General features: G+C 52.7%; 4 protein-coding genes, 1 non-coding gene and 2 pseudogenes across 17 annotated transcripts in view; 6 read left to right on the top strand and 1 right to left on the bottom strand.

Moving 5' to 3' along the window:
* Positions 1 to 12290, top strand: part of SLC27A4 (solute carrier family 27 member 4) — a 15652-nt gene extending 3362 nt beyond the window's left edge. For both annotated transcript variants that reach the window (XM_075560709.1, XM_075560707.1), the window contains exons 3-13: positions 1 to 234; positions 2894 to 3052; positions 6369 to 6438; positions 6535 to 6626; positions 7099 to 7208; positions 7457 to 7666; positions 7745 to 7871; positions 8460 to 8597; positions 8796 to 8960; positions 9039 to 9185; positions 11514 to 12290. The exon at positions 1 to 234 is cut by the window's left edge and continues 161 nt beyond it. In XM_075560709.1, the coding sequence (XP_075416824.1) occupies positions 1 to 234; positions 2894 to 3052; positions 6369 to 6438; positions 6535 to 6626; positions 7099 to 7208; positions 7457 to 7666; positions 7745 to 7871; positions 8460 to 8597; positions 8796 to 8960; positions 9039 to 9185; positions 11514 to 11671 (1610 nt within the window). In that variant the 3' untranslated portion in view covers positions 11672 to 12290. The remainder of the gene's footprint in view (positions 235 to 2893; positions 3053 to 6368; positions 6439 to 6534; positions 6627 to 7098; positions 7209 to 7456; positions 7667 to 7744; positions 7872 to 8459; positions 8598 to 8795; positions 8961 to 9038; positions 9186 to 11513) is intronic.
* A 6229-nt stretch (positions 12291 to 18519) lies between these two features.
* On the top strand, positions 18520 to 34891 carry URM1 (ubiquitin related modifier 1). Of its 2 annotated transcripts, none has more exons than XM_075560706.1 (5): positions 18520 to 19060; positions 23113 to 23183; positions 31706 to 31787; positions 33050 to 33098; positions 33425 to 34891. In XM_075560706.1, the coding sequence occupies exons 1-5, from the start codon at positions 19026 to 19028 to the stop codon at positions 33491 to 33493; spliced, it is 306 nt and encodes a 101-aa protein (XP_075416821.1). In that variant the 5' UTR covers positions 18520 to 19025; the 3' UTR covers positions 33494 to 34891. The 2 variants fall into 2 exon arrangements, with proteins under 2 accessions (XP_075416821.1, XP_075416820.1); XM_075560705.1 differs by lacking the exon at positions 18520 to 19060 and adding an exon at positions 22767 to 22933.
* A 19813-nt stretch (positions 34892 to 54704) lies between these two features.
* CERCAM (cerebral endothelial cell adhesion molecule) lies at positions 54705 to 66446 on the top strand. Of its 5 annotated transcripts, none has more exons than XM_075560701.1 (13): positions 54708 to 55306; positions 56682 to 56792; positions 56950 to 57067; positions 58367 to 58501; positions 58680 to 58884; positions 60770 to 60889; positions 61286 to 61362; positions 61427 to 61560; positions 62453 to 62585; positions 64286 to 64413; positions 64548 to 64751; positions 65043 to 65295; positions 65434 to 65804. In XM_075560701.1, exons 1-12 carry the CDS (start codon positions 55098 to 55100, stop codon positions 65293 to 65295), a joined length of 1827 nt encoding a protein of 608 aa, XP_075416816.1. In that variant the 5' UTR covers positions 54708 to 55097; the 3' UTR covers positions 65434 to 65804. The 5 variants fall into 5 exon arrangements, with proteins under 5 accessions (XP_075416818.1, XP_075416819.1, XP_075416816.1 ...); XM_075560700.1 differs by lacking the exon at positions 65434 to 65804 and adding an exon at positions 66030 to 66446 and having other exon boundaries at positions 54710 to 55306; XM_075560702.1 differs by lacking the exon at positions 65434 to 65804 and adding an exon at positions 66030 to 66446 and having other exon boundaries at positions 54713 to 55306; positions 61454 to 61560.
* Positions 66447 to 87974: 21528 nt separating this feature from the next.
* LOC142460418 (U6 spliceosomal RNA) lies at positions 87975 to 88080 on the bottom strand. Its single transcript, XR_012786629.1, has one exon. It is a non-coding gene; the product is annotated as a U6 spliceosomal RNA (small nuclear RNA).
* Positions 88081 to 90445: 2365 nt separating this feature from the next.
* On the top strand, positions 90446 to 91001 carry LOC142458036 (jupiter microtubule associated homolog 2 pseudogene; annotated as a pseudogene).
* A 1313-nt stretch (positions 91002 to 92314) lies between these two features.
* On the top strand, positions 92315 to 93013 carry LOC142458034 (heterogeneous nuclear ribonucleoprotein A/B pseudogene; annotated as a pseudogene).
* Positions 93014 to 99914: 6901 nt separating this feature from the next.
* Positions 99915 to 138325, top strand: ODF2 (outer dense fiber of sperm tails 2). Of its 7 annotated transcripts, none has more exons than XM_075560693.1 (21): positions 99966 to 100096; positions 102651 to 102741; positions 103627 to 103743; positions 104012 to 104137; positions 108820 to 108990; positions 110223 to 110383; positions 111084 to 111213; positions 111781 to 111912; positions 115454 to 115525; positions 116720 to 116791; positions 116887 to 117003; positions 117680 to 117865; positions 118321 to 118430; positions 119919 to 120054; positions 126178 to 126288; positions 126466 to 126570; positions 127573 to 127731; positions 128958 to 129058; positions 130648 to 130810; positions 131409 to 131534; positions 136071 to 138325. In XM_075560693.1, the coding sequence occupies exons 3-21, from the start codon at positions 103636 to 103638 to the stop codon at positions 136257 to 136259; spliced, it is 2475 nt and encodes an 824-aa protein (XP_075416808.1). In that variant the 5' UTR covers positions 99966 to 100096; positions 102651 to 102741; positions 103627 to 103635; the 3' UTR covers positions 136260 to 138325. The 7 variants fall into 7 exon arrangements, with proteins under 7 accessions (XP_075416814.1, XP_075416813.1, XP_075416808.1 ...); XM_075560696.1 differs by having other exon boundaries at positions 103589 to 103743; XM_075560692.1 differs by having other exon boundaries at positions 100031 to 100078.
* Positions 138326 to 138532: the final 207 nt, after the last annotated feature.

Below are 138532 nucleotides of genomic sequence, written 5' to 3'. Positions count from 1 at the left end.
ACGACTACTCAAACCGTGTGGCCAACTTCCTGCAGGCCCAGGGGCTGGCCTCGGGCGATGTGGCCGCCCTGTTCATGGAGAACTGCAACACGTATGTGGGCCTGTGGCTGGGCATGGCCAAGCTGGGCGTGGAGGCAGCACTCATCAACACTAACCTCCGGAGGGATGCCCTGGGCCACTGCCTGACCACTTCCCGGGCCCGGGCCCTCATCTTTGGCAGCGAGATGGCCCCAGGTGAGCTCCAGGGACAGGAGCCGGTACACGGTGTGTGAGGGGTGGCCAGGCAGGAGTCCACGGCCCCTGTAGGGGCAGGCTTACAGCTCAGTATGTAAGCACACCAGCCTAGCTCCTGCCCCTTGTAAGCCAGTGGTCCTGAACTCTCCAGGCCTCTGTGTCCTCAGCCATTGCCCCTGCCCCACGCCATTTTCGAGAACCCACTCTCCCTGCAGCTGTAGCGCAGAGAGGATGGGAGGCCTTTTTGTGACTAGCCAGGCCTCGCTTGCCTCATCCATAAAATGCGGCTGTGAACCCCTCCCTGTACCCCCATCGAGCCCGAGCTTTTCTGAGCACCATCTTCATCTTCAGAGTCCTGGAGAGGCAGAGTGGGGCCGCTTGGTTTTACTGGATGTGGGAGAGGGGACAGGTTCAGGGAGGTCTGAGGTCAGTCTCTCAAGAAAGGGGTCAGATTAGCACTGGTTTATGCTCCAGCACGAGCCCATTCTCTGAGTCGCACTGGGGGAAAGTAGCATTCCTGGTCCCATCTATTTATGTGATTATGAGTGGGTTTACTGATTGAATACAGCCATAACACGTTCCCATCACTTTGGAGAATCATAAAGGTAGCTGGTTTACATAACATGTGGTAGTCATATCAAGGGGCAGTGACAGTTACCGTCACATCAATCCTAGAGCACCCCCCCCCACCCCGTCACACACTGGATAAATCGTCTTTAATGTGAGTTATACAATCACACTCCGTCCTAGTGCTCCCTCCCCCACCACCTTCATTGCTTACTGCCCAATCCCCTCTGCCTCCCTCTCGCTCACCCCTCCCCTCTGCCTCCCCGCAGCCCCTTGAGTCAGGTGTTCTCACTGCATCACTCCTGTGCTTCAAGCTGGGAAACCTACAGAAAACAATCAAAACCAAAATCGTCCTAAGGTGATAAGGCTACAATCATAATCGTAAAAAGGCAGGAAAAGACCCCCATCAACACTCAGGGAGGAGATTTCTGTCATAGAACAAGTAAGAGCTACTTTCCCGCAGTACAGATTCGGTTTGTGTCTGTAGGGAGATAAATCTATAGATATATACAGTTTGATTGGCATTTAATCCACATATCACACAATTCAATCGTTCAGTCATATCAAGAATTGTACAAGCGTTACCACAGTCAATTTCAGAACATCCCCCCCTTTATGCTTTCAGTGAAAGTTTACACAGCAGATTCGATTCCCAGTTTCCCTACTTGCTCATTGGCGACATTCAAGCGTTGCAGGAATCACCTCCCCCTCCCCTTCTCAGTTGCGGTTTAAAGCAATTTGCTTACTTTTTTGTTTCATGTAGACGTGCCCTTCCAGGTACTGTCTCTAATTGTGAGCGGACCTGTTATCTAGCACCTAGGGTGTGGGGTGGGAGCAGGGGCGGCAGAAACCAGCCTCTGACAATTGTGTGTGTGTGGGGGGGGGGTGTCCGTAGGCACAAATGTATGGCAATAATACACAAAGATGATAGTAAAGTCATGGAGAATGGGATAGGAGAGAAGATAAAATGAAGGAGTCAGGCACATTTCATGGTAGCATGCTCACCTCAGCCCCTCTTGGTGGTTCACGTGGAGGTAGGAGAAGGGTGAAGATTATATTTTTTACCAAGGCTTGTATACACCAGGGGCGGTGTACGAGCCCCCTGATTACAGGTAGCCACGTGTCACAGGAAGGGGCAGTACAGCAATGGGAGCAGGGTGTACACAATAGGAAGAGGAGGGATTAGGGACACACCTGAGAATTTGGGCGGATCCTAGATTCCAGATGGCAGCCTTCATCCTAGAGTGGGCTTGACCTTTACTCTGGGCTCTCCAGGTGAGGGCGTGCCTCAAAGTGGGACAGACAATTGTCTGATTGCCCTGGATGGCTGGTGCCTCCAGGAGAAAACTTGTAAGGAGCTGAGCACCTGATGGGCTAGCAACCTGGGTGAATCTTTGTGTGTCCCACAGAGGGAGACGGTTTGGGTTCCGGTTTAAAGCACATTGGAGCAGTAGTGGCGGAGGAGGTCTCTAATCTCAATCAGTCCGGTGCCTCTGGATTCTGTACAAGGTGCGGGTCCACGTTTCTGGACTCGGGCTTGTGCGTGGCCCACGGTTGTGGGGTGCTGGGTAGGAACAGTGATTAAAATGCCCAAAGGGGAGAATGAGAAGATGTTCATGTTGAGAAGCTCGTGAGGAGGAATCAAGTGGCCTCTGCCCTGCACAGGTGGGTTTCTGTGCAGTGCCCAGGGGGTCTGTAGGGAGGTAGCCTTCCCCTCCGTCCAGACCCGATTGTGTAGATTGGCACAGGGGAAAAACTCGCATCTTGGTGTGAGGCAGAGCCAGCCAGAACCCAGGCCCAGCCCATCTCAGCTGTGAGCAAGCCCCTTGCATTCTCTGAGCCACCGTCTCACCTGTCACATGCACTGTGCCTGCCACCCCCACCCCCCTCATTCTATCAGTAGGAGAACGCGTCAGGAGTCAGGGGCCCGGGTGCAGTTAGCCAGCCACGAATGAGAGAGGCTGCTCCAGTCAGCAGGCCCCGGGGCTTCCCCCACCCCAGTCGTTCTCCCCAATAGCACGGCCATGCTGCAGACACAGACATGCCACGGCCTTCCTAGCCTGCCTGCTGACTGCTTGCTCTCCCCCCACAGCCATCCGTGAGATCCACGCCAACCTGGACTCCTCGATGAGCCTCTTCTGCTCTGGCTCCTGGGAGCCCAGTGAAGTCCCCACCAACGCCAAGCACCTGGACCCCCTGCTAGAGGCCGCCCCCACGTACCTGCCCAGTGCCCCTGACAAGGGCTTCACAGGTGGGCCCCCACCCTCACCGAGGGGTTCGAAGACAGGTCAAAGGCAGAGTGCTTAACTTAAGGGGGGTGCGGGGCCTGGTCTGCAAACGCTGAGGTATGGCCGGCAATGAGGACACTCGTCGAAAGGAGCCCGCTGGGGGTTCCATGGGTTTGGCAGGGGTTGACCGCTCCCGCCCACCAGCTGCCCCCGGGAGAAAGGAGGCTGTCAGGCCTTCACAGCAGCCCTGTGGAGATCGAGTTTCCCAGTCCAGACTGGCTCGGTGGCAGTGGGTGAGATTTGGAATCTAGAGTGACCACGAGGGTGAGATAGGCTGAGGTAGTGTGAATGGTCCCAACCTGGTACTGAGCTCACAAATTCCAATCTGGGGGTCGTTGAAAAAGCCCCCGTGGGTGCTTAAGGTGCATGGAATCTGCTTGAGTGTGAATTTGGCCAGAGGTTGGGGCGAAGGGCAGTCCATCAAGCTCCTGTTCGTCACCAGGCACACTTGCGTCTCCAGCTGTGCTCGCCTGTCTGCACGGATGGCCCTTTGCCCCACTTCCTCGGGAAACCTCTCCGCAGCCCCCACATTGCAGCTGGGCTGGCCCTCCAACCAGAGCCGGTTCCCATCTCTGCCTCTGCTGAGTCCTTTGTGTCTCCCAGGCACCGGGCTTGCCCCTCCAGTGCCTCGCTCCCCACAGCCACCAACCTGGGAGAGTAAGAAAGCCTTTTTAACAGTGTGGCTTTCAGGCCCTAACTAGCTCCCATGTGTGAAGCCATGAAGCTAGGGTGTAGCCGCAGAAAGTGGGCTGTAATTGGCCATTGTCAGGATTCAAGAAAACCCCTCAAGCCCCCTGCTCTTGAGTCAATTCTTACTCCTCCTGCACCCACTAGGACAGAGGGGGACTGCCGCTGTGGACTTCCCGGGCTGAATCTCTGTGGGCGGAGAAGGCCTGCCTCTCTCTCCAAGGGCAGCTGGTTTCAGACAGCCGACCTGTGGTTAGCAGCCCCACGTGTCACCAGGACACACTCCCAGGACTCCAGGGTGGCCATTGTAGTGACTGTCTCTTATTTACTCTCTTCAGGGTAGTTGGCAGGTCCTTCCGAAGCTTCTCCTATCTCCGTGGTGGTGGTGGTGGTGGGAGGGGGGCAGGGGGGGTTGAAAATATGTAACAGAACCTGAGCCAGCTCAGCAGTCTCCACCATAGATCTCGCAACCTTGCTTATGCTTTTCAAGCTGTGCCACCTCACTCCTGAACCTGCCACCTGTAACCTAAGCTCAGCACACCTTAAGGTGCCCCCCGGCCTTGGCTCATGGAGACTCCGTGTAACAGAGCCCAGGGATGAGCTCTGGGCGCAGCAAAAGCACTTGCTACTAAGGCAAAGGTGGGCGGTTTGAGCCCACCTGCCGCTTCACGGAGAACGCCATGGCGGCGGTCTGCTTCTGCACGATTACAGCCTGGGGAAGCCCGTGGGCTGGCTCGATACTCCGGTCAGGTCATTGTAACTCCGAGCTGACTTGACAGCAAGGGAGCAGGGGGTCCGAACTGCCCGGCTGTGGGTTAGCAGCCAAGTGGTCAGCCCTCATGCCATCAGGGCTCCGCTCCGTACGCTCCTCCAGCTGCCGCCCAGTCCCTCCTCACTCGGCAAACCTGCAGGACGAGGCAGAACTGCCCCTGTGGGGTTCCCAGACTGCTCTTCACAGGAGTCGCCTAGAAAGCCTCACCTCTCTCCGTTAGAGCAGCCAGAGGTTTCGAACTGCTGACCCGGCAGTTAGCAGCCCAGTGCACAGCCACTCTGCCACCAGGCTCCTTCTCCTTGCTCATGGAGGGACTCCAATCATTTCCGGTTTCTGTATGTTTAGAAGGTGGCCTGGCAGCACCATGGTGAGGCGGCTCACCGGAAAGCTGAGCCCACCAGCTGTTCTGCGGGAGGAAGACTCGCAGCTCTGCCCTACCCTACAGGGTCACCCTGAGTCGAGCGGGCTTGGTGGCCAGGGCTTTCTAGGCTTGTTCTTTCACAGAAGGGGCATTCGAGGCAGCGCCTGTCCTTGGGGGACGGATGTCACACGGGTGATGCTTGGTGACACCTGGTGGCACGCACCAGGACCAGGCTCTGCTTTCCTTTGTGGCCAAATGATCTGTGGTGGTTCTGGAAGCCACCTGAGGGGGCAGGCACCCACGCAGCCCAGCCTGCAGCTGCCATTCACAGGCACTCGGAGAGACCGACGTGGGTGATATGGAGCTCCGGTCACCTCGGTCGTGCCGAGCCCTGGGCACAAACTCTTAGACAGACTCCTAGGGCTGCTGAGCAAAGCACAACAGCTGGCGGCTCCAAACAATGGCCCATGTGCGTAGGGTTGGCATGGCCATGTTCCCACCGACGTCTTCCAAACAACCAGCGCCTGGCAGGGCTGGCAGTCCTTGGCATTCCTCGGCTGTGCCAGCTCCACTCTGACTTCTGCCCCATCCTCATAGGGCTCCGCTCCATCCCCTCCACGTGTAGCCGTGTGCCCAGGGTTCCCCTCTTCCCAGGGCACCAGGAGCCCCGGTGGCAGCAGTTAGGTGCCTGGCTGCTCACCAACAGGCCAGCTGCTCAAACCAGTGGTAGAAAGAAGTGGCAGGTTTCTTCCATAAAGACAAGAGCTCAGGAGACCACACCAGGCAGCCAACACTGTCCTGCGAGGCCCCTGGTGGATGGCATTAGAGAAAGGACACTAACCATCGGATCAGTGCCCCCCCCCGCCCCCCCAACAATGTGACTCCATCGCAAGTTTCCTTCCAACTGCAAAGAAAAGGCCAATTTCCAAATGAGGTCACCTCCCAGGTCGCCCCCCGGTGGGCCAGTTTGGAGTGACCCTAGGACAAACCCCCAGGGGCACCCTGTGAGGGCGGAAGGTTGGAGATGATGCCTGGTCCCAGGTGCACAAGCTGCCCAGACTCCCTGTCTCGGGAACACTCCACTGGCAATGGGCACCCATCTGAGCCCTCAGCTTGTCGGGAAACTCGCCTTCTTGCCCTGCCCTCCCTCCAATCAGGTTGCCTGCCGTCACTGTTCTCGGCAGGGACTCCTGACCAGTCCTGTGTGTCACGACTGCCAGCATGTCCCTCTGCATGTCCCACTCCGCTGTGACCTTGAGGACAGGGACTGCCCATCTGAGTCACCAATGCCTCCCCAGGGCCCGGCACAGAGCCCAGGGCCCAGAACACAGGGGCTGCAGGAGGCGGGACAGAGTGTGGGGTCCTGGGCCATCTGAGGGCTTCCTGGAAGAGGTGTGCTGGCGCAGGTGTGGCGGGAGGCCCCCAGCCGGCCTCACTGCTGCCTGTCTCTCCCTGTCAGATAAGCTCTTCTACATCTACACGTCGGGCACCACTGGGCTACCCAAAGCCGCCATCGTGGTGCACAGCAGGTAAGGGCCCAGTGTCTGGGGAGGGCCGGCAGACCTGTGAGCCTCTCCCCTGCTCGTCCCGGGCACCGCTGAGCCTGTGCACCGCTTCCCGCCCAGGTACTACCGCATGGCTTCCCTGGTCTACTATGGATTCCGCATGCGACCAGATGACATTCTCTACGACTGCCTCCCCCTCTACCACTCAGCAGGTAATCCTGGCCCCACCCACTCAGCACGCTGCAGTGGAGACACACGAGCACAGAGTTCTGGGTTCAAATCCAGCTATGGACACTGCCTCCACCCGTCCTGCCCACTACATGAGGGCATGCAGGGAGCTTCCCCCAGAGAGTCCGGGCAGGTTGTCAGCTCCCAGGCTCCTCTTAGGAGGGGCGGCCTTCAAGGTGCTTGAGGGGACCTGCCTGACTCAGTGTGGAGGCGGCCAGGGGGCAAGGCCGAGCGGAGCGATGGGCCAGGAAAGCCCCTTGGAGGCCTCCTGCAACCAGAAACTAGGGCAACCCTCCTGGTGGGATGGCAGTGGTCCAGGCCTGGGAGCAGGGGCTTGTGGCGCTCTGCAGATCCTGCGGGACAACCTCCTTGGCTCGGGAGGCCATGGGAAGGACGCGGCCCTGGAGGGAAGGGGCTCCCACCTCCCTGACCCCATGCCCCTCCCCCCACCTCCAGGCAACATCGTGGGAGTGGGGCAGTGCCTGCTGCATGGCCTGACGGTGGTGATCCGGAAGAAGTTCTCTGCCTCCCGGTTCTGGGACGACTGTCTCAAGTACAACTGTACCGTAAGTGGGGAGTGGGGGGTGGAGGGGAAGAGCCTGGCCTCCCACTGAGTCCACTGTGGGGAGGCCTGGCTCACAGCCAAGGACATTCAGCCCCCTGGGGCTTTTCAGGGCTGGCCTTCCCTGGTTCCCAAGAGGCCGAGGGTCCTGGGGTGGGAGGAGGGACCTGCGGCAGGTGCTTGCAGGTTGGGAGGGGGTGAGTGAGAGCCACCTCGGGGTGGGGTGTCGACTCAGGCGGAGACCTCCCCCAGATCGTGCAGTATATCGGCGAGCTGTGCCGCTACCTCCTCAACCAGCCCCCGAGGGAGGCAGAGAGCCGGCACCGGGTGCGCATGGCGGTGGGCAACGGGCTCCGGCAGTCCATCTGGACCAGCTTCTCCGACCGCTTCCACATTCCTCAGGTGGCCGAGTTCTACGGGGCCACCGAGTGCAACTGCAGCCTGGGCAACTTCGACAGCCAGGTGCGGGGCAGGGGCGGGCGGGTGGGCTCCCCCCACCCCCCACCCCCTCGGGCAAGGCCCAAGTCTTGGCTTTCACAGGTGGGGGCCTGTGGCTTCAACAGCCGCATCCTGTCCTTCGTGTACCCCATCCGGCTGGTGCGTGTCAACGAGGACACCATGGAGCTGATCCGCGGGCCGGATGGCGTCTGCATTCCCTGCCAGCCAGGTCTGCGCGCGGGGTGGGGGTGGGGGGAGGGCGCTGGCCTACGCGCCAGGGCAGATAGGGAATCAATCCTGCCCCGACCAGTGGTCATCGCCTTCTCTCAGCATCACCCATGGTCATCCAGCAGTCCACTCATGTCATCGAGTTGGCTTAAGACCATAGGAGTCCTAGTGGCACAGTGCTTACACGCCTTGGGCTGCAAACTGTAAGGTCAGCAGTTTGAAACCAGCAACCGCTCCAAGGGAGAAAGGAGGCTTCCTGCTCCGGTGAAGAATTAAACCGTTTTGATACCTGTGGGGGCAGTTCTATGCTGTCCTCTATAAGGTCACTGTGAGTCAGCATTGAGCTTGGTTTCTAAGAGAACACGAACCTGGCTCGAACACTTCTCCAACGTGGGCAAAGTTCCACCTCTGTACCTGGGTCTCCTCCTTTGCAGAGGGGGGCCCACTCAGTGAGCAGACACTCCTGCACAACTCTGTGCAGCAGGCCTGCCTGCAGACAGCTCCTGGGCTCAGGGAGAAGCAGCGTGCACAGAAGCCAGATCAGGACCCAGGGCGCATCAGATCTAAGTCCACCCTCTCGGCCCCCCAGGTGAACCAGGCCAGCTAGTGGGCCGCATCATCCAGAAGGACCCCCTGCGCCGCTTTGACGGCTACCTGAACCAGGGTGCCAACAACAAGAAGATCGCCCGGGATGTCTTCAAGAAGGGGGACCAGGCCTACCTCACTGGTGGGTGGACCTCTCCCCAGCTCTCCAAAGCCCCTTCTTGGAGGGGGCAGGAGAGGTCTTCCCCACCTTCTGAGAGCACCTCTTCCCCAAGATTGCCCCAGGTCTAGCCGTCTGGTCAAACATCACTGAGGCCCAGTGGGCACCACCTGGCTGGGCCTGTGCCAGCCCCGAACCCTGCCTCACACCACCCCTCCCTAGGCGACGTGCTGGTGATGGATGAGCTGGGCTACCTGTACTTCCGAGACCGCACAGGGGACACATTCCGATGGAAAGGGGAGAACGTGTCCACCACTGAGGTGGAAGGCACGCTCAGCCGCCTGCTGGACATGGCCGACGTGGCCGTGTACGGTGTGGAGGTGCCAGGTGTGTGTGGGGAGCTGGGGCTGCAGGGTGAGAGGGCCCACCACACAGGCCCCTCACCGTCCACCTTCCTGCCCCCAGGAACTGAGGGCCGAGCTGGAATGGCTGCTGTGGCCAGCCCCACCGGCCCACAAGACCTGGAGCACTTTGCGGAGGCTCTGGAAAAGGAGCTGCCCTTGTACGCCCGCCCTATCTTCCTGCGTTTCCTGCACGAGCTGCACAAGACAGGTCAGTCCCCAGCCCTGCCGGGCTCTCAGATACCAGACCGAGGCTCCTCGTTTCCTGCTGGAGAGGCCGAGGTGGCCGGCAGAGAGTTGGTAACGGACTTCCCAGGGTGCAGATGAACAGTTGGAGCCTGTTTGTCAGCAGAGGGCCTGCTGTGGTGGCATCGTGGGTTAAGTGTTCAGCTTGTGAACTGCGAGGTTGATGGTTCAAACCTGCCTCCTGGGAGGAAAATGAGGCTGCCTGCTGCCTTAAAGATTCAGTCTTACGAGATCTCCGTGAGTCAGAGTAAGGATCCCTGGTGGCCCAGTGGTCAGGAGTCGGGCTGCTCCCCAAGGGTCAGCATGTGTAAAGCCCTGCGGGGGAAAGATGGGGCTTTTAGCGCCCATCAAGCATTCATGTCCTGGAGTGCCCACAGGGCGGTCCCTGTGGGTCAGAATGCACTCCGTGCGACAAGTGTATGAGTCACAGTGGACTCTGGCTGTCTGTCTGGGATGCGCCGACCACACCAGGCCTTGAGGACACCGGTAATGATTTGTGCCTAGGGCAGCGGGAGGAGTAGGGAGGTAGCCTTGGGCAGGGAGACCCAGAACTGCTTCATGGGACCCAGAGGAGCGGCTGTGAGAAACCCGAGTGGGACCACCGCGAGATTCCTAGGAGGCCTTGGCGTGTGAGCGGTCAAACAGAGGCTTGAATAAAAAGGAGGGATTGGGGCATTCCCAGTATGGGGAGCAGCCAGTGTGAAGTCCCCGAGGCAGAAGGCAGTTGGGAGCTGGAGGAATGAGAGGAGGGGTAAGGAGGGGCAGAGCGGCCAGCAGGCTAGAAATCTGGTCCTTCTGGGCTGAAGTGGGCATGCAGACGACTCCTGGGGTGGCCAGGGGAGAGGACCGGGGAGTAGTTCCATCATGCTCTCTGTTGGTCCACTCAGGAGGGCTTTGGTGGGCAGGAAGCACTGACCTTCCCTACACCCCTCAGTTCTGGCCCCACCACCCCCACCCCATGCTCAGCCTCCCTGGCTGCTCCTCCCCAGACCTTCCCCTGTGGTCTGTTGGTCCTTCTGCCAGCTTGCACTCAGGGAAGCCCAGAAGGAGGTGGGGGGCGACCCCGCGGAGACACTGGAAACTCAGTACCAGCACGCACGCATGCTCCTATTGCTTTTTTTAGGCGGTCTTATTGACATGTAATTCACATACACATCAAAAATGCAGCTCCACCACGGCAGGCTCCTTCAAGGTTGGATGGCAATTCTGACTCCTGACTCAAGGATTCCCGCAGGCCGAGGGGTTGAGACTGGCCTTGCTGTGTGTAGGCGGGCCACCCCAAGACAGACTTGGAGCTCAGAGCAACTCCTTGCTCGGAGTCTGGGTGCCACCGAATGGCCTCACATGGGCCCAGGCACAGTCACAGGCACGGCCACAGAGCAGTGAAAGCTGGGGCTGAGCACTCAAGGCGGCGGGCTTCCTTGTCTGGCCCCCGGCTCACCAGTGGGCACTTCCCACGGTGAAGGGAGGTGCTTTTGCACGGTGTTAGGGCTACCACATGGTGCCAGTGCCGGCACCTGGGCTGGGCTGGCCCAGTGGGTCCCAGCTGGAAGGAAGGGCTCATCGCTGCTGCATGTGACCTCTCCTCTTCATTCACAAGGCTGGCTCTTGGGGGGAGAGCGGGCGGAAGCTTCAAAGCCTTTTGGAGGCCTCCACTCAGGAGAACTCCCACCACATTCTCTGTGCCACATCCTGGTTTCGATCCAGAACAGCTGAGCACCGCCTTGTGGCCAGGGTGGGGTGGGGTGGACTAGGCCACAATCAGATGAGATCACGGCGTCTGAAGACCCAAGTCTGCTCTCCGCTCAGTGGGCAAGTGGCGTTCCTTCTCCAGGACTCGGTTTTCCCACCTGCAAAGTGGGCTGCTCTCCCTTCCTCCGCCTGGCTGCTCTGAGGAGCAGTGCACAACACAGTGCGTGGAATGTCCCTTTGATGCCACCACCTGGGGAAGAAAAGCTCAGTTCAGGCGAGCTGGCGTGTGAATTCACTCAGACCTGCTCTCCCCACCGACTGAGCTGCTCCGAGTACACCCTTCTTGAAAAGGGCGTGGTGCTCCAGGCAGCCGGCTGCTACTTACTAAGCTACACTCCTGTACTTTAAAAGGGGGCATAGTTTTGGTTTTAACCATTAAAGCCGGGGGTGGTTTTGGAGAAATGAGCAAACAACGAGTATTGGAAGAAAATGATCTGAAATTAATGGTGGTAATGATTGCCCAGTTTTAGTTTGAACAATTCAATGAGGTTGGGTCCCAGCCCTGCCTGCTCTGAGTTTCTCCCTCATCTCAACCCCCCAGGGACCTACAAGTTCCAGAAGGCAGATCTGCGGAAGGAAGGCTTTGATCCTGCCGTGGTGAAAGACCCTCTGTTCTATCTGGACAGCAGGAAGGGTCGCTACGTCCCTCTGGACCAAGAAGCCTACACCCGCATCCAAGCAGGCCAGGAGAAGCTGTGATGTGCCCGGCATCCCTCTGAGGGCTGGCGGATGTCCTGGGTGACGCCAGACCAAAGCACCCTGAGGTGCTGACCCCTCCCCCCAAAACTGCCAAGTGACTGACTCACTGCCGCCTCCCCCATGCCCACCAGAGGTTTTCCGTGAAAGCCTCAAGTCCACGTTCTGCCGTCTCCGAGGCTAGGAGGGCCTCCGGGCCCCAGATGACGTCTTGGGCTGGTACAGGGAGAGGACCAGGGGTCACCATGCTCTCCCCTGAGAGCAGCCATTTGTAAGTGGGACCAGGGCAGAAGCCCCAACTCAGGGAGCCAGCAGAGTGGGCAAGGGCAGCAGTGGTCCAGCCGATCAGGTGGCCAGAGAGGTCCAGCGGCCATTCCACCCTGGTCACTCCTCTAGGAGGAGGAGCTGTGTGGCCCCAGCTGTGGCAGACACCCAGAGGGAGCACCTCCCCACTCCTCCTCTCAGCCTCTTCCTCCTGGGCCACGGCCTGGCTGTCTCTGGGTCTGTGGCGTCACCCTCTCCCTCGCCGACCCAGCCTGGCTCAGAGGAGGAGGAGGAATGGGTTGGGAGGCTCAGGGCCAATAAACTCCACCTTGACTCCCCCTAGCCTGTGTGCACACCACCTGCGCTCCCTGCAGCCCCCAGGCCCTTCTGCCCGTTCACCTATGTTCTGCTCAGGCTCTGCCTGCTGACTCATCCACTCATTAAGGGTCTCAGAGCCCTCCCACAGGGCAGCTCCCACCAGCCTGGCAGGGGATCCACACCGTGGGCTTCAGAGACACCTCTGCTGCTTACAAGCGTGTGGCCTTGAGCAACTGCCCCACGTCTCCTCACCTGTGAAGCAGAATCCGGTCAGGGCCTTAGGATGAAAGCACTGCCCCCAGTCTGAGAGGAAAACCCCAACTTGGGCAGGTCTCCATCTCCAGCCCCTGGCTAGCTGCTCCCATTTGTGTGCGGTCCATGTCGCCCGTTACTTAGAGTCTGGCCCAGGCAGCCCCCCAGCCTGCCAGGAGTCCGGAATCCTCACTGAGCCACAGGGCATCACATCAGCAGGACTGCTGGGGAGAGCCTGATGTGTAATATGTGACCTCACGGAGCCGCCCAGCTGGGAAGCTTGCGGCTCAGGGGAAGTGTGCAGGGTGGTGGAGGGGGGGGATCACTTCCCTAGGACTCGGCCACAGGTCCGCCCAGTGGTGGCTTTTATGGATGAGCTTCCCAAAGAAAGAACCAGCACTCCAGAGCCCAGCTCACACAGCAAGGGTTGGGGATCCGCCTGGCTCTGGCCCAGACCCTCCTGAGTGCACCACCCCACCTCCTGGGGGCAGAGGCTACAGGAACGGCTGGACCTCCACCAAATAGATTGTGTGCTGGCCACACCGAGACCAGCAAGCATTGTGGGGAAGGTGGCTGGACAGAAAAGCTGGACAGAAAAATCTAGAATGCCTCTTGAGGGGGGTGACCTTTGAAGCTGGAGTCTGGTAGGTGGGGCGCAGAGTGAAGTGGGACTTGTGGAGGCTCAAGGGAGCTTGGTAGAAGGGTGGCATGAACACATGTCGTTCCCTGATGTTGCCAGCAGAGGGTGCACAGAGCTTGGAGAGTCCAGGCGCAGCCCTCGGAGCTGAGCCAAGGCCGCACCGTAACCTCAGGCAGGTAGGTACCAACCCCAGAGGGCTCTTGAGCTTCTGAAGGGTGTTGGTCAGGCCTCCAAGGGACCCCTTGGTTGACAGGGTGGACTACAGGATCTCTAGGGCTCAGATGGAGTTCTCTACAGTGGGAAGAAGCACGGGGCAAGTGGGCTGTTTCTCCCAGTTGAACAGCCATCTTTTGGTGGCAATATGGGATGGGGGTGAAGGGCTTCCGCTCGAGTCAGGCAGGTCTCCACGTGCGTGCTAGGGCAAGCCTCCGTTCCCTTCTGGAAATGAGGATCACGGCCTCCCTGCCGCTGGAGAGGTTGTGGAAAGGCAGTGATGTATTGAAGCAAACCAAACTCCCTGCCAGCAGTCCACAGCCACCCTTTAGGGCAGAGTAGAACTGCCCCTGTGGGTTTCCAAGATTTAACTCTTTCTGGAGTGGAAAGCCTGGCCCACTTTCTCCCACATAGCCACTAGCCCAGAGCCTAGTGCTGACCTCTGCCTAATACGTGGCTGATCATTGAAGAAGAGGGGCTCAGGCTCTCAGATATCAGAACAGGCATGAACTCTCATCTGCTGGGGGACCCCCACTCATAGAGGGGGTCCTGAATGGCCCCGCTCTTGCGGCTCTCGGGATCTAGTCTGGTGCTCCTGGCTGGTGAGTTATCTCCATCTAAGGAGTGGGTGCACTTTGAAGAGATGCTTGGGAAGTTAATTAACAGCAGTAATGACTAGCATGCACTACACTTTATATAATGCTTCGTGGGAGGAAGCTGAGGCTCTCCACTCAGTATGGGGGAGCCACAGGCAGCGTCTTGGCCGGTCCTGTGGGGCTGCAGTGCACTGGAAGTGACCCCGGCGGTGTGTGCATGCGTTTGCATGGTAAGGCCGCAGGGCAGGCTGAGCCTGAGGGCAGCGCACAGACCCAGATTCCTCCTGCGCTCGGGGAGCCCACGGTCAGGGGGTGGGCCAAAGGCTTTGAGAGAAAGATCAAGCCTATGGGCTGCTCTAGGGACCCCTGTAACACCGTGGTTGGCCAGTGGTTTCCGGGGAGAAAGATGTGACCACCCCCACTCTAGAGAAAAGAGAGACCGGGTGGGGGCAGTTTGACTTTGCTGTGTCTGCCCGTCCCTCTGAGGCTGGGAGCACCTCAGGGAAGAATTGTCTAATAATAGTAGGGAAAGCCTTCCAGGCAGAAGGCTGGGGTGAGGCCAATGGGGAAGGGAAGGACCAGAGTGGTCGCCCTGAAAAGGTCTGGGAGCTCCATTCCAGGGAATCTGTATATCCCGTCAAGCCCACTCCTTGAACTTGCTGGTGGTCAGCGACCCTGGGCCCTTACTATGAGCTTTGTGGGCACTGCTTCCATGGGGACCCAGAGTACAGACCATTTGTACCCCCATTCCACAGATGGGAACTAAGTTTAGAGAGCTAGTCTTCCCAAAGAGTATAAAGCCTGTGACTGGCAGAGCTGGTACAAACACCCTGTCCGTGCTCCCCTCCCCCTTCCTGAACCTCGAGTGTTCACGTCTGCAGTTTGCCTGCTCTCCCGGGGGAGGGGGCCTGGGGGATTGCTGCAAGCAGCCCTGGAGGTCCATCCCGCCTGCAGGACAGGCAAGTGGCCAAGTGGCTGCACAGGCCAGTGCTTGGTGTATCACTTTCAACGCCTGGGAAGAAGGTTAAATACCTCTGAGGGGCCCATTGAGGCGGCCACAGCAAGGGTGGGGGCAGCCAAGTGACTCAAAGGGGCCTGAATGCCTGGCCGGACCCCTCCCCTGAAGGAGGGGGCCCTGCTTCCTACCAGCCTAATGATATGCTGGGCTCAGCCCGGGTCTTTGGCGGCAGTTTAACCCGAGCCGGGGCGGATTTCTTTCTCACTGATCTCAGCTTGACACCCAATTAGCACAAGAATGGGAGGAGGAAGCCTGGGAGGCGCCTCCCAGCCTCCCAGGGCAGGAGAGGGGGGCCTGCAGGCAGACAAAGGGCTGTGGACGGGGCACCCGCGACTTCGCCTTCCCTGCAGACCCCACCATTGTCTCCCTCGGAGCTTCAGAGGATGGCAGGGCCTGCTGAAGGGGACACGGGTGGGGACCCTCCTAGATCAGAGGGAAACGCTCATGGGTGAGCCTAGCCCAACTGGGTGTAGTGAAGGCCGATGGGGAGGGGCAAGGATCCCGGAGGCCTAAAAGCCTAGGCTTGAGGTCTGACACGTAAGGGTCCTGGCCTTAAGTCATTTCTCACTGGCCTCACTTCTCATCTGAAAGATGGGACTGATTATACTCTCCACGGCTACTCTGTGAGGACTCAATGTGGTGATGCATGGGAAGACCTTCGTGCAAGTGAACATTCAATACTCATTGAACGTGTTAACTTATTGGATAGAGTAGGCTTGGGGTCAGGAGAAACCAAAGCTAAGCTCACTGATGCTGAGCTCTTGATTCACAGGACAGGGTAGAACTGCCCCTAGGAGCTTCCGAGACTAACTTCTTATGGGAGCCAGTCCGGGAGCCTCCTTGCTCATCGAGCTGACTGGTGCTTTTAAACTGCTGACCCTGTGTGACCCAATGTGTCACTGTTAGATCTGGGCTCTGTGCAAGGAATTCACGCTGAAGCCTGGTTTGTGATCCAAGTGAGTTTTATCAGAGAAGTTGTTTCAGGTTTACACAGGCACCCACAGGGCCCCTCACCCTCGTGCAGCCTCCCTAGAAGCTGGTTGGAAAGTCACGCAGCCGGCTACGGGTGGATGACCCTGGCCGACCACATTGAGTGAATTGAATTTACCTGGCCTAGGTGGGCCAATCCAGGTGAAGCTCCCACCCAGGTGTACCTCCCTTTCCTGGCTGAAACCGGAACCTCTGAGCATGCCTAATGGACGCCCCAGACCCTAAGCTAAACTACCTAACACAACCACTTTGCCATTAGGGCACCTGGGGTCTTTTTTTTATAAAAAGAGCTGGTCATACCCAGAAGAGCTGGCGTATCTGGGGCGCTGCTAGTGTCTGGACCATGCAAAGAGAACTTAGGGACCACTCCCTCATTGAGGTGTGCTCTCTCCTTCCTCCTTCCCACTGTCCCCCCTGTGGCCTTTGACCTACATGCTACTTCCTTTGGGGAGCTACCCCTGATCTCAGGCCTAAAAAGGGGGCTCAGACCCCGTGTCCCCCTCATATCACAGCACTCTGTGGTCTGTTTCCCCATGGCTTCTAGAACCATCAGCGCAGGACAGGGACTCATCGAGCAAGTCCACCATCATGTTTGCAGCATAGGCACTGGGCTGGCACAGACCAGGAGCTCAATGGATGTCAAATCTTTTCTAGGCCTCTTCTGTTGGGGTGGCTGGCTGTTTGCAGTGGCTCCCGGGAGCAGGGGGCCTATAAGTAAGCAAGTCCTCTTACTTCTGAGTGAGGTCACCTTGTACAGGCCACGGAGTGCCTTCTGGGTAAATTGGTCCTTATCTGCGAGCAAAGGGAGGCCATAGTCCCTATGAGCAGCAGAACAATACTTGTTCAGCCCACTTGTTCAGTTCACCAGCGAGCGAACATTTTTATCAAACCGCTATGATGGGGAAAGCGCTTTACTGTGCATGATCAAAAATGAGTCCAATCAGGCAAGGTTTCTACCTGGGTGGCGCTAAGAAGCCAATGGAAAAATCTTAGAATATTTTTTGCCGAGTGGGCCCTAAGAAATCATTTGGCTGATCCCAAACAATTTTTACAGACCCAGGCCAGGGAAGCTTGAGCTACTCACACAACATGGAGAACGTGGCCCTGGTGGACAGGAGGGTTCCTCTGCGCTTTCAGAGGACCAAAAATGCGTCTACATTGTCTTTGTGTTGCCAGTGCCCTGGACCAGCGCCCGGCATGTGCAAGAGGCTTGGAGCTGTCCATGGACTTGATCTGTGCATTGAAGCGAAGGCTGGAGGGAGGGCAGCAGGCTGGGCAGAGAGGAAGCAAGGTGCAGGGACAAGTGAGGGGCTGTCAATAGAAGAACGAACGGGGTTGCAAAATGAGGCTAGAAAAGAGGCGACTCCAAATTTGATGACAACAGGTGGACAGGGAGAGAGACCTGAGTCCCAGTGTCTTGCTGGTTCTGTCACTGAGCGGCGAAGGGGCAGCACTGTGCCAAGCACTCACTTAGTCCTCATTCCGACCCTAGGAAGTAGGGGCTGCTCCCTCTTACAGATGAGGAAACTAACTGAGGTACAGAGACCTTGGGGGAACTGCCTGAAGATACTCGGGAAGCGGCTGAACATAGATGTAAAGCTGGCAGTTGAGCTCCCCAGAGTCCTTGCCATCGCATTGGTCTGCCCTTAACCACTAGGCTACACTACCCTCCCCTAGTAAGACCGAACTCAGATTTTGGATTGTGCAGTTTACATATCCATGGAGCATCCACTTACTTGTTTTTTGATGGACCGTTTCACACATTTGCATATCATCCTTGCCCGGGTCCTCCTGGATCCAATTTCAGTACATGTGTGAGCACGCAGCCACTTTCATTCACCCCATCATCTGCCTCAAGCTTTTGCAACAAGTTCCAAGGGGTCACTCTGTCTCTTATTCCCCTCCAATCCTTTCCCACATTCTAGTTGGAAAGGATGTTTTTTTTTAAAGTTTCAACAATCGCATTTCTCCCTAAAGACCCTCATTATCCTCTCATTATGACCAGAACAAAGACGGAAGTACTTCTCTGGCTTACAAGGACTGGTTTGGCCTCCGTCACCTTTCTAGCATCATCTCTTTCCATTCTTCCTGCTCCCACCTCACCTTCGCTCCTGATGCTCCAGCATGTCCCCCCAGTCAAAATTCAGAACATGTGCCCCCTGGACTGCTCCAGGTCTCTCTGCCCAATACCCTGCCAGCACGCTTGACGCAGGCCTTCGCCATCAGCCCGCGCCCAGTCTGGTCAGTTTCCCTTGTGCAGTTCTTGTAACTTTCGATCTTGTGTTTGAGATTTTACATCCAGTACGGTCACTGATTAAAGTTCATCTATTGACTATGAATGCTGTAAAAGAATCCTTGCCCATTATTCCCGATCACCATTGCTTTCTCCCACCGTGCTGCCATCAGTCGTTTCCACGTAGGCCAGGGCAGAACCGCCCCGGGGTTCTGAAACCGCCGCTCCTTACGGGTGTGGACAGCCACATCGTGCAGCGCCAGCGGGCGGATTACAACGGCTGACCTGCTGGTCAGCAGCCCCAGCCAGGAACCACCACGCCACCAGCACCTGCAGAGGCACGGAATCTCCTGAGCGAACGACGCCTAAAGCGATGGTTAGGTAACGAGTAAGAGCTCAGGAGAACGCGTTCTGGAGTGGGAATGAAAAGTTGGGGGACAGTGGAAGTCGGAGGAGCGGATGGGATCGCTCGAGCCCCGTTGACGGCAGAGATGGCTAACTAATGCAAAGCAAAAGAGTATTCCGGCTCCCCGTCTTTACGCAAGGACGCTGGGAGTTGTCCCCTGCCTGCGTGCATCCGTGTACGAGTCCCTGGCCATTCAGGGTCTCTCCGAGGCCTGCCAGCACAAGGCGGAGGATAACCTACTCTCACAGCCCGAACTAACCCTCCGCGGCTCCCGTACTCCTTCCCGCCTCCTTTCGGCCTCCAGCCAATAGATGGAGAGTTTGCTTCCCGGAGACCCGCCTCTTCCGGTCGCTGCCAGGGCCATGACCGGAAGTGGAGTGGCGCGCCGGAAGTGTGGGGTGTTTCCTGGAAGTTTGGCTTCCCCAAGATGGCAGCGCCCTTGTCAGTGGAGGTGGAGTTCGGGTGAGTAGCGGAGCTGGGGCGCCGTGGGGATGGACTGAAGCCGTCGGGCCCGGAGCTCCCCTCCCTCTGCCGTGGAGCCCGTCACGACCGAATCGCCGGGGCTCTCGGCACCTGCCCTCAGCCACGCTACTCGCCTCGTAGCGTCGGAGGGGCTCAGCATCTTTGGCGACGGGGCCGTATGTTCAGGAATAGAGGCGCACGAGTTGCGTTCTCGGTGGCCTGTCCGACCCAAAAGACGTAATAGTTAGCCGGCAGCCTCTCATCCATCGTTAACGGTCTCATTAATCTAGAATTTGAGAGCCTAGAACCTCAAAAGGCCAAGCTTCAACCCGCGGTTTCTTCTTTCATGCAGCGCCTTGTGTGTATACGGTTTTGGGGACCCAGTTAGTCGTGGGATCTGTGACCCGAACGAGGTTCTGGTACTAAACAGTTAAACCCTCTCAAGACAGTTAATGTGTTGAGTGCGCCCTGCATGTCTTGGCTCGCATAGAGATTCGGTGGTAAGGAGCAGTGAGGTCAACGAACATGTACACTGTGTGAACTTAAGTAAATCATGTGGGGGGACTTGCTCATAGCAGAAGAAACACGCAGGGAAGTCACAATTTTCTCTCCCCTACAAGCAGCAGCCAGGGTTTATGCAGTGCAGACCGCTTGTTAAGTAGACATTGGCCAATTTTGCCTTTTCTTTGCACTCATAGCCGGAATAAACAGCCAATCTTAGATGGAAGGCAAAGAAACTGAGGCTCTAAGAGACGGAAGGTGTAATTTCAGCATGGCACCCAGCTGGGACCAAAAGCCCAAATGTTGCCACCGACTCACAGTGGTGAGTGTGTGGGTGGATAGCTCTGTATTCTGTCATACTAACCAAGCTGACGTGAAAGAACGAAGTCTGAGATTGGATTCTAAAACTACCCCCATACATGCCTTCCCTTCCACTGGATGCCTCCAGTTTTCCGTTCATTGGGTAGTCCATTCACCAACGATTATATTGAGTGTCTACCATGTGCCAGGCAGCGAGCCAGACAGTGAGGATACAAAGATAAATAGAACTTTGTCCGTGCTCTCACTGTTTAGCGTGCCTGTCTCTTAGAAGGGAGGGAGAAAGCTCATGAATGTTGAGTGCATTTTAATTGATGGTATTGTCTGGCCCTTTGGATCCAGTGAGACCTGTGTGGGTCTGGCCTGCTGACCTTTTTTGCCTAGCTGACCCGTGGCCCATCTATTCCCCACAAAGAACTGGGAGTTCTAGGAGGTTCCTTGCTGCTTGCGCACAGCTCAGCCGAGATGGAAAAGGAGAAGCAGACAGACTGTTCATTAAGATTTCTCGATAGCCAATTCACCTTTCATTCAGACTCAGCTGGTAATGCATTCATCAGATGTGTCTTTTATGTGCCAGGCACATATATGGGGGGAAGATACAGATAGGATCCTTTCCTTCCAGGTGGTTGGGATAATGGCCCCTTTTCTGACCTGACACCTTCAAATTCCCCTAACCCCAAAAAGCTTAAGTGAGCTCCAGCAAAGGATCCCTCCACCCGCAGCACTTACACCCAGCCCCATCTTCTCCCCTTGCCAGCACAGCGTGTCTGTCCCATGAGGACTGCAGCTTAGGAAGCCAGGAGAAGCCCAGGGATGTGCCAAACTCAGGTTCCTTCTTTTTTTGTTCTTGTGCTTTTTACCCTTGGCTTCTCTTTCATTGCACATGTACCTCAGCACATCCTGTATCCTTTACTCTGAACTTGAGGAGATTTGCAGAGAAGCCACCATGTCCTGCATCCCCTCACTTTTGTCACTGCACATACCCCTTGAGCCTAGACTAGTCTGAATTATGACTGTGTCACTTCTACCTGAGGGTGCAACCCTCTCAGCCACCAGCTTTGGTAGACTTTCTAGAAGCTCTCACGGACCTTTCTCCCTCCGCCATCCTCTGCCTTGTCCCCTGAACTGTCACCAGCAAAGCATTTTCTCAGGACACATAGGACTCAGTGCATGCATACTACAGGGGTGAGTTGTGTCCCAAAGGTCCAGGCTTGCAAGACTCAGCTGGAAGGCACCCTCCCTCGTTCCCCAGTTTCCCTGTGTCCAGCAAGTAACGGCAAAGGAAGGGAATGCCATTGCGTAAAAAATGGGCATTTTTTTCTTAATTGAGTAGTTAACTGTTGAGTGTGTCCTGTGTGCTAGGCACTGTTTTTGACAGGCCTTTCATTTCAGCTAAGTGAGGGAAATAACGTTTAAGAGAAAGATGATGATAAAAGCCATTTTGGGACTGTCTCTACCTGCCATTGGCATCAAGCAAGCACGATCACCAATGCTTGGGGCATCCTTCCCACTTGGGGAAGGTGAGCTATCCTAAGTAATCCTTAGATGGGTTTGAATAGCGACTCCTGCAAAACATGAGAGCATCTGGCTTTGGGTCTCTTCTGGGGCCAGAAGAGCCCCATGCCCACCCCTCTGAATCTCTCCAGAGGCTAGGCATGTGCCCATGAGCCCAGTGGTGACAGGTCACTCACTGAGCTAGACTGAACTGGTTCTCCCCTCATCTGCTTGTACAGGGAAAAACAGTCTCAGCCTCCGAGCCTGGCACCACCAGGTTTGGCCACTCTTGGTTGTTTGCCTGGGTCCCAGTGTCTCCAGTTCCCACCCCTCTTCTCTGACCCCCCACTTTTGAGCCCCTTAACTGTCACCCTCCCCCAGTCCAGCTGCTGTATATGCCAACCCCCTCCCTTCCCCCCCAGCAGAGAAGGAGGTTCTTGGAAGGGGATAAATGGAGGCTCTGTGCTGGCTTGCAGCTGAAATGGCCCTGTGCGCGGCCACAGATGGGCCTGCTCTCCCCCTCCACATTTCTGCATCAACAAAGTGTGACCTTGTTTGGATGACAGTCGCCCCATGTTTCCCCCATGACAATGCTTGCCTTGCCTCGACCTCCCAGGGGACTTTCTTAGGCCATCTCTGTTCCCTGAAATTGAGAAAGAATGATAGGCTGGGAGGCATCAAAAGTCTGTTAAGGCCTCAATCAGGGCCCACATGAAGTCTAAGATAGAACCTAGGAGACTTGAGGGAGAGGCTGTGTGGGCCACTGAAAAAGCCTAGGTCTCATCTAAAGCCCTGGCTTCTCGGCTTGGCTCCAGCATCTCCTCTATGACAGCCTTCCCTCGGCTGGTGCAAGACCGCAGACATGTCCTCAAGGAGCTTCCTGACCTGCAGGGAAGGTTTTTTTCCTCCCAGTTAGGATTCCATCCCAAGCTCAGCCACTGCCTGTCCGACCTTAGACACATCTCTTAGGCTCTCTGGGCCTCCATCTGCATTTCTGTCAGGTGGACTTGATAATATGTTTCTCTGCCTTCTTCCCAGGGATGCCTTGAGGAGGAACTGAGATGAGAAACATCTTAGAAGTCCCGAGGTGACGTGAATCATCCTTGTTAGTTGGTACTAAGCCCAGTAGCCTCTCCTGCCTGCCCCCAGACCAGCACTAGGTTGTTTGGGAAGGGGCATTTCAAGTGCTCACGTGATTTATCAACATTTGTTGTAGGTGAAGATGCAGAGGCTTGAGAAGATTGAGTGCCCAGACAGAGCCTTAACATCAGGCCACTAGTGGAGCCTGGTCTCTGTCCCCAAGTCAGCTCCAACACGTATTCCCTCCAGAGTGAATGGGCCAGTCTGCAAATGTGACTGCTTGGTTATTATTTACAACCTCCTTTACCATTGGTGGAGCCCTGGTGGCATAATGGTTACATGTTAGGCTTTGATCCGCAGGGTTGCCAGTTTGAAGCCACTCTGAAGGGAAGAGACTAGGCTTTTCCCTCCTGTAAACAGCCGTGGAAACCCACAGGGGATGGCAGTGAGTCAGCTCTGCCTAGATGGCTGTGAGTTTGGGTAAGTGTACCATGTCAGGATTTCATATGTAAGAGTCAGTCACTAGGACCAGCCACATTGGCCCTTGGTCTCCAAGTCTTTGGGGGCTTCCAGTTCCAACTCTAATTTCCTTGTTCAGCTTCAGCTGCCTCCTGCTGGCAGCCCCTTACCTGGCTGTCTTCTTTGGCCCTCCTTTGCAGCGGCGGTGCAGAGCTCCTGTTCGATGGCGTGAAAAAGCATCAGGTCACCTTGCCCGGACAGGAGGAGCCCTGTGAGTATGGACCCTCTGGGTTCCCCGCAGGGGTGGGGATTGGGCAGGAGGCAGTCTTGTCGGATGACTCGTCTCGGTTGAGGTGGGAAGGCCAGGCCAAGGAGGGAGGACGAGAGACAGTCACTGTGGTACTTTTCCTCCATCCTGTGCAGTCAGCCAGCTTTGCCAGAGGAAGACAGGGCAGCCTGGGGCTTGTCTTCAGTTAGATTGAGATGAAGTCCTGTTAGAACTTTAGGCAAGGGCCTCACCTCACTGAGCCTCACTGCCCCTGGCTGTGAAGTCGGGATGGCAGCCCTACCTCGCGGGACTGTTTAAAGGACCAAATAAAGAATAATGCGTGTCTCAGTTATGACGGGTGAAGTGGTCAAGGATTTCACTTTGCTTTGCTCCAAAATCAATACCAATAGAAGCAGCAGTCACAAACCAACGGACAAAGAAAGAAAACAAGGAAAATGACAGATTGCATAGGGCAAACCTGCCACAGAACACCTCTTTACAGTGTTGAAGAGCGGGACCAGCACTGTGAGGACTCGGGGCTTCTCATCCTGCAGAGTGCTTTCAAGTAAGGCCTGTCCGCATGGCCTCCCCCTGCAGGCACTCAGCTCTACTTCATTGGATCCCCAATGAAGTGCCCAGAGGCACCCCACCTGATAAGCCAGCCCCCTGCACAAAAGCACTTGGCTTGACTTGTTCTGTGGGCTGGGAAGTCCACCGCTCTGCCCCGTGCTCCGGCCGGGTGCTGCTCTGACGGTACGGCTGTCTTTTGGCTCCAGGGAGTTTGCCGCACAGGAACCGCAGGTCCAGAGGATGCACTGCGCTGCACCTGACTCTCGCTGGTAATGAGCTCTCTCCTCCTGCTTGTCAGAGCTCATTTTGTATGCAGCAGGATCTTCACAATGATTTAGGGGTGAATCCTGTCAGTATTGTCTCCCGCACCTTCTTGCCAGACCCATGCAGGGAATGGTCGTCTGTGGGAGTTAGAGAGCCACATTAAATTCGCTGTCCCTGCAGGCATAACCGATTGTGCGGATGGTGCAGGACCTGGGCGGGTTCATGCTGTTGTGTGTGGGATAGCCCTGAGTCAGAACCAGTTTGATGGCATCGCATGACATTGGTATGACATGGCAGCAGAGAGATGTTCTCATGAAAGTGGGAAACTTAATGACTGAGATCACATTATGATACAAGGATTTGGATGAGAAGAAAAATAGCTTGAAAGATACCAGTCAAAAGTGGCTAGCCAGTGTGGCAGAGTGTTTTAGTTACGTACTACATGTAGATGAAGAGAGTACGGGTGTTCTATAACTATTCTGTAAGAGCCTTGGTAGCCCTGCCAGGTAAATGTTGGACTGCTGACCGCAAGGTTGTCAGTTCAAACTCACCAGCCATTCCTTGGGAGAAAAAAATGAAACTATTTGCTCCCTTAACGATTTACAGCCTCAGAACCCTGTGGGGTGCTGTGAATGTGAACCAGTCCAATGGCAGGGGACTCCATGTCTCTGTTTGCTTGCTCCATTTGTACTATTCTTTTAACTTTTCCAGAGTTAAAAACAAAACGTTGGACGGTGGTTCACTGTGAGAGATGCTAGACGTGTTTTCTTCCTGATTTGCTCACTCAGGAGCTTTGCCTTTTGTTCCTCGAATGTGGACATTGAGCGTCTCTGTGGCTGCCAACCCTGGGCCAGGACAAACACTAGCTCCCTCTTCAAATTGGGACTTTGGTGGAAAGTTCATTTGCACATGTCCCCTGGGGAAATGGCAGTGTAGCCTGGGAGGGGGGAGGGGCTGGGGGCTGGTCAGTGCTAGGTGATGCCACTGTTGAGGTCCTTCACAAGCCTGATCATGGGTCCCAGCAATGGGAGGGTGCCCAAGTGCAGAGCCCAGCCCCCACTCACACTGAGACTCTTGCAGGGAGGGGAAGAAAGCCACCCAGGAAGTGGGAAGGCTGGATGGAGGTGGGGGACCATCGAGTGAACCGGATGTATTTCTGCCAGTGAGGATGCACAGTTACTTGCCCACATTCTCTGGCTGGCTGCCAATAAGCCTTGCTCATCTCGCAAGTCAGGAATCAGTGGCACACTCAGAGACGTGGGGGCCTTACCAAGGAACCGGGCTGTGCCCACTATGATTTGGGCATGGGTTGTGTGTGTTTCTGGTGGGGGAAGGCCTGAAGTGGTAAAGGGGGCAGTGCCCCCTTTTTTATCAGGTGGTCATACCGCCTTAGCCACCTTGGGAGGAAGCAAGGGCAATCCCAGAAGAAGCCTTTCAAGACTTTAAGAGGAAAGGCTTCATCAGGAAGCGTATTGCTATCACAAGTAGAAGTTGTGATTTATTCCCTCCTGAGTTTGCTTGGTGTGTGAGTTTGCAGTTTTCCATAATTACAGCCCCGCTGCGTCATTCGTGGACTGAGTGCTTCCCCAGTGCCGGGTGTGACCGTTGGCAAGGTTTTGCTGAGTGCTCCCCTTGTGCCGGGCGTGGGACCAGTTGCTGGGTATTGTATGTCGAGCAAAGCAGTGTCGCCCTAATAGAGCTGACAGTGTGATTGGGGTACAGTCAGGCAATAAACATGTCGACAAACAAACGTATATTTCTATAATGACACATTGTAGTGACTCCTGTAAGGGGAGCAATAGAGTGTTCTCAGTGAGACTCACTGGAGGTCCCTGGGGGCTCCTTTAAGGAGTGACATTGGAACTATCACATGCATGACAGAAAGAAGCCAGCCTCATTGTGCGCCGAGTAAAGATGCTCGACCTTTTCCAAGCACACGTGAAGCACATATGTGGGAATCACACATACGCAGGTCCCAAGGGTTTGAAAGAACTTGGGGAGTCCCAAGCTGGAGGAGCCCCTCATTTTAGGGGCCCAGGTTGAGTTTGGGGCAGGGTGCTATGCCTCAAATGGCAATGTGTATATTTGTTCCAACGGGAGATCTCCGCTGAGTTTATGAAGGGGTGAAAGAGCTCAGTCCCAAGTTCTACAATAGCAGAGCCAGAATCCACACCTGAGACTCTCCAAAGCCCTAGTCTTGTGCCGCTAACCTGTTACCATCTAGCCCCAAGGGCCCCCAACGGGTCGCTCATCCATAACCTGTGTACAATTTTAAACTTGTATTCATTCTTTTATTCGTGCCTGATCTGTTGTAATTGCCGTAATGGCCCTGGCAGAGCCGTCAAGGAAGTCGAACCTGAGAGAGCGCAGGTCTCCCATGTCTGTGCGCGCGGACCCAGGCTTGCACTTCTCATCCTAGCGAGAAGGAAAGGGAAGAGGAAGCAAAGCAATCAGGAGCCCTTTCCTGGGTTTGACTCCTGGTTCTCATTTGTGCCCTGCTGTGAACTAGGTGGCAGCAGCCATCGAACTAGGTGGCAGCTGCCAGGCTCTACCCTGGCACGTGGACCCAATGGGAGGGCAGGAGTCTCAGTCTGCCCATGCCCAAAGCTGTTGCCTGGCAGCTTTCCCAGCCTGGGGGCTGCCACTTGGCCAAACAAGTCTTGAAGACATCAGCAGAGAAAATAGCAGCCTTAGATTATGGATTGTGACAAGTCTCACAAACAGGAACTCCAGAGCCTGGAATCTGGGCCCAGGGAAGAGCTCCCAGTCCAGCCAAGTGTGGAGAAGTGGTTGTGAGAGTGAGGGGAGCGCAGTGGGTGCCATGGTGAGAGAGGGCCTGGGGGGGTTGCAAGTCAGTTGTTTCCGGGGGCGGATTGTCTTCCCATTAATGAAGTGGAAAGGTTGAGCCAGTTCATGGCCTCTTGAGCAAGATTCCTATTTGGTGCCTCCACTCTCAAAGCAGTGGCTTCCAGCTCTTCAAAAGGAGAAGAGCCATTGGCTGTAGGTGACGCCCATAGTGTCAGCAGAGCTGCTCCCTACAGAGGGCTCCCAGTGGCTCACTTTTCAAAGTAGTTCTCAGGCTCTTTTTCCGAGGCACTGCCAGCCCTACGTGTGTGCATACAGTTCTGTGGAGCAGAACACGTTGCTCCCCTAAGAAGGGGTAGGTGTGTGTCTGTGTCTGTCTTGACAGCCCAGTGGAACAAGCTTGGTTGGCACCTAGGGGTTTGTAGGTGTGGTGGCTCTGTGACTCTTCAACTGAGAGCTTGCCTTCCCTTGGTGTCCTGAGCTTCCACACATTCTGCCCAGAGCTCTGGCTTCCTGGGGATCAGCTCCGGCGCTTTGGAGGTCAGGGCATGGTCAACAGTCTAGTGTTTATCAGTGGCCTGCCCTAGCAGAGGCCATTACCTGACTTGGCCTGGCCGCCAGCTGGAGAAATGTGTGCCTTCCCTTGCCCTGCCCCTCTGCTCTGCTCTGCTCACTTTAAAGGGTGGCTGGTGGGGGAGGGCAGGCAGGAGCTGCTCTGGGAGCCCCTGGGCGCTTTAAACTGCTTAGCATGCGCCTCACAGCCTCTCCGGGGCCAGCTGTTCCTTTCTCTGCTCTCCAGGCCTGTTTGCCGAGCCCCTCCCTCCTCTCCCTCCCGCCCACCTCCCAGCCCCTGTGCAAAATTGCTTTTGAAAAGATCCACTTTCTGCTTAATTAAACAATGAGGAGCGTCCCCTCGCACATCTGTAAACCTCCTTCTGAGGCCAGTTTAGCCCACAAACTGCTCCATTCTTACCCCCATTCACTTGTAAATGGGCCCTCTGATGTTCTCTCCACCCCCTCTTCTCTCCTGCTCCCCCACCCCAACTCTTTCTTCTCCCTTTTCAGCCAAGGCCTGGGGTGGGCTCCCAGAAGAGCCTGGCTTAGAGCGTGGTGGACTTGGTGGGATGGGCGGTGTAACTGGTGGAAGAGATGGCTGAGAGGATCAGTCTCGCAACCACATCTAAGGTGAAGAAGGGACACATTGCTGGCGTGGTCCCTGTCAGCCAACTCAGCTTGTTGGGCAGTGACAGGAAGACAGTTCTGCTTGGGATCAAGAGCTGCCCCACAGCCTGGTGGACCAGCTCTGGGGGTTCAAGGGGAGGCTGGAGGAGTGGGGAGGAGACAGGAATTCCTGCCACCAAGTCTGGCTGGTGTCCACCCAGTGAGGACAAGGCCCTGGGAGGAGTTCTCCTGGGGGAGGCTTGTGAGAGCAAGCCTTCGCTGCCTTTTGTGAGCTGTCTCCAGAGGTGAGGCAGGGACAGTCAAAGCAGCCATCACCTTCAGCTGGGAGTACGGTTCCCACCATGCTGGGGTGCCCCTAGCGTCCACAGGACGCTTTGGAGTTCTGCTCATTGCCACTAGTCAGAAGATGGTGAAAGCCACTTCCTGCCCACGGCCACTGAGCACCCAGCCCAGGTCTTCTGCCCTAGAACCCAAATTCCTAACCTTTTCCACTACAGAGCAGCCTCTCCTGTCACCATATGGGCAGCACAGGCCCCAAGGCTCCTAGTACTGGGCAGGCCTCCAGCACTCACAGCTTCTGAAGGGCATTCCTTCCTGGGTTGTCCAACACCAGACGTCTTATGGGTGTGAATATTGTCTACAGTGGAAGGGAGAACTGTCTGGGACCCCTCACTCACCACTCTCCCTCCTCGTCCTGCTGGTGGGAGTTAGTGTACCCTACTGAAAACCAAGGCCGGTGTCAGCACTGGCTGGTCAGTGGCTGACTGAGCATGCCCCAGCGTGCTAGGCCACTGGGCAGAGCATGTGGAAGCTTGGGATGGCAAGGGATGGCAGAGGTCAGTTTCCTCCTCCAGGTCGTGGGATAATCATACCGATGACATGCCAGGCACAATGCCAAGAGCCTAGCAATAGCCCTATTTGCCATCCCCTTTTGACAAAAAGGCAAACTGAGGCCTAGAGAGAATGTCTGACCCAAGGTGACACGACTGGAAGCAGTGGACTTGAACTCAAACCCTGGGCTGTCTATGCTGCTGAATTCTGGGCTCTGTAGTGGCTCCTATTTTGAGTAAACATCTTGGGAGTTTGGAGCACTCCCTCCTGGGCTGTGTTCTAAGGCCTCAGAACACACTCCTCCCAGGAGTGGCAATGTCCTACTTCTGAGCTGGGACTTCATATGCGTGTGTCCAGACAGAAGCATGGGTGTGCCAGCCCCGGGGTGTGGGCACCACGCCCAGGGAGCACTGCTTCAGGTATAGTGCCCTGGCAAACAGGAGGGGAGGCCTCCTCCACACTTGCTCTGGCCTCATCTCATTGCTGGTCTTCTTGCCCTCCCTGTCTCTTCTGTGTCAAACCTGCCAGGGCCATCCTGCCTCAGGTCTTCCCACAGGTGCTTCCTTGTGGCCAGAATGCTCTCCCATCTCCCCGTACCTTTCCTTCGCCCCCCCCCCTTCACTGTTAGCATGTGCCCCAAAGGCTTACCTGACCCCAGGCCAAAGGCACAGGTAAGGCTCTCACTGCCCTTGAATGTGTTTGTAGCATTCCCTACCAGGATTAGATAAGGGAAAGTGCACTCCCTGGCGGGACTGGGTCTGTCCGCCTTCGGCAAACCTCCAGTTGCCCAAGGAGGAAGATTGGACCCTGGGAAGGAGGCCACCCTCAGTAGGAACGGGTGAGTGGGACACTGAGAAGGAAGGTGAAAGTGAAATCCCAGAGCCACCCCAGGCCACTGGACCTGGCTGCTTAACCCTTCCCCCTCCCCTTGGCGCCCTGGAAGCCAGCCATCTGGCTTGGAGGTTCTTTGCATATTGTCGGCTGCCACCAGCCTAGCAAGAGATCCCTGGGGGTGTTTTTCAGGCCAGGCCAAGTGGCCCTTGCAGTAGGCAAAGGGAGTCATGAGTTCCACCTCTCCTCTACCCACCCCCAAATCCAAGCATGGGGGAACAATATGCATGGTGATGCAGTGGCCTCACCATGGTAACAGGCTATCAAGAATGTGGGCAGGCCTTGGGAGGGTGGGGGCAGAGGAGGAGGGAGTGACCTGAGCAAATAGGAGCATCATGATAAATGAGCCCCCTCACCGGCCCCTCTGGGACTCCTTGATGGCATGGACCCTTACTTGGATGACTCCAACATGACCAGGAGGCTTCCTGCCCACCATTCAAGCCCATCTGGAATGGAGCAGAAACCCTGGCCTTGTTATCTAACTTGAGTCCTGCCAGGCCCTGCCCAGTGCTGCTCAGTACCTCTGCACAGCCAGACACCGCCCCGCCCGCCAGGGCTGGTTGATGGATGTGTCAGGCCCCAGCAGCTTTATCGAGCGGCCGCAAGATGTATGAGCCGGCGGCCCACCAGACAGTGCCAAGATGGAGGCCAAGAGGAGTCTGAGCCAAGAGGGAAGCTCAGAAACCTCAGCGCCGGACAAGGGAGGAAGGACCCTCCCAGAGTCAAGAGAAAGCGACTAGATGGATGCAGCACTCCCAGCCCTGCCTGCCGCAGGGTCCGGGAAGACCAGTCTGCTCTGTTTCCAAGTAGAAACGAAGATGGAAAGGCGGCACCCTCAGCTCATGGGCATTCTGCCCCTGGCCTCGTGCTCTGCTGGCATATGATCCTGAGAAGTGGGCACAGAGCAAAGGGAACTAGCCCGCTCAGGATGCAGGCCTAAAAATATATCCTGCCTGCTTAAGGGGCAGCCCAGAGGCCAACTCCAGTGCTTGAAAGCCCTTCCTGTGGAGGGCGCAGCATATGTCTACGGCCTGGCAGCAGAGCCGCGGACACCCTCTGCCTCCAAGCCACCCTGCCCATGGCACACTCCAAGACTCCGGACTCCAGACAGAAAAACCAAAGCGTGCCCTGGTCCCTACTCAGTGAAGGCTCTGGGCTTTGCCTCAGCCCTGGCTCTAGTACAGCAGACACCGGATAACCCCCGGCCCTACTGGCTTCCCTGAGCTGGTCCTTGCGCCTCCAGTCTCTGAGAGGGAGCCCAGCCTGTCTGAGGCTTGGCTGGTTGAAGGAGGGCACACACTTCTGGGAGAACTAGGAAGGAAGTCCTTCAGCCTAGAGAGAGGGAACCCTAGACTGGCACCCACTGAGCCACCTGCCTCTTCAGGGAGAGTCAGCAGCCCTAGCTTCAGGGTGACTGCCCCAGGCCTAGAGGGCAGCAGGAGGAGGGTGGGGGAGTGGAGCAGTGATTTGTCAGCATCACCTCTCTGAGGGAGCCTCTCTTCCTCAGCCAGAGGAAATTAACTGATGCTATCGGGGCTCCAGGATTGTTTTCTTCTGCACAAAGGGAAGTGTTTGCAGACCCCCTAGAGCAGAGCTGAATCCTCCCACTGTCGGAGACTGGCTGGCGAGATAAAGGTGGAGGGGCTGTGCAGGGCCTCTCAGAAGCCCATCTGTGTCCCTCTCAGATTGTTGGGGTCAGTGTCCCAGCCCTTTCAGGTATGACAGCCCATCTTGCTTGCCTTGAGTCCCCCTCCCATAGGTCATGCTACTGCCTCCAGCATTACCAGGGCCCACTCTTCAGATGCCCCTGGCCTCTCTTGACCCGTGTTTCTCCCCTTAGGACCCCACAAATGTAGGAACCATCACCGCTGGGGCCACTAGAACCCTCTGAGCCCCAGCTTCACTTCCTGTCCATGAAGGCAAGACTCTAGGGCTCAGGTGTTTGAGGCTGACGATAGTTTGTCTTGTGTCTTCCTCTCCAGGGAACATCCGGAACCTCCTGGTCTGGATCAAGAAGAACTTGCTAAGGGAGCGGCCAGACTTGTTCATCCAAGGAGACAGTGTGTGAGTCCCTTCCCTGGGGAGGGAGGGAAGGAATGTGTGAGCCGCCTTCTCTGAGTGCTGTTCCCACTCTGTCCTCCCTCTCTCCTCTGAGGAAACAGCTCTGTCTTGGGCCTGGTTCTGTTGTCTTTCCTTTTTCTTTAAATAACTTTTTATTGTGAATTAGTGAGACTTAGTTCCATTTTCTTGTTGTGACTTAAAATGATTGGATGTTAAAAACAAAAAATCCAAGTGACAGAAAATGGATGACTTTGGCAAAAAACTACGTGCTGTTCTGCCTTCTGGTGGCTTCAAGCATGGTGTGGAAACTGAGGCCGGCCCCTTCCTTCCACTGGCCTCAGGACTTTTCCCTGTACTGTGAGCGCCGAGAGGGAGGAAGGGAGGGAGGGAGGGATGTTGGGCCTTCCGCAGGATGGAGCTGGCTTCTCGAAGGCCTTCAGGAGACAGCCATCCATTCCCTCAGTGTGGCTGGAGACTGAGCAACTGCATTTCTTCATTGTAGTGCTTTGTCACTTACCTGGCCACACGGCTCCTGTAGACAGGGAAACCACTGGCTGTGTGCTCCTTCTGGACACCCCTCCCCCAGCCCAAAGCTTGTCTAGCTGTCCCAGGCCCAGTCCGGCCTTGTAGGAGAGGAGCCAGGTCCCTGTGCTGGGACACATTCACCTGCCTGGAGCACAGGGTAGCCACAAGCCCTGTGAGCGAGGGCTGCCATCCAGCCCCTGGTTCAACACATGGCCTGCTGTCCCCGTGTGGCCTCCCCCCAGGGACAGCCATGCTCTTTGGGCCTCTGCCAGGCCAAGCTGCCTGTCCAAATACTAGCCCGCCCTGCCACTCCAGACAGGGCTGCTGTAGAACACGCCAGTCCAGTCTCCTCTAGTCCAGAAGAGCAGATCGCCTGCTCTCCCTGATGGGATGCAGGAGGCCTGGGAGCCAAAGTTCTCCATTTCTTGGGGGGCCAAGGAGAGTTCATTGAGACCCCTGGGATGATAGACTGCTACTCCCATGACACATTGAGGCCAGTGTCAGATCACTGGTTTTAGCGGGGGAGGCTGATACTCAGAGAAGCTCAGTGCCTTGCCTAAAGTCTGGTGGCGGTGCTGGAATTCTCACTAGCTCCAAAGAGTGTATCTGAACTGGTTTTCTTTAGATGAAGAAGGTAGCCTCCCCCTGCAGCAAGGACCTCAGAAGGGAAGGCTCCCCTACCTACAGCCCCAAGGCAGAGCCGGTTTCCTCCCTGCTACTCACCACCCTCTTTTCCACAGGCGACCTGGAATTCTGGTGCTGATTAACGATGCTGACTGGGAGCTGCTGGTCAGTACCTTGGGACAGTCCTCCCTTAGCCCCTCTTCTCCCTGTTTCTGCAGCGGGGAGCTGAATTCCTCTTCCCCACTTCAGTCCCCAAACTGAGGCACTCAAGTCGTGCCTCCCCCCCCCTAGGAGGAGAGGAATGAGTGTTGGGGGCTGGGGAAGGTGAGCTCTCCCCAGAGGTTTACAAATGGAGTAGTAGCCGTTTTCTGGTAGGTTGTATTTGTCACCCCCAGAGCAGCCAGGCCCCCGCCCCCATCTTCTCTTTCTGACATCTCAGGGAGAAACTGGAAATGTACCCCTGACTATCCCGCCCCTCTCTCTTGGACCAGGGTGAGCTGGACTACCAGCTTCAGGACCAGGACAGCGTCCTCTTCATATCCACACTGCATGGAGGCTAAGGGCCCCTCCCTGCGCCTGGGTACCGGAGGAGTGGGGAGAACAGAGCCATCACACGGACCCTTGGGCCCTACTTCCACATCCCCCTGCCCCGCTTGGCTGCTTTCTTCCCTGCTCTATCCCCTGAGCTCCCTCCAGGCAGGGAAAAGAGGCCAGGTGCTAAAAACAGGTCTTTCTCAGGCACGTGAGCAGGGCAGGCAGGCAGGGAAGCAGGTCGGGGACAGAACCCAGCTCCCTCTCCCAGCAACTGAGGCGGGGGGTGGGGGGTGGGGGCTCCCCGGGTTGGTCAGTAACAGGCAGGCTCTGTAGCCAGGTGACTCAGCTGCTGCCTTGCCCCTCCTCTCGAGTGTCTCCGACTAAGCGTGGAGTGACTGCTCTCCAGGCCCAGGCGTCTCGGGGGGAAACGGAGTGGACCTGAAGCACTGGCAGAAGACCCTCTCATCTTCAAGATCAGAGGAGTCTCCACCTCAGTTTCCCTGTCCAGACCTCAGAGGACTCTGCTTGTCCCCCACTAATATCATTATGGAACCCCAGCTGGGGTCCCTTATTCAGTGCTGACACCCCCACCCCCACCCAGCAGCTGCTCTTCCACCCACACCCCTCCTCCTGCTCCCCCCCAACGACCCCTAGCCCTTGACCCTGGCTGGCCTCACCCAACACAGGGCACCAGATGGGCTCCCAAGAACCTTCCCCCAGCCAAAGGCTGCCTGCCACTCATCCTGCTGGTTGGTGAGGAGGAGGAAGGAGTCGTTTGAACTTTGGACCAGCACATGGAGGACTGGAGGGGTCAGTGTGCCTCAGTTTCCTCTACAACCACAGTGTGGACATTTATAGTCATAAACTAGCCCATTTAGACGTTGGGGAGATGTCCAATGGCCCAAATGTAGACTACCTCCCTTTGCACTCATTGCTGAAAGCATGATGGGGACAGGCTGAGCCTGGCAGGCAGGCAGGTGATTTGCCCCTCCTCCCTCCATCCCTTGGAGAAATGTGGGGCCTCAGTGCTGGCAACAGCTGGTCTTGAGCAAATAAAAGATTAGGTTGTTGACTAGCCTTGGTTAGAGAGTCTTCCTTAGAAACAGGGTGGCCACCCTCTCATTCCCAGCCCTGATCTCTGGTCCAGCCTCTCTGGCTTCAGCTAGGGCTTGCACTCCAGACTGTCCAGGAGGGGCTGGTCTGTGCTGACCAGCCTGGGACCCAGGATGCTGCTTTATCCTGCTGGCTTGAGACCAACTGCAGCCAACAGCCCAGGACCCAGAAAGAGGGAAACACAGATGAGCTGCTGAACTCCCCTTCCCATGACCTGAAGAGAAAAGGCTTTGTTTGCTGAAGAGAGATCTCAACATAATAATCATAATAAAATAACGTTACATCATCCCACTCAAAACGTTACTGTTCATTGAATGTTGGTAGTTTAAGGTGGGATTTCTCTCCCCCTGTGGACATGAGAGTGCCAAATGGTGGTCCAGCAGTGTGTGGGGACTTAGAGGACAGATGACCCTAGTGATGCACTGCTCTCCAGCACTGCCAGTATCAGGCCCTCGGGGTGCGCGTGGGCGTGCGCGAAGGGGTGGCCATGTCCGGAAAGGTTGTTGCTGGTCTGGGTGCGGGTTCGGGCCTAGATTAGATTCTGCCTGCTCTCCAGAGAGGCACTGTGACCAGCCGTACCTAGTGCTGAGATCAGTGCCTCTGGGCCAGGGGCCAGCAGGGCTTTGAATGACTGCTGACTGACTCCGGCCAGCCTGTTTAGGGTCTCAAACCTGGAGGCGCCTGGCTGCTTCCCTGCCCACCCTCTCCCCCAAATCCCCTGAGAGAGAGCCTTGCTTCTGAACATTGGTGCTAGACTGCCTTACCTCCTGACTATTGGGGGGGGCAGCACAGGGATAGTTAGGGTTCCAAGATAGCAGGGCAGGGGGACATGCCTGCAACTGACTGTCTCCGTGCAGCTGTGCCCAGCGGTCCAAGTTGGCAAGGACCAGTCGCAGAGGACCACTTCAGATGGATTTTTCAGACATAAGCTGGGCAGGAGAGCAGTCAGGGACAGATGACCCCAGCTTAGTCTCAGATATTCCCCTCCCCCAGGCAGCTTCTCTTGAGTTAGCCTGCGATTTTGAGGAAATAAAATGAATAACCCCACTATCTCTGAAGATGTTTCTTTAATGAAAATTATTCATTTGTCCAAGTTATATTTCCCCAGCCGCCGCGATTGCCCTGGCCCCATTGCCGACACTTCTCTGGGTCCAGCCGCAGCAGGAGGTGCAGCCCATCCACGGTCTGGAGGGGCTGCCAGAAGGGGTCGGCTTGCTTGGGGGTTGGTTTACACTTTCTGTTTGTTTGTTATGGAGATATTAGCGAGGGGGATAGGTTAGAACCGATTCAGGACGAGTTAGCAAGTGGATTCTGCTGGCATCTTCATTCACCCGGGCTTACTGCGGCTCTGGCCCAGAGCAGGCTCCCCCCACCACTTTCGACCCCGCCGCTGCATGCCAGTTTCGTTCCCAGCCGGAATTTGAAAGGGGGACAAACGACGCGATTGACTGGAGAACCCCACCAGCTGAGACGATCACCCGCCGGAAAGGAGGAGGGCGGGGATGAGGATGGCGGCTTTGGAGACGAGACGGGGTCGAGCGTCCCTCCTCTGTGCGCCGGGCCTGGGCTGCGATCCTTGCACTGGGGCCGGCCAGCCCCCGCCCCGAGGGGTCTCACCCGCCCCCGAGCTCGGTTCCTGCCGGCCCCCACCCCTGTTGCGCCGGGAGCTCGGCCACAGATGTCCAGCCACAATTCTCGGTTGGCCGCAGACTCGTACAAGAATTGCGTTTGGACAATCAGTGGCGAAGCCCCTGAGTTAAGGGCCCCGGTTTCCTGCGGGGTTGCGTTTTCCTTGAAAAACCGCCGGGCCAGGAGATCTCCGGAGCTGTGTCCCACTCACTGCCTCGCAGATGCTCAGCGGTCATCCCGAGGTAAGGCGGACAGATGGGCAAGCACGCGGATCCCGACCCTGCGTGGGTCTCCCCATGCCCCTGGCTTGCGGGCATCGATCGGGGCCCGGGTCCCTTGAGTTGCCCACGTTAGGTCTGTGCGCCGCCTCAGGTCGAGGGCAATCTCCTCTTTCGGGGCCCCGGGGAACCCTGACACCCTCTCCCCGCCCCCAGCCTGGACTCCCCTGGCTTGCCGGGGACCCGGCAAGCAGAGGACCGAGGCCGGGTCTCCTTTCCGAGTCCAGTCCCCGCAACTGGACGCGGGGCCCCGGCCCCCGCCCCCGCCCAGTCTTGCGCACGCACCGGCTCGGGGCGCCCTCCGCTTCCTTGTAGATGAGTCCCCGCCAGGGTGCCTGTGGTAGCAGTAGCGCGGTGGTGGCGGCGGCGGCGGCGGCCCGGGCAGCGGCCAGCGCTGGAATGCACCGCCGGGTCACCTGCAGCGCCCGGGGAGCCGGGCTGGGAGCCGCGCGGGCTGGCGAGGCGCAGGGCTGAACCCAAGCGGGCGCCTCTGGCGGCTAGGGGCCGGGGCGGGCTTTTAGTGGGCCGCTCCAACAATACGGGCCTGGCGCGGAGAAAGGGGCTCGGCTGCAATTGGTACTGGATTTGAATAACGCCACGGGGCCATCAATGGTCATTGTGTCGGCGGTAATGAATCTCCGCTGTCTCCCGGGCTGGCCAGGCAGCTGCAACCTGCGCTCAGGCAGCTCTTAAAGACATAGCGTGCCCCTCCCCGGGGGCCGCCCCCCACCTCTGCCCAGTCCGAACCCCTCTCCCTCCCACCACTACTCCCGCTGCCCCGCCTTGGCCTGACCCTTTTGCCCATCACCCCCTCCTTCCTTCTGGGACAGGCACCCGCATCTCGGCCCTGCACTCCCATGGACCCAGCTCGGGCCCCTGGACTTGGTTGTGCCTCCCCAAGAGTGTCTAGGAACCTAGAGTCTTCCAAGGCCTGCTCTGGCCTTCCCTCTACATCTCCATCCAAGGCCCCCCTCCCGCTTCCCCGGGAGCCCTCTTTCCTGCAGCTCCTGAACCAGGGCTTCTAGCTAGAGGGTGACCAGGAACCCGCTGGAGGTCAGAGGGTCACCCCTGAAAAGACTTATGCTGAAGAATAAGGGACGGGGTGCAGCCACCACCTCCAGAGACCACACCCCTATGGGGATCAGGAGACTGCCGCCTCCCCCCACCAAGGACAAGGGCTTGATTCCCAAGCTTCTGTGGGCTCCTGGGTACCTCAGCTCTAGCAGTGGGGGTGGGGAGGGAGCAGGTGGGGGTGTGTGTGGAATCTATTAATACTTGTCATGCCATTGTCTCCTCCACTGAACAGCACACCCGTCCTGGGGGGCAGCCGCTCTGTAAGAGACCTGCTGCGGCCCTCTACCCTCCTGGCGCTCTGGCATCGAGAAGGTGCCCGGCCTACCCCGTGAATGTTACATAGCCTGTCACCTAGCCCCTGCAGGTTGTGTGTTGGGCCCTTCCTCCCATGCTTCTGCATCCCCATCCGCTGCCCAGCAGTGCCTTCCTAGCGCACTTGCACCTGACCTCACAAGCTTGGGGTGACCTTGCTTCTGCTTGAGTTGTGGGGACTGGCATATATCTGGTTCTGCTCACTAGAGCGGGAAATGGGTCTGCTGGTCTGTGTGTCTCCAGGACCCCCTGTGCCAATCACATGTGCCCTGGGACTCCAGAGTAAACCACATTGCCTTGGAGCTTCTTAGAAAAGTTGAAGACATATGACCTGGGGAAGTAATGCTTGAAGTCCGGATTTTGTAGATCTCATCAGATCCCAACCCTTTGAAATGCACCATTTCATACTGGTAACAGCACAGCCGCATCAACAAAACGGAGTGCCCTATGCCGAGCAGTCAGGCCTTTCTGGCCAGCCGCCCGTACCCCCTCACCACCAACACGGGGCCACAGCTGGCAGGCGATGGAGTCAGAATTGGAACCCAGGTGTTGGAACTCCCAGCACACCATACTTTCCCAAGCTTTCCTTCGCTGATCTGCAAGGCAGAGCCCAGGAGTCCCTGTGTGTCTCCATAAACCCCAGCCCAGCCCAGCCTGGCGTGAACCGCAGACCACACGGATCTCGGTGTTCTGTGCCTGTGCGTCCTTTCTGACTGAGTAGAACTCCTCTGTGGCGCTCTCTTGGCAGTAATCGCTACAGAAGCACGTCGCACACCAGTTAGCTGGTTCTTTTCCTCCCTCAGAGCTTCTGGGTAGGTTCAGATAGCCAACTTTTCGGCTAGCAGGTGAACGCCCAGGCGCCTTCCACCTATATTAGCGTTCTTTAAAACCTTCCAGCCCAGGGCCAGGGAGGACATTTCCCTCACCCCAAGGGAAATGGAGGAATCCAGGAGAGGATGCGATTGCAAGTCACGGGGCAGATATTTACAGGACGCTTCCCGTCTGCTAGTCCAGTCGGGGGTCAGATGCCTTCCAAGGAGCTGTGGCGTGGTAGAGTCACGCTGGAGATCCTGGGACTTGGGTGAAGGTGAGTGTGGCGGTGAGGCTGGGCACTGCTCCCGGCCAAAGTCAAAAAGAACTGGCTGGGTTCTGAGGCGGGCCAGAGATTCTGTGTGACTGAATTGCTCAGAGGAAGAGGAAGTCGAAGATAAAGCTGAAAAATTGACCCTGCCAAGCCCCATAAGCTCTCCGGAGGATTTGTGATTTTATCCTAAATGCCATGGGGATCCTGAAAGGTCTGACAAGTTCAGATTTACATGTTTAAAGGTTTGCTGGGGCTCAAGTGTGGCTAGTGGAAGGCTGGGGGTGGGGGTGGGGTGGGGTGGGGGGTGTGGTAAGGAGACTCCATGCTCAATGAGACCAATTAGGCTGTTTGCTGGTTTGCAGGTGAGAGCTGCTCAAAGTCTCTAGCTTGATGCTTTGACACCCTAGGTGACCTCGGGCAGGTCGCTTAGAGTCAAAGCAACTTTGGGGGAGTACTGGATATTTGCAGAATACTCTGTCTCCTGGAAAGCCAGTGGGGGAGGGAGCAGAGAAAGAGGAACAGAATCCAGAAGTGTGTGTATCTGGTGGGCAAGTGCACAAATGCCCCCATTAACCCTGATGGAAAGAGCCGGCTCCCAAGATAAAACACTTCCACTGAAGTTTCAGCAAAGTGCTCTGGGACTTGGGATGACTGTGGGGCACATTCCAACAGGAGGACTGGGGACAATGTCCCAGAAGCAGCAGCATTGCCCTGGGCTTCCTGAGCAAATTCCAGTAGAAACAACCTTTGCTGCTGCCTCTGTGAAGTTGGCCATTATTTCCCCCCCCCCCGCCCCCGTGGCGGATCGGGTTATGCAAGTAACTGCAAAGTCTCAAGTTCAAGCCCACCAGCCACTGACCAAGGGAAAGGTGAGGCTTTCCACTCTTATAAAGAGTGGAAACCCAAAGAGGCCATTCCACTGTGTCCTGTGGGGTCCCTATGAGTCAGAATGGACTTGATGGCAGTGTTTTGAAGCTCCCTCCTGCCGCTAGACTGACTGAGAGGACGCAGGCCCTGCACTTGCTGGAGTAATTCTTGTTTGTCTGCATGTGCACACGCCTGGCCTTTCCCTGCTCTCTCCCTTCTCCCTCACTGAGAGGAACTCCCCAGGGAGGGGCTGCATGATGCTGACCACCTGGAGCAGGCCCTTCCCACCAGTCCTAGCCTCTTAGCAAGGGTTTGGCCAAACGACCAAGTCCAGCACCACAGACATGCCCTGTCGAGTGGATATTTGCTGATTGAGGTAGTGAGGAAATGAATGGGACAGACGTAGTAGGTGGATAAAAAAAATCGACTTGAGGATGATTGAATGAAAGACGGAATGAATGAGGCATTGACAGTGTGTGAATGCCAGCAGGCAGTAGGCCAGCTGAGGCCCTGTTGTAGAACTGGGGAAATGGAGAGCGGACTACCGACGACGGGGAAGGAAGTTTCACCAAGCTGTGGCCTCCATCAGTATGTGCAAGGAAGGTAGGCCCAGGACTCCGAGCATGGCAGAGACAAAGTCTTAAGGAGCAGCGGTGACAACAGACCTGTCAGGTATTTCCAACCCTGAACTCTCATCCCCAAGTGCTCCCATCAATCCAGGGTTCCCTGTGACCTGGCCAAGCAGCCCAGGTAGAGGAAAGTGCCCTATTTGGTGTGCATATCTCTTTAGGTAGTTAGATTTAGGGATGGGGGTTGTCCCTCCCATGCCTGCAAAGGCCCCCGTGGAGGAGGTTGAGAAGAAATCAGGCAACCATTAGACGCCTATGAAGATCCCAAATTGAACATGCTCATACTCATGCTTGTGACATCATCCAGGTGGACTCAACCCAGCCAATGGAGTCAACCAAGACCGTCAACCCCACTCCCCAGCCAGAGGCCTGAAATATATATCCTGGCTGTGGGAAGGTCGCTCTCTTACCTGGTTCCTAGCAGCAGGGGAGGGAGGGGGAGGGGAGGGTCTCCCTCCCTAGCAAGGGCACACATGCACTGCTCCAGGCCTACTCAGGGCCCCCAGATGCTCTCCCTGGCCTCTGCACCCTCCTGCTCCTTGCTCCCTCCCCCTCCCCCCAGTTCCACAGGTGTGGGCACTCATTTCTGCGAGGTTGTTCATGCGCAGATGTGAACCCCTTGAAGACTGTAACACCTGAGACTTGTCCGTGCTTCATAAAAACCCCTAGGTTACAAAGCAGGCTTCGGCGTAAATTCTGTCAGTGTGCGGAGGCCAGAACCGCAGGCTGACCCACTTGAGGAACCTTACATATCCAGTCCAGAACCTGCCCACTGTAGGCTCAAAAAAACCCAAGTTCATTACCAGAGCATCAGTTCTGACTCATGGTGGCCCTAGTATAGGACAGGGTAGAACTGCCTCTGTGAATTTCTGAGACTCTAAATTTACAAGAGCAGAAAGCCTCGTCTTTCTCCTCTGGAGCCACTGGTGGTTTTGAACTGCTGATCTTGGAGAACACAGCTGAACACTTAACCGCTCCGCCATGAAGGCTTTTTGGCCTAGGTTCCAATGTCCCCATTTGTATGGAGAGAGCAACCAGTGCTTTAGATGATGTGGTACCCCGCCCAGCAGCCTTCTGAAATTGACAAGGCCACTTTGTCAGGAGGTTGATCAAGCCAGGCCACCTGGTCCAACTTAGGATCCTGAGGCCCCCTCTGCCCTACAAAAAAGATGCTCGCCTCCATGAAGTGGGTGAAGGTAAGGAGGCGGGGAAGTCCTCCAATGGAATGCGATCAATCTGCTATGCCAGCCTGGCCCGCTCCCTCCCTTTGTGCTGTCTCCTTCACCAGCTGGCTCTTCTGTAAGCCTTCCCTGGACAGGGCTGTGTGTTAATTGCCGATCTCCAGCTCCTAAAATAAGACCTGACCTTTGCTGTTGCTCCAGGGCCATCAAGTTGGTTGCTACTCACAGCTCCCCTTTGTGAAACAGAGCAAAGCACCACCCGCCCGCACCGTCGTCCTCATGTCTGAGCCAATTGTCGCTGTGTCCTCCGATTTTTCACCGACCCTGTGCCAGGTATGATGCCCTTCTCCAGGAATCGATCCCTCCTGAGAACATGGCCAAAGGGTGTGAGTGAGCATCTCACCATCCTTTCTTCGAAGGAGCATTCTGGTTGCACTTCTCCCAAGGCAGCTTTGTTCCTCCTTCTGGCAGTTGATAGTATGTTTCATATTCTTGACCGACACCATCATTCGAAGGCTTCGATTCTCCTCAGTCTTCCTGATTCACAGTCCAGCTCTCACCTGCACAGGAGGCCACTGAAAATACTGCTGTGGAGGCTCTTCCTCCTCCGCTCTGGTCAGACGCACCTTAGTGTATCCTCAAGGTGATACCTGGGCCCTCTGGCTCTGTGAAGAGACCTTGTGCAGCAGCAGGGTGCTGTGAGTCAGAATCCCCTGGGTGACAGTGGGTTTTTTTGTTTTGCCCAATGCAATACATGTCATGTCCCCTGAATTCTTGGTGGCCACTTCCTTGGGCATTGATCCTGGAACCAAATAAAATACAAGATATCCTTGAAAACGTCAGTCTTTTGTCCATTTATCATGAGTTTGCTTATTGGTCCAGGATTTGGGGATGTGAGAAGTCTTGTGTTCTGTGTAATCCATACTGTAGGACTGCGCCTTAGAGGGTGCTAAATAAAGATGTATTAGGTGTCTGGGGAAAGGAGCATACACGCAGATGCATGTATTCCATTTAGTGACTACCGTATATTGATCAGCACTTTTCATGAGCCACTCCAGCCTGTTGAAAGAAGTCCTATTGTTTGCTCCATGTTACAGAGAAAGGAAGTCACACACACACACACACACACAAAAAATTACTGACGTGTAACTGCAGAGGCCATGCTCTAAACCACTCTATCCATCATCAGGTCCATCTGAGTCACCCCGGCACCCAATAAGGGAGAACCATTGGGGTTAAGAATTGGGGCTCAGACTGATAAACTCACAACTCTCCTCCAGTTCTTTACAATCCCTTCTTTGCACTATTATGGCCTTCGTTTCCCCTCACAAATCTTGCTGGACCTGCATTTGTACCTTGGTACAATCAAGATCATTTTGTGCATGAAATTCAGGATACATAAACCCCCTCAGAAATAGTAATGGCTCCTTGAGGATGTGGGAAGAGGGGGAGCAGAAAGGGGGAAGGGGAAACTGATAGCAATGATGACTGTAGAACCCCACTCGAAGGGAAAGAACATCGGAATTTTAAGTGATTCGATAAATGGAATGGTGGAAGTTATTGAAAAAAATCTGTAATAATATATATAGTGAGGGTTGGGGCAGAAGGGGATAAAGGCACTGATATGAAGGATTTCAAAAATGTATTAAAATTATGATGGCAGCAATTGTAAAAGTGTAAAATTATAACAGTATCTGTAAGAGCTCCCAATAAAATGTTTTTTAAAAAAAAGAATTGGGGCTCAGATGTACCATATGGTTCCATTTATATGACATGTCCAGAGTCAGCAGATGTGCAGAGACAGAAAGCTGACCCGTAAGTCTAGAATTGGGAGCAGCTGGGGCATGGGGAAATACCATTCCTAGGTCCGAGACTTGTTTGGGGGTGATGACAATGTTCTGAAATTGACTGTGAACACACCCTACTCTGTGACCATACTAAACATCCTTGAACTTTATACTTTGAGTGGACGACTTATTTATGAATTACTTCTCAATAAACCTGCTATTTACAAGAAGAGTCGAGGCTCAGGAATCCCACCTCTGCCCCTTACCTGTCAGCTACATACTTCACGTACCCTCCTCCTGACTCCAACTCCTAGAAGCCGCAGGGACAGGACCACCCCAGGGGGTTACTGGAGTAGAAAGCCTGGTCTTTGGCCTGAAGGGCAGCTGCTTTCAGACTGTGGACCTTGCAGTTAGCAGCCCAAGGCATGGCCACTCCACCACCAAGGCTGCTTTTGCTGAGATAATACGTGGCGCCCTTCCTGTTTTATCAAGGAGAAAGGACATGGCTTGGCCCAGATCACCCAGCTGGTGAGTGACAGGTGAAGGGCTTGGGCTCTGGTCTCTTGACATCACCTCCCACCTTCCCTCCGGCTTCAGGGTCCTATCCCCTCAGCACCCATGCCCACAGCAGAGCTGCGGTAACATGGTCCCCAGAGTACTGGATGCTCTCTTCCCCAGCCCCCAATGTGCTCTCCTCCTGGGGCCATGATGCTGTGGTTCCTTGTAATAAAGAAAATGTCTCAGCTACCCTTCCATGGTTGCCGGGCAACTCCAGAGGGGGCTGGGAAGGGAGGAGGGGGAGGAGGAGGGAAGGGGGAGAGTTCTGGAGCCAATCTGGAGACAAAGGGTAGGATTTGGGTGACATGGAGCCTGGTCTTAGTGCTAACCTGGCCCGGCTGGGGTGGCGGGTGGGGGTGGTAGGCTTCCTCCCACCCCAGTGTCTCACACCAATAAATATGGATTAGGGAAATGGACAGAGTTTTTCCCACGGGTCTGAAAGGCTACATCTGACCTTTCTACCCCCTTTATGTACCAACGTGACAGAGCGAAGAGCAGGGCCCCCTGAGATGCCTCCCCCCACCCATGGCCTTCTGACTTTGAGAAAATGTTTCACCTCCTCCTTCTCTAGCCCTAGACCAGGTCACAGCCCTGCCTGGGCCTCTGTCCCAGTGAGGAGGAGAAGGCCGGCTTTGGGCTTTGGGGAGGGGATCAGGAGCACTTCCAGGCTTGCTCAGCCAGTCAGATGTCCTGGAGCAGTGTCAGAAAAGGCCCTTCCAGCCTCCGATACCTTCCTCTGTTCCGCACATCCCCACCCAGCGCCTTGTGCCCTGTCCCAGCCCTGCCAGCAGAAGAGGCCCATCCTCCCGCCAGCCCTGCCCTCCACCGCCACCTTTCTCCCCACCTCATCTCCTTCTTCTGCCGCAACTCTCTGCTCTACTTTGCTTCTCTTTCCCTCCTTCCTCTGGGGTGCCCCAGGCTCCCCTATTTGGGCTTCCTCCCCATGAAACTTGGAAGCCCCATGGCTGACCCTGATGTCCTGGAAGACATGGCATGGCAGGAAGGACAGTGAAGGAGGGGGAGTGGAGATCTGGGAGAGTGGAGATCTCTCACCCTGGTGCCCTGGCCTGCTGGCGGCGAGCGGGTGGGGGTGGGGGACACACCAATGCCTGAATGGAGCCAGTGTCCAGGCAGGAAAAGCAAACACCTCCGTCTGGGCAGGGCAGGCCTGGGGTGGGGGTGGGGTGGGACTGAGCCCTGTGCCCATCCCCTTTTTTTCCCTGAAGTCCTCCCGGATCATTGCCCCACAACCTGAGGGGGAAAATGGGGTTCAGGGTTGGGAATAAGTCTTGTAGTAGACACTCCCCTCCCCCACCCAAGACCTTTCTCTGCCCAGTGGCCCCCTCCCCACCCCTGCCAGCACCCTTCCTGCCTGGCAGATGCCAGGAACATTCATGCCTGGGGAGGTGGGGTCTGGTCTGACCAGCCCTTCTCCACAGCAGGAACAGGGCAGAGACTCCCTAGCAGTGCTGTCTGCCTCCAGGCCCAGGGGGAAGGGGAAGCCAGTGGAGATGCTCTGACTGGGTGAGTGCCCCCCCACCCCACCCCACCCCCGCCACCACCAGCCAGCAGGGAGGGAGGTGAGGCTGTCCTTGGGGGTGGGGGCTCTCAGGATGCCCCTCACACTCCATGAGCCCCTAGCCTATGGCCTTGTTTTGCCTGTCTTGCCCTCAGTCTGTGGCGCAGGCATCACTGGTCACTGGTGCTTTGGTGTGGGGAGGGGAGGGAGGGAGGGGAGGGGAAGGACCGATGGATAAAGGACACTGGAGGGGAGGGCTGGGGACTGGTTGGGCCGGGATCTCAAGCCAGCCTTTTCATTAGACTTGTGCTCCAGGAAGCGGCAATGATGGTTTATTTTGAACACCACACCCAAGCCAAACTCCCTGTCACTATGACTCGATGCCAGCTCACACTGACCCGAAAGGACAGGGCAGAACTGGCCCTGCGGGTTTCCCCAGTCCGCAGCCCCGTTCTGGAGTAGAAAGCCCCAGGCTCCTGAGGACACTGCTCCTTTCAAACTGCTGACCTTGCAGCGTTGTGACCACTACATCACCAGGGCTCCCCTTCTGAACTAGCAGATTCTAAAAGGACTGGGAAGGTGCTCATCCTTGTGACCCAGCAAGTGGGGAGGCTGGGATTCAACCCCCCAGGCACCCTCATTAAATGGCCCAGCAGCCTTGCCACCTCTCTCCTTCCCCATGTTCCCTAGGAACTTAAGGGAACTGGGAGGCTGCGTGGGGACGATTCTGAGCTTCCTGTCTTCTCAGACAATGTGCCTGCACACGTGACTGTCCCCGCCTAGCCACAATCAGATCCCCAGAGAACCAGGTCTCCCTCGCTCTGGGTGTCAACTCGTAGTCTCGCATGCTGTATTCAAAGCCCAATACTGCCCACAAAGAACTTCACCGAATTGTCATCGGCAGCACTGAGCACTGTCTGAAGGTGGCCACCAGGCCCCTGTACGGTCAGAAACCAGGGGTTCAGAACCCACAGACACAGGGCCAGAAGGAGTCAGTCCTGGATTTGAACCTGACTCTCCCTGCAGAGCCGAGTGTGCTCCTACACTGCCTTCAAATCCACTAGAGGTCATGGTGCCAGTTCCCCTGCATCTGGCCGGCCGGCCAGCCGCGGGCCAATCTTCGCTCACAGACAAGAATCAATCTCGTGTTTGAAGGCACCTGCTCCAAGGATGGAAGCCCCCCCTCCCCTGGGAGTAATCGGACATTTATTTATTCATAGCCTTCTGGCGGGGGAGGGGAGGCCCTCTTACCCAGAAGCCCCCATAGCCAGCTGCCTCCGAGCTCTTGACTCTTGCCCGCTGGAGTATCTTATCATCAGGAGCGAACAAGCCTTGTCTCTGCTCTTGCCCCCCAGCTTCCATGTTGGCTGGCCCTGACCGAGTGACTCTGCTTCTCTGGATGTCAGTTTCTTCACTGTAATTAATACACCTGCTTGGTGAGGAGGCTGCCCAGACTGCAAGGAACAAAGAGGCTGAAGGCTGCGGGGGGGAGGGGTTTGGCTTCTCCTGAAGTGCCCAGAACCGAATGGCAAACCCACCTCTACACCATTCTGGACACCATCGTGGCTCCCTCCATGTCTCTCCACGAGACTCCAGCCTCCTGCTCTCAGCTAGCTGCTGATTTATCGCCCTTATACAGAGAGGGAAACTGAGGCCCAGAGTGCTCAGCGTCACATAGCAAATTGGTGATGGAAAGGGACACCCCCCTCCTGCCTCCCCATCTCTTTTCTCCCTTTTCACCTCGGGCCTCCCCTAGCTGGCTTGCCTTTGGGCAGGGCCCCAGGCACCCAGACCTTAGGAGCCCAGGGGAGAAGTGGGCAGTGAGGGAGGGACCACAGGCTGGGCTCCTAGGCAGAAGCAGGGCGTTCTCAGCCCCAGCCCTTTGTCTGCTGCTTTGTGATGGTAAAGCAGGGCTCCTAAATCAGGTCTGTGACACTGTTATTGTTGCCCAGGGCGCAAAGAGTCTAAACTTTTCCCTGAGGTCAAGAATGTGGCCGGTCCCCAAGCCTTGAGGAGCCAGGCCTGGGTGGCTGAGGGGTGGGGCTGGGGCCTCACCCCCGGGTTGGGGTGAGATGTGGGGGGGTGGATGGGGTGGGGTGGGGAGGGGGTCATCCAGGAACAAAACGCTTTGAAAATACAGCTCCTCTCCATCACTGCCAACATTGTCCGCTGCCCGCGGGGGACCTGGCACCGCCTCGCCGGGGCTCCGGCCCCCAGCCCTGGCCTGGCCCGGCCCGGCATCTGAAAATGGATAGAAGGTTATTGTCCCCCCACCCACCCACCCCTGCAGCCCTTTGTCTGCCCCAGTCCCAGATGTCTAGGCTGGGACCAGGGAACTGACCCATGGTGGGCAGGCGGGAGGGGACAAAGGGGAAGACCACGGGTCACTGCATCCCGAGGGGTCGTTCCCAGATCCTGAGATCCCACCCAGCCGAGGCCAAGTCATCTTCTGGGCCGTCTGGGCCCTGGGATTGTCCCTGTCCCCCTCCCCCACCAGAGTTTCAGCCTTGGGAGAGGAAGACCACAGGGGTGCAGGGTTAAGAGCAGGAGACCTGGGAGCCCCACAAATGGAGTTTGCATTCCAGCTTTGCCCTAGTATCTATGATCGGGAGTCATCGGTGCCCTCTTAACCCAGCCTGCTTCTCCCATCGAAGGACCCAGGACCCTCCCCTCCTCACTCACAAGCAATGGCAGAACCTTCCTGCCTGCCTGTCAGCCCCATCCTGGGCATGGGGGCACTGTGGTGGGTGGACCTCGTGGTGGATCCTTCTGAATTGTTGTTAACGGTTCATGCTCTTGTTGGGTCTGCCGAGTCTGTCGGACACACAGCGATGGGCACAGCGCCCGATCCTGCACCATGCTCACAATGATTTGAGCCCATTGTGACACTTCTCAGACACATCCTCTGTCTTGGGCACCCGGACCCCCATTTTACCTGCATTCTCTCCTTGTCATAACAAAATCAGAGAGGCAGGTAGTGCCGTTAACTAGTCGGTAAGCTGTGGAGACACGTCCTGGTGTGGCTAAAGGCAACGGGCTGTAGAGCTAGGATTCTAGCCCAGACTGGCCGCCGCCACAGAGGCGTAACCCGGATAATAACTTTGGAGGCGCACTGAGCAGGAAGCCTGCTGGCTCAATACCGTGGAGCTGCTGCTGTGGGTCATTCCACCCACCGAGTCCCCCATTTCACAGACGGGGATGCCGAGACTCAGGCCAGGGCGGCAGAGAAAATGATTAGCCCTGACCAACATGGGTGCCAGGGCGAGCTGGGCTGGCCAGAGAGGGGCAAGCCAGCCTGCCTTCAAACCCCAGCTCCCTGTGAGCTGGGGCTGGCGATTTAGCCTGGCCTGGCTTCCCGTTTGTGTAAAGGAAACACCCCCACTTTCCCCCCAGATTTTAAAGCGCTTAGCTGGATGCCGGGCAGAAGACAAGCAACTGCAAAGAGGGCTGGTTACTATTGTTATTCTAATGACCTGAATGGAAGTAGCAGCTCTCCTTTGGAGTTCCCCGGTTGGTCTTCTCACCTGGGGTCACCTGAGGGCCAGGCTCTGCTGAGGGGAGGTGGGCTAGCAACGCTCCTCCTCCTGGGGTCTCTAACAACCTTGAGACTATCGGCCTCCTTAGGAAAGGGGGTGAGGATGGAAGGGATCCATTGGGGGCTGGCTGGGGGAAGAGACTGCCCGGCCAAGAGGAGTTAACAGCTCCCAGGCCCCGGCCCAGCAGGACTGCCACGCTGCAGCAGCCGCAGCAACGGTTTTAGCTGAAGAGCCAGGGCTCCTTCCTGATGGGCAAAACAGCTGGCTGCCCGGAAAGAGAAACAGCTGGCCTGGTACCAGCCTCCTGAGGACAGAGGCAGAGCCTCAGAGGAGGACAGCTCCACATCTGGGCTCCTGGGAGAGGAGGGCATGGCCAAGAGGGAGAGGGTGGTCCTTAGCAGTGGGTGTGGGTGTTGGGTGGGACCCCTGGAGATGAGGGGGGCGTGTGCGAATTCCTGGAGCAGGAGCCAGGGTATCCTGGGTCTAAGTGGCATGGGCAGGAATGGCTCCAGCCGTGGCTAGGGCTGGGGGGGGGGGCGGGGTGTGCTCTTGGTCAGCTCTAGGAGTAAGGAAAAAGGCCAGGGAAACAAGCGAAGGCCAGCCTCTGCTCAGCCCTGGGTCCTCTTAGACTGGGTTTGGATCTGAGGGGAGGAGGGAGCCCATACTGGACATTTGGACTCCTCGCTGTGAGCTGCATTCAGGACCAGAAGCGCGGGGCTCCTCTGGCCACAAAGCAGGACAGGGGTCCAGCGAGGGAGCCCAGAAGCTGGCGGCTGGTAAGAGCTCCGTCAAAGCATACTCCCCGTCTTGCACCCCCATTTCCAACCTGTTTGATTGCCAGGCTGTGAGGACTCCCATCCCCCGGGGCGCTCTCTGCCAAGGTCCTGGGGCACCTCCAGGCTGCCCTTGTCCCATTGGCAAGAGAGGGGCACCTGAGACTTTGCGTGAGCTTGAGAATACAGGCAGAGGGTTAGTGGGGTATGGCCAGAGCTCTTCCTTGGGCTTGGTCCCCATGTCCCACAGACCTCAATGCCCTCCACTGCCTCCTAATAGGGGAGATTCTTCCAGTCCATCCCCCTAACCTCTAGCCCCCCCACCCTGGGGAGTGCAGCCTCAGTGCCCCTCTCCCTGCTGAAGGCCAGGCTGCAGATCCCTTGCCAGCGGGCAGGCCATGGAGCAGGGCCCCCCAGAAGGAAGACAGCACTGGGGAGGGCTCCAGTTCCTTCTGGGGTTCCATTTCTAGCAGCCTGAGTCAAGCCTGAGGCACAGGCGCCACCGCCTGGTTTTAGCCGGAACAACGATGAGCATGGGACCCGTGTGAGGCTGCAGCTGGGGGAAACCTTGAGCTGGTGGAGGTGTTTCTGGGCTGTCTGGCTGCTACTCAGTCTGAGCCCAAGCAGTCATTTTCCCCAGGTGTGGAGACCTACATGACCTGGAGGATGAGGCTTTACATCCTGTAGGCTAGCATTTCAGACCCGAGTCTGTACCCACATCGCCTGAAAGAAGGGCTTCTTCAGATTGCTTGGTCTCGGACCAAGTTTCTGCGTCAATAGGTCCAAGGAGGGACCTAGGAATTTGCATTTCTCGCCATTTCCACATGAGGTTGATGTTCCTGGTCCCAGGGATTATGCTTTGAGCATGACTGCTTTGGGATTTCTGTGAATTCTGCCCAATACTACCTTTGTAGTATATTATTTATTGTCTCTCTCTCTCACAGACACACACACAGTGTAAGTGGGACTCCAGGTTTTGGCCAGCCCACTGAAGTCCACGTCCAATCACATTTACTGCAGGAGCCATGTGCTCTGGCCGGCTCAGGTCTAGGGTTCAGGGCTGTCATGGAGAATGGGGTGGCCTTGTGTCAGATTTCAGTCTCACCAGGAGAAGACCAAGCAGTCAGGTGGGAAAGAGCATGGGGTCCCTCTGCCTGGAAGCTTCAGTAGATCACTTGCATGGCATCCCATGGGCATGGGTCTGATTCTGGTGCATGCAACCCGACGTCACAGAGCAGAATGACTCTGGAGAGCTCTCTTGGCTGTAATCGTTGAAGAGGCAACCTGCCAAACCTTTCTTCCATGGTACCGCTGGGTGGGTTCAAGGCACCAACTTTGAGCTCAGCAGTAGAGAGCAAACCATCTGTGCTGTCCAGGGACCTGGTGATTGAAAGGCAAGTTAATGTCCAAAACAGAGCCTGACGTCCACATTCCGGAAACACAGCAGCTGCAGCCCCGGCCCAACCAGTGGGAAAACATAAGTAGGAACCAGCCTTGATTTCTCTGCCTCCCACATCCAACCCCACAGGGGGCTCTGCCTCCATTGCCTCAGCTCTGCCCAAAGTCTTCTAGCTTCCACCCTTGCCCTTGGGTGCTTCGCCCACCCTCTGCACCAGAGAGGCACTTCTCTGCTTATTGCCAACTGTGTCAGGTGAGACTTCAGGGCCCTCTGTTACCTGGCCTGCCCACCTAGCTAACCATCTCCTGCCACACTCCCTGGTCCACTTTGCTCCAGCTGTACTTGCCTGTGCCCACCCCGGGATCTTTATCCCAACTGGGCCTTCCCTTAGCAACACTCTTCTCCAGAATCTTCCTTTGGCTGCCTCCTCTCTCTAAGGGTGGCCTCCCGCTCCCAGGCTACTTTCCATTCTCCTTTGGAACTGGCATGGTCATGGATCCACGGGTCTCTTTCCTACCTTGCTCACCAGACTGTAAGCATCTTAGAATCTTAGAGGCAGAGGCAGGTCTCCTCAGGACCTAGCACTGGACCTGCCCATAGTAGAGGCTCAATATTTATTTACTGAGTAAGTGAGATCGTATAGGATGCCAGGGAAGGTTCCCCAGACAGATCAAGAATGGCTTTCCAGAGGACGGAAGTGTAAGCCGATAGGAAAGGACCTCGTGCCAAGCATCATGGGGGCTCCACAAACAAAACAAAACCCATGGAGTTTCCTGGAAACCCTGAACAGTCCACTCTGGCTAGAGCAGCAGGTTTTAGTGGAGAGGACGGGAGGGAGCAGGCACCTTCTTGCACAGGGCCTCCCTGCCCTTGCTGGGTGTGAAGCTCTGCCTTGTTGGGTGTGAAGTGGGGCATTTAGAGTGCTCTGCTGAGTGCAGAGGACTTGTTCCCAGGGAGAAAGCCTGGTGGTGGGGAGGCCTGGCCGGTGACCAGGGCTGAGGCCCTGAGTCAGACCAGTGGCAGTGCAGAAGGCAAGACCTCTTAGCCAAGTGCAGGAGGCGGACCTGCCCAGATCAGGAGATGGTGTGGATGCATGGATGGAGAAAGAGGGACTTGTCAACAGTGACTCCCAGGGCTCCCGCTGGGGCACTGAGAGGGAGGCTGTTTGGGGGGAAGGCAAGAGTTGGGCTGTGTACTGGTAGAGTGTGGGTCCTGGTGGGCAGTCAGGTTTCCAGAGAGGGGGAATGCTCCACATGGTCAACTGTTGCGGAGAGTGCCTTTGTGGGTGTGGCTTGGGCAGAACAGCCTTGGTCTGTGTCACGCAGTGGCGCAGGTAGATTGAAGGAAGTGAGACTAGTGGCAAACTACACACACACACACACTTTTAGGGGTTGGCTTGAAGGTGGCAGGAGGGAGGGTAACAGAGCCACAGTTAGGGGGATAGCCGTGCGTGGTGTTTCCTTAGTTTGAGTTTGGGAGATTCATGTTCTTTGGAGTTCTAAAGAATCCAGAAGAGTGGGAGACTGGTCACCCAGGAGGGGTAAGGGGAGGGCATTTGGAACCCAGTGGCCATTCCTTTGCAGAGGAGGGCGATGGTTCTTTCTCTGTAACAGGCGGTGAGGACGGAGGGTGTTTGTGCACAGGGGTAAAAGGTTTGGAGGCTGGACACGAAGGTTCTCAGGGGATGGTTTCTGCTTTATTCCCCAGGAAGCATCAGGGAAATGCTCACTGAGGTAGGAGGACGTGGAGCTGAACTTCAGAGAACTGGGTGTATTTGAAATGTCACTGAAAGGGAGTGAGCAGGCTAGGGGAAAGCTCAGCTGAGGGTGGAGACCATGACTTCCCAGTGCCCCAACCTTCTCCAGAACACCTAGTGGCTAGTGGGTTAAGCATTGGGCTGCTAACTGCAAGGTTAGCAGTTTGAAACTACCAGTTGCTCCTCAGGGGAAAGATGAAGCATTCTACTCCCAGTGGACAGTTACAGCCTCGGAAACCCACAGGGTTAGCTCTACTCGGTCCTATGGGGCCGCTCCGCTCAATGGCAAGGAGTTTGAGTTTGAACCCACTCCAGAGCAAGCTGGTTTATAGGGCTGGGTTGGCTTTTATAGGACGGTTGATGGGGAAACCTTGCAATAAGGGCGTTAGTGATAGGCTGGACCATTGGGTGGGCAGGGGAGGGACAGAGGGAGAGAGTTGAAGATGGACGGCCTCCTGCGTTGGGAGGAGAAAGAGGAAGTGGTTCTCAACATTCCTAATGCCGTGACCCTGTCATACACTTCCTCATCTGGTGGTGAGCCCCCAACCGTTAATTTTTTTCCCATAAAATTATTTTCGTTGCTACTTCATCACTGTCATTTTGCTACTGTGATGAATCGGGCCACCCCTGTGAAAGGGTCGTTCAAACCCCAAAGGGGTCACGACCCACAGGTTGAGAACTGCTAGAAGATTAACCAATGGAACGGGTGGAGTCTCAAGGACTTGGGGAGCTCTGGAATGACTCGGGTGGGTGAGGTAGGGACACTGCTTTGTTTCCAAAAGGGCACCCCAGTTCTCGGGCTGGAAGTGCCTTCTGGCCAGAGGATTCCTAGGAAAGGGTGGGGGTTCCGAGAGTCTACCCAGGAAGCTTTGGAGAGGCCTCCAACCTTCTCACTGCAGGGCCCCTGGCTGGGACATGGCCTCCCTAGAAGCTTTGACCTGGAACCTGTCGGTGCTTGTGGAGCGCATCTGGAGTTCAACACCCCATCACTAGTAAGTCCATTCTTGGCTGGCCCCACTGCCCCTAGGGGAGATTGGGTGTGCAAGCCAAGCCCCGTGGTCCCCACCTGACGCTGGGAAGTCCAAGATGCCTGGAAGACAGCTGGCTCTTCCAGGTGGAGTGGGAGTGTGGGCTCTCGCCATGCGCCCGGGCCCCGATACAGAGAGACCCTTCGTGCGTTCATTCCCTCAAGTACTCCTTGCAAACTTTCCCCGGGGGGTTATCAGCCCCATTTTACCCACAAGCCCCTAGGGGTTCAAGGGCGTGACCTGAGATGCGCAGCCCATCCGTGGCTGGGACCCACCTTTCGTGAGCCACCCCCAGGCTGCTCCCCTTTTTGTTGATGCCTTCCTCAGCCGGCCCTTCTCAGCAGGGTCCCCAGAACCCGGCCCTGCCCCAGAGGAGGCTCCGCCGAGCTCACCATTGGACCATCAAGGCAAGAGTGGGCTCTGCTCTCTTAAAGCAGCGTCGGAGCAACACAGGTGCGCAAGGGAGGACGCTGTCGCGCCCACGAAGCCAGCCCGGGGCCGCCACGGGATGGGCCGCCAGGTCAGGGACCCCCTGGCCCCGCCCCGAAGCCGGTCCCGCTCGCAGACACACCCCGCGTCGGCTCCACGCCGAGCTCGGCTGCGTTCGCGTCTGGGCCCGCCAGGGGGCGCGGGGGCCCGGGAACCCCGGAAAGGCAGCCGCGCGCCCTCCCCGCCCGCCCGGCGGGAGCTGGAGCAGTGGCTAAGTCCGAGGGTCCGGTGGTCGGTGGTCGGACCCGCACTCCTGGGCCTTGGCCTGGGTAGAGCCGGATTCCAGGCATCGAGGCGCGGGGGATTTGAGAGCTGGAGAGGCCCCCGTGGCGTCACCCCAGGCCCTCCCCCTTTCCTCCCCCCACTGCGGGGTCCTGCAGCCAGGGGAGGGGTCTGCCCCTGGGCCTCCGGCCTTGGCCCTGCAGATGCCCCCTAGCCCCTGTCCTAGGTGAAGAAACTCGAGAACCCGCACCAGGTGCCCGGCACTGGGAGACCAGCCTTTGGGTGGCTCCCCGCGCCCCCTCGGCCCCACCCTGCGCCGGCCCCTCCCCACCTAGCAGCCCCGCCTACTCCTCTTAGCGGGGCTGGGAGCCCCTGGCCGCCACCCCAGCGCCCGCCATGCGCGCTGCTCCCGTCGCCCCGCCGCTGCCGCTGCTGCTGCTGCTGCTGCTCTCGCTGGGGCCGCGGTTAGAGGCTGCGGGCAGCGCGGAGCCACCGCTGCCCGCTGTGGTCCTTGCCATCTTAGCCCGGAATGCCGAGCATTCACTGCCCCACTACCTGGGCGCTCTGGAGCGGCTGGACTACCCCCGGGCCAGGCTGGCCCTCTGGTGAGACACCCGGCCATTGGCACCCAGGAGACAACGCTCCCCAGCCCTCCAGGCCGGTCTTCTGGGCCCCCACAGCCTCATCTGCTCCCCGCCCAGCCATACTGCCAGGCCCCACCCTCGCGGACGGGCCCTCTGCCTGCAGCCTCAAGGCCCAGACAGCAGCCCTTAGCCCCCTGACTGGTATAAGGGTGACCCTTGGACACCTGCCCTTGTCCAGTTCCCTTCTCCGCCTCTGGGGGCCTCCTGTGGTGTAAGCTGGACCCAGCTCCTCCTATCTCAGCTCTTGGAGCCCAAACCCCATCTGGGTGGGAGTTTGGATTAGCTTGACTTGGAGCAGACTGGAACGCTGAAGCCCCCTGAGGCTGGAGGCCCTGGGGCCAGGGACAGCAGGACTGGCCTTCCGGAGAGCAGATGGGGGTGCTGTCAGCCATGGGCCCCTTCATGCTCTGCAGGGGAGTAAGACTGCCCCCCTCCAGTTAGCCTCTGTCAGTCAAGGGCTTGGTGGGGGGGGGCTTTCCCCTTTCCTGGAGTGAGTGTCTCCCCACAGGTGTCTGTTAAGAACTCTGGACTCAGAACACAAGCGCCACTTTCTGGAAGCCAGAACCAGGAGGAGTCCTGAGCTGAGGCTGGGGATAAACAGAGAAATGACAAGCTACCCCTGAGGCTCACCCCAAGACACCAAGGCCTGGAGGTGGAGCCGTGGCCTGTGGCCTGGGGAGGCTGCCCACAATGACCATAGTTTGGGAGTTAGTTTGTTCCCACCCCTCCAAGATGTGACACGTCTTCACGTCTGGGGAGTTGGCTTAAAGGGGCAGGATCCTTCAAGCTGAGGCTCTTGGCTGAGCCTAGCTCCTCGCTGTCAGGGGAGCCCCTTCCCTCCAGAGAAGCAATGTTCTTCTCCCTGGGGGCCAGGCTTGCGCCCATCAGCTTTTCTCTGGGACCTAAGTGTGGCTGATCCGCATTACAACATGTGTGTGGGGGAGGCTGCCCTGCTCTGTCCAGTCCTGACTGAGAAAGGGGAAGGGGCTGTCCTGTGGTCACATGGCAAGGACATAACCAGGGAACAGAGCAGGTACCTGTAGCTTGTACCTGAGTTGAGGTACCCTTCATCTTTCAAATGCACAGGGAAGCTTCTAGCAAACAGAATGGCATGGTGGTGGTGGTAGTGGTAGTGGTAGGGGACTGAAGTCCGGAAAGGAGATGGGTGGTTGGGACTTGGCTGTTCTGCTTCCACCCCCTCACCCACCACTGTAGTGTACCACAGTCCCCTGGGGAGGCCAACCTCACAGGTGGTGCTCCAGGGGTCAAGGCTGCCCTGGGGGCTGTTTGGCCCTTCTCTGGCGGTGTCTAGTCAGCATTCTTCCTCTGTGTCCAGGTGTGCCACAGACCACAATGTGGACAACACCACCCAGATGCTGCAGGAGTGGCTGGCTTCTGTGGGTGACAGCTACGCAGCTGTGGTCTGGAGGCCGGAGGGGGAGCCCAGGTAAATGACCTGAGGGAAAGACCGGGGAACAGCCACAGCCCAGAGAGGAAATGGGCTAGCCCAGGACCACGGCCTCCTGCCCAGGGCTCTGCCCACCTCCCTGCAAAGGTGGAGAGACGCCGGCGTCCGTGACACATCGCATACCTGTATTCCTCAGGTCCTACCCACACGAAGAGGGTCCCAAGCACTGGACCAAAGAGCGGTACCAGTTTCTGATGGAGCTGAAGCAGGAGGCCCTGGCCTTTGCCAGGGGCTGGGGGGCGGACTACATCCTGGTAAGGAAGCCTGGCCTCGCGTGGGCTTCTCACTGGGGAAGAATCTGTCCCCGGCACAAATCTCGAGGTGACTTGAACCTCTCCTGTAGCCCGGATTCTTCACATGGCAACCTGGGGCCAGAGCTCAGATCAGATACTGAGAGTAGGCACTAAGCCCGGGCATTGCAAATCGATCCTAGGGCTTATGTTATCGTCCGGTGCCAACTCACCCGCGCCACCCAGTGCACAACCAAGCAAACGCCACACCTTCTTCACAATGGCTTCTCTTTGATGCCACTGTGGCGGCCACCTTGTCTCTCTGTCTCCTAGAAGGGCTTCCCTTCTCTCTCCTTTCTGATTTTGTTCTTGACCACGCATGCTGTCCTTCTCTCCTGATGGCATGTCCATCCGAAGACCAGGATCCGGTCTCTCCTGTTGACATGTCCAAAGTATGTGCGACCGAGTTTGCCTCCTGGCGGTCCTTATTCAGACACAGGTCTGTTACTTCTTCAAGTATGCCGTGGTAGGTTTAATATTGTTCCCCGACACCGGACTCCAGAGATATCAGTTCTTCTGTCTTCCTCAGTCAGTCAGTGTCCAGTTTTCCCAGACATCGGGGACAGTGGAAAATTCCAAGGTTTGGGTCCACTGCACCTTCGTCTTCAAAGCGTCGTCTTTGCTTTGTAACACTCTGCAGAGATGTCTACGACCAATTTCCCTCACGCAGGACATCATTCGGTTTCCTGGTGGCGGCTTCTCTGGGCCTTGATTGTGGATCCATGGAACATTAACTCCTCAACAACTTCAGTCTTGTCTCTGTCACTTATGTTGCTTATTGTTGTGGAGACTTTTATTTTCTCTGTTGAGGGCAGGCTGCAGTCTTCTGTCTTCCTCAGCGCTCTAAGTCCTCGGGACTTTGGGCCAGCAAGATGCATCCTCTGCATTGTGTAGGTTGTTAATGAGTCGTCTTCTGCTCCCGGGGCTACACTCTCCTTTAAGAACTCTGACCCTGGATTCCTGGGACAGAGCTGAGAGGATAGCCCGAACCTTGGTTCGTGAACTAGAACTCAGCGTTGCTTGCTGGACTCAACCTTAGGCCACAGCTTGGTTAAGACTCTTCGAGCAGCAAGACAGGTCCAGTCTCCAACCCGTTATCCCAGACTACATCCTTGGTCTAGAAACAGACCTCACAAGGGATTCTGGGAACCACTCGGGGTCTGTGGTGGCCTGGAGGGGCCTCATGCAGTGATTTCCTTGGTGGGGGGATCTGCAGCCTAGACAAGGCTGGGGCCTGTGATACCTTCCTGCCCGTTCTCCCAGTTTGCTGACACAGACAACATTCTGACCAACAACCGGACGCTGCAGCTTCTGATCGATCAGGGGCTGCCTGTGGTGGCCCCAATGCTGGACTCCCAGACCTATTACTCCAACTTCTGGTGCGGGATCACGCCTCAGGTGAGACCAGGGATGAGGGCCTCCTCAGGAAGTCTGAGATCCTGGGAGGAGTGACAGACCCAAGAGCAGGAATCCCATGTCTTGGGGTCTGTGGACCATGGCAGGGGGAAGCAGTTGGTGGGAATGGAGAGGAAGGAGCCCTTTACAACCCAGAGCCGCGCCCCTACTCCCACCCCAGGGCTATTACCGCCGCACCACTGAGTACTTCCCCACCAAGAATCGCCAGCGCCAGGGGTGCTTCCGTGTCCCCATGGTCCACTCCACCTTCCTGGTGTCCTTGCGGGCTGAAGGGACAGCCCAGCTCGCCTTCTACCCACCTCACCCCAACTACACCTGGCCCTTCGATGACATCATCGTCTTCGCCTTCGCCTGTCAGGCAGCTGGTGAGGACCAGCCCCCCATGAGCACCCCTTGAAGGCTTCTGGGTCTCTGCACACGCTGTTCCTCTGCTTAACAGAACCCTTCCCACCCCTGCCTCGTCTTGTGAAATCCTGTTTGTGCCTTCTGGAAAGTTGTAACCCTTCCTGAGCTGCTCCGGCTGCTTCCATCTGGGCATTCCCCTTGCTCCTCTATTAGGTGCATGTTCACGGAGCACCTACCGTGAGCCAGGGCGGACAGGTAGCCTCCAGATATCACACACAGATCAACATCCAATCCACAACTATGACAGGAGGCAGAGCCTCTCAGTCCTTGGGGCTTCAGGTGCTTAGATTGGAATTGACCTGGTCAGGAAACTCTTCTCAAGGAAGTGACCCTGTGGGCTGAGATCTGTGAGTAGGCATTAGCAAGACAACGGGGCAGAGCAGAGAGTGAGACTGGCAGGTGCAAAGGCCCTGTGGCAGCCAGGAGCATAAGAAGATCGTGTGCCTGGTGCATCGGGAATGAGGGCAGGGCGGTGCAGGCCCAGACAGGAAGGGTAGCTAAGAACCAGCCTGACTGGCAAGGACCCACTTAGTCTTTTGTCTGGGAGTGTTGGGCAGCCGTCAAAGGGGCACATGATCAGATTTGCATGTTGAGGAGATCAGCCAAGTGTTTGGGTGCGGATGAGACAAAGCTAATCTTCAAGAAAAGGTCAGCCCTGAGAGGGAGGGACTCCTACTGGAGTGAGCCTCCTGAGAAGGCCTGTCACTCAAAGTCAACACTGACTCCTAGTGGCCCTGTAGGACAGGACAGGGTGGAACTACCCCGTGGCTTTTCCAGACTATAACTCTTTCGGGGAGGAGAAAGCCTCATCTTTCTCCCATGGAGCGGTTGGTGGTTACGAACTGCTGACGTTGTGGTTGGCAGCTCACATCATAACCACTACACACCAGGGCTCCCGGAGAAGGCCACAGAAACCAGAGTTTGGGGCTGGATTGAGGGTGGCCCAGGACATGAGGACTCCGGTGGGTGTGCACTGCGGGGCTGGGGATCAGGGCCACATTGAATCAGGCCGCATTGCCCTGGAGCTTGCAACGTGGGTGCTGTGGCCAGAGAGGATGGTGGTGTAGTCGGTGGCTCTGGGCACAGGGTGCAGTTTCTCTTGCTGGCAAAGTCTGCAGACGTGCAAGGGGGAAGCAAAAGCAGTCATTTCCCACGTGAAAAACAAGTGGCAGTGGAATAAGTAAATGCAGAGAAAGGAGAAGAAGCAAGAGTGCCCCCTTATGGTTTTCATGGCTGTCACTCATCCAGGAACCACTTGTCTCCAGGTCAGCACCCAGGCATTGTGGCCTCGCTATGAGCCAGGCGCTCTGCTGAAGGCGGGCATTCAGTAGGGTAGATGGAATGCCCCGGCTCTCAGGAGCCATAGTCTCGAGAGGAGACACAGAGTAAACGCATGTATGTGATAGCACTGAGAAATACTCCAGGAAAAACAAATTGGCTGCTAGCTGCCAGTTAGACAGCAGCTCAGAGGAGCCCGGGGGTGGTGGTGTGTGTGGAGTGACGGCTGGGACCTGGATCAGGAGGGGCAGTGAGGCCGGCAGCAACAGGGCTTGGTGGCGTCATGTGGCTGTGGAGCGGGGGCTTGCTCCTTCCTCTCTGTGGTCCCCCAAGGGCAGGGACTCCAGCTGATGAGTGTCCAGCTCAGCGCCTGGCAGACTGAATGCGCCCTAGACACATTTGTCGCATGAATGAACCATTTCCGCAGAAATCCCCTCCGACAGCAATTGACGCAGACTCTGTGTCTCGCGTAACACGTAGACGCCCAGCCAGGGCTCCTACACCGCAGTTCCTGGGCCAGGGGGGCCGAGATCTTTCAGTTGACTGGCACTTGGGCTGTCTCCGCAGGGGTCTCAGCCCATGTGTGTAACCAGCACCGTTACGGGTACATGAATGTGCCTGTGAAAGCCCACCAAGGGTTGGAGGACGAGAAGACCAACTTCATCCACCTGATCTTAGAAGCGCTTGGTGAGGGCTGGTGGGCAGCTGGCTCTGGCTTTCTGCCTGCCCGCCTGCCACTGTTGCTTCCTGCTAATGCCCTGCTGCATAGGCCCTGACTTGCAGGGGGGAGAGAGAGGGGGGGTGTCCCAGCCTCACCCTTGACCTGTTCTTTGACTCTACACAAAGCACCCTCCCACCCCTGGGCCTCAGTCTCTATATCTCCACCGTCGGGGCAATTAGGTTCTGTAACTGCAGAGGGTCCTTCTAGCGAGGCATTCTGTTACTGGTGCTCGGGGTGTGGGAGGGGCGAGAGGGGGCAGGGGGAGCTTGAAGGGGGCAGGGACCAGGTGATGGAGGGGAGGTGCTAGGACCCCAGGTGTAGCCAGTAGGTATTTGTGATTGGGGGTGTGTGTCTTTCTGCAGTGGATGGTCCCCCCATGCAGGCCTCAGCACACGTGTTCCGGCATCCAAAGAGACTCAGCAAAATGGGCTTTGATGAGGTAAGCCCCCGCCGATGCAATTAGGTCAAGAGGTCTGCAAGCTCTCCTCACCTTCACCTTGCAGGTCTGTCTCCACTGCCCCACCCTCCAGGTCTTTGTCATCAGCCTGGCCCGCAGGCCGGACCGCAGGCAACGCATGCTGAACTCGCTCTGGGAGATGGAGATCTCTGCGCGGGTGGTGGATGCTGTGGACGGCCGGTGAGGCTTGCGGTGCAGGGGACTGGGCAGCACGGGTGCAGTGAGGTCCATCTCTGAGCTCCCTGGAAGGCAGAGAAGCAGCCTGGGGGGTGTGTTTCCTGTTCGGGGAGGTCTGAAGGCAGAGCTGAGTGTGCGTGTCTCGGGAGGCTGGAGCGAGGGTGACAGGGGCAGAGTGGAGAGGGTCAGGCCCGGGATCTGGAACGATAGGGCTCTCCGGTTTCAGCTCTGCCGATTCTAGCTGGGTGGGCCCTGGCCAAGTTACCCTCCCCCATCTCTGAGCCCTGTGTCCTCCTGTGTGAAATAGCAATGACCTGCCTCGCCCTTAGGCTTTCGTAAGGGCTCAGTGCAGTGCGATCCAGGCCTGAGCCTCGCACATCTCCCATATGTTCATTGTGGTTCTCATGATGAGTCCCTGTTGTGGATTTAGGCTCCTGATGGGTGGAGGTGAGGCAGGTCAGCTTTGTTCCCCCCGCCGGGGAGGAACCCAGAGACGTGACCTCGCCAGCCACCAGGCTCACACACAGCTTTCTGGGCCTGCTGCTGTTGGTTCTAGCCCAGGCCCTTTGGACCACTGGCCATCCGGCCATGGCTTGCCCTCCTGCGCATGAAGGACCAGCCACGTTCTCTAGGTTTCCCCAGGCAGCCCCTACCCCGTCCCACTCATGGCCCTGCCCCTTCCGTGAGCTCACATCTTGTCTGGCTACTGGCTTCCCAAAGTGCCCGGGGTACCCAGTCTCTGATGGCATGAGACCGTGTGAAGGAAGGAGTTCAAAGGACAGAACCTTCACATCAGACTCTAGGACGGTGAATGCCAACATGCACCAGCCAGGCCCTCTGGGGTCCCTTGCAGTCACTTCCTCCTCCAGCTCCCTGTTCTGATCATTCTCCTCAGGGCCCTGAACCGCAGTGTGCTCCGGAGCTTAGGCGTGGATCTGCTCCCTGGCTACCAAGACCCCTACTCAGGCCGTACACTGACCAAGGGCGAGGTGGGCTGCTTCCTCAGCCACTACTCCATCTGGGAAGAGGTGAGGACCCTGCTCCTATTAGCCATGCCCAGAAGGGAGAGCAGGCTCCGAGGATTGAAGACTCACTGCTCTGCCCAGTTCTGGGTGAATGAAAGACTCCTTGCCATTGAGCTGAGGCTACTCACAAGAAGTCTCTGTAGGACGAGGTAGAGCTGCCCTAGTGGGTTTCCAAGGCTGGAACTCTTTATGGGAGTAGAAAGCCCTGTGTGTTTCTCCCTTGGAGGGGCTGGTGGTTTCAAACGGCTGACCTTGAGGCTTACAGCCTAACTCAAAACTGCAAGGCTGCCAGGGGAGTGCCTGGCTAATGGCTTTAGCCCTCCTGTGTGTTCAGCACCAGGCTGGTCTCCACTGAGCACCCCTCTTCATAACTTACTTCTTTTACTATTTTCCTGGGGGCTGCTATAGTAGAATGCTACAAACGAGGTGCTTTGTCAGAACGGGAGCTCACCGTCTCTCCATTGGGAGGCAAGGGAGCTCAGTCCATGGGCGGCAGACTCAGATTCCCTCCAAGGAAGCGTGTCTCTCACAGCAGCTTTGGAGCTCCCGGGCTTCCTTGGCGTGTGGATGCATCTCCAGAGAGGGCGGGCCTTTCCCTCTGTTCCTCTGGTCGCCCCAGTGTGGTTGAGAGTATACAATGCAGATGGTACCCCGGCCCAGTAATTTCCACGTGCCCTTCAGCCACATAGAGTACTGCCCACACGCTGAAGGACGCCCTTCCCTAAGTGTAATCTCGAAGCTGTACCTACTGTGTGCCTGCAGACGCGCTGCTCTGAGAACACAGACAGGAAGGGGGAGACTGGCCCCCACCCTTCTGGACTCCTGTCCTGAAGTGGGCTCAGGGTGGGCGCAGGGTGGGTCTGCCATCGAGGTGCAGGGCGAAGAGCCTTCTCAGTCAAGGACAGCTGGGGTTGAAGCCACTGAGCCAGAAGGAGCTCTGGGTGCCCGGGACAGAAGGCAGGCAGGCCTGGTGGTTGGCCCCTGCTTAGTACTTGACCTTGAAGCCTTTGGGTGAGACAGCCTGGTTAGGGGTCATTGTGCGAACACCACTGGGGAGACCAAGGGAACCAGACCTTCAACAAGGGACTCCCTCTAGGAGACAGAACTAAGCACTTGATTTTATTTCATGCTAGAGCCAGAATACGTCTGCAGGTGGGTTTGTAATGATACTTCTGCCAGTTTGTTGCACAACTGTCCCTGGGCTGATTTCATGATCTTTTCACACTTCCAAATTTACAAAGTGTGTTTTTCCTTTGGGATATTGCCAGCTGGGGTCTCCCTCAACCCCCACCCTGCCTAACTCCCTTGGTAGAACTCAGGAGGCTGAGATGAAGAACTGGGCCCGGAGGCAACCGATCCAGGTTCAAGTTGTAGGTCTGCCTCTTCCTGGTGGTGTGGCTGCCGGGTCCACGGCTCCCTCGTCTTGGCTGCAAGCTGGGCGATCATGTGCCCGCCTCTTGAGGGCCTGCGGTGCAGTCAGTGCGAAGTGAATGGCGCCAGGGACTGGGCTTGCCCGCTAAAGGGAGCCGAGATGGGGGCCTGGAGTGTCAGAAAGAGGTTCTGGGGTTTCGACCCTGGGCAGCGGGAACCCTGCAGCTGCGGCGCAGCGGGGCGCTGTGGCCAGGACAGTGTCTCTGGGACGGAAGGAAGGAAAGCCAGCCCGAGTCTGCAGAGCTTGGCCCCCACCCTGCCGTGCCCTCCAGGTGGCGGCTCGGGGCCTGGCCCAGGTTGTGGTGCTTGAGGACGACGTCCGCTTCCAGAGTGACTTCAGGGGGCGGCTGGAGCGGCTGATGGAAGAGGTGGCGGCTGAGAAGCTGGCGTGGGACCTAATGTAAGCAGCCGGCACCCGAGGGCCAGCGAGAGGGGTGGGCCTCATGGGGGCTGCCTCGTACTCTGGGAGCCCCATCAGAGCGGGATTGGGGAAGGGGGTGTTTGGTGTCGCCTGAGACCCTTGTGCCTCCGCAGCTACCTCGGCCGGAAGCAGGTGAACCCTGAGGAGGAGGAGGTCGTGGAGGGGCTGCCACACCTTGTGGTGGCTGGGTACTCTTACTGGACGCTGGCATACAGCCTGAGCCTGGCGGGGGCCCGCAAACTGCTGGCCTCACAGCCCCTGCGCCGGATGCTGCCTGTGGATGAGTTTCTGCCCATCATGTTTGACCAGCACCCCAAGTGAGGCTCAGCAGAGGGGCAGGGGCATCCCTTCCTGGCAGCCCCCACAGCATGTCAACACCCCCTGCCAGGCAGATGTCAAGGCTGGGGAAAGGGGAACGTCATTATTTATCCAAGTCACAGAGGAGTAGCCCGGATTCCTGAGTGCCTCCGTTTCTATTCGCCCCGGAAAGGGGAGAAGTCCTACCTCTCAGCTACATGTGGGCTAGCCAGGCTGGGCAGGGAGGCGCCTGGCTCCCTCAGGCATGCTGTGTGGACCAGGCCCCTCTCTGCCTCCCTCTCTCCTTGCAGCAAACAATACAAGGCGCACTTCTGGCCCCGGGACCTGCGGGCCTTCTCTGCCCGACCCCTGCTGGCTGCTCCCACCCACTATGCAGGGGATGCAGAGTGGCTCAGTGACACCGAGACATCCTCCCTCTGGGACGATGACAGCGGCCGCCTGGTCAGCTGGAGCGGCTCTCACAAGAACCTCCGGGATCCCCGCCTGGACCTGGCTGGCAGCAGTGGGCACAGCCTTCACCCCCACCCCCGGGATGAGCTCTAGGTGAGGGCAGCGCCCCACCCCCCCAGGCCTGGGCTTTCTGGCCCCTTCTCTGGTGAGACTCTGCTCCCCTCTCAGCCTAGCGTCTCCCTCACTCCGACTCTGGCTTATCTCTTGTCTGTCTGTCTGTCTCTGTTCTAGCCATCTCCCTGCCTCTTTCTGGCAGGAGCCTGAGCCAGGCCTTGGCTACTAACCACAAGGTCAGCAGTTTGAAATCATCAGCTGCTCCCTCCTCGGGTGAAAGACGGGTGTTTTGCTCCTACAAAGATCGACAGTTTGGGAACCCCCAGGGACAGCCCTGCTCTGTCCTCTGGTCACCATGAGTGGACATCAACTCCATGGCAGTGAGGTTGTGTGTGTGTGTGTGTGTGTGTGTGTGGTGGTGGTGGGGGGGCGATGACCAGATGCCTGTTTCTGCCTCCTCTGGCTCTCTAGCTCCCTCTTTGTCTGTTTCTGTCTTTGTGACTGGCTGTTCCTGCTCTCTAGCTCTGCTTCTTGCTGTCCACTTTAGCATTCTCTCTCTCTCGAAAAAAAGTCAAAATTAAAATAAATAACAAATTTTAAATGTCATTTTATTGGGGGCTCTTACAGCTCTTAAAACAATCCATACATCCATCGTGTCAAGCACATTTGTACATATGTTGCCATCATCCTTCCCAAAACATTTTCCTTCCCCTTGAGCCCTTGGTATCAGCCTGAGCATGCTCTCTCTCTTCCTGCTCCTCCCGTCCCAACAGGTCCAGCTGGTGCTCACTAAAGGGATGCCAGGAAAGTGAGGGCGAGACCACTGCAGAGACCTGGCACCACCCAGCCTTACAGAGGGCGACACCACTCACAGATGAATCCTGTTCCCAAAGGTCTCAGAGCAAAAGGGCAGAACTCGGGGACCCCTCACCTTGCCCTGGCCTGAGGCAGCACTTAGAGAAGCAGGGAGCCTCCCCTGCAGACCCCAGGGACCCAGCTCTCCCTGAGGACCCAGCCACTTGGGCAACTCTGCCCCTCTACCTCCACCTCAGCTCCCTGGGGTCTGCCCTGCCTGGGCCCATGTCTTCTGTGGCTGGTGGGCAGGACAGGGAGGCGGGAGGAGGGCCCTGAAGCCCTGGTGGCAGCAGGGAGCAGGCCCTCAATAAAAGCCGGCTTGGATTTGTACCTTATACCTTGCTAACTCGTGTCTGGGAGGAGGCCTTCCATTCTGTGCATATGCATTGGGAGGGGTAGAGACGGGGGTGGCGTGCAGTGTCGGGAGGACCCCAGCCACCCTCGTCTCCCCTCCTGGCATCGCGTCCTTAGTGAGTCATCTTGGGTGGGTACCATCCTCTCCCCGGTCCACAGTGAGTGCCCACCCAGTGGGCTGTTAGGGTCATCACTGATGCCGTCACTGGCTCTGTCATGGTCATGGTCAGTACCAGGCTGCTCAGGCCAGAAACAGGGCTGCTGGTGCTCACTTCTTTAATTAAAAGATCATTTTATTGGGGGCTCTTACAACTCTTATAACAATCTGTACATTAATTGTATCAGGCATATTTGTACCTATGTTGCCATCATTTTTTCAAGACATATACTTTCTGTTGAGTCCTTGGTATCAGCTCTTTTCCCCACCCTCCCTCGTGACCCCTTGATATATTATAAATTATTTTCATATCTTTTTAAAAAATAATTTTATTGGGGGCTCATACAACTCTTATCACACTCCATACATACATCAGTTGTGTAAAACACATTGTCCTTATCATTCTCAAAACATTTGCTCTCCACTTAAACCCCTGGCATCAGCTCCTCATTCTTCCTCCTCCCTCCCTGCTCCCCCCTATTTTCATATCTTACACTGACCTCTGTCTCTCTCCCCCCATGGTTTCTATTGTTCGGCCCCCTGGAGTGGGGGTATAGCTATGTGTTGATCATTCCTCCTTAACCCCGACTCTCTCTGCCTTCCCCCTGCTGCTCCCTTCTTTGGACTAGGCTCTTGTGCTCTGGATCCCCCTTTAGGCTCCAGCGAAGGAGACTCCCCTCCCCTGGGCTGCCAGGCCCTAACCAAGGGGCTGCCAGAGGGAGCTTGGGGTCCAGCGCGCCCTCTGCTGGGCACTGACAACAGGGAAGGGCATTTGGGTTGAGGGTGTGGGTGGTGTTTGTTATTGACCTGTTGCTGAGGGCACCCCACCTTCCCACCCCCTACCTCCACACACATACCAGTTCTTCTGGGAACTCCTGGCTTCCTGTCTTCCTGGATTTCAGGGCCCAGCAGCTGTCTCCAAAGGCTGCCCTCAGGCAGCTGGGGGGCGGGGGGCTGCTTGCCTGGGCCTCCAGTAGGTAGCCATAGGACCAGGTGGTGCTCTGTTAGTTTGAAGGGTGAAAGCCATGGATTTGGATGGCCATGACCATAAACAAGTCACCTCCCCTCTGGAGGTTTCCGAGGTCCTCCTTGTCCGGTGAAGTCCTGAGCACCCTCGTTGGACCAGGTTCAGGTGCTGGGATAGGCAGTGGATCAAGCCCACTTAAAGTCCCTGCCCCTCTACAGCCGGTACTTTCGTGGGTGGGGACAGAAGACCACAAGGAAGGGCACATCACCAGATGCCACTGAGTCCGTCTTGGCGTTACAGAAGTTAACTTCGCTGAAGTGCACGGAAGTGGGGCGGGCATGGAAATGCTGGCCAGGGGCCAGGCCGGGAGCTCAGTTCTAGAATGCACCAAGGGGGAGACCCAGGAGGGGGCGTCAATGGTAGTTGGATACTGAAGTCTGGGATTCAGCAGTCAGCCGTGAAGATAAAGCTTGGAGTCCCCTTTCTGACCAGAAGTCCTGGCCCTGAACCACCCACAACACCCTGGTTCCTGGGGACCTCGTTAAGGGGAGACATTGCCAGCTGTGGCTAACCGCACCTGGGCTTGGCCATGCGTGCTTCATCGGAGACCCAAACATGGCAAAAACGAAGCTCATCACTTCCCATGCCAATACAGAAACCGTCTTCTTTTTTAAAGTCAAACTTATTGAGGGGTACTTTACAGACAGCAAGCCAGCTTTTGACGGTTTGACAGTTTGGGGACAAGTGCTGTCATCAGCCAGGTGTCTCCCCTCTTGGACCCCGTCTGTACTGGAGTCCCCCCTCTGTACTGGAGTCCCCCCTCTCACCCCAGCGCTGAAACCTGCCCATTGGCCTTCTGTGCTGCCTTGGGCTTGCCCTTCCCCCAGCAGGCACCCGGGGCCTGGGGTTGGGCGCTGGCCCAGGCCAGTGCTTTGGTGATGCTGAGGTTGTGTGTATCAGAGCTTGGTTCCCTTTGGGGGCTGAATAAGGTTAAAGGAAAAAACTAACAAACCAGATGCCACCGTCCTTTGATACTTTTTGTCTGGTCCATGCTTGCAGCCTGCCCAAGCGTTGTTCTGTTGCCTGCCTTTGAAGATGACCTAAGTAAAGTGACTGTCGCCTACTATGTAAATGAAGGGCCTGTGGCCTACGGAAAAGGGGATTGGTCAGTTCGTAGCCCTGGTGGGAGGTCCATGCCTGGAAACGGACTAGGAGTTTGCTTGTATGTGCGCCTTACAGGTGCAACCAATCTCAGAGAGGTTGGCAAGAAGGAGGAAGAAAGCCGCAGGAGAGGAGGCAAGGCAAGAAGAGAGGAGAGAGACACGAGACTCATCTCTAACACTGAAGGCAGCAGGAGGCCTGGAAGGAGCCCCGTGGGAGAGTCGGTGACGGCAGAAACCTGTCGCTTGGACAGCAGGTGGAGAGATCTGAACAGAAGTGACGGCCCAGCTATGAGCCAGGTGGGTTAGCAGTGAGAGGAGGCCTATCCTCAGGGGGCCAAGAAGAGCCTGTCTTTAGGGGCCTGGAGGTAGCCTGTCCTCAGGGGGTCCAGAGGGGCCTTGCATAGCTGAGGGGGCTTACACAGGGACAGGAGCTGAGAGGGCTGTCTCCCAAGGACGGAGGAATGCGCGCTCCCTCCCTTTCAGAGGAGCCCTCTGCAGTTGCCGACATGCTTCCTGACCCCGAGTTGCATCTTGTTGACCCCATACCCACTGCTGAAAACACAAACATACCCACTGCCGTGGAATCTCTTCTGACTCACAGCCACCCTATAAGCAGTGGTTCTCAAACTTCCTAATGCCGCCACCCTTTCATGCAGTGCCTCGTGGCGTGGTGATGTTGGATTGGGGAAGGGAACGCGAGCTCACCTTGGCCACACGGAAGAATTACGACCAGTTGAGATGCAAATATGGCAAAAGGAGTTTATCTCTTGTCTAGCTCGAGCTAGGGCTTTCTTCCCTGCACTGCCCAGCGCAGCGGGACCCAGTGTCCAGAAGGGAATCAGCCCCGAGTTCTTTGTTCCCTGGGCTTTTATGGGGCTAGGGACCGGGGACAGTCCAGTGTTGCTGTTCTTTAAACTTATTGGAGAAAACTTCTGGCAACAGTGTTGTCCAGTGGTGGTTGGCGAGTAGTTACGCACATATTCTCTTGACTGGTCAATTGGGGGGGGGGTGTCGCCGTTCCCTACTGGTCATCTGGGACAGGTGATGCCTTCTCTGACAGAATTACCTCAGTGTCCAGGAATCTGAAATTGGAGCTTAAGCCTGCTCCAGACTTTGGTTTTATATGGCCTGTCATGGTGCTGGTGCCGGCAGTTGTAAACCAGGACCCCACAGTGACCCCCAACCATCAAATTATTTTTGTTGCCATTTTGCTACTGTTACCCTGCCCCCCCAATAAGACATTCCCGAAAATGAGATCTACTTACAGTTTTGCCTCTTGCTGAAATATAAGGCACCTCCCAAAAATAAGACCTCCCCGAAAATAAGGCCCCCAAGCTACTATAACTCTGGACTCTGGACTGTAGCGGTGGGCGCCACCGAGCAGCTCACTGTTGGCTGCAGCACAGCCCGAGCAGACAGACAGTGCGAGGTCTCTTTTAATGTGTACCGTATTCTTCATGGAAAAATACGACATCCCCTGAAAATACGACCTAGCGTATCTTTGGGAGCAAAAATTAATATAAGACACTGTCTTATTTTGGGGAAAACGGCATGAATCGGGCGGCCCCTGGAAAGGTTTGTTCAATTCCCAAAGGGGTCACAACCCACAGGCTGAGAACCACTGCTCTAGAGGTTTCTGGGGCTGTCAGTCTCTTCCTTTTTTCATCATTTTATTGGGGCTCCTACCGCTCTTATAACATTCCCTAATCAATTGTATCAAGCATATTTGCACATATGTTGCCATCATCATTTCCAAGACATTTTCTTCTTAAGCTCTTAATATAAGCTCCTCTTTTTTCCCCTCCCTCTCCCATTCTCCTGTATCCTTGATCAATTATATATTATTTCATATACTGTCCTTCGTCTCCCCTTTCACCCACATTTCCTTTAGTCGGCCCCTTTGCAGGCTGTAAGTCTTTGTGAGAGCAGACAGCTTCATCTTTTCCCCATGAAGTGGCTGGTGGGTTTGAGCCTCTGACCTTGCTGTTAACAGTCCGCAGCTTACCCGACTGCCATCAGAGCCCCTTCCTTCATAGACTACTTACCGTCACTGTAAACGTGATGTGTGAGTTCTCTTGGGGCGTTTCAGCACACCGTCAGACCTGGTAGGGAAAGTCAGGAATCCTGGAGGTGTAGGGGTTAGGAACTGGCCTGCGATCCACAAGGTTGGCGATTCTGTTCCAAACCACAGGTTGCGCTAAAGGAGAAAGACACGGGGCTTTCTACTCCTGTAAACAGTTTGACCCTGCCCTCGAGGGTTGCTGTGAATTGTCGGGGGACTCAAAGGAGGTGAGTTTTAGGGTTTTTTTGGAGTAGAGAAGCAGAGAGTACTTCGGGAAGGATGGCTGATGTCAGAATTGGCACAAAGGTTGGAGCGTGGTGGTAAGACTGGTCTTCACTTCATAGGGATCAGCCTTGGGCTCATCTTGATTCTCAGTGTCCCCTGGGAAATGGTACTGATAGCGCCTGAACCGGCCTGGCTGCAGTGGCCCCTTGCTGACCTGTTGCTGCTAGCTCTGCCCCAAGGCCACTTCCAGGCCACGCATGGTCTTCACTGCAAAGTGATTTTAGGCGGTTCCTTCCCCACCCCCACCCCACCCGCACCCCACCCCACCCCCACCCCGCCTTTATTCCCTCTGCTTCCTCCCCCTGCTTCCTGCCTCTTATCAAAAAGCTTCTGTGGGTTTCACTGCTTAAGTACGTGCACCCCTTGTCAATTTCAAGGCAGTGCCAAGAACTGGCACTTTGTATTGTAGTGGGTCACAACTTGCTCATTTGCATAATCTATTGACACCCCACCCCCCATCAAAATGCATGCTAATCACAGGGCCAGTTGCAGCCCAGGACCACACAGAAAGTATCAAAACTAAATTGTTTATAGCTGACTTAGGAAATGTTCTTTCACCCTGGATAAAAGTAACAAACCCCAGACAATACAGCAGGCTGCTGGCTCAGATCCAAAGGATTATAGACAGATTCGATGACAACACAAAAGCAGGATCCACACCCAGCAAAAAGCAAGCAAACTCTCCACAGCATCCACTTACATTGGAAAGAGACCTCACCCCCAGGCTGGTTTTATTAGGGGACGATGATGAGGTCTTAAGTACCAAGCCACTGAGACTCCTGATCCAGCCAAACTGACCCAAGGCCTTAATTCTCGCACATGGCTGCAAGTATTTAATTTTTCAAAATTATTTTATTGGGGGCTCAACTACAGTATTTTAATATGTAATGTGTTCATGCTGCCAATGTGTGAGCCTTATTGTTACTGTCATGTCATCGACCAAACTCAACCCACAAAGTTGACTCTGACTCATAGTGAGTGAGTGACCCCATAGGACAGAGTGGAACTACCTCACAGGGTTTCCAAGACCACCCCTTATGTCACCTTTGTCTCATGGAGCACATTTTAATTACCAGTCAAGCACTTCCGGGATCAAACCAAACTCCCTGTTAGCCAGTCCCCTCTGACTCAGAGAGACCTTCCAGGGCAGGATGGAACCGCCCCTGGGCGCTTCTGAGACTGTAACCCTTTATGGGAGTAACCAGCCTCATCTTGCTCCTGCAGAGTGCCTGGTGGTTCTGAACTGCTCATCTCTCCCTTAGCAGCCCAGCATGTGACAACTAAGCCACCAGGTCTCACTCCTGTAATACAGTCATTATAAAATAAACTCCAGTGTTAGTTTCATTAAGTCCCTTTGAATTCTACTATGGGACGAACCTGAGAAAATTCATATTGAGAATTAAAAAAAAAACTTTTATTGGGGGCTCTTACATCTCACCACAACCCATTCATTCCTCCAGTGTGTCAAGCACATTTGCACATATGCCACCATCATCATTTTCAAAGCCTTCTCTTCCCACTTGAGCCCCAGATATCAGCTCTCCATTTCTGTGCCCTCCGTCCCCCAGCTGCCCTCCCTCACGAACGCTTGTTAAGTTTTAGATTATTATTTTCATTATTTATTTATTATTTTTATCTTTTACATCGTCCTCCGTCGACCCTCACCATTTAGAAATTAAGAGCACATGTAAAATGTGCACCTCAGCTATGGTTGGCGACTATTCGGGGAAGTTAGAGAGGCGCTGGAACATGGCCAGGCGGACGATGCACAATGGAGTGCAAAGAAGATGAAGTATGTGCGTGTCACATGTGCTCCGGATCAGCAACAAAAGACATTTCCCGCGACAGAAAGCCTTAAAAGTGACACTTGCAGGTAAACAATTGCTGGTGCCTGCACTGAATTAGTTACTGCCAATGGTTGTTCTTTTTGAGTTAATTGAATATTCAGGGGTCTGTAAAATTTTAAATCCACTTATTGCTTCCGTTGGTCAAAAATTTTCAATCAGCTTAGAGAATATTAGGGAAATGATGTCTCATTTGTCCTTAAAGCTGAAGCCCAGGGTGGGGTGAAGGGGAGACGCTGTCAAGGTGTCCAGAGAGGAAAGAATGTTTGGGAAAGGACCACTGTAGCAGTTGGACAATTCTCCTAGATGTGATGGAACGATATGGGCATTGGATCCCAGTTAATAATACATTTTAAATAAAAGAAGAAGTCCAAAATGAGTCGCAATCTGGAAAAAGGAACGTAGTCTTTGAAAGTGGGTGTTGCCGCCAGTAGATTGAGTTCGCCAGTGCTCGGAATTGACAGTCAGTTTGCACAGATGGTCAAAGAAACAACTAACTGTTGACACTGGGGATGAAAGAGTTAAAGGAAAGACAGGCCAGTCCTTAAGGAACATGGTATCCCATTGTAGGTCAGCAAAATACTGATTTATAACAACTATTCGGTAATCATGAAAAATGACTGTACTATGAATCAATTTGTTGATTCTCTGAGAAGCAATAGGGAGATTGAATAGCAAACATCGAGGCAAAATGACAATATTGAAGACCGCCTGAATTTTATTAAAAAGGTTGAGTGGTATGAAGTGTGCTGCATGCACATGTCCATGAGGTCTAAGCAATGAAGGATGCCGAACCCAAGGATTTTAGAAGATGGTTGTGAACGCATGCAAATGCTCTGTGCTCCAGCATCCTGTGTCAGGTTTTCCGAGAATAACTTCAGGAAACCTTTACTGCATTGCGCAACAAGATGGAACCGGGTACGTGCCAGTTAGAAAGCTTACGAAGTAAGATGCAAAGTACTCCCATGTACTAACAGAATAATATACACTCTTACTTTTCTACTGACAAATGAGCATGTGTGGTTAATTTTAGAAACTGAAATTTTTAAAGAAAGTCATGGTAAAACCCCAAACTGAACAATGAGAAATGTTTTTGGTATGTGGGTGGAAACTAAGCTAAAATTAAAAACTCTTAGTAATACATTTGGAAACACTTAGAAAAATTAAAGTCAGGGGAAAGCAATCATTGAAAATGATAGCATTCAAGAATCTTTTGGGTCAGTTTCTACTTAGGTCTGAGTTTGAATTGAATGCCACCTTCCATTTTAAAAGCATTTAGGAAATGACAATTGAAAAAGGAGCGATACTGAACGTGCAATGGGAGAGAGCAAGGCAACGGTGTTGATGAGCTGGAATTGCTTCTCAGGCTGAAAGAAGACTGAAATCAAATGACTACAGTGTGTTGTTCGTGTTGAGTCTATGTTAACAAGCTTTCATTGTGAAGGGAGAGCTGAGAGGGCATGGGGTATTCATAAATGTGAGGAAGGAAACCATGTACAATATCCCCAGTCACAGACCAACCTCCCGGCCATTGAGTCAATACTTGCTCCTCTCTACAACATCCCCAACTACAGGAGGTGAACTCAATATGGTGATGCGCTGGTGCCAGGGGAAGCCAGCCCCTAACACATCATCATGGGTCCGATAGGCACAATTGTACAGTGATAATAAGTAAAAATCATAGTAAAGTTATAGAGAGCATGAGAGACAACAGAGAAGTATTGAAATAAATGGAGTCAGGCACAATTCATGGTAGCATGCTCACCTCAGCCCTGCTTGGTGGTCCACGTGGAGAGAGAGAGATATTTAATGCTAGCCCAGGCTTTTATATTCTCTGGGGACATGCAAGCCTACTAAACACAAGTGCAGACATATGTAACAGGAAGGGGTTGTGCTATAGGTAATACAGTAATGGGAGGGGGTGATCTAGGGGTATCCACACAATAGGAAGAGGAAGGATTGGGGGTATACATGTGGCAACATGGGCGGATCCTAGATACAGAATGGCAGCCTAACTTTGGATGTCACAGAGCGGGTTTGGCCTGTTCCCTGGCTCAGCTGATAGAGACCATTATCCATTGTCCCCAGCAGCAGGGAGCAGGCCCACCCCTGTGGTGGGGCGAGACAGCAGTCTGGCAGCCACTGCCTTCAGGGAGGATGTCTGTAATCATCTGACCCCCACCCCCCCCACCCACACACACACTCAATGCTGTGCTTTCTGAGGTTTGAAATTCTTCTTATGAGACAATAGGGACAGCTTAAATGAAAAAAATATATACACTACTGGGTATTCTCTTGATTGGGTATAATTATGGCTCCTTCCAATGATGCTTCTCCTGGGTTGTTATAATTGCGTATGACCTAACCATAGATTAGTAATGAGACGTTTAGCTGATGTCATGGAGAGTCTTCAGCTTAGAACTAGGTTGTCTCTATGGAGGAATGTGTTAGACATGGTAAGTCTTTTTACTTTTAGTGCTTTGCAAATAAATCTTTATCACTTCATGTGACTCTCAAAGAGGAAGTAATGAATATCACCAACTTCAGAATGAAGAGTTCATTTTCTAGAATTGTTTCCAGTATTGATTCAGGTTTCCTGTTAAACAGTATTTTGAATCTTCTGTTTCTGATTGATGCCAAATATTATGAATGTTACCATTTTTGTTAATGTTACATATATGTGCATATATTTATAGGTTTAGTATTAAGGTAACGGACATTGGGCCTCCACTCAAGTACTCCCTCAATGCAAGAACACTTTGTTCTATTAAACTGGCATTCGATGATGCTCACCTTCCCCACATGATCACTGAAGACAAAGCGGGTGCATAAGCAAATGTGGTGAAGAAAGCTGATGGTGCGCAGCTATCAAAAGATATAGCATCTGGGGTCTTAAAGGCTTGAAGGTAAACAAGCAGCCATCTAGCTCAGAAACAACAAAACCCACATGGAAGAAGCACCCCCGCCTGTGATCATGAGGTGTCGAAGGGATCAGGCATCAAAGAACAAAAAATCATATCATTGCGAATGAGGGGGAGTACAGAGAGGGGACCCAAAGCCCATCTATAGGCAACTGGATATCCCCTTACAGAAGGGTCGCAGGGAGGAGACGAGCCAGTCAGGGTACGGTATAGCAACCATGAAACATACAACTTTCTTCTAGTTCTTAAATGCTTCCTCCCCGCCACTATCATGATCCCAATTTTACCTTACAAATCCAGCTAGACCAGAGGATGGACACTAGTACAGATAGGAACTGGAAACACAGGGAATCCAGGGCGGATGATCCCTTCAGGACCAGTGGTGAGAGTGGTGATACCGGGAGGGTGGAGGAAAGGTAGGATAGAAAGGGGGAACTGATTACAAGGATCTACATATAACCTCCTCCCTGGGGGACGGACAACAGAAAAGTAGGTGAAGGGAGACAACGGACAGTGTAAGACATGACAAAATAATAACATAGATTATCAAAGATTCATGAGGGAGGGGGAAAATGAAGAGCTGATACCAAGGACTCAAGTAGAAAGCAAATGTTTTGAGAATGATGATGGCAACAAATGCATACATGTGCTCGACACCATGGATGGATGGATGCATTATGACAAGAGTTGTACGAGCCCCCAATAAAATGTTTTTTTTTTCATTTTCCAGTTAATAAAATGATTTTTAAAAACAACATTTTGTCGTGCTTCAGGTGAATGTTTACATAGCAAACTCTTTTTCCCAATCAATAGTTCATCCCTAAACTGTTCTTCACATTGGCTGCCGTCCTCACAGGGTGTCAGCATCTGTCCTCTTTCCCTGGCGCTCCCTCCTTCTCATCAGTTTGGGGTCATGCTGCCCTTTGGCTCTAGTACAGTCGACGGGTTCTGGAGAGCATATTTCTCAGGTTGGTAGGTGCACAGTGCGTCTGTTATTTAGCCTCTGGGAGTGTCTTCCATTTCCAATTAGAAGGCTTTCTCAGGGAAGTACTCTTGAGGGACCCTCCATCCTTTTTCTGACCCCTAAGTCTAGTTTGTGGTTGATGTTCTTTGTTTGGGCTTTGGATTTTCTTCTATGATTTTCTTAACTCTTTCTAACCAATAGGACCTAGTAGGACCTTGGTCAGAGTGGTCAGTAGCGATTACTGGGTACTATTTCGTTCTCCTGGTCTTAGGTTAGACGAGGTTGTTATGGGCGGTTTTATTTTGTTTTGTTTGTTTGTTTGTTTGTTTTTTAATTTTAACAATTTATTAGGGGCTCATACAATTCTTATCACAGTTCATACATATACATACATCAATTGTATAAAGCACATCTGTACAGTCTTTGCCCTAATCATTTTTTTCTCCTCTTTTCTTTTTTTACATTTTATTAGGGACTCATACAACTCTTATCACAATCCATACATGTACATACATCAATTGTATAAAGCACATCCATACATTCCCTGCCCCAATCATTCTCAAGGCATTTGCTCTCCACTTAAGCCCCCTTGCATCAGGTCCTCTTTGTTTTTTTTCCCCTCCCTCCCCTTTCCCCCCTCCCTCATGTGCCCTTGGTAATTTATACCTCATTATTTTGTCATATCTTGCCCTATCCGGAGTCTCCCTTCCCCCCTTCTCTGCTGTTGTTTTGTTTTTTACCATGCTATTTTTTAATCATTTTTTAGGGGCTTATACAACTCCTATCACAATCCATACATACATCAATTGTGTAAAGCACATTTGTACATTCATTGCCTTCATCATTCTCAAAACATTTGCTCTCCACCTAAGCCCCTGGCATCAGCTCCTCATTTTTCCTCTCCCTCCCCACTCCCCCTCCCTCATGAACCCTTGATAATTTGTAAATTATTATTTTGTCATAAGTGGCTCAATGCTACAGTGAATTCTAGTATACTAAACAAGTTTAAATTAAAAACACATTTTATGACTTTTTTTATTGAAGTGTTTTGAAATGGTGATGAAAAATTAATATCCTTGTCCCTTTAGATTTAATTACTAATGAGTGTTAGGAAGAAACAATATTGCTACTTTCAAAACCAATGACAAAACGTTGGGATGAAGACAGTCTGAGTTAATGGAAAAGTGCATTGTTATCTGCGATGTAAGGGACAAGTCTGTGACCTGTGTCTGTCTGCTCAGATGGAGTCACTTAGGTTCTGTGTCTATTCTTCGTCATCCAGTGAGATGCTTTAACAGAAAGGCCGCCTGTGGATTGCCTGATCAAGCAAACTTAAGTCTCTCACAGTGGAGGAGGCTGGAAGCCTCAACGCGGGGTGCCCACTTTAGGGGGGAAGGTTCTCTCTCTCTGCTGGCTCTGGGTGAAGGTCTTTGTCACCTCTGCAATGTCTGTAGGCCATACAAACATGGCTGACAAACGTGTTCCCTGGTGATCTCCACGTGCCTTGCCCTCAACCTTCCCCTGGGCCTAGAAGGTTCTCCGTGCAGGACCCTTGGGTCCAAAACACACGCTCCATTCCCAGTTCTTTTGCACTGACAGTCATGACCTCCTCTCCCTCCTGGCTTCTCCGTCCTCTCATCGGAATGGACAGTGAGCTGAGCAAGGCTGCTGCGTCCCACGGTCATCTCTTGACAACTGATTAGCTGATCCTCTCAGGTCACATCACGGGGCGGATGACATCACTGCACACCCACCAAACCACTGAGATTCCTGGCCCAATCGAGTTGACATTTTAAGGGGACATAATTCAATTCATGATACCATTTCCAGAATATCAATTTGAGATTGGAGGGCAAAACACAGGTTTGATCCAGTCTGTCCAGTCATGGTAGAGGAAGCAAAACCAGAGCAGACCCCATGATGTTTCAAACTCCAGTAAACTGAAACAATAGCTGAAATGGTAACAAAGTTACAGTTGGAAGCCCTGCTGCCAACGGATCACAGCCCTTGCAAACCTTAGGGTGTGCTGCTCCACACAGAGCTCATGAGATTGCCTTGGGTCAGAGTGGACTTGATGGCCACTGGTCTCATGAACAATGGTATGCTGAATAGTGAGCATCAGGCTTTGTATGGATGTGAGTCTGTACTGCTTTGTATAAGACCGAGGATGTAATGGCTCCATCTAGAGGTGAGTGTAAACATAACCTTATAACACACTGCCAAACCACTTGTCAATCTTTAAAACTCCATTTACAAAAACCAAAAAATCCATTTACATATTTCCCCCTAGAAATGTTCACCCTGCTGCTTTCTTTCCTTGTTCTTCCTGCCCCCCCAAAAGCCTTTGCATAGGGAGCTAATACAGATGTCATATCCTTCCATAGTTCAATCACAACAAGCAGTATTGTACAATTGTCTATCACAATCAGGTTCAAAATATTCTTTCTTGTAACCCTTTCTTCTTTTTTTAAAAATACAAATAATTTTATTGGGGGCTTTCACAGCTCTTACAACAATCCATATATCAATCATATCAAGCACATTTGTACATATGTTGCCATCATCATTTCCAAAACATTTTCTTTCTACTTGAGCCCTTGGTATCAGCTCATTTTCCCCCTCCCGCCCCCAGCTTCCTTTCTTTTCCCTCCCTCCCTCCCTCCCTTTCTTTCTCTGCTCTCTTCAGAGCTCAGAGGCCATCAGGTGTGTTCAGGGTGGCATGGCCATAGTCCCCGCCTTCTTAGATAGCAAGTACTGTCTTCGGTGGTTGAGTCCGTCTGGAGAGTGGCTCCAGGCTCCTGCCTCCAGAGGGGCATGCCTTGTCTGTCCTTTGCTGAATGGCCTTAGGCTCCTGTGCTCGGTGTTTAAAGGTTCCTTGCCTCCTTCCTCACTTGGCACGGTCCCTGGCCGTGCATTTCCACAAGAAAGAACATGGATTCTGGATGATGACGTACATGACGTTCCTGGCTCCCCCCTGGGAGCTACGTGACGCTGGGCCTGTTTCGTAGCCTTGGTAAATTTCTCTTTCCCCACTTGTAAACGGAGACAACAGTCTTGCTGTGCGCAGGTAGTGCACAGTGAATGCCATTGTCATTTTATCAGCCTGCCTGTTTGTGACTGCCCCATGAGTTTGTGAAGCACCATGAGTTAAGGACGCTGTCTGTGGAAGGAACCGAACCCCACACTCAGTGTTCTCAAGTAGGTTCCACTCATCGTGGTCTCATAGGACAGGATAGAGCTGCCTCTGTGGGTTTCCAAGCGCGTCCGTATTTAGGAAAGTAGAAAGCCTCGTCTTTCTCCCTCGTAGTAGCTGGGGTTTCAACCTGCTGACCTTGTCCTTAGCAAGGTCACCTACCCACTTGCTACCAGGTTTCTGGTGCAACAAGGAACAGAAAACTCAAATTCAAACGGGCTTAAACAATAGGCTTAAACAAACAATATGAATATTGGTTGACAAATTTGGGACAGACCTGATAAACCATCAACTTCCTTGCGAGTCCTTTGACTGCCTGCGTTGACTTCCTCCTTAGTCTGGTGGTAGACAGTCCTGATGTCATGGCCTGGCCCAGGAACACATCCAATAGAACGAAGACAGTCACTTCTCCAAGCTCTTGCAGAAAAAGCCCCAGCAAATTACATCAGGTGTCCACTTCTGAACCAATCACAGGCATTCACTAACAATGGGATGGGTTTACTCTTACATCAAAGCCAGACAGGGTCCACGCCTTCTCAGGTAGAGTGCTCAGTCACTGCACTACAACGCCCTTGGCATGAGAGCCAAGACCTGTTGATCTGGCCTTCTTCAGGGCTGCCAGGCAGGACCTATCATAGCCTGGCAGGTGATGGATCTTATGATGTGCCCATGGCCCCTGTTGAGTGAGCGTGTTGTCTGGATGAGGCAGTGTGGCTACAGTGGTGGTCTGCCCCCTGTCATGGACAGAGGGCTTCTGAGGCATTCCTTCCTATGTGCCCAAGGTACAGCAGGCCCCAGAGGAAGAAATAGGATGTGCTCTCGGCTTGCCGAGCCCCAGGGGAGACATCCCTGCCCATATGTGACAGCTTTCATGGTGAATGCACACGTGTACATCCAAGCTTCATCTTTATTTTAAATTCTTGACATGGAAAAAAATGATTATTGGATACAAAAATCTACCCATGGGAATTCAAGCATGCTTTTTATCAATGAATAAAGGGAAGCATGATTTAAGCCTTGATAATTTTATAATAACTATTGGACACCTTTGAGTTGTTAATAGTCATTTAAATTTTTAATCCCCAGTTTATGTGAACCAAGTTTCCCATTAGAAGTGACCATGACAACAGCTTTCTCTCCCCGTACCCCCATAAACAGTTGTGACTAGGAAAGGTCTATAGAAGATTCCTGATCAGAATGGAATAGGACAGCATTTCAAATTCCCATGGAATCTAGACTTCTGAAGGTTAAAGCCCCGAAACACTTGCCCTGAGATACTCTAGACCTTGAACTTTAAACCAGAACTACTTCCTTACGCCTTCTGTAAACCAAATTCTGTTGCTTTTGTTCTGAGCCATCACGTGGGCTCTGAGCCACAGCGACCTGCGCACAACGGAAGGAAACACTGCCCAGTCCTGCGCCAGCCTCACCATGTGCCTCAGCCCTGGGGGGGGGGGGGCAGCCCCGGTGTCCACCCTTCCCCTGAGGGGCTTCCTCTTTTTTGCTGCCATTCCATCCACATTATCAAACACGATGCCCTTCTCCAGGGACTGGTCTTTCCTGACAAGATGTCCAAGGTACTTCTTGCCAGCCTTGCCTCTAAGGAACACTGTAGCCTTGCTTGGTGGGAACAAAGATTTCTCCCAAATAGGTCACTGCAGTTACCTCCCTGAAGGCAGTCAGCTGCCAGACTACTATCTAGTCCCACCACAAGCAGGCCTGCTCCCTGCTGCTAAGGACAATGGACTACTGCTCCCTGAAGGTTTGCAGTCATCCATTTGGTTCCTGTAGGCGGAGTTCACACCCTACTGATAATGGTTTCTATGGTTCAGCCAGGGAACAGGTCAAATCAGCTCAGTGACATCCAAAGTTAGGCTGCCATCCTGAATCTAGGATCCGCCCATCTTGTCACATGTGTACCCCAACCCCTCCTCTTCCTATTGTGTGTATCTCCCTAGATTGTCCCCTCTCATTACTGCATAACCTATAGTGCAGCCCCTTCCTGCGACTTATGTCTTTACCTGTAATTAGTGAGCTTGCACTCCCCACAAAGGTAGATAAGCCTGGGTAAGCAATAAAGAGCTCTCTTGACTCCTCCCTTGGCCTCTCATCAGCTCCCTCTCTCCTCTCCCATCCTCACTCCCCTGTTCCCTTTCCCCTTGTCCTCCTTCCCCTCCCCCCCTCTCCATGTGGACCACCAAGCGGGGCTGAGGTGAGCAATGCCACCATAAAATGTGTCTGACTCCATTATATATCTCAGCCATACAATTGCGCCTATCGAACCCACGATTAGTAGAGGGGGCGCTGGCCTCGCTCCACAGAGGAGAACACGAGAATGTAGAAATGGGAACCGTGTGCTGGAGAACCATCGTCCGTCGTCCACGACACCTCCCGGCTAACTGCTTCCAATCTGCTCTCCCCAGAAGACCTGCTACAAGGCTTTCTTCCAAGTAAATGGCAGTAGCTTTGGGACATTGGCTGCTTGTCACCTATCTTCCAGCTCAGGGATCTTTGTGTCTCTCTCGGGCCCTCCCTGACTGGTGGCAGCAAACATGGTTGTGCTCCTGCTAGACACAGTCAAGTACAGCAGGGGCCCTGGGCTCAGGGAGAGCTGGTTTGAACTCTGTCTGCTCTTGCCTGCCTCTGGCCTCTTGGGCGAGTAATCCCTTCTCCCCGTTACGGCTCTGTCAAACGGCACTGCGCACTCACGCCAACCTCACAGGGTGTTGTGAGCATTTATTCGCTAATGTGGGTGAGGAACGAGCTCTGTCTAGTACCGAGGGAGTGCTCCAGGACTGCAGGCTTGTCCCAGTGGGCTCTGGCGTGGAATCATGGTGAAGGTGGCCCAGGACGGGGCAGTGTTTCTTCCTGAGTGCATATGGTAATGAACGGTTGGAGCTGACTCAGTGGCACCTAACAGCAACCAAAGCAGGCGACCTTCCCGACGAGGACCCTGCAGAATGATAGGGTGGATTGGAGATGGCTTTGTGAGGTCTGCCTGCGTCAGAGGTAAGAGTGGGGCTCTGGAAACACCAATTAAACTCCTAGTTTCAGCCCATCGCTTCATTGTGTATAAGCCTGGGCCAGTTCCTTCTCCTCCTTGAGCCTCAGTTCCCTCCTCTGTAAAATGAAAGGGCGTGATGGGATCTGCCACCAAGAGCCTTCCCCGATGAGCTGGGAAACCCACAAACCCAAACCTGGTCACTCTGACGCATCACAACCCTCTGTAAGGACATCTTCATAAGAAGATATTGCTTTGTCTTCCTCCTGTGGAGTGGCTGGTGGCTTTGAACCACCAACCTTGCAGTTAGCAGCTCAACACTACCACACAGTGCCCTGATGGTCTGCAAAGTGGCTCTCAACTACTGGAGGATACAGCAATCACCTGGGACACCTGGTAAAATGCTGGTTAACTGAGCCCCTCCCCCAGTTTCTGACCCAGGAGATCTGGAATGGGGTCTAAAAAAAATGTGCATTTCCAACTAGTTCAGCAGCGAGGCTAATACTACTGTGCCAGGGGCCATACCTTGAGAAGCACTGGTTTGGGGAACTATTGATCCGGGAGCCCAGCCCGCCTCAAAGACCCAGGATTAGGGAAGGACCCATTCAGAGGATCCGAGAGGGGCCACACTTTGAGGACTTGGGAGAATTTTCCCTGATAACCTCAGGGTCTTTTATTTTCTTTCGGATCACCTGAAAGGAAAAACCACTGTGGGGCGGAGTTCCTTCTCCCTAGACAGTCCTGCAAGTTGCACCAGGGCCCCAGGAGGTGTTCCAGGATGGGAAGAACAGCAACTCATGCCCTTGGGCAAATGGCGAAGGAAGCCTGAGGCAGAGGACTCAGCTGACCCTGCTGTGGCGGGGGCATTCCAGACCGGCGCGGGGGGGGGGGGGGGGGGGCGGGGGGGGGAGGGACCCTGTAACAGCTGCTCCATCACGGTCCTTTCTCTTGACTGCTGCTTCCCCGAGCATGGATGGCGGATCCAAACAAGATGAAATCCTGGCCAGCTTCAATCTTTTCTCCATTGGCCCAAGTCAGGAGGATTTCGGTTTTCATTTCACTGAATTATCAGCCACACTGAAGACCGCAATCCTTCGTCTTCATCACCAAGCGCTTCACACCCTCCTCACTGTCAGCAAGCAAGGCTGTGTCATCTGCATAGCTCAGGTTGTCAGTAAGCCTTCCTCTAATCCTGATGCCGCATTTTTCCTCATATAAGCCAGCTTCTCTGATGCTTTGTTCAATGAACAGTGAGGTGGTTAGTTTATTGTGCCAACCTGGCCGATAAACACATGTGGGGTTAATTGAAGGGAGGAGGGATAAATGGCTCGGTGAGTCTCGCCTTTCTAGTTCTTGGGTCTCTTGCTTTCTGATGGTTGGACCAGGGTGCAGTTCCCTGCTTCAGCTGGCAAGGCTCACTTCCTGCAAGACCTCCCCAAGGAGAAGCCGCATGGACCTACCCCAGTGCAGCCCTGGGTGCTGGAGCAGCCGTGTGAAGACCCCTGCCAGCGCTGAGATGCTCACACATTCACTAACTCGGCTTTCCTCCTGCAGTTGGCCTCATTGCATGTGTTTTGTGAGATGGAGGAGGACTTTGTGGGTTGGTGTTGGACATAAGAATTAATGGGTTAATGTTGGACTTGTGGGCGTGGGCAGCACTGGGTTGGGATGTTTTCTTGATGTGCACTTAACCTTTATATTAAACTCTCTCTTATACATGAGTTTCTGTGGATTTGTTTCTCTAAAGTAGCCAGACTAACACAAACAGGTTAAACAAATATAGTGAGAGGAACCAACCCTCACCCATCCCTTTCCTCATGTCCAACCAGGCAGTATTCTGCTGTTTGCACAGCCGCCTTCTTGATCCATGTATAAGTTCTGAATGAACACAGTGAAGGAGCCTCGGTGGTGCAGTGGTTAGGATCTGGGCTGCTAAACCACAAGGTCAGCTGCTCAAAACCACCAGTGCCCCCAAAGGAGAAAGACGAGGCTTTCTGCTCCAATAATGAGCTAGTTTCAGGCACCCCAAAATTCTACCTGTTCTATGGAGCACTGAGTCAGAATGCATATATTAACATATAAAAAGTATTTTCATAAAAAGTGGCAGCTTGTTTTTTTTTTTCTCCCCCCCCCCCCCACCTTTCTTCCCTTCCTCCTCTTCCCACTGTTGGCTACACCATTGTTGTGTGTGTTGCTCGACCTTTTTGTGCAGGTGTCTGCAGGGAGTTGGGAGAAGAAGGGCAGTGGAAGGGACTGAATGTGCCACAATCTGTGGGCAGGACAGGATGTCTGATGCTTTGCTGGCTCTCTCTGATATGTCGGCAGCTTGTTTTACCTTGGTTTTTTTAAAATTCAGTGGAAGATGTATTCATCTTTCACCATGGGTGTGATGGAGATCTTTCCATGTCTGAATCACAGGTCTGCGCCATCAAGCCATGGCTGTGCCACATCCCCTTTAATCCACACAGCATCCCCCAGCAAGCAACTGGAGCTTCCGTATCACAGGCCATTGCCACTTTATCGATTCCGGGTCATTATGACCTTAGAGGACAGCAGAACTGCCCCGGGGAGTCCCCAAGGCTGTGGCCTTCACAGCAGCAGACTGCCCTACCTCTCTCCCACGGTGAGGGGGATCGAACTGCCTACTGGGCTAGTAGCCAGGCACGCAACCATTGCACTACCGCGTCTCTTTTTCACAAAGAAGAATCACTTTAATTAGGCCTCAGACTAGACACCAATATTCTTAGGTCAGTTTGCTTTACTGTGATGGTTTGCATATTCCGGTGATCCGGGAAGCTACCCTGGCATTTCATCTCCTGGCTGCGTCACCCATAGGGAGCAGCTTTCAGTAGAACTTGCAGACTAGGACACACTAGGAAGGAGGACCCGGTCACTTCTTTAAAACTGGGCAATAAAACCCTTAGGAACGGCAGCAGAGCATCTCAGAAGATGAGCCTCTCCTGTCGCAAGGCGAGCAGAGTCGGACTGGAGTCGCCTCGAAGGAGCCCTTAACGACATGGTTGGAGTCACTAAACTTTGAAGATTTTCAGCTACTAGTTTGGCACATCTTAAAATGAGTTTAATAATCAGAATATTGAATGCATGAAGAATGAATCTAGGAAAACTGAACATTGTCAAAAATGAAATATTTCAAAAGTTGATATGCAAAGGCATTTAGTTGTGAGCTGAAATGGACTGGTGTGGGGACATTTTGAATCAGACAATCCTATGATCTAATACACCCGGAATGACAACTTAAAGAAGCCATCACCAAAAAGAACATGTCAAGATTGATCCTGAAGCACAAAACAGTCCTTGATAAAACAGTCCTATGCCTACCTGAAGGAACAGTTCATGTGACTAGGATTTAAATGCATGTGCCAACCGACTATGCAAACATTCCAAAGATGAAGCCTGAGGGGCTTACCGTTTCCTCCAGTAGGAATCCAAGTGGAATGATAATTACTTGTGACAGAGATGCAGAAGTTGGAAACAAAGACAAAGGATCAATAGTTTGAAAACATTACCTTCGTGATAAAAACAAAGTTTACAAAGTCTCCTGATCCACCAGTGGAATCATCTTTTTAAAGATATATATTTAATACATATATATTTATTTATCAAAAATAACATTTTTATTGACTTATCTTACACATTCCAATATATTCCTTCCCATACAATTCTGTTGTTCAAGCCAGTGGGGAGCTACCCAATCATCAATCCCATCCACTTCCCTCTCCCCGCTTGGCATGGGCTACAAGCAAGCCTGAGAGGACATACTTACTGTTCTCCCAAGCCTTCCATCCACTTGTCCCCCCGAGGGTGAGGAAGGGCCAGTCCAAGGAAACGCACAGTGAGTAAAACAGGGAATTTCTCCTTAAGTTCCAAATCTCCGCACACCTCCTTGCACATTTCCTTACTTCTGGCAAGTTGGTGAATTAGGCAGACATGCTATCCAGACCCTCAATAAAGACAAAAAGACCAGACAGAATAGATGCGAATGCTGATGCTGGGACCCTGAGCTTCAGAAGATAGGCTAGAGGAGTGGATTGAATACAGCCTCGCAGAAGGAACTGAGCAAAAGTAGCTAGGGAGGAAACAGATGGAAGCCGTAAGTTGCCAGCTGGCCTGACAGCACAGTGCAACCATTTTGAACTTTTGCAAGCGATGTTGGATCCGCCAGTGACTTATTAATCCACTCTGCTCTCCCAGCATAGCTCCAACACCTGCGATAGTGGCTGCTGACCAAAAAGATGCAGTCTTCCTCCTACCCTCCTTGTGACCAGAAGTATGGCCAGTCCAGCTCTCACCTGCCTGCTGGACACCCCTCAAACCCTTGCTCTGCCTGAAGTCCAAGATGTGCTCTGGTGGATTGGACACTGGGCGCACATCACCCTCCCATCTGGAGGCATGCATACTCTGCCTCCAGAACTTGCAGTGAGGGACAGGAGGCCTGCTCCCCAGCCATGCCTCGGGAGTCGGGAACTTCTAGAACCAGCTCACCTTGCCCCAGCTGCCCTCTGAGCCTGAAAGAACGTCTTCTGGATCAGGTGACCTGGTCTCAGACACATCCAAGGCCAACAGGAACTCTGAAAAGTACTGGTGTTAAATCACCCACAACCCCTTGACTGCCAGGGCCACTGACCTATACTGGGTGACCTATACTTGGCTTCCCATAGGTTTCTCATCTCCGGCCCCAAATTGTCTTTATTCTTTTCTTTCCCTTCCCTTGTTTTCCCCTTTCCTGGTCTGTTTTCCTTGTTCTTTCTTTTCCTCTATTTCTTTTTTCTTTATTAGTTTTTCTTTAATATTTCTCACTCCTCTCCGTCGTTGCTTATATTTTGTTCTTTTCATTTTCTTGTATTTATTCTCCTTTCTTTTGTTTTTAGTTTTCAACTTCTTCCTCTTTTTTGCTGTTGTTTGTTTGTACTCACTTCTATATTTTTTCTTTTTTTTTTATGGAAAGCTTCACGAATTTGCTTGTCATCCTTGCACGGGGCCATGCTAATCTTCGCTGTATTGTTCCAATTTTAGTGTATGTGCTGCCGAAGCGAGCACGCTATATTTTTTCTTTATTTTCCTTTTTACTGTCCCCAGTGCCCCTCGTTTGACCTGTCAAGAGACAGCAGCTGTGTCCACACAGCTTAGCCACACCCATACCTCGTGCAACCCCAGCCACAAGGTGACGGCCGCTACCCACTGCTGTCCTGTTGCAGGGGTGCCACACCGCCAGAGCCAAGCTAACTGCAAAAGCAAATATATTCATCAGAGAGAGAAGTTCCTTGCAAGGGGAGTCATGGTAGGGATCCAAAGACAAAACAGAGGACAGTTTCATCAATGCAGGTGTTTCTTCTAAACTTGAATGGAGGAACGCCTGGTGTCTGGGAAAGCCCCCACAGGTGGGTACTAGCCCTGCCCATCCCAGCCTCACCTCTGGACCAAGACTAATAAAGTTCTGTGTGTAAGGGGAAAGAAAGAATTCAGGAAAACACTGCAAGAACAACATGACAAAATAAATGAAAGAGAAACCATACAAAAACAGTAAATAGAAATCCAAAAGATTAATACTAAGATTTTAGATATAGATAATCCACTGAAAGGGGAAAGAACTAGAATTGAATCAATGAAAGACCAAATTCGTGAGATTAAAGACTAATCTTCCAATAATACTCCGCCAGAAGAACAATCAGAAAAAAAGAATGAAAAAAGTAGAAACATGAACAAAAATGCAGCCAATGAATTATGAGGGGCACCTTCAAGAGGAGTATGTGTGGTTGGATTTCCTAAACAGGAGGAAAAAAAATCAAAACACAGAGCTGATGTCAAAGAATTGTTGGAAACTATTATCATAAAAGACCAACATGTGGGAAACAAAGATTTCTCCCAAGGTGTCTCCCCCAAATATATGTCAAACCTAGCTGCTTGACAAGCATGACAATGACTATACACTTGGAGGTCAACAGAAGCAGGTCAGGGGTCATTCTCCCTAAGGGTTATCCGCTATCCAGAGCAAGCAGACACCACTGTTTATCCCACAACAAGTAGGGCCCACTCCCTTCTGATAAGGATAGTAGTAAATTGTTTCCCTGAAGGAGAGCCCAGGGAGGTCAAGCCCACTCAAGAGTGGCCAAGGTTAGGCAGCCATCATGAATCTAGGGTCCACTCATCCTGTCACATGTGTACCTTTAGTCCTCCCCTTCCTGTCATGTGCACACCCCTAGCTCATCCCCTTCCTGTTACGCTTATGTCCATTGTATATCCCCCTCCTATTGCTTGTCTTGCCTATTGTACAGCCCCTTCCTGTGACATGTGTGTGGTTACCTGAAATCACACCCGCTAAGTAAATATAAGCCTTAGTTAGCAATAAAATTCTCTCCTAAGCTCTCTTGACAGCTTTCTCCTGCTCTCTCTCCTGCCCTCTCTGACGGTGCTGTGCTCGAATCTGGCTGTTGGAATTATGGCCATCCAGGAGGTGAGCATGCTACCATGAAATGTGTCTGACTTCTTTATTTTACTCTCTCTCCTATCTCTCATGCTATGACATTATTATATTCTTTATATATCTCAACCGTACAATTGTGCTTACTGAACCGGTGATTAGTTGTGGGGGCTGGCTGGCCTTTCCCCCACAATGTTTTAAAGAAGTTGACCAAACTCCACACTGGACAGACCTCAAAAGAAAATCACCAAGCCACATCATAATCAAAATTTTCAAAACCAACGACAAGGAAAGAATTCTGAACACAGCTCAGGAAAAACAAAACATTCTGATTTCTTGATCGAGATTATGCAGACAAGGAGGCAATGGGATGACATGTAAAAATTTGAAAGAAAAAAATGGCAACCAAGAATTATATACCCTGAAAAGTTGTCTCTAAAATGTGGACTGCATGTTATAGAAGTTCATCCATATTGTAATATGAATCACAAGTCATTGGTTTCATGACTGAATGATACTGTATTGAATAGTATTGCATTATAGAAATGTCACGTTTTGCGCTCTTAATCACTAGTTTTGCAAGAGACGCAAATCAAAACAACTGAGATACTACCACCACATACTAGCATCGATAGCAAATAAACAGAATAATAAATGCTAGAGAGGGTGAAGAGAGATTGGATCACTCCTACACGGCTTTTGAGGCTGTAACATTGCAAGTACTGGGGAAGGTGGTGTGATACTTTTTTAAAAAACTGGGACTAGAAATACCATATGACCTAGTCATCCCTTGACTTGGTATATACCCTAAAGATCAAAGAGTTGTAGCACAAATAGAGTACCCATATTCATCTCAGCACTATTCACAAAAGCAAGAAGAGGGTTGAATTCACCAGCAAATTCACGGCATAAAGACATGGTAGTCTGCTTCCATAAAGATTACAGCCTTGGAAAAGCTGGGGGAGGTGCCTGGTGGCGGGTGACATGTTCCAGGGGCCAAGAGCGATGGCGTTCTGCCAGTTCCGGGACCATGAAAGTCCCTGGGGGAGACTCGAGCAACATCTTTGGAAGTCCAGAGGAAGCGGTCCCCTTCGGCAAGCCCAACAGGATGGCCTCCAATATCTTTGGGCCAACTGAAGACCCTCAGAATGTACTCAAGATGACGAACCTCCCAGAAGGGGAAGGAAGTACCATCTTTGACGAGTCAATGCCCATGCAGACCTGGCAGTGTCTGAACCTGCCTGGTGGGAAGACCAACAACATTTCGGCTCCAGTTTACCTTCGGTGCACCCCAACAAGCCCAAGGACCATGTTCTGTTACGTGAAGGAATAGACCCCAAACTGGACCTTTCAGCCATGGCGAGCACCCCCTGCGAGGTGGGACGGCTGAGAAAGAGAATACAAGAGACGCGGTCCCTGGCAAGGAACCGGAGCCCACGGCAATGTTGACAGCCACGAGCCCCTGTTGGGGCCAAGGCCTCGCTCTCACAACAAAGTTCTGAACCTTCTAGGAGGCAAGTCCAGCATCTCCTTCTACTGAAAGGCTGGCACTTCCCAGAACCTTGAGAGGAGGATGCCCATAAAGTAGCTTCCTTTAGCCTGAGGGAGCGGGGTGGGAAAGGCCTTGTCATGTGTTCGAAGCTGGTTCTGCATGAGTTTTGCAGAGGACTGGCAGCCTAACCCCAGGAGACACTTCTGCAGGAGGGGAAAGGGACTCCCCAGGCTGGTGTTCATTTGTAAATCCAGATCTGAAAGGGGTCCTGGGGAGGGAAGGGTGCAGGGAAGCAGGGGGACCCTCTGACCTTGGAACCCTGAACTTTGGGCTTAGAGGGCAGCAGGGAATGACTGAACAAAGAGAGTTCACAGTGGGCAAAAGAAGGCCAGACCTCCCTCTCACCAAAAGAGACCTGGGCAGAGACACCAGCATGCTGGGAGGCCCCGTCACAGCCTGACTGCACTCACCCTTCAGGGAGATTATTTGGCTCTGCAGAGGCTGCTGCTGCACCCAGGACTCACCTGACCTTTGACCCCATCATCTTGTTCAGCGCTCTCATAACAGCTTGCAACCAACACCACAATGGTGCATCGAAACGGGTTTCTCTCGGTCCCAGGCCTTGATAGCAGGTTTTGTATCCTCAGGGACCCCACCTCGTGTAGGAGTCTACGCCTTGCTGTCACGAGGGCGTGGTTTGCCTGCGAATTGTCCTGACCCTTCTCTCTCACCAGCCTTAAGTTGTGGGCCTCTGCTCTTCACCCTTGATGGGGGCAGTTTCTTTCTAGGGAGCAGGGCCCTGGTTTTGGTCTGTTTGTGTCTGTCCAGGTAACGGGGTGGTTTACAGCATCCATGTGTCTGACCTTCACTAGCTGTTCCTCAGCTGTCCTACAGAGAGCCCCACCAGTAAGCATATCACCCTTGGGTGCGTTGCCTGGATTCAGGACGATGGGGCCTGTGATAGGCATACGGGGGGGGGGGGGGGGGGGGGGGGCCCTGTTGAGTCCACAACATTCTGCCTGCCATACTGGGGTCAGCTCCAAGGACCATGCTATGGAGACCCCATGCAGGTAGCTGGAAGGAAACACGGCCCACAGCAAGCGTGGAGTCCTGGCGTGTCTCAGCCTGTGTCCAGAGCCACATGTGAAGGAAGGGCACGCATCCTAGGGCTGCCTCCTGTGCCTTAGGCAGTGACAGCACAAACACGCCGCCAGCACTACCAGACTCTTCGGGCGCTGCACCCTCTGTGTCCTTCCGCATTCCTGAAGAACGTGTGTCCTCAAAGTGATGCGGCGGGAAGCAGGGTGGAGAGGGGCTGCGGCCCTGCGGCGTCATCAGCGGCGTGGCTGTGTCGGAAACGGGTGAGGAGCAGCCAATGGAGACGACCGGCGCCACGGAAAACGGGCCTGAGGAGGACACGGGAAAAATGTTTGCTGGTGGCTTGAGCTGGGATACCAGCAAAAAGGATCTGAAAGACTATTTTACCAAATTTGGAGAGGTCGTTGACTGCACAATAAAAATGGATCCTAACACTGGACGGTCAAGAGGATTTGGGTTCATCCTCTTCAAAGGTGCAACCAGCGCGGAGAAGGTACTAGACCAGAAGGAGCACCGGCTGGATGGTCGGGTTCTCGACCCTAAAAAGGCCATGGCCAAGAAGGAGCCGGTGAAGAAAATCTTCGTTGGGGGTCTGAATCCTGAGGCCACTGAGGAGAAGATCAGGGAGTACTTTGGCGAATTTGGGGAGATTGAGGCCATTGAGCTTCCCACGGATCCAGAGTCTAACAAAAGACGAGGCTTTGTTTTTATCACCTATAAAGAAGAGGAACCTGTGAAGAAGGTTCTGGAGAAAAAGTTTCACACTGTCAGTGGAAGCAAGTGTGAAATCAAGGTGGCCCAGCCCAAAGCAGTCTACCAGCAGCAGCAGTACGGCTCTGGGGGCCGTGGAAAGCGCAACCGGGGGAACCGAGGCAGTGGTGGTGGTGGAAGTGGAGGTAGCACAAATTATGGGAAGAGCCAGCGACGCGGTGGCCACCAGAATAACCACAAGCCATACTGAGGCCGTGGCAGGCGCGACAGCTGACCGCGCCGCTCCGCTTGGATATCAGTGAACACAGTTATCTACCAAATTTAACTTGGCAAACTGCCTATGGCCTGTCCCATGTGCATCCTATTTAAAATTTCCCCCTGGAAATCACTCTCCTGTTGACCATTTCCAGAGCCAGTTGTGTTAGCAGCGTGTGGTGTGTCAGAGGCCGAGCAGCATCCTGGGCCTAATTTAATATCAGGTTCCCCCAAACCCGAGGGGGTGTGCGCCCTGCTGCTGCTCTGTAGTCTGGGCCTGCAGGCCCTGGTGGGTAAAGAGTAAACTTGTATCTTAGGAAACCAGTGTCACCTTTTTTCACCTTTTAATTTTGTATTATTTGTATCATACATTTCCTGTAATGGAAGTGTTAATTTTACTGTACTTTTTGGTACCTTTTTGGGAATCTAATGTATTGTAAGGTATTTTACACGTGTTCTGATTTTGCCACGACCTGGATATTGAAGCTATCCAAGCTTTTGAAATAAAAATTTAACCGCCCCCCCCCCCAAAAAAAATTCCACCTCTAACAATGAGGGCCTTGCAACTAATTGTTACAAACGTGTAGGTACGCACTGTTGAGTGGAAAACCAGTGTCAACTGTCACCCAAATTTCAATGAATAAAGTAAACTTCAATCTCAAAAAAAAAAATGACAGCCTTGGAAACTCTGTGGGATAGTTTGATTTGTCCTGTAGGATCACTTTGAGTCAGGATCGATTCGATGGCAGTGGGTTGATAGCTGCCTGGTTTCCTTTGGTACTGCTTGTGAAGTTAGTGGAACTTTTGTATATGCTAGAGTATTTTCATAATTGACTTCTACTTTTAATTTTTATTTAAGGTTTTTATATTCAGAAGCTTCAGTTTTTATGTAACGAAAACTCTAGATTTTTTTTCCCCTTTACAGCAGCAGTTCTCAACCTGTGGGTCATGACCCCTTTGGGGATGAACCACCCTTTCACAGGGGTCGTCCCATTCACAATAACAGTAGCAAAATGAGTTAGGAAGTAGTAAGGAAAATAATTTTATGGTTGGCAGATCCCTACAACATGAGGAACAGTATTAAAGGGTCAGAGAATTAGGAAGGTTGAGAACCACTGCTTTACAGTGTTTTTTCTAAAATCATTTTATTGGGGGCTCGTACAACTCTTATCACAATACATACATACATACATTGTGTCCAGCACATTTGTACATTTGTTGCCATCATCATTCTAAAAACATTTACTTTCTACTTAAGCCCTTGGTATCTGCTCCTCATTTTCCCCTCCCTCCCCGCTCCCCCTCCCTCATGAACCCTTCATAATTTGTTATTATTTTATTATATCTTACACTGCCCTGTTTCCCTTCACCCACTTTTCTGTTGTTCGTTCCACTGGGAGGGGGTTATATGTTGATCCTTGTGATCAACTCCCCTTTCCTTCCCCCCCCTCCCCCATCTTCCCCTTCCTCCCCTGGTATCTCTAATCTCATTATTTGTCCTGAGGGGTTTATCTGTCCTGAATTCCCTATGTTTTGGGCTCTTATTTGTAGCTGTGTGCATGTTCTGGTTTAGTCAGATTTTTTTTTGTTTAGTCAGATTTTTAAAGTAGAATTGAAGTCATGATAGTGGGGGCGGGAGGAAGCATTTAAGAACTAGAGGAAAATTGTATGTTTCATCGGTGCTATACTGCACCCTGACTGGCTCATCCCTTCCCCACGACCCTTCTGTGAGGGGATGTCCAATTGTCTACAGATGGGCTTTGGGTCCCCACTCCACATTCCCCCTCATTCACAATTGTTTGGACTAAGCTGAAGCAGGTCAGGGCCCTGCATGTGCTTCCCGTTCAGCAGCAGATTGTCCTGGATAAGACAACCAATGAGACCAGATGCTCTGGGTTTGAAGATAGCCGCAAGGAGTGGACAAGCAATTCTTGGAGTGTCCAGACCCCATATGGTAATTTCCATAATTGCCATACATTCCTCATCACCCCTTTAAAAACCCGCACCCCCAGCTGCTGAGCATGACTTCCCTGTTGGCCTAGGTCACGGAACCTCATCCGGGAGTTCCCCCTAATAAAGCTATTTCTGTGTCTGCTCTCTTTGCCTTGTCAGTTGTGTCTGCCTGGCTCCCTGTGCCTCAGTTTCACCTTTACAACAATGATATGACTTTTTGTTCTTTGATACCTGATCCCTTCGATACCTCGTGATCACACAGGCTGGTGTGCTTCTTACCATGTGGGCTTTGTTGCTTCTCAGCTAGATGGCCGTTTGTTTATCTTCAAGCCTTTAAGAACCCAGACAGTATATTTTTTGATAGTCAGGCACCATCAGTTTTCTTCACATTTGCTTATGTACCCAGTTTTTCTTCAGTGATCTTGTTGGGAAGGTGAACATCACAGACTGCTGCATTATTAGAACAAAGTGTTCTTGTGTTGAGAGAGTACTTGAGAGAAGACCCCAATATCCATCTGCTGCCTTAATACTTAACATATAAGTACACAGATCTATTTCCCTATTATATAAAAATATATTTATATATGTACATGCGTGTATGTCCCAATATCATGTTCGGCCTTCATTCAGGTATCAGTAATTCCTGACTGTTAAATTGCCCTTGATTAAGCCCCACTAGGTATCCTATGCCCTTTTCTTTTTTTCTTTTTTTTTTAGCTATGCCCTTTTCTGCACTGATTTTAGTTCACTTGTTTCCTTGTCCCTGGGTTGGTCGATCCCCCAACCTCTTTCCTTTCTCCCACCTCCCTTTCTCATGTGTTCCTCAGGAGCCACTGTGTTTTCAATCGCCTTATATGCATGGAAAAGTTAGACAAGAATAAGGAACTCTGAAAACAATGGACACACCTGAGTTAGGGTCTTGGCTAAGAATATTGAAAATACTGATGAATTGACACAGTGGCTAAAACAATGGACTCAAATATACTAATTATGTGAATGGTCCAGCACTAGGTAGTTTTTCCTTCTGTTGTGGTCACTAAGTACTAGAATCGAACAGTGACAATTGGGGGGGAATAAAACTCAGCCTGGCCTACTAGGCTTTTCATGATCTGGCCTGATGACGTTGGCAGGACTTTTCTCACAACTGACCCTGCAGCATTTCAAGGGGCAGGAGGACTGATGCTTCCCAGAACACTGCTCTCTGCTGGAAGCTCCCGTTTCTGCTGTCTGCCTGCGGAGCGTCTACTCATCCTTCATGGCTCATAGCCTTCTGTTGCTGTCAACTCAGGGAAGCCCTTCCCATCGGACCCAGGCAGACTGGGGCGCCTCTCCCCCTCTCCTTTCCTCGAACCTTGTACACTCCACCGTTAGCTCAACTGCACAGTCACAGCAACACTTTGGGAGCCATCACCTCCCGGACAGGAGAATGTGGGGGTGGTGTTAGCATTCAGAAAGCAGTCCAGCAACACAAAGTCATAAAAGAATAACTCGTTTATACTTGTGTATTTCAACCAGCACGAAAGGGGCAGATTAATGGAACTAAGGTGAGACTTGTGAAAATTCCCCTTTCCTATCCCACAGATTTCACAGTTCAGATGCTTCTGTGTCTCTGTCTTCAGCAGCTCCCTCCTCATGCCTCTTCTCAGTCTGCTTTTGTTTCCGTTGTTCGCCTCTCACCCAGCTTGTGTGTGCACGCGCACACATACAGGTACATGAGAGATGATTTCTTACCACTGTCCATTTTTGAGTCCTCCATCACAAAGCCCCCAAAGAACTGCAACGGCAGGGCTGGAGCCACTTCAGAAGCTGGGAGAGCACAAAACCATGAAGGCAAAATCCTTTCAGTCTGTGGGCAGGGGGACATTTCCATCGTTTTGTTTGGTGACATCAGAAACGTCTATCATGAGCTCCTTGCAGACCTCGATGGGATTGTTGACCTTTTTACTCCTAGCACTGGAATTCACTCATCACAACACCAAATCCATTGCCAACTGGGTGATTCTGACTCATGAGGAAAACTGACTCATAGGGTTTCCGAGGCTGTAATGGAAGTAGAGCCCGTTGACGTTGACATCTCTCTGTTCATGTGCACGCAAAGGAGCATTTGGAAATATTTCAAATAATGGTCAACCTGCACACCCTCATGGTTTTGCTTTGCATTATTAGGATCCTGAGAGTAAGCTTTCCAGCTAAAGCTTGCGATGCACACCAAGCCAGCAAACAGCTGCAAACAACTTCTACGCTATGTCAGACACTCTCTTCTTTATGTTCAGGACTAAAACCAAGACTTTTATCGAGACCCTGATGAATGTTGTCACTATCGAAGTATCGCATGGCATGTGCTGGTCCAGCGACTGCTCCACAAAAACCATGCTCACCATAGTCTTCCCTGTTCTAGATAAGTCTGTTAGCCAAGCTGAGCAGCCACACAGGCCACTCCTGGTCCCCCCACCTGACCTCTCGTTCCTGATCACATGGTGGGCTTGATAGCTGCTCTCTATCCCCCAGTTCTGTGTTACTGCTGAGCTTGACTTTCTTGTAACGGCTCCATAGCTGTAGAAGACTCATGGATGTCCGTAGGGTAGCAAGAGTAGGTGAACCCAATGTGGGCGGGGCAGGACCTTCTCTGGTGAAGGAAGCAGACTGCCACATCATTCTCCTCTAGAGTAGCTGGCGTGTTAGAAATACTAACCTTTCTGCTAGCAGCTGATTGCTACTCCGAGATGCCACCAGAACTCCTGCTTGACATTTATTAGACTTAAATCAACCTTAGCCTACTGCATGTGAGAACACTGAGACTCATTTGTCCTAGGAGAGTGGTTCTCAACCTTCCTAATGCCATGACCCTTTAATACAGTTCCTCGTGTTGTGGTGACCCCCAACCATAAAATTATTTTTGTTGCCACTTCATAACTGTAATTTTGCTAGTTATGAATCTGGTGACCCCTGTGAAAGGGTCATTTGACCCCCAAAGGGGTCATGACCCATAGGTTGAGAACCACTCTTAGGGGATAGGAAAATTTTATAGAGCTGTTTGCCCTAGGTGTTGAAGCAAGATGTTTTCCTTGGGCAGCAAGAAGCACATCTCTTCCTATGATGGGGTGATTTAAGGCTGAGGTAAGTTAATAGGAGAAGGCTGAGGGAAATTTCATTTGACGGCTCGATTGTTTTCTCTACCAAACAGGGAATTTGGGCTAGGGAAGATGAAAATGTCTGGAGAAGTCACAGGGGTCTAGAGACAGAACAAATGCTGGGCAGTGTTGAAGAGGTGGTGTTAGGCAGATAGGTAGGGATAGGATGTCCATTGACACAGCCCAAGAGAGCCAAGCACAAGAACAAAGGCCTAGGTTTTCCCTGCAGTGGGCATGGGTGGGCGTTAAACCTGGATCAGCCCACCTGGGCCAGGTGATTGCAATTCAGCCAATGGGGTCGATCTGGGGTCGTCCCCCACGCCTCCCCCTGGAATCCTTAAAAAGGCAGGAGCGAGGGGGAGGGAAAAGAAACTGGGGAGAGAACTTGAGAAAGAACTTGGGAGAGAGATCTTTGCGTGATGCCGAGAGCAGTCTCTGCCAGGCTGCATGGTCGGGAGGAATCCTATGGGTGCCGCGTAAAACCTGAAACTTCTTCTCTCATTAAACTCACTTGGATCACGAACCAGGTGTGAATTCTTTCTTGTGCGGAGCCAAGGACCGAGGTGTAAATCTAGCCCGGAGAGAGAACTTACAGTACTTTCAATATTTTTCTCCAGCCCCACAATTCGAAGTGGAAATTAAGATTAGGGTGGCATTATTTAAAAAAATGTCTTTGGAACTAAATGAGGGGGATATCCTGGACATCAGCATGAGGGCTAAGTCATGGTCAGCTGAGTGAGCAGTCCAGCCTTTGAGGGCCACCAGGCTGTTTGGTGCATTTATCAAAGAGCACTGAGTCTCCCAGGCCCCCAATCAAAAAATGTGGGCAATTAAGATAGTGGAGGCCATTGTTTCCACATCGTGGAGTTGATCTTTGCTGAGCACTACGTGGTTGGGCTACAACAGGGATTGGGGATCATTTGTTGACCAAAGAGAAAAAGGAGGCGAGAAGTGGAGGGTGCCCTGACGTTTAAGAACATGGTAGGCATTTGGCTGTGAGAAGGCCCCAAAGCAGGATTTTCTTAGGAGATGGGGAAGTTAGAATTTAAGATGGCAGAGTGTGTGACCTGGTGGTTGAGGTGGTAAAGTCCCTTAAGATGAGGATTTCAAGGCATGCACAGGCTGACTCTTGTCAAGGCTGTCCCTGAGAATGTTAAAGGCTCCCAGAATCCAAGGTGGCACCTTGAGCCACGTGATTGGCTGCGATGCAGAGAAGATGGCATCCCAACCTGGACTTCAAAGGGACAGGCGTGTAGACACACACAAGCACATGGAGCAAAAGGGCTGCGAAGAGCAATGAGAAGGTGGAGCCTTTCATCAAAGGTCAATGCCTCGCTATGTCTGCTTCTTCAGTGAGGTGGGAGGAGGGGGCGCCTGGGTGGTGTGCCGAACGAAACCAGCTCCATCTCTGTACCCTGCACTGGGGACCCGACGTGGTCAACCCAGATTGAACTAAGTTGGCCAGTTGTGAGCACAGCTGCTGTGACCCTTCCCAGACCCTGGGCTTCGCACTATGCAGCAAGGGCAGTGGGTGCTTTGGGCACCTTAGTCATCGGAACGTGGATGGAGTCTGACTCCGCGAAGACAGGGAGAAAGGAAACAATGGCGGAGGGGCAGGGGCCGGCCCGCGAGTTGGGGCAAGGCGGGGCAAGCCCCTGCAAGCCCCTGCCGCCGGCGTCGCCCGTCTCCATGGCCACGGCGAGCGCGGCCCGGAAGTAGGCGGAGCTTCCCGCAGGGTGGGCGTCTCTGTGACGCTGGGGGCTGGCCCTCATGGCGAAACCCGTGCGGCTCACTAGGGGGTTTGAACTGGCCAATGGGCGAGCTGCCGACCGGGTGTCGGAAAAGGAGGCGGAAAAGGGGAGGAGTCGCCGCCGGAGCCGGACTGCATCCGCCGCGGCGTCTCCATGGCACGACCCTGGCCTCCGATTTCAACGACTTCATAAGGAGGCGTTTCTGGGCGCAGCCGTGTCGCTCCTGGTGAGAGGCCGCCGGCAGGTGGGACCCAGGGCGTTCCGCCTCAGCCCGCGCGAGCGGGCGGGGGGGGGGGGCGGGTTCGCCGGTTGCCAGCGTCGGCCGGGGTCGCCTGGGCCTCCTGACCCCGCCAGGGTCGCCGCGGCCACCAGCCCTGGGGCGCGCACGGCCCGCTCCCCTCAGAACCCGACCCGCCGCCCCGCCCCCCGGCGCGGGCCTTCTCCTTCTCCCGCTAACGGGCGGGCCGGCCGGCCTCCCTCCTCCGCTGCCCGCTGGCAGGGCCTCGCCCTTCTATGGGCAGAAGCCGCTCCCCTCCTGCCTGCCGGTGGGTGGTCGTCCCTCCTCGGCACCCACGGAGCCCGGCGCCGCGCTCTCGCCCGCCGCTGGCCTTCGGCCGCCCGCTCCGCCGCGTCCTCCCCTCGGGCCGGCTTTCACCACCGCGCAGCAGTTACTGACTCGTCCCCGGGGGCCGCTGGAGCGCTCCCCGCCCACGGGGCCTCCCCAGGGCGCCCTGCCCCGCTTCCTCAAGGAGCCACCCGCCGCAGCTCCACGCTCGACTCCCCGCCGGCTCCCGCGGATCCCAGCCGCCCTCCCCACCGGCTAGGGCCATTCCCCGGCAGGCACTCCTCCCTCTTCCGAACTCGATTGGCCCGCTCAGGGTATTTATTCTGCCGGGAACGCCCCTTCTCCTAGGAGACTGTTGCCTTGGCCCCGCCCCGAACATCCCTCCCGCTAGCTGCTCGGGTTCCGGCCCCTTGGGGCCCACTTGGGGCCCGTTGGTTCTCACCTGCCCTCTACGCACGCACGCTCACCAGCAACTCAGGTTTTCCCCCTTGTAGCCAACCACCTTCCCTCCCGGGAGGGTTCCGGGCATGGTGGTCCCTTGAATCTCCGTTCTGCCCCTTTTACCCCGCCCCAGAGAGGGGAGTGACTTCCACTCACCTCTGGACCCCCGCAGGGCGCTCAGCCTCTCCTGTCTCCCCTCCCCCCCACTTTGGCAGGACAGTTGCTGTGCGACTTGGACAGTGGAGGAGCGCCTCCAAGTTTCCACCCACCTGCCCCAAAGCTTCCACCCTCTTCCCCTCAAAGAGGACGTTTGATGCCTGGCCCCTGAGATTCTCATTGACAAGCCCCTCTGGGCCCCCCCCTGAGCAGAGCCTGCTGACCCAATTGCCCACCTTTGCGCTTTGATGCCTAGCCATGTCTGCCTCATCCTCAGGCGGCTCCCCCAGGTACTTCGCTGCCAGTGGGGGGGTGCCGCCACCCGAGGGCAGGAGAGGCGGTCAGAAATCCTCAGGCGGGGTCCTGGAGGCTTCTCTCAGCTTCCCCATTCTGTGCCCTGAAATAATGGACCAGAACATCTAATAACTTTTCAAAGGAAGGAAGGAAACAAATCTCACCCTGGCCCCTTCTTCCAGCCTCCCCTCCCCGCCTTCCCTTTCCAGGTACCATAGTTTCCCGGTAGCAAACAGGTCACCAAGGAGCACAAGGTGTGTCTCAGTGGAGTACTAAGCTCAGCTTCTCTTGGAAAGGAAGCCAAGTGTAAATAAGTAACAAGTGGTGTGGGTGGTGGATCTGTCTGACAGTGAGCCAAGGTGTTGATGGAATCAAGGTGCTTTGACGGGTAGCCCAAAGAGGGAGAAATTGTCCAAATCTATTGATTGGCCTTCAGCGAGTGGTACCAGTGGTGGTGGGGGGGAGTTTCTGCTCCGGTGTGGTGATATTGGCTAACTCTGATGAATAGGGCTCAGTAACATTTTGTGTCTTTTAACATCAGGGTGAAATACACAGCAAAGTGCACAAAGTGTCCACATGTCTTAATGTTGCTTTATTTCCCCCTTCCATCTGTGGGAAGGACAAGGTGGTATTTTGAGGCTTTCAGGAGGCAGTGGGATGGGCCAAAATTATCTTTTGAAATCCCGCACCCCTGTTTTGGAATTCTTGGATATGTTTCTGCCCAAAGGTTTGGAGCAAATTAAAATTTTGCTGTTACTTACAAATTGTCTGTACATGTATAATATAAGCAAAGTGAATAACAAAACAAGCCTCCTTCTCAGGAGTGTAAAAGGCAGCAAATGAAATCTGGGACAGTGTTTTCCTGTTCTTGGTCTTCCTTCCCTGAGTTTAGTCTCAGTGAGTCTAATGCTCTCTGTCCTGCACCACTCATTCATTCCCTGAGCAGTTCTCTAGGGCTGCTGCTGCTGCTGGTTTGGGCACTGCTCCAGACTTTTATCCTTGGCCAAGCTAGTACCTTGGCCGCTGCTCATGGGCTGCCTGCCTTTTGGTCACCTGTCAGGATGCTAACTGGACTCTCCAGTGAAAGGTCACAATGTGTGTGATGCGATGGCAGCTTAAAAGACCAGCTGGCCCAAGGCCCATCACACCTCCTTTTACCATCCCACTGCTGGGGACACCATGTATATGTGTGGCTTGTGTGGAGGGAGCTGAGTCATGTCCAACTGGTTCTCCTAGCTGTGAACTTGTTAGCCACTCAATGCAGTGTGTAGTACCAGGAGGTCTCAGCAGTAGGAGAACCATAGTACTCTGCCTATAACCTGGTTCTTGTGCACGGGTGCAGGTTTCCAACGTGTGGGAAGAACGGAGTCACGAGTCTGACGCAGAAAAAGGTCTTGCGAACACCTTGTGGAGCGCCCAGTGTAACTGTGACGGTAGGTGACGTGCTTCTCTGGTCTGTCTCCCCACCCAAAAATGCTTTGCCCCATTTTTTTCCTAGAAGCTACCGTGCCCTGCCAGACACCCCTCGCCATCTGGTGGCCTGCTAGGTATTGCCATGCTTATTCTGCCGACTTTTTTTTTGCCTGTAGCGAGGTTGCCAGGAGATGAGAAAGTTGTTTTAATCGTATCCTTCCAGAAAATTCCAAAAAAAAAAAAAGCCCTTTAAAATTCATTTTCTGCCCCTCAAGAAAGGGGTGGGGGTGAGGGGGCACCCGCAGAGGATGGAACTTGGAGGCCTGCCTGGCCGTGGGGGACAGGTGTGTCGTCAGGGTTCTGCCCCGGTGGTTTTTCTTGCCCTTCTCATCCTTGGCGTGACCTCCAGCTCTTTGTGGACGTGGTCTCGGGCTTGCCTGCTGCCTGCGGTGCTTTGTGACCTAACCATTTGACATGCTTGCTGCGCTAATCCGCATGCTTGACGCTTGGGTCAGTGTGGTGTCGAAGATTCTGTCTGCTTTCCGCCCGTGCTACTCTCAATCCTAGGAGGCACTCTGCATTCCAGCAGGCTGGAGAGGCGATTCTGCCCGCCCTGGTGCTCTGGGAGCTGGTTCTGGGCTCTTCCACAGAACTTGTGTCCTCCCAGCCCTCTTGCTCGCATGGGCCTGATCTCCCTGGTGGGCCTGAGCTGAGGTCTCTCCAGGAGCTTGCTGAACAGCACTGCTGCCTCAGTTTCCACCTGCATGCTGTTGTGGTTCTGCTGGTGCTTGGTGGCTAGGCTTTCAGTGCGGCCCCTCCCCGCCCTCTCACCAAGCTGGTTTTTATGCCCAGTTTACTCATCCACAGATCAACCTTTTTTTATGTTGTCCTCCCCTGCCTGCCAGAAGTGAACCATGAAGGACCGCTCTTCAACTCCCCCCTTACATGTTCACGTGGATGAGAACACCCCTGTCCACGTCCACATAAAAAAACTCCCGAAACCATCAGCGACCAGCAGCCAGGTAGGCGCATGCCACCGAGCCGAGGCCTCTGCTGTGGACGAGGGCATCGCCCCTTCCGCTCAGCCTCCTCGAGCTCCTACCAGCCAAGGATTGGGAGACGAGTACTCTGTCCTTTGGTGATGAGTTGTCCACTTAGAAGGTAGGCCGAATGGTCCTCCAGAAACCTAGAGAGAGGAGGCTCCCCTGCAGACCTGGAGGTGGACACCAGCAGAGTGATGCCATGGCCAGCCGTGCTCGGAAGTGACCCTGGGTTTGTCCGTTTCCACAGAAATCTCATAAGCGCGGAATGAAAGGGGACACCGTGAATGTGCGGCGGAGTGTCCGGGTGAAAACCAAGGTACCTTGGATGCCCCCTGGAAAGTCATCTGCCCGGCATGTGGGATGCAAGTGGGAGGTAGGCTCATTCTTGTTCAGGCGTTCCTTCTCGGACTGGTCAGATTCCAAAGGCCTCAAACTCGGTAGGAATTAGGGTCAGCTGTGTCTGTTCTAAACCTCGGACTGGCCCCATTTAGTGAGCACCATGTTGAACACTGAGCCCGGGCCCGTTTTCTGAGCCTCCACAGTGGACGGCTCTGGGGTTGGCTCAGCTAGCTCTCTCTACCAATGTGGAAACAAAGGCTTACAGAGGTAGTGGCCGAGGCGAGGGCTCAAAGGTGTCTGTCTCACCCAGAGGTGTGTAGTCTTGGCCACTCCGATTATAGGTGAGGAGCATGGAGTGCCCTTCCCCTGTCATTGTTAATAGTATCTGAAGCATAATAGAAAAAAGTCTGTCTATTTCCAGAAAGGACTTAGCCAAGGAAGCATTGCTGTCTGCAAAGTCCTCCTAGGAGACCATGCACACGTTCCATATACGCCATCCCAACCACTTAGGGTCTTCTTCCAGCCACACCTCAGCATGGCTTACCTTCCCCTACAGCCAGCCATCTTCATCCCCGTAGCACACAGTTATTGAGTGCCTCCTACATGCCAGGCAAGGCTGGGCGCTGGAGGGACTGCTGGAGCCAGGCAGACCTGCCTTCATCATGCTGCCATTCCAATCAAGTGCAATAGGAAATCACATCATAAGACAATGCTAAGAGTTTGGGGCCATGTTTGTTTTTTTGGAGGGGCCATGTTTTATACAAAGGCTTTTTTCTTTTTCCCGTGTAAACATTTTATTGTGAATTAGGTGACGCAAAAGCCATGCATCTTTGAGATAAAGGACGGGGGCCTGCCTTAAGATGACAACCGTTGGATTATTTTGAGAGATTTTTTTCTTTGTATTTTGAAATTAGAAATCAAAAAGAAAAGGAATTCTTCTTAAGTTTATCATCATAACCTCACAGTTTAGTTTTCACCAATAAAGCTTTAAAGGTAGTGTGGGATATTGAGGGAATAAATGGCAAGAACACACACAGACACACATTTATATATATTTAAAATGTAAGGAAGATTGAAATGAAAGTGCTGTCCTGTACTTTTACTGTGACCCTCACTAATAATCAGTGAAATGCTAGTGAAAGCCATAGATATATTTTAAAGGATAATTGCTATTAAAAAAAATGGGCTGTTCCACTCTCCATCTTTGTGCTTTCTTTTTTTAAAAAAATCATTTATTGGGCCGCTTACAGCTCCTATCACAGTCGATATATGCTGCACCCATCGTGTCAAGCATGTTTGTCCATAGGTTGCCATCATCTTCCTCAAAACATTTTCTTTCTACTTGAGCCCCGTGTTTGTGCTCTCTGTGGTGACGTCCAGTTAGTCCTTGCAGTCGCTCATGACAAAAGACCAGAAGCATTGCAAATACCTCAAACACCCCAAGCCAGGAGCTTGTCTCTGGTCCCACCACAGTTATTAGGGCAAAATCATTTTCCACAGAGGCTCCTCTAGCACTTGCAGCTTAATCTCTAGTTAACTGTGTCTTAAGCCATATATTTTAAAAACTAAAATGAGCCCTCATTTCATTGAATGGGACAAAGGTTCCCAAGGACTTGTCGGGGACACACATGGAAGATCCGCAAACCTTTGCAGCCCCTGTGACAGGTCTGTGAATTGGTCCAGCCATGCTGGAGAGTGTTCAGACCGCCTTTAGCCAAACATTGATTCTACCCTTTTGCTTCCAAGAATTGCTCTTCCAAAAGCCACAGAGGAGTGCAAATACAGGGATATGTCCAGCTGTTTGCTGGCACATTGCTTGTATGGAGAGAAAATTGGCTGTAAGCTGTCAGGAGGGTATTGGTTAAATTAGGATAAGATATCCATACAATGGAATACCTTGCAGTTCACAAGCTGGAGGTGTAGCTATTTCTAGATGATAAAGCATAGTACCACAGAGTACATATCAAGTCATTTTTTCCCTTTTTTTGCATTCACCATTTGAAACTTATCTTTTTCTTCCCCCTTTTTCCCCCATCTCCCTCTGGTGTACTATCTTCCCTTTCACCCAAGTAAACACCTGTCCACCCGCTAGCCTGTTGCACAGAGTCATTTCATCCTACTTTCAGGGGGGAAGGAAAAAACGTTAATGTATCTGTTACATGTGCATAACATTTTCTGGAAGGATATACTAAAAGTGGCAAGCAGTGATTACCTCTGAGCTGTGGGATGTGGGGGAGGCTTTATACTGTTTTTATTTTGTATGGACTTTGAATGCATTTTGTAAAAGTGAGAGTGTGATAGCTTCAAAGTGTAAAGGTGTGTTGCTATGAAAATTGGCTTTCTGTTGACATGGGTTGCTAGGAGCTGTGATCCTCGATGAAAGGCCCCATGCCAACTTGTCCTGAAGCCGCAGAATCCTAGAGGAGGTGACTGGTGCAGTCTCAGCAAATGCTCTTGTTGCTGTTTTCAGCCCTCCTCTCTCGGGCCAGCTCTTAGGCACCTCCCTCTGGTTGTTCCGCTTCCCAATTCCTGAGAGGCCCTGGCCCACTTCTGCCTGTCTTGTCGACAAAGTGCACTTGGAACTGGAGTCCAGCAGCCGCTGTGTGCATGTGTGGTTTCTTGTTTGCAGTTTAAAACACCTTCGGCTGGTACTTCAGGTTGTCTGTTGTCTGTGGAAGAAAAGAGATCCATATTTTTTCACTCTCCCTAAGAGTAATAGGGAGAAGACATTCCAGTATGGAATTTCTTTTGCGTTCATTATGGAAATTTGAAAAATAGAAAAACAGTTGCTGTAACCCTTGTATGCAAATCTGGCAATCAAAACTTTTTGTTGAAAAGCACAGAAAGTTACATGTGTCATCACCATGACCCAGTGAAGTTTTAAAAATTTTTTATTTTATTAGGAGCTCATACAACTCTTATCACAATCCATACATACAATTGTGTAAAGCACATTTGCCCTCATCATTCTCAAAACATTTGCTCTCCACTTAAGCCCCTGGCATCAACTCCTCATTTTTCACCTCCCTTCCCTCTCCCCCCTCCCTCATGAACCCTTGATAATTTAAAAATTATTATTTTGTCATATCTTATACTGCCCGACGTCTCCCTTCACCCACTTTTCTGTTGTTCATCCCCCAGGGAGGAGGTTATATGTAGATCCTTGTAATCGGTTCCTACTCCGTGAAGTTTTACAAACTTGAATGCACCTGAGTGGCCCGTGCGTAAGCATCACCCGGGCAGAAACAAAAGCACCAGCTTCGCTCCCACTTGGCACAATCAAGGGGCCCTGGTGGTTCAGCGTTAAGTGATGGGCTGCTAACCACAAGATCAGCAGTTCAAACCCACCAGCCACTCTGGGGGAACAAGTTGAGGCTTTTTACGCCCATGAAGACTGGTTTCAGAGACCTTGGGAAACAGTTCTACTCTTCTGTAGGATTGTTAGGAGTCGGAATTGACTTGGGAGCAGTGGTAGTCATGGTATTTGTAGATTTGATATTTTACTCCTATTAGAAAGTAAAAGAAGCTTTTTTCCTTTAAAAACTCCTTGATCCCGCCACCCACGTAAGGGACTCCATGTAAACTAAGTGGGAAGGCTGCCTGAACTCAGGTATGAATTGTTACATTTTTTCCATTTTTGTAAAAATGGGACCATGTTTTACTTGCTGGGTGTCAACATCTTTTTCTCACCTATTTTGATTATCTCTACACTGCACATGATTTATGTTAAGGCCGTATTCCATTGTGTGTGTATTTACCAGTATGGATTTAACCAGTACTATCTTGTTCTACATTTAACTTCACCTTTGCCTTGAATTTCAACAGATTGGCATTCTGAGTTACTCTCACTTGATCCCTAGAAATAGAATTGCTGTAAGCAAAGTGCACGTGCAATTTCTAAATCACATCCCGTGAGGCCTAGTCGATAAACAGTGAAGCCTCTTACTGAGCACTCTTTTCTGTTCCTGACAGCCAACAGCAGGCACAGAAGGTTAGGCACCTCAGTGTGCGAGGGCAAAGAGCCACACCTGCCAGGAGAAGTGACAATTACTTATTCTGTCAGTATAAACTGATGAGGGGGAAGAAACTTACAGGAGAGTCAAGTTCAGTATATCAAAAATACATGGGAACCCTGACGTCAGTTTATAATACTTTGTTATTGTTTTTAATGAAGAAAAGTATGCAGCCCAACACATGCATTAAAGAATCTGTATCTTTCCGGCTGCCATATTTTTCAGACCTGACACCAGTCTAATAGTTCAGTATGCACTCCTAATGTTTTATCCATAGCCACAGTAGCAACGGTCAGTCCTAGATACAAAATTTCTTTGTGTCATAAAAATACCTGCCCCCTATTTGAATTCCTCCGCCTTTTACTGTGGATTGGCCCACCCCATAATTAAAAATCCACCTTTGATCATTCTTGATTCACTTAAAATACTTTCGGCATATTTCATTTCCACCCAATAGAAGACATCTATTGCCCTAACTTGCCAATTTTGGGTATTAGTATTTCTGCCAGTTTTTTTTTTTAATATCATCTTTTATTTTTCCAACTTATCATTGTCATGAAGGTTTTAAACTCTGTGTAGGTGGTTCTCCCAAACATTTAACTGTGGGTGCTGCCCGTGCCTCTTCCCTGGGCCATTTCCCCGCCTCATCCCCAAGGGGACAAACTGACGACAGGTTCATGTGTCTGCCCTTCCTCTCTGTCAGAATCCACCTCATTGCCTGGAAATCACGCCGCCATCTTCAGAAAAATTGGTCTCAGTGATGCGCTTAAGCGACCTCTCAACAGAAGATGACGACTCTGGTCACTGTAAAATGAACCGTTATGATAAGAAAATTGACAGTCTAATGAACGCGGTCGGTTGTCTCAAGTCTGAGGTGAGGGGATTGGGGGACTGTGGGATGTGCGAGCATGCATGGAAATGGCCAGTGAATTCCTGGTGGCCCCTCCCCTCTGTTGCCTCTTCTACTTTCCCAAGTGGCCCAGGACTGTGGGTAGCTGGGGCCACTCCAGATAAGGGGCCAGCTATAAGGCCGGCTCTTACCCTCCTGCACTTCATGAGTGATTGTCCCAGTTTTTATTTTTTCCCTATCCTATGAAGCTGGGAGTGGTATTGTCCCCATTTTATTAATTTACCTTTAAAAACTTCTTACACTGTCAGTTAGGTGAGGGTAGGAGCGAGCAGATCGGTTTTCCACTCAACAGCCCGTACAGATTCAGCTCCATGTCACTGATTGCCGTCCCCACAACGCCATGTCACTCATCTTACTGTTTCCCATTTCTCCTCCTCTTCCTCTCCGAACTCTTCGGAACTTTGCTCTTGGGTCATTGCTGCCTTTTTGGTTTCAAATGGTTCATTATTCAAAGGTGAGCCAACCTCAGGTGCTATTGTTCTCCTTATAGATCTTTCTGTTGTATGGCTGAAAATTGAGCCCTGGGTGTGAGTTCCCTTTCAGACCTGAAGGGTGGCTAAGGGCCTTAGTCTTGGGGGGACCCACCAGTCTCTATCTGATCAGTAAGCTACTGACCTTATTTTAGAGATGAAATGACAACTGAAATAGCCCCAAAGAGGCCAAGAAAATTTGACCTTACTTCCTCGACCGTTTCTTTGGATGAGATATGGCAATGGAATTGGAATTAGACCCCCAGATATCCAAGACTCCCAACTAGGAAGTTGGAGTCTGCCAGTCGATCCAGGTCTTGACTGCTAACACGGCCTGTGTCTTTAATCCTCCACCCTGTACCTGGGGCCCTAAGAACCTTCTGGAGAACCTGGGGCTGGCTGCCTAGCAACAGCCTCTTTCCCCTAAGCCTACAGGTGCCGGGGCTTTTTAGTGACAATGGTAGGCTAGCTGAACCATACGAGCCTTGAATCCTGCCTCTCCGCTCAGTCTCCTCATCTATAAAGGGAGAGAAATGCTATCTACCCAGAGAGGCCTTGGAAGGCTTCACTGAGATTGCTCCCCGTAAAAGCCCCGGCACAGGGTCTGTATAGCTACAGTGTTCTCAAAATCCAAGGTGTCCATGTTTGGGGTCAAAGTGATCGGTGTAACTGAGCCGTGAGGCAAAACCTCCCCTCAGTGACCTTTGCCTGTGCGCCCTTGTGCAGGTCAAGATGCAGAAGGGCGAGCGCCAGATGGCCAAGCGGTTCCTTGAGGAGAGGAAGGAAGAACTAGAAGAGGTGGCCCACGAGTTGGCTGAGACTGAGCACGAGAACACAGTGCTCCGGCATAACATCGAGCGCATCAAGGAGGAGAAGGACTACACCGTGTAAGATGGCGCCCGCCTCCCTCAGGCCAGGCGGCGCTCCGCCCCAGCTGGGCAACACGAGGAAGTCACACAAGGAATTGCCCCCTTTGCATTTCGGATTCTCAGTCTGAGGAACAAGGAAGCCCCCGTGGAATGTAGTGGGAGGGAAGGCTTTCTAGATGAGATGACGTCAGGTGGAGCAGGGGTCCTGGGAGAGATGCCGCCAGGTAGGATCTTGGGGCACGGGGTCAGAAGCATGCTAGCTAGTGGGAGCAGTGTGCGCGGGAAAGTTTGCCGTTGAAAAGTGGCCAGAGGGCCAGGACCTGAGAAGGGAGGTGGGCCGAGAGAACGAGGTTCCAGTGAGGCTGGCCATGACCAGCTCTTTGAAGGGGCGTTTCAGACAGGGGAATGGGGTGACTGGGTTTGGCTGCAGTGTGGAGAGCAGATGGGGGTAGTGGTATGTAGGACAGGTGGCACAGGTGAGGGCTAGGACCACTGGTGGCATCACCGTGTGGAGGCGCCCTGGTCTGATGCCTAGATGGAAATGTGACTTCTGACCCGTGCCCTTCCAGAGGCTACTCAGGCTGGAAGCGCTGTCTGCCTCCCATCCCCCACGGTCCCTGACCAGGAGGGGACCTGGCAGGGCATTGTGAGGCGAGCCTCGGAGCTCTGGATGGGCAGGGCCCGAGAGGGCTCATAGAGCCGTTCTGTCTGGCCCCAGGCTTCAGAAGAAACACCTCCAGCAGGAGAAGGAGTGCCTCATGTCCAAACTGGTCGAGGCTGAGATGGATGGCGCTGCCGCGGCCAAGCAGGTCATGGCCTTGAAGGATACCATCGGAAAGCTGAAAACGGTAGGAGGCCAGCAAGCTGGACAACCCCAGGCTGGGCGCTGGCCTCTGAAGGGGTAGCCCCAGCCGGGGGTGGGGTCTTTGTGCAGTCATCAGGCTGACTGTGACATAATCAAGCTCAGAGAGGGCTCCCTTGGCTTCTGAGCCCCCTCCCCCATACTTCTACTCCCCAGACAACTAGCCCTTGATGATGACCTCTGGTGGCCAGGGCCTCTGAGGAGACCTTGTCATGGGTCTCCCAGGGTCAGACTGAGGCAAGGCCTGCGGCTGATTCCCGCAAGTCTAAGCCACCAAGTGTCATCCCTCCTCCCTTGCCACCTCCAGGAGGCTCTTTGGCCCTCGTCCCTCCTCTTGCAGCAGATTCAGAGTCCTGTCCATCCTTCTAGTCCGACCTCCTCCATCCTCCTGGAAACCTGTTGTTTTAACGACCCTGACCCTGTACACAACCTTAGTTGTTGTTAGTTAAGCATCTTGGCACCCAGCACTACGTAAGCTCTCCACCGCTCCTGCCTCTGTGCCGCCGCCGCCTCTCCCTGCCCCACACATTGAGTCCACCAGTTTGTCTTCTAGGAGAAACAGATGACCTGCACGGACATCAACACCTTGACAAGGCAGAAGGAACTTCTCCTGCAGAAGCTGAGCACCTTTGAGGAGACCAACCGCACCCTCCGGGACCTGCTAAGGGAACAGCATTGCAAAGAGGTGAGCTCCTGGCCCGTGGGCACAGCAGGGTTCCCACTGAGCTCCATCCCTCTGGGGCTACGTGCCCCTCGTGTTTGAGCCTCCCTCACCTCATGTCTAAAATGGAGAGAAGATTGTGAAAGAGAAATCTTTTTTTTAAATCATTTTATTGGGGACTCATACAACTCTTATCACCATCCATACTTACGTCAATTGTACATTCATTGCCCGCATCATTCTCAAAACATTTGCTTTCTGCTTGGGCTCTTGGAATCAGCTCCTCGTTTTTCATTTTTTTCCCTCCCTCCTAAACCCTTGATCATTTATAAATTATTATTATTTTGTCATATCTTACACTGTCTGACGTCTCCCTTCACCCACTTTTCTGTTGTCCATCCCCCAGGGAGGAGGTTATATGTAGATCCTTGTAATCGGTTCCCCCTTTTAACCCTACCTTACCCCCACCCTCCCAGTATCACCACTCTCAGCACTGGTCCTGAAGGGATCATATGTCTTGGATTCCCTGTGTTTCCAGTTCCTGTCTGTACCAGTGCACATCCTCTGGTCCGTCCAAGGGGCTGGAGGGAAAGAGAAATCTTAACTGAGGTCTGGTCTGACACGCGCGGGGGATTTAATGGGATCACTCACTTAAAGTGCTAAGCAGCCCTTAGCCAGAAACTGTCTTGGTTACTGCAGCTGCCTTGGGAGACCAGTGAGAGACCTTAGAGGTCAGGAGTGGACAGTGGGGAGTCAAGGGAGGTGTTCAGCCCATTTTCGAGACACAGCCAAGAGAGTGCAGACCCGAGTTCAGGCACCTTTGTAGAAGGAAGGCGAGTCAGTGGCACATCCAAATTGCGGGGGACTGCTGCCGCTGAAAAGCCGTTAATAGTGGTCTCCGTGTTGACCCCAGCCGGAGGGATGCTGAGAGCCTCACAATGCTGGTGCTGATAAAACAACATTTCTCTTGGTTTTTTATGTTTTTGAAAACGTTGTCAGTCTCTCGTCTTTGTCTTTTTAAAAGTCCGTGTTTAACTTCTGTAGTATAATGCATAGTGGTATACATACTGCTCCATCCGTCCACTGCTACTGAGTCTCTTTGGACTCACAGGAACCCTGTAGGACAGAGTAGAACTCTAGTCTCTGAGACTTTAAATCTTGACAGGTGGATAGAGCCTTATCTTACCCACAGAGTGGCTGGCGGGTTCCACCTGCTGACTGTGTGCCTGATTCACTCCGCTGCTGAGGCTGTAGGTGTGTTGCCCAAATAAAACCAGTCCCTCTTGTGTCAGCTTTGGCGAGAACCTCCTCTTAGTTCCCCTCAGAAAGAATTTTTCTCTTGAACTTGATGGTCTGTGTCACATACGTCACCCTAAACAACATATATATGACATGTTTTCAAATTTTACCTTAATGATGCTGTTCCATGTGTGTTCCTTGGAGTTTGCTTTTTTCACTCAACATGAGTTCTATGAACTTGATCCAGTTCTGTCCTTGAGGCCTGAGATCGTTAACTTGTACTGACTGAGGAAATGGCGCGGGGGCCACATTTCGACCTTTTCTGCCTTCAGCAGGGAGCAGGAGAATCCAATTCCACACTGGCACAAGGCCGATTGCCACAAGGCAGAAGTCAGAAATGCTGCCTCTACCCTCTAATTTCCTTCTCCATCTCTCCCAGGACACACTACTTCTCTGCTGCGTTCAATAATGGGTTGCAATGGCCACAGAACCCACCGACTATTCTAGAGATTATGGGGTTGATTAGGGAAGCCAACAGGCTGTGAAAATTGAAGGATATAGTTCTTCTTGTGCACAGTGAGCTTCTTAGCCATGCTGGCTGGCATGTCACTCCCCGGTCCTTGGCCTCTCACCCACGTGGTTCCTTGGTCCTCTGCCTTGTTCCATGGCCTGGGAAGCCTGCCACCTGTTTCTCTGCCTCATGATCTTGGTGCTGCTGTTCAGCATGCTGCTTCTGCTCTGTCTCGTGGTCTTGCTGCTGCGACTTAAGGCCCCACGGCTGCTTCTGTCGTTTCAGACAGGGACCGCACATGCACTCTGCTGTTTTCTGTTCTTCCTTGTGGGACACATCCTTCTCCCTGCTTCTGAGATGGCTCTCTCATACTGACCAGCCCCTCTGAGAGTTTCCACACCCTGTTTGCATGGTCCCGCCCACTCATTGGGTGGGAGTGACAAAGATGTGGCTAGAAGAGCTGTCCCAAGGCATTTCACTTCAACACAATGACCGGGTCATGTTACTGTTACAGATCTTCCTGTAACACCCATGAACACGGTGCTGGTGTGCTTCTTATTTTAGAATTGCGAGATCATTTCGATTAATTTTACTAGTTTTGGCTACATTAGTCTCCAAATACTTGTACCTGGACAGTTTTACCTCTCTGGGCTTCATCTTGCTGCCTGTAGGATGGGGATTTCTCATGGGCTGATGTGAGAATTAGAGAGGAGGTGTGTGTTAGGTAGGCACGCATGCTGTCCTGCTGCTGTTAGTGTTGCTACAGTGCTTTCAGAAACCTCTTTTCCTGTTGGTTGGAGATGAAGGGTTAGCTAATCTGGACTCCCACCTGGAACCGGTGCTCCTATTTGGGTTGAGGCTCTGATCTAGGTGCCCACCTGTCCCTCAGCACCCCTGCTCCCGCTGCATCTGAGTGCTGACTGGGGAAGCGCTGAGGGGTGGGGAACCTGCAGAGTGCTTGCATTTGGAATCTGCTTCAGGGCCATGTTCATCTGTGATCCCTTGGGCAGCCTGCCTCACTTCTGGTCTCAGTCTCATCTGTAAAATGGGTGCGGTGACAGTGGCCGTTGGAGCAGGGGGATTTGGTGAGCTGTGTGCCTATGATGGCAGAAGAGTCAGGTAGTTTTGTGTCCCCACAAGACATGCGCAGGCACGGATCCAAGGGGCAATGAGGGAGGGCAGCTTCTATCTCGGGTCCCGGACCTAGGCCTTCTTGCTGCGTGGCTTCTGAGAAACCACAGTGCTGGCTTCTCCCATCTCCTTGGTTCCAGCGAAACTTCAGGAGACAGGAAGCCTGTTTCACTTGGCTTCTGTAGGGGACATGTAGGAGGGAGGGGTGGGGTGACCTCCTCCTAAGGGTCACAGAACAAAGGTTCAGGTGCCTGGGGAGAACAGGGAGGTTCACACCGACTGTCAGCATGCAGTTCAGAGAAGAGGAAGAGTGGAGCTTGACCAAGCCTCACTGGTAATTCAGATCTTAGACTCATGGTCCATGAGTCCATTCTGACTGACTGCCCCTGTGGATTTCCAAGATGGAAACCTTCCCCCCACCCCCAGGGGAGAGCGCGAAAGCAGTCCCCCACTACCATAAATTATGCAGTCGAGTTTCCCATATTTGGGGAAATTGCAGGGGTCAGCACATCCAAGATGGAAATCTTTACAGTTTTAAAAAATGTCTCAAAGTGGTAGCCATTGGAGGTGGGTGGGAGGGTGATTTGGGCTTTATTGGTATTCATTTGTGGGAAAGACTCAACACAACATAGACATCTGGGTTTACTGCTCGGTAACTTTGGTCTCCTTTTACTTCCCTCGAAGGATTCCGACAGGCTGATGGAGCAACAAGGAGCACTGTTGAAACGGCTGGCAGAAGCAGACTCAGAGAAAGCGGTAACATAACGCCCCTCAGCCCCACCGCAGCCCCCTGGCCAGAAAACGGGGTGATCTTCCCTGTCCTGGCTGCTCCACGGGGTCACTCGAGATCTGGAACCACAAAGGCAGAACACCCCCCTTGGGATGATAATCATGCTGATGGATTTTTTTTTCTCATCTTACTACAGAAAAGCTTTTGATTATTTAAGGCAAAATTGTGGATCAATTTTCTCTAATTGCTTCTATGTGCTGATGGATTTTTAGATCATCAGGTTCAGATGCCTGGATTTCCTGACTCTGATTACAGCTGAGAAGGCCTCCCTTTGTACTGAACCATTTCAGTTCCTCTCCAGGTGGCAGGTTGCAAAGATGAATGGAAGAAACAAGGCGGTGGAGGGGTTGGGGTCCCATGACCATCTGTATATGGTGAAGCAGGTGGCAGGTCTGGACCAGAAGTGGAATAGATTTCTCAAGCCCTCTTGGAGCTCCCTCTGTATTCATCATGCCCATGGCGGGTCTCCAAGACAGGGAAGAAAGATGGAGGCCCTGTTTCCCAAGGTTTGGCCTTTGGCCCTTGATGGCTGACCAAAAGGCCCCAGGAAAGTGCCAGCCTGGGCGAGGGAGGCATGGAGATAGAGCCATCCTGGTGATCATTCCTAAGCCTATATCCCCAGCTCTGGGCCTTAGCCTTCTTGTTTCCTTTTGCTGCTGCTGTGTGTTGGTTTGCGATTGTGGAAAATAGACTAGATGAGAAAACATGGGCCCTTTCCGCCCTCTTCCTGTGACATGTAAGTATGCCCAGCATGTTGTGAGTGGAAACACCAAGGTGTTTTGAAAGAGGTAGGACATTTGATGGCGATACGGCGAACGTGAGTGTAGGTGATGTGACTTTCGTCATGTTTGGTAGCAATGGTTTATCTGGTTGTAGGGGGGGATTATGGGATTTCTTCGGAGGGTCTTGGGTGTTTTTTTAATGTCTTCCACAATGCTACTTTTTTTTAATTATAAAAGAATTATGCGGAAAGAAGTGCCAGGACCATCAGAAGAAAAAAAAATGCGCTGACTGTAAAAATCCAAACAGTTTGATACAGGGCTGGTGCATTTGGCTCCTGGGCCCTTGGGGGCTGGATACTCCCCGACCTCTCTCTGTGTTCTGTGGGTTGGGCCTCCTCCCCCTTCCCAGGGAGCACATGCCTGTGTGCTCTCCCCCAGCGCCTGCTGTTACTCCTGCAAGACAAGGACAAGGAGCTGGAGGAACTGCTGCAGGAAATCCAGTGTGAGAAGGTACCAATCCTGAGCACCGGGAGGGGGGGGCAGTGCTGGGTTTGAAGGCCGACTCCGGTGTTGGCGTCGGCATCACCGGCTCTGTTTCTCCAAAGGCTCAAGCAAAGTCCGCATCTGAGCTGTCCAAGTCCATGGAGTCCATGCGGGGGCATCTGCAGGCGCAGCTTCGGTGCAAAGAGGCGGAGAACAGTCGCCTATGCATGCAGATCAAGGTACATCCATCCCACCGTGGGGAAAGCAAGAGCAAGGGCCTGGCAGCCCACGTGACGGCCGTCTGGCAGTCACGCATCTCATGCCCAGCTCTCATGCTTCGGAGAGATGAACAGAGACCTGTTCTCAAGGCAGCTGATCTCCAGTAGTGTGCATGTGTGAGCCCATTGATCACCCGAGCCCGAAGCCTCTGATCATTGGCTGATCATCCCCCTGCCGAGTGCCTGAGGGAGGAGGGGAAGTGAGGACAGACGGCACGGGCAACCTGTTACTGAGTTAGCTTTTTTCCCCTCCTACTTGTGCTTGGTGGGCAAACACACAGTTGAACAAGTCCAGTGTGGCCCCAGCCCTGGCCTGTGGGAAGCAGGCCTAAGCCAGACATTAGCCCCCAGTGTGATTGGTGCTAAAAGGCCTGGGAGAAGGACCCCAGGGCTGCTCTGTCGCCCTGGAGACACGGGGTTAAGAGCTGGGAAGTGCTGGGTGGCCTTGAGGAACCCAGAAGGCGCTGTGCTTGGCCGGCACCAGTGGTGCTCACAGCCCCCACCTGCTTGCTGACTGGCTTTTTCCTCGTCTCTCTCTCAACCCTCTCTCCCATGCCTCTGCTGCCTTGCCTCCCCACTGCCTTTCTTGTCTCTGTCCCTCTCCCTGGATTTGCTCCTGGTCCCTGCCTCCTCTCAGAACCTGGAGCGCAGCGGGAACCAGCACAAGGCAGAAGTGGAGGCCATCATGGAGCAGCTGAAGGAACTGAAGCAGAAGGGCGACCGCGACAAAGAGACCCTGAAGAAGGCCATCCGAGCCCAGAAGGAGCGAGCCGAGAAGAGTGAGGAGTACGCCGAGCACCTGCACGTGCAGCTTGCTGACAAGGTGGCAGGCCTTGGGTGGAGTGCGGGTGCGGGGTGGCTGACATCCTGTCTGCCCGGAGAGGGCTACCTGATGGGGGAGGTTGGTTTGGGCGGATGGTCAGGTGGGTAGAGGTGGAAAAGCTAGTGAGAAGTGACCAGGTGGTGGTGGAAAGGGGGTGTGAGCTGGTAGGACAGGTGATTGGTTGGCAGAGGGTGGGAGTTGTAGTTGTAGCGTCGGATGGGTGGGCGAGTAATTTAGCCACCGGCACTCTGACGGGAAGGAAGGATTTGGAGTTCTCACAGTCTGGACCTGAGCTCCCATGCTCCCTCTCTGGGTTCTCTAACAAGGTCACTTGCAGGACGGAGGTTTAAGCTACCAGGGTGTGGGATCACTCTAGGTGAGGCCAGTCCATGGCTCCTTGAGGCTCAGTGCTGACCATCAAGCTGACAGGCCCTGCTATCTGCCTGTGTTCCCAGGATCTCTACGTTGCTGAAGCTTTGTCTACTCTGGAATCATGGAGGACTCGCTACAACCAAGTTGTGAAAGACAAAGGAGACCTTGAGCTGGAGATCATCGTCCTGAACGAGTGTGTATTTGTGTGCGGAGGGTGAGGGTGGGTGAGCCGATGGAGGCGTGGGTGTGCAGTGGAAGGAGGCCCGTTGTCTGGCTGCTCAAGTGGTTGCCATTGGGCCTTCACGGGGCATTGACTCCTATTGGGTGAGATGTGGGTAGCCCTCAGCCAGTTCCAGTTTGAAGTGTGGGCTCTGACCTTACCCTCGGATCCTCCCCTTCTGGCAGGCTTCCTGAGGGCTTGAGTTTCTCTGACACAAAGCCATGGCCTTGGCCTCCAGGGCCTAAGCCAAGTTGATCCCTGAAGGTATTGCCTCTGTTCCCAGTCTGCAGCATGGCAGGTGGCACTGTGGGGTTCCCGTTCCTCTCTTGGGGCCTGGGGACAGCTGATGATCTCTTTGCCTTTATTCATTTGTCTGGCCAAGGCCAGCTAGTCAGCAGGCCAGTGCTAGGGCATAGGGAGCAGGGCAAAAGTAACTCTTATGTTGCAGGTAATTTGAACTTGGGCTTTTCTTGAGCTGTCAAGTAACCATGTGGTCATCCTCAGTGACCCTCCCTGCCCAGCACCCCACTTTTCATCTGGGTTGGATAATTCATTGCAGTGACACCCAGAACAGACAGGCCATGCTCATGATTGTGGTGTTTTTAGCATGTTGACTGGGAACGATTCAGGGAGGAGGTGCTCAGGATACTGTTGTTCAGACAGGATGGTTTCTTTGCATCTCGGTGGTCCTCACCCTCATTGTCCTGGCCTCTGCCCTGCGCTCAGCAGTGTTACAAAGCTCTTTAAGTAAATGCCCAAAGGGTATGCTACTCCGTTAAGCCTCAGCCCAAAGGACTTATTTCAAACTCTGTGGTTCAGCAAACCCAGCTCCCTATTTAAGTTCCCAGATACAACCCTCTCCACAAGCCAGTCTCCTCTCCCAAAGCACTACCTTCATCAGCTCTGTGGCTTGGGGAGTCCACTGCTCTGCCTCATGCTCTGCCTCCTGGTTCTGTGTCAAAGCTGTCTTGTAGCCCCAAGGAGGTTCAATGCACAGGGATCTCCGGGTCCAAAGGATGCACTCTCCTTCTGATGCGTTTTCCTGCCTCTGAGATGGTTCATTTTATACCACACCTGTGAGACTGTCTCACCAGACAACCCAAGGCAAAGCAGTGCAGCTGCCACTTGGGGTGGAGATTGGGGAGCAGCTGGGTGCCAAGAGGTAGGGTGTGGCATGGGTAGCAACACTAGGCCCCACACCATGCAGAGACACAGTTCTTCAGAAGCTGACTACATCCAGGCAGTGCTCAGGTCAAGAGCAGAATCAGTTCCTGTCTTCTCGTCAATTGTGTTGGGGAGGTGATTGCGGCGAGTCTGTTGTGGTAGGCATTGGTGCAGTCATTGGAAAGTGAGGGCAAATTTGTATAATACTGGAAGTACCAATCATCTACAAGTCAGATGTTTCATCACTCAGGACTGCCTGTACCTGTAATTGATTCTCTGTCTGCTTTCGCTCTGTAGCCGGGTGACAGATCTGGTAAACCAACAACAAACCCTGGAAGAGAAGATGCGCGAAGATCGGGACAGCCTGGTGGAGAGACTACACCGGCAGACAGCTGAGTATTCTGCATTCAAGCTGGAGAATGAGAGGCTGAAGGTGTGTCTCGAGGCGGGGTCTGGCTCAGTGGGTGGAGGGTCCTAAGGAAATCTGTGCTGAGCAAGAGGGGCTTCAGAGGGTCTGGCAACGGCAGCGTGACCCCTGTCATTTAAGTCCTATTTCTGCCTCTGCTCTTGGTAGCTCTGGGATCTGGCAAGATACATCATCATTTGTTTGTGCAGAGAGGACGAGGAGCCCTGGTGTCATAGTGCGTTACTCAGTAGGCTGCTAATGATAAGGTTTGCAGTTTGAGACCGTCAGCTGCTCTGAGGGAGCAAGATGAGGCTTTCTGCTTCTGGAAAGACATACAGGGACGGTTCTGCTCTGTCCTAGAGGTCACCATGAGTTGGCGTGGACTCCGTGGCAGGGAGTTTGTTTTGTGGCAGGTAGATGAGAGTGGAGCCTGGTGGCACTGGGCAGCGAATTGAGGGGTCAGCAGGTGGAGCCTACCCAGTCGATGTGTACAGTTCTTGTACTCTTAGGCCTGGCTTCTCAACATGGTTTGTGGGAGAAAGATGGGGCAGTCTGCTTCTGTGAAGTTCATTCACAGTCTTGGGAACCTTGTGGAGCAGTTCTTCCCTGTCCTGTAGGGTCACTATGAGTTGGCGTCCATTCAACAGTAGTGGGATTGGGGGGGGAGGGAAAAAAAAACACAAAAAAAACAGTAGTGGGGTTTTTGTCTTGGAAGCGGAAGAATTTCAGCCTTGTGAGAATGCACCAGAAATGCTTAACACACTCATAAACTCAAGGAGATTCGCATTTGTTGTAATTTCTCATTTAAATCCAAGAAAACAGCCCTTGTGACTTATAGGACTGACCTGAAAACTGAGATTTCTATGGACGTGGACTGTAGGCACAGGCCAGTCCCCCACAACTGATTGCAGATTCGATAGGTGCAATTGTCTGGTTAAATATATGTAGATACTAATAAAGTCATACAGAGCATAAGGAGAAGAGAGATTAAAATAATAGAGTCAGACACATTTCTTGGTAGCATGCTCACCTCAGCCTTGCTTGGTGGTCCATGTGGAGATGGGAGACTGGAGGGCAGGAGAGAGGCAAGAGGGGAGCTAGGAGAGAGCTTCTTTATTGCTCACCAAGGCTTATATATCTTTGGGGGTGCGTGCAAGCCTCCTAATTACAGGTAAGGACATACGTGTCACAGGAAGGGGCTGCACTACAGTAATGAGAGGGGGACAATCTAGGGACATACAATCACTAGGAAGGGGAAGGATTGGGGGCACACATGTGACAAGATGGGCGGATCCTAGATTCTGATGGCAGCCGAACTTTGGATGTCACTGAACAGGTCTGGCTCTCCATTGAAACCATTATCAGGGTGTGAACCACACCTACAGTGGACCAGACTGATGTCTGATAAATGCCTTCAGGGAGAAGATCTTTGAGCATCTGACCTCCGACCATAGGCTGGTGTATAGCGTCTCCCGTTTGGCATATCTTTGGGGAAAGTCTCTTTATAATCCCACTGCAGACTGCCACATTGGGGTCCCTCAGAGCAGTTGGAGAATTTGAAATACCACCCTTTAGGTTCCTAGCTGAGTGGTCCACCACCAGGCCCCCTCTGAAACCTCCCAGCCACCCAGTGACACGATTGTTACATCCATTGAGGAAACTAAGAAAATGGGGGCTTAGTGAGAGGCCAGATTTCTTGCCTAGATTTTGCCTTAGGAAGTGTTGATGGGCTCAATAATCAGAACCCCAGTCTCTGATTCCCGAGCCCTCCCTTGTCACGTGTCCATACACAACCTCCCATAGAGCTCAACACAGGGGACTTGGCCGAGCCAGGCTTGTTTTTTAGGGTTTTTCTTAATTTTTTTAAGTTTTAGTTTTTTATTGATCTGAGCAGTAGCATCTGTGTTTTTAGTTAAGATAAATTGCTTTCAAGGAACTCTACCATAGAAAACAGCGAAGTTTTGTCAAGTGAACCCACTGGATATATCCGTCACTCGGATCCATACAACAAACCTCCTCCTGGCTCTTCCACCACAGGCATATTTGCCCGTGTTTTGTTCTGGGGTGTGTGTGCGGGCTCGCTTTAACTGTGTTTATAGATAGATTTGTAGAGTTAACTACGCCTACGTCTGGCTTCACCATTATGCAACCTTACCTTTCCGAGAACCATCCATGTGACATGAAGCTTCTGATTCATGCCATTCTTCCATGGTATGCCGCTGTGTGCATGAACGCTCCCGATGCATTTACCCATTTTCCTGAGTGCTGCTTTGCATATCTTTACAGATCTTTTGCTCTGCAAATCTCATGCATTTTCAATGTGGTATGTGTCACTGGGTAGTGTGTATAGCGTCAGAGTTGGTAGGTGTTGAGTACATACACCCTCAGCAGGGGTGTGAGAGCTACAGGTCTTTGGCTTCTCATCCCTACTTGGTACTGTCTTTTTAATTTCGCTCCCCTAGTGGCTGAAGTACTGGAGCACTGGATGTGCAGTGGGTTACAGCTTGGGCTGTTCACTGCAAAGCCAGCAGTTTCAACTACCAGCTGCTCTGTGAGAGAGAGAGAGAGGAGGTTCTCTCTAATGAGTTGTCTCAAAAGCCCACATGGGCAGTCCTCCCTTACCCTCAGAGGCCACTGTAAGTTGGGATTGATTGGAATTCAGTGACAGTGAGTTTGGATTTTGGTTTTGGTGGTTAGAGTATCTTGTAGTACAGGTGATATATAAATTGAAAACAACCTTCAAGTATATTAGGGAATTCAGTTATTGGTACATCATGATACATATGTGTTATATAATACAGTGTAGCCATTTACAATGATAATTGGAGAAATGCATTTCCTTAAATATTATAGTTATAAAAGCAAAATATTCCCAACGTAAATGTTCAAAGAAGTGGAGCCCTTAGAGAAACGTGGTATAGAACTGAGGGTCTCTGATACTCGTTGCTGACAGCAGATGGATCGTGGCTAACAGCGGTTAACCTTTGTCTCATTGACTGTGCAAAGGTGTTTGACTGTGTTGAGCAGAACAAACTGGAAAACATTGAGGAAAATGAGAATCCCAGAGCTCATTTCATTGGGTTCCCACAGAACGTGTACACAGACTACGAGGCAGTTCATTCAGTAATGATTTAAAGTTGGGAAAGGTGTCCTGTGAGAGATGCATCCTTCACGACACTGTTTAATCTGTATGCTGAGGAAATAATCTGAAATAATCATACAAAGAAGTACGCAGCAAGAACACTTTGTTCTAATAACCTCGCATTCTGTGACATGACGCTCACCTTCCCTCCACCATCACTGAAGACAAAATGAGTGCATAAGCAAATGTGAAGAAAGCTGATGGTGTTTGCTTATTAAAAGATATGACAAAATTAATGAATTCATAATAAAAAAGATATGGTGTCTTAAAGGCTTGAAGTTAAACAGGGGACCATCTAGCTGGGAAGCAGCAAAAAACCCACATGGGAGAAGTAAATCAGCCTGTGAGATCACGAGGATTAGGCATCAGAAGACCCAAACCAATCAAACCCATGCAAAAGAGCAGTGTCGGAGTAGAGACCCAAAGCCCATCTGTGGATAATTAGACATCCCCTCACAGAAGGGCTACAAGGAAAGGACAAGTCAGCCAGGGTGCAGTGTACACATAACACTGTTAGGTGCAGAGGAAACACACAACATTCCTCGAGCTCTTTAATGCTTTCTGCCCCCCACTATCATGACCCCAGTTCCTCCTTACAACCTGGCTAGACTGGAGCATGTACACTGGTACATATAAGAGCTCTTGACACACAGAATCCAGACAGCTACTCCCCCACCCTTGGATCAGTAATGGGAGTAGTGATAGCATTAGGGTAGGGGGAAAAGGGGAGAAAGGGAACCAATCATAAGGATCCACGAATAACCCTGTCCACCCCTCAAGGGGGATGAACAACAGAAATGTGATGATATGAAAATAATGATTTGTAATTTATCAAGAGTTCATGAGGGTGGGGGGTAGCTGATATAAAGGACTCAAGTAGGGAAAAAAGGTTTTAAAATGATGATGGCAATGTGTGTTTTGTTGTGAGAGCCCCCAATAAAATGATTTATGTAAAAAAATGTATGCAGCATCAGGATCAGAGGAAGGCTCATTAGCAACCTGTAGTGTGCAGATGACACACCCCTGCTGGCTAAAAGCAAAGAGGACTTCCAGCACGTGCTGATGAAGATGCAAGACTCCAACCTCCAGTGTGGCTTACACCTGAGCATAAAGAACACGGACATCTTCACAACTGGGCCCATAAGCAACACCAGGATAAAAAGAACCTACTGAAATTGTGGAGGATGTAATTTTTTTTGAATCCACAATCAACGCCTATGGAAGGAACCAGTCAGGAACTCAACATATTGCACTGAGCATATCTGCTTCTAAATACCTCTTTAAAGTCTTATAAAGTGACAATATCATTTTGAAGATGAAGGTACTTCTGACCCAGGCCATGGTATTTTTGGTTGATTCCTATGCCTAGGAAATGGAATAAAGAACAATGAAGACCAAAGAAGACTTGATGTCTTTGAATTATGGTATATTAAATATACCACGGACTTTGCGTTAGTCTGGGTATTTTAGAGAAACAAATCCATAGAAACTCATGTGTAAGAGAGAGCTTTATATAAAGGTTAAGTGCACATCAAGAAAACATCCCCACCCAGTGCTGCCCAAGCCCACAAGTCCAACATTAACCCGTATGTCCCAACACCAATCCACAAAGTCCTCCTCCATCTCACAAAAGACACACTATGATGCTGCCTGCTGGAGGAAAGTCCAATCAGTGAATGTGTAAGCATCTCAGCATTGGCAGGGGTCTTCACACAGCTGCTCTAGCACCCAGAGCTGCATCGGGTAGGTCCGTGTGGCTTCTCCTCGGGGATGACATGGAAGAAGTGAGCCTTGCCAGCTAAAGCAGGGAATTGGCTAAGATAGCTGCACCCTGGTCCGACCATCAGAAAGCAAGAGACCCGAGAACTCGAAAGGCGAGGCTCACTGAGCCATATATCCCTTCGCCTTTCAATTAACCCCACATGTGTTTATTGGCTAGGTTGACACAATAACTACCTCAGACTTCTAAAAGGCAAACCCTTCTTGGCAAAAGTATAGCCAGAATTGTGCTCAGAAGTGAGGACGGGGAGATTGCAGCTCAGGTGCTTTTGGTGGCCACGTTGTGAGTCCCTGGAAGAGGACATCCTACTTGGGAGAGGGCCAGCGCCCAAGGGGAGAATCCTGAACAAGTTGTAGTGACACACTGTGCTGCTTAAACAGAGACGACTGTGAGGTGGACGCAGGGACGGAGCAGGGTTTTATTGTGTTGGGTTAGGGTTGCTATGAGTCAGGACGGTCTCCACCGGGGAGTGGGTGTGGTTAGCGCACGTATCCTGGCACAGACACATCTACCATCCAGTCTTCTTCAGCTTGCTTTTCTCCTTTACTCCCATTCCATGGACATCTGTTTAGGTCAGTTGACAGACCCCTTTCTCGTTCAATGAGTGCTGATGATTGCACAGTGCTGAGACACTGATTTTGTCCCATCTACTTAGGGGAGCATGTGGGTTGTAGGAGGGTTTATTATTACCTTAAGAAGAAGGTCACAAGAGAGTAATTTTAGACAGGTAGGCTACAGAGCAGGATATATACTTCTATTTTTATGTTAAAAAATAAAATAGTCACAGATGTAAGCGACATTGTCTCATACCAAGGCACTATGCAGTCAGTAGGAGGTCCCCATGCCCCCTTGGTCTCAGCTTCATCTAAGAAGCCCGGTGGGGTAAGCTTTGAGCTGCTAACGGAAGGGTTAGTGATTTGAACCTAACAGCCTCTCTGTTGCAGTCAGATGAGGCCTCTGCTTCCTTAAAGACTTCCCGCCACAGAAACCCTGGAGCAGTTCTGCTCTGCCTTGTAGGGTGGTTTGGACTCAATAGCATTGGTTTGTTTTCATTTTCTTGGCTGTTGTGTACTTACTTGTACCAAGGAAAAAGACAACACTGAAGTCATGTACTTGGGGGCTCGTCAAGTCGTACCCTATGACCTCTCTGAATTGGAGGAGGAGTTGAGGTGGGATGGTCTATAATGGAGAGCTTTCCTGCTGATTACTCACGAGCCACCTTTTCTAGGCTAGCTTCGCCCCAATGGAGGATAAACTCAATCAGGCGCACCTCGAGGTCCAACAGTTAAAGGCATCAGTTAAGAACTACGAGGGGATGATTGACAACTATAAGAGCCAGGTAAGTCTCACCGACACCTTGGACCCCCTTTGAGGGCAGCAAACTCCTCTGCCTCCTCTGCTCTCAGCCTGGGAGGCTCTCCCAGTGCCGTTCCCAGGAAGAGTGGGCGTAGAACGTGTTCTTTACCAAAATCTGGCTGCTCTGCCCAAGAAGGTCTGATGCTTGGTTGGTTCCTAGGTGATGAAGACTAGATTAGAAGCTGATGAAGTGGCTGCCCAACTGGAACGCTGCGACAAAGAGAATAAGATCCTTAAGGATGAGATGAACAAAGAGATTGAAGCGGTACAGCTCCCCCTCCCTTCTCTCTTCCCCCCAGTGGCAGAACTGCCCCTCTTCTTGGCCTGTGGCCCCTCTCATTCAGACACAGAACATAGTCTCCTGCCGGGGTCGGGGCACTGGCTGCTATGTGTTCTCTCACTTCTCTTGTCAGTTCTGTTTCTGCTGCATCTCTCTTTCCTCGTCAGTGTCCTTTACAGATCACACTGACTTGCTCAGAGTATCCATATGCACTTAAATCTACAGGGATGATAGGTTCTAGGCATACCTACTTCATTCTGTGTAGTCTCTTTTTCTTGTGCCAACCAACCAAATAGGACCCCTGACTCCCTCCTCAAAGAATATTATCGTAGAAGCAAAGAGGTCATGGCTGGCAAAATTGGAGATAGGTTGAGTCCAGGAATGGTCACTAATTAGTTGCTAATCACTCAGTCTTAGATCCCCTACGTAGTGGGCTGCGAATGTGAGCTTCTGACCACAAGGTCAGTGGTGTCTCCCTCTGAGGGAGAAAGAGGAGGCCATCCAGAACCCCAAGGGGCCTCCTTTAGGTCGTTATGAGTCAGTGGCGGTCAGGTTTTTGCTATCTTCGCTTTTGGCTTGGTTGCCCGACAGCCTGGTGGCTGCTGGGAGGTGAGAGTAGGTTTTAACGCCGCCTTGTAGCATTTCCTAGCTGAGTCACCTGGAGCAAACCACTTTGTTCCGTAATGGATCCTCGGTTTCCTCGTGTGCCAGCTGGGCACAGCAGCACCTCCTTTATGAATTACATGAACAGCTGGAGAGCCTGTGGTACAAGGCCTGGCTCAGTGCTTACTGCATGGTGGCTGCTGCTGTTCAGTGACAGGATGAGTGTCACCTCAGTCCCACGTGTGTCCCCTCCGAGAGCAGCCGGACACCACCTCGGTGGGCTGTGGGGAAGACTTTGCAGGGTCCTCTTCTGAGGGCTGAGACTAGCCCTTCCTTAACTCCAGGAAGGCCCTCCCCAACGGCGGCCCCCTCTCCCCACTCCAGGCACGTCGGCAGTTCCAGTCCCAGCTGGCTGACCTCCAGCAGCTTCCTGACATCCTCAAGATCACAGAGGCTAAGCTGGCAGAGTGTCAGGACCAGTTGCAGGGCTATGAGAGGAAGAACATTGACCTCACCGCCATCATATCAGACCTGCGCAGCCGGGTAAGGGACTGGCAGAAAGGGTCCCACGAACTGACCCGAGCAGGGGCCCGCATACCAAGATGAGCTGCATGGCCCCCCAAGGGAGGACTACTTCCTTTGTCTTGGCTGCCGCTTTCTGAAAGGAGTGAGCTATCATCAGTGCTGTGAAATAAAAGTCTGGTGTGCCAAAAGCCTCGTGTTTGCACCTAGTGATTGTAGTTACTTGCCGGAGCCGTCACTCGCTCAGACCGTAGGCCCTCCTGCTCCTGCCCCTGCCCCCTGCCCCCTGCCCCCTGCCCCCTCAGTGCTCCAGGTTCCCTCTGCCTTTCCTGCCCTTTGCTGCCAAATAGCTGTTCCCAGCCACACACACTCTGAAGAGAGGCACGAGCTGACTCCAGGCCGTAGTTTCTTTCAGGCCTGTCCCTTGCTTTTAACAAAGCATTTTCATACTCTTTTTAACAGATCCGTTGCCTGCGATTCTGTCCCAACAGAGGGCTCGCTTGCTCACTCTCCCAGAAGCAGCCTGCTGCTGGGTAACTGGCACCATGTTTATGCTGTCCCAAGAACGATAGGCCACTTGTTGGTATGGTAACCTTGGGCGATCCTTTGGTTGTTCCCTTCTCCATGCTCCCTACGCGAGTACGCAGATTACCAGCATCGCCTCCATTAATGCACCCAGGCACTTAGTGTGAAGTACAGATGGTGCCCTCATTTTCCAGAAGAGAATCCAAGGCATAGAGGACAACAGGAGTTTCCCTAAGGTCTCGCTGGGTCTGCTTCCCAAGCCCCTGCCTCTCTGGTGCATCTGAGCGTCCCCGGGGTCTAAGAGACCCTGATGGCTGGGGCTTCTGCGGAAAGCAGCCCTCTGGGTGACTTCAAGGTGCCTGCTACCAAGTACCGGTAGATTTCCTGTTGCCTTGCCGGCTTGTGGCCCCAATGAGAGGGAGAAGGCAATCAATATCAACGATGTAATTGGTAAAGACTGTAGCTCGGGGGCTGTCCTGTGGGCCAACCAGACTACGTCCACGCCTGCCTTCTCACGTCTGCCCTGGATTCCAGCCGGGCCTCTTAGTGGTTTTTTACAGACCGCCGTCGGTCATGGACCTAACCTTTCCCTGCTCTCCTCTCTCCTTCAGGTTGTGCTCTGAGACTTGGACACCTGCCGAGGGCAGTATGCCTCTTTCCTGGGTGTGGCTGACAGGTCCCAGGAAGTTCTTTCGTAAACCAGTCTGTTCCTGTCATTTTAGATCGAACACCAGGGGGACAAGCTGGAGATGGCGAGAGAGAAACATCAGGCTTCCCAGAAGCAAAATAAACAGCTGAGTCTGAAGGTGGATGAACTGGAGAGGTTAGAGGCACTTGGTCCCATCTCTGTCCTCTTCCTGGGACCTGAGACTTTCAGCCACTTAGCTGCTTGGTGCTCGGTGTGCTGAAGTGTTTGAGGGACTCACAGCCCTGGAAGGTTCTAGGCAGACCTCAGAGGCGAAGCTGCTTCCGTGTCAGTGGTAAGCATCACGGGAGAGCAGAAGCTGCTCTGTCGGCTTGGGGGGATGCCGCAAGAGCACGAGATGAGAATCAGACCACCGGTAGGCATTGGAGAGACATGCTTCCTCCCAGCAGAGCCTGGCTTGAGGGGAGCAGCCTATACACTGATGGGGGGACATTACTCCCTCTTCATGCTCTCCATTTCCACTCGTCCTTTTCTGCGCTGACTCTTCTCTTTCTCATGGACCGTTGGAGGCCATCAGAGGAGAAGAGTTCACCTGTCGCGATGAGAGGCCCTGGCCTTGAGTCCCAGCTCTGCCACGGAACCGACTCCGTTAGTACCTTGAGCAAATCCTAGAACCCTTGTGAGCCTCAGTTTTGTTCATCTTGAGCAAGGGATCGAGGTGTAGGGGTAATAATCTGACTCGTAGGGTTCATGTGGGTCTTCACCAAGATGATGCCCCCAAAAGGGATTGAGGAATGTTCCGGATACACTAGGTGGGGTCATTCCGATTTTAAATAGGAACCAGTCTTGGAAAGGGTTAAGGGACTTGCTCAAGGACAGCTGTCCCTGGCAAAGCTGCAACTTAGACCTGTGACGCCCTTGCTTCAGTCTGTTCCAAAGCAAACGGCACGGTCAAGTCCAGCTCATAGCAAACCCACAGGGCACTGTAGAACTGCTCCTGGGGGTGTAAGGTGAGTGCCCCCTCTTTGTCCCATGGAGAGAATCACGGACCTTTGGCTTGGCACCAGGCCTCTGAAGAGTTTGGGGTAGCATCTGGAAAATGCGAGCTAGATCGCCCCGTCAGGGGTCGGGCCTTCGTTGTAGAGCTGAAGAACTGGAGGCCCTAGGAGGCTGGAACTGCTGAGACAGGCGGGCGGTTAATGCACCTGGCCGCTGAGACGTGAATCAGGTGATCTCTGGGGCCCCACCTCAGCTCAGGAGAATTTAGAGAGCTCTTTAAGTTAGAGGGTGGTCTGGAAGAGCATCGGGATGGTCTCTTGACCGGTGGCAGGCTCGTAGGATGTTGACAGGTCCATCTGAAAGTCCTTTGGCTGAGGGAGGTAGCGGCGGCGGCGAGCAGTACAAGCTGGAGGCATAGGTTTTGGTGACAGACCTGCCACCTGTGCTGGCCTTGGGCCAATGACTCCCCCCCTCAGTTTCATCAGCTTCACCTGGGCTGCATGTGGCTGCATTACCATGATGAAGTGCACACGGGCACTGCCCGCACTCAGCCCGATTGCTCTTCCTGCTCATCCTAATGCGCACTAACCAGCTTCTGCAGGTCCTGGGTCTGCTTGCTGATCTGCACATGTTTGGCTTTTTCCTCTGGCCCTTGGAGATTCTCGGTGTGACGACAGCCTCAGTCCTGGGGTGGCTGACAGCCCCCCCGGTGGGGTAAAACAGGCCGGGTAGGGCCTGAGGAGATCTGATTGAATGCTCTTACCTAGGAAACTGGAGGCGACCAGTGCCCAGAACATCGAGTTCCTACAGGTGATTGCCAAGAGGGAGGAGGCAATCCACCAGTCCCAGCTGCGGCTGGAGGAGAAGACACGGGAATGTGGGACGCTGGCAAGGCAGTTGGAGAGCGCCATTGAAGACACCAGGAGGCAGGTCAGTCCATCCCATTCCCTTGCTACCTCGCTCTTTGACTTGGGGAATCCTCACCTCTCTAAGCCGATCTTTTCCATTCAACTCAAAAACCAAAAAACTCATTTCTGCTTGGCTGATCGCAACCCCTTAGGACAGGGTAGAACTGACGGTATCCGTGCGCTAAGTGTATTTGGAAGCAGACAGCCACATCTTTCCCCGGCAGAGTGCCTGTTGGATTAGAACCACTGACCTCTTGGTTAGCAGCTGAGTGCTTAACCATTGCACCTGCAGGTCTTTTCCATCTGAAAAACAGGCGTGATCATAGTACCTGCCCTAGGAATGTATCCTAAGGATCAAATGAGTATTGTAAAAGCCTGAGCACTTTATTCAAGGTGATTGTGATCGCAGGCTGGTTCGCTGCCTCCTAGGGGATGTCTCCCGGGGCCTTGGAAAGGGCAGGGCCGACTGGGCTGCAGAAGCAGGCCTTGTTTCTTGCTCCTCCTCTGAGGCTCCAGAGGTTCTGGGCTGATCCACCGGTGCTGTCTGTGGGATTCCCTAGTGGGCAGTGGGCGAGGTCTAGCCCTCTCCCAGGTCTTCGTCTTGGGTGTCTTCTGCGCAGGTGGAGCAAACGAAGGAGCACGCAGTCTCCAAGGAGCGAGCGGCCCAGAACAAAATCTTGGACCTGGAGACCCAGCTGAGCAGAACCAAAACTGAACTCACCCAGCTACGACGGAGCCGGGATGATGTGAGCAGGGCTGGTGGGGAGGGAGCTAGAGCCAGGGAGAGGGTTAAGAGTTCAAGCTCTCTGGGGGACTTGCAAAAGGGGCCCTGGCGGTGTTGTGGTTACATGTTGGGCTGCTAACCAAAAGGTCAGCAGTTTGAACCCAGTTGCTCCTTGGGAGAGAGATGGGTCTATTTCCATAATAGTGACCGTCTCAGAAACTCACAGAGCAGTCTACCCTGTCCGATAGGGTTGCCATGGCAGGGAGTTTGGGTTAATTTTTGGCGGGTTGGGGGCTTGCAAAAGAACCGTGCGTGGTCCATCAGGCTAAGCATTTGGGCTGCAATCTGAACTGCAGCTTGCTTGCACCTGTGAGACAGTTCGTGCTGTGAGTCAGTGTCAGGGGAAGCCAGCCCCTAACACATCATTACGGGTTCGGTAGATGCACTTGTACAGCGATAATAAGTAAAGATCATAGTAAAGTTATAGAGAGCACGAGAGATAGACGTGAAGTATTGAAATACATTGAGTCAAACACAATTCATGGTAGCATGCTCACCTCAGCCCCACTCGATGGTCCACATGGAGGGAGCGAGCCATCTTTAATGCTAGTCCAGGCTTTTTATATTCTCCGGGGACATGCAAGCCCCCTTAATTACAGGTGAGTACAGACGTCACAGAAAGGGGTTGTGCTATAGGTAATACAGTAATGAGAGGGGGTGGTCTAGGGACATACATGCAATAGTAAGAGGAGGGATTGGGGGTATACATGTGATAAGATGGGTGGATAACTTAACTTTGGATGTCACAGAGTCAGTTTGGCCTGTTCCCTGACTCAACTGATAGAGATTATTGGTAGGGTGAGAACTCTTGGTCGCAGGCCTCAGGGAGGAATAGTTTATTGTCCCCAGTAGCAGGGAGTGAGGCCTACCCTGTAGTCTGGTGACTAACTGCCCTCGGGGAGGATGTCTGTAAGCGTTGGACCTTCCCCCCACAAGTCAGCATTGACTCCAAAGCAGAGTGAGTTTGGTGTGGGGCTTGCTGGGCCCAGCGGTGGTGGTGGTTGAAGGAACATGTGATTTTGGAAATGATGATGGCAACAAATGCCTGTATTTAGACTTCTATAAATGCCCTTTGCCTCCTAGTTCTTTCCTCTATTTCCTTTTACTTTCCTCTTGTCCCACTAGCATGCCCAGCCTTCATTTGGGTTTCAGTAATTCCTCTCGGTTACGTTGCCCTTGATCAAGCCCTACCAGGCCTCTTACACCCTCCTTGCCACTCATTTTGGATCACTTGTTGTTCCCTTGTCCCTGGGTTAGTTCACACCACTTCTTTCCCCACCCCCACCCCTCTCCCATGCCCCTCCTGGAACCATTGGACCCGTTGTTTTCTCCTCCAGGTTGTTTATCCTCCAGTGTGCTCTTGAGCAGTGAGGTTGGTGAGGCTTCAGCTTAGGTACTTTGGACATATTATCAGGAGGAACCAGTTCCTGAAGAATGTCACCGTGTTTGATAAAATGAGATGGATTGACCCAGTGTTGGCAACAATGGGCTTAAAAATGGGAATAATTGCGAAGATGCCTCAGGAATGACTAGGCTTCTGTTCTGTTGGACATAGGGTTGTTATGCATTGAAACCAACTCACCAGCGCCTAACATCGTAAACACCCAATGGGGTGAAGTGCCATCACTTGGTGGTCTGCTTCTCCCTTTCTTCTATGACTTGTGATGCTGGACATCTTGTCATTTGTAGGTCTTCTTTAAGGAAAATAGGTCTATTCAAATTATTTGCTCATTTTAAAATTGAGTTATCTTTTTGTTGGTTTTTAAGAGTTTTACAAATGTGTTTTGAATATAAGCCCCTTATCAGATAATTTACTTACAGATATTTTCTACTGTTTTATGGATTGTCTTTTCACCCTCTTGGTGGTGGACTTTGAAGTACAAACATTTTTAATTTCTTTAAGGTCCAGTTTTTCTTTTTTTTAAAATGCTGTATCACATGTAAGAAATCATTTGCTAAATCCTGGATAGGTAAATCTGTAGAGACAGTAACTAGGTTAAGGATTTACTGGGGGTGTGGGAGGGCGGGTTAGAAGGGAAGGGGCAGCTACTAGCAGTGAGCACAAGCTAACGAATGTGGTGATAGTTGAACAACTCCTTTTGATATAGCCGAGCTATTGAAGTGCATAATCTGTGAAGCACAAAGCAATAAGACTATTAAGATAAAACAAATATTTCCTAATGCAAGATTACAAAGCCTTAGTCCATTCTTTTTCAGAGTCGAATACTTTCAGAAGTTAACCTTTAGGTCTCTGGTTCAGTTGGAGTTAATTTTTGTATAGGGTGTAGGGTAAGTGTTCTATAGCTCCCTCCTTCATTTGGATAACCAGCTGTCCCATCACCATTTACTGAAAAAATGATTGCTTTCTCTTAGTTTGGTTGGTACACTATCAATTGACCTTCAATAGAAGAATCTACTTCTCACTGGACATCCCCTTACAGAAGGGTCTCGGGGAGGAGAAGAGCCAGTCAGGGTGCAATGTAGGAACGATGAAACATACAACTTTCCTCTAGTTCATAAATGCTTCCTCCCCGCCCTCCCTACTTTCATGATCCCAATTCTACATTATAAATCTGGCTAGACCAGAGGATGTACACTGGTTCAGATAGGAACTGGAAACACAGGGAATCCAGGATGGATGATCCCTTCAGGACCAGTGGTGTAAGAGGCGATACTGGGAGGGTGGAGGGAGGGTGGGTTGAAAAGGGGGAACCAATTACATGTAACCTCCTCCCTGGGGGACAGACAACAGAAAAGTGGGTGAAGGGAGACATCACACAGGGCAAGATATGACAAAATAATGATTTATAAATTATCAAGGGTTCATGAGGGGAGGGGTGGAGAGGGGAGGGAGGGGAAAAATGAGGAGCTGATGCCAGGGGCTTAGGTGGAGAGCAAATGTTTTTTGGTTGTTTTTTTTTTCTTTTTGGAGAGCACAAGTTTTGAGAATGATGAGAGCAATGAATGTACAAATGTGCTTTGCATAATTGATGTATGTATGTATGGTGATAGTTGTATGAGCCCCTAAAAAATGATTTAAAAAACAACAAAAAATCAAGGTTGCAGTGGCATTAAAATTTTCTGATAAGAAAACAGAAAGGATCTACTTCTCAACTCTCAAATTTATTCCATTGAAGGATGCTTGCTTTTAGGTCCAAGTACCATAGAGATGGTTGGCTTTTTTTTGGTTTCTTGCATTTCATTATGAAATTTAGCATAAGCTGAGGTGAGCCAGCTAAGATTTTGCTAGAGATTGTATTGTCTCTATGGGGCAGCCCTTTGGCATTGAGTTGTGTGTTTGGCTGCTTGCTGCAAGGTCAGCAGTTGAAGCCCAGCAGCTGCTTTGACAGAACAATGAGGCTGTCTGCTCCTTGACAGATTGACATCTTGGGGACTATGTAGGGACTATTCTGGCTGTGAGTAAGAAATGGCTGCATGGCCGTCGTTTTGGTTTTGGTGGTATCTCTGGATAAATTTGAAATATTGCCTTCTTAACAATATTGCCTTCTGATGCATGAACACAGGATGCATGTCTATGTGCTTACGTCTTTGATATCTGGTTTTTTTTGGTCTTTAATATCTTTCAAAGATGTTTCATAGTTCCCAGAGCGCAAGTCTCATACTTCTGTTGTTAAATTTGTTCCTAAGTATTTTATTCATTTTGATGCTATTTTAAGAATCTATCTGTTTGATCCATTTACTTTAATTTCCTCTTTTCCCTTCAGTTCAGGCTTGACCTGAGACTAAAGAGACCTTGCAGGGGGGACCAAAGACCATTCTGTTTCCTTTGATCGGTTCTGGAAAGGAAGAAAAGAAAGGAGGCGACTGTGTCTGTATTTTGCTGGGCTTGTAATCCAGCTTTCCATTTGCACCACTGTTGCGTATTAATGCCTTTCATGGGGCTGAGCTCCTTGGGAGCTGCAGTGGAGAAAGCCTCTACCACATAGCGCCTGCAGTGAGAGGCTCGCTTCAGTTGAGTCTTTGTTGCCTTAGCTTGTGGCTCTGGTGTTACTCTCATTCTTACTAGCAGATAAGGCTTTCACATAGTTCTTTCCTTCCGTGGTGGGTGTTTAAATGTGCCTGAGTACTAAGGTAATAGCCTCACTTTCTAAATATGGAACCGAATCTTTAGGAACCCAGGTAGTATGATTGTACAATATAATTTACATGAATCATTTACACCAATAGTCACTGAATGCCTTTTGTACCCTAGTCTTCACCTTTTTGCCTTTCATAAAGGTCACAGGACTTAACGCTGCTCCAATTATCCCCAAATCCCTACTTTGGAACATAATTTCAGAGTCTGACACATCTTAGATTGTAGGTCTCTGTTAGGTCAGCCTTGGGGAATATGGAGAAAGGGGGTGAAGAAATCCAGGATCTATGAGGGAAGACCAAAACGTGAGACTGACTATTCACCCCAGTGGATTAACTCTGTCATGGGGAACCCTGCTGGACCTGCTCTCAACCCAACCTCTCCCTGTTTATCTCCTCTTAGGCAGACCGCCGCTACCAGAGCCGCCTGCAGGACCTGAAAGATCGCCTGGAGCAGTCAGAGAGCACCAATCGAAGCATGCAGAACTACGTCCAGTTCCTGAAGTCGTCCTACGCCAATGTGTTTGGGGATGGTCCCTATACCACCTACCTGACCAGTTCTCCCATCCGCTCCAGATCTCCTCCTGCTTGAGGCTACCCTTCTTGAGCTGGGAGGCCTGATTGTTGCCATGGAAACTGGGGTTGCCAAGCCATACTCAGACAGCCTATTGGTTTTCCTCTCTCTTCAAGTGGTGCAATGTGTCCAGGGTTTTGTCCTTAGCTGCTGGCTCCAGAACAGTCCCTACAGTGGCTGGAGAGTACAGTGGTTTTTCCAGAGCCCGGTTGGTTCTTTCTTCCCTGATATAGTTGCCGGATGGAAATTTTTTAATTCCTTTGTCAGGCTGTTTTTAACTAATGACCCAACGGTACCAGATTTTAACTCACCAGGACCTTACTCATTCCTTTCCTCCAGAGAATGCTTGGACTGAGCCTATTCCTCTAGGCCCCTCCTAGCCCTTCTCTGATCCTTTTGGCTTGGGTTTTCTTCTGGCTTGAATCAGCAGGATCTGTTGCCTAGAGGTCTGCCTTCCTCTTAGACCCCTCACCCCCCATTTCCCCCCTCCTGGACTTGCAGGCGTCTGCATTTGCTATGTTTTTCGTTTCAGGCGTGTTGTGTCTTGCCCAGAGTTCTCTTCTGCAGTTCAGTGGCAGCCTCTCTTGCTTAAGCTTTTCCTTGAGGGCACTTGCCTCTAAGCACTTCACCCTAGATGCCATTAGGACTCGTGTCCTATTGGATTTAAAAAAAAAATGTAACCCCAGTCTCATTGATTTTGTTGTTATTTTTCTTTGTCAGGTTTGTATTTATAAAAATGTATTATTGAAATACTTGTGTTTTACCAAAAGCTTTTTATAATCCATATTTAAGACTTTATTGAATGATTTCTATTACATAACCTTTCCCTTTTCTAAAAGTGATTAATAAGAGCTTAGGAATGCTTTTTCATAAAGTGTTGCAGGAGGGCCAGTCAGCATATTTAAAATGCTGGGTGCATGGACCATTGGGCAAATCATGTGGCTCGTGCTGGTCCTCACCCTTGGAGAACACGCACTCATCTTGCGTGAGTCTTCTGGAGGAGATAGACTTGTAAGCATGCTCAGGGTATTGGGGCAGACCACTTTCACTGTTAGGGGAGGTGAAAATGTATATGTAACTTTCATTTTTAAAATGTTAACTGATTTCTGAAAGAGAAGATTTTTGTTCTCTTCATAGCTCCCTTTCTTTAAAAGAACAAATTTATAGAAACAAATACAAATATGGTGCTGCTGTGCTGAACACTGACCTTTCCATTCTAGCTGGTATTGGCTTCCTAGGTGGTCCAAGTCATCCTTCTTAGTCACTCCAACCCAAGTCTGTCCTTGAAGGCAATACATGTCCCATTCAGATACATGGATTTATAAACCCGAAAAATCTTGGCGTTTTCATCCTTTAACTTCACTAAGGAAAGTCATTAAAAATCACAAAAAATCCTATCAGCTAGCTAGCCTTGCCACAAAAATCAAGCCATTTTCACACCCTTAAGGTATATGAAGTTGAACTTAATATCTGAAAGATCTTCCCAAGAAATGACAGTTGGCAAACTTCAATACCAACGAGTACATCCAACAAGCCCATCCCTATGTATCCCCCTTGGTTTCACCAGATGAGTGAACATTTCCTGGTAGATGACTCTGGGGGAAACCCCTATTGCTACAACCCTTCCAACAATGCTCTTTTTTTCTTTTGTCATAAAACATGAGCGTGTAAAATATCAGATTTAATAATGTTCTTATTGATTCAAACTCTAGGACAGAAGCCTTCCTACCTCAAACTCAGATCCCAAGAAATATGGTGGACAATAGACTGGTGAAGAAGTCTGGGCTCCTAGTTTTAAAAAGTCAATATGGGCAATTATTAATCCTGACTTATACTTCATGAGATATATAATACACTCAAAGTTGTACAATGCATTAGTTTTTAGTATAGTCACAACGTGGTAGAACTATCATGACTATCAAGTTTCATAACTTTTTACCCCTGCCTCCCCTCTCTCCCTGAAAGCCCCCTTACCTGTTGTCAATGTAGTCCTCCCTCCATCCTCTAGCAACCACTAATCTACTGTTTCTAAGGATTTGCTTATGCTGGATATTTTACATAAGTGGAATAAAAATATGTGGCCATTTGTGACTTTCTCGACTCATGTATCAGTGGGCCCTCCCCTTTTAAAAATCATTTTATTCGGGGCTCATACAACTCATCACAATCCATACATGTGTCCATTGTGTGAAGCACATTTGTTGGCCATCTTTCTCAAAACATTTTCATTCGACTTGAGCCTTTGGTTTCAGTTCATTTTTCCCCTCCCTCCCTGCCTCTTCACCCTCATG

The sequence above is a fragment of the Tenrec ecaudatus genome, chromosome 10, assembly GCF_050624435.1.
Source record: "Tenrec ecaudatus isolate mTenEca1 chromosome 10, mTenEca1.hap1, whole genome shotgun sequence".
Lineage (NCBI taxonomy): Eukaryota > Metazoa > Chordata > Mammalia > Afrosoricida > Tenrecidae > Tenrec > Tenrec ecaudatus.
Note: the sequence above shows the minus strand (reverse complement) of the source record. Positions and strands in the feature narration are given on the sequence as shown.

What these genes read in the sequence shown, in the direction of transcription:
- URM1 (XM_075560705.1), top strand. Translation starts at nt 22,893, where the DNA reads ATGGCAGTGAGTCAGCTCTGCCTAGATGGCTGTGAGTTTGG. An exon ending in CTAGATGGCTGTGAGTTTGG is followed by an intron (nt 22,934 to 23,112) that starts GTAAGTGTACCA and finishes CCTCCTTTGCAG; the next exon opens with CGGCGGTGCAGAGCTCCTGT. An exon ending in TTCATCCAAGGAGACAGTGT is followed by an intron (nt 31,788 to 33,049) that starts GTGAGTCCCTTC and finishes TCTTTTCCACAG; the next exon opens with GCGACCTGGAATTCTGGTGC.
- ODF2 (XM_075560693.1), top strand. Translation starts at nt 103,636, where the DNA reads ATGAAGGACCGCTCTTCAACTCCCCCCTTACATGTTCACGTGGATGAG. An exon ending in ATGTGGGATGCAAGTGGGAG is followed by an intron (nt 104,138 to 108,819) that starts GTAGGCTCATTC and finishes CCTCTCTGTCAG; the next exon opens with AATCCACCTCATTGCCTGGA. An exon ending in GCCTATGCATGCAGATCAAG is followed by an intron (nt 117,004 to 117,679) that starts GTACATCCATCC and finishes GCCTCCTCTCAG; the next exon opens with AACCTGGAGCGCAGCGGGAA.
- CERCAM (XM_075560700.1), top strand. Translation starts at nt 55,098, where the DNA reads ATGCGCGCTGCTCCCGTCGCCCCGCCGCTGCCGCTGCTGCTGCTGCTG. An exon ending in AGGCCGGAGGGGGAGCCCAG is followed by an intron (nt 56,793 to 56,949) that starts GTAAATGACCTG and finishes TGTATTCCTCAG; the next exon opens with GTCCTACCCACACGAAGAGG. An exon ending in CTTCGCCTGTCAGGCAGCTG is followed by an intron (nt 58,885 to 60,769) that starts GTGAGGACCAGC and finishes CTGTCTCCGCAG; the next exon opens with GGGTCTCAGCCCATGTGTGT.